Here is a 144179-nt window from a genome sequence, read left to right as displayed (position 1 = left end):
GACAATGTTGTGTGTGTAAAAGAAAATGATGGATATGTACTTTATTTATTAGTGTTAATAGAGAAACTTTAAAAGAAAAATCGAGTATTTGAAAACGCATTTCATTTTTATTGAAACTTAAATCACTAAAATAAGGTGTAGTGGGCGACGATTTGGAGCGATATGACTGACAACACCCTGTTAGGTCCCTTTTGTATGTTTTAGTCTTTTGTATTAGTTCGATTATGTATTTGGGGACGATTGGTCATTTTGTACGTATTGGGCCACGGTCCATTGTAAATAAACCCATTGGGCCTTAGTGAATATAAATCAAGCTTCTCATGCATGCCTCCCTATAAATAGGGAGTATGCCATGAGAGAAATGACATTTTGCCAAAAACTCATAAAACACTTTCTTTCCTTCTCTCGGCTCTCTCTTTCTACTCTCAACCGAACATAATCTCTAGATCCGAGACCTCTTGGTTGCTTAGTGTGATTTCCACTAGCACTAAATTAGGTTGATCCAAAGACGCTGTTAGATCCACCCACGCTTGGGACCTACAATTGGCATCAGAGCTTCGGCTCACTAGTTGAGGGTTTTTGGATCACAACCTTGGGTTTTGATCTTGAGAAGAAGAAAACAAGTGCTATTTACAAGAAAGTTCACAATAACCTCAAAAACAAGAAAAATACAAAAAGAATCGGGCAAAATCTTCATAAAAATGTCTTAGAAAGTGTTCTTGGTAAAAATATCAAGTCTACAAACTCTAGATCTAAGAAGTTTTGGGTTTAAGGGTGTTAAAGTTTGGGTTACGGGTTCAAACAGTTGTTCAAAAGTGATAAGAAGTAGTTTCGCTTCTCATGGCATGAAAGTTGGTGTAACAACTTTTGACCCATTACTGACAAGATTAGGTGAAAACAGATCCCGAGGAAGATTGCTTCTAGAAAACTGAATTCTGTTTCTCTACGCTTGAGACTCTTTCGCTTCGCTTGGAGTGTTTCGCTTTGCTTGGAGTGTTTCGCTTCGCTTGAGACTCTTTCGCTTCGCTTAAGACTGTTGTGCTTCGCTTGAGACTCTTTCGCTTCGCTTGGAGTGTTTTGCTTCGCTTGACATCATTTCGCTTCGCTTGACAACCATTTCGCTTCGCTTGAAGAGGTGTCTCATGCGAAAAAGTTAACTGCTTTCTAGTTTTGAACTGTTTAAGGGTAGATACTACTGAAATCATGACGAGTACTGATTCTGAACTACTAAAGGGGTATTTGCTGTTAGAAAACCAAGTGAGAACACCTACAAAGCCACCAAAGTATATGACCTTGGATGATAACTTTGCGGATTTCAAATGGAGATTTATGAATTATATCTCATTGACTGAGACTGATTTGATGAGGTGTTTTGAACAAGGTCCTCATGTTCCCGTGACTCGCACTGATGCTGGGGAACAACTTAAGGCTCCAGAAAACTATGATCAAGCAGACAGGGACCTGTTGGCACAAGATAAGAAAGCCTATCTCATATTGACTGTTTGCCTTTCAAATGAAATCACTGAAACTCTTCGTGAACACACAAGTGCCAAGGGTCTGTGGGAAGCACTTGTTGAAAAGGTTGAGGGCAATGCCGAAAATAGGGAGAACAAGAAGGCCCTTTTAAAGGAAGAGTTCAATATGTTTAATCATCGTCAAGGTGAAGCTGTTTTGCAGTTGGTAAAGAGATTTGAGAAGTTGATGGTAAGAATTAGGGCTGCAAGTGTCAACATTGCAAATGCTGAGGTCAACCACACGTTGATGAATTCATTGCCATACAGCTGGAGTACCAATACTGTCACAATTAAAAGAATCACCAATCTAAATATGATGTCAAACACTGACTTGATATCCACTATCAAGTCATTTGAAATGGATGAGCTGATGAGAATGAACAATCATCTAAGTTCTCTGAATCAAGCTGGAGTGAGTTCTGCTTCCTCAATGCCAACTGCTTTTTCAACAGAATGTGTATCCCGTGACCACTCCCAAGTACTCCCCAAGTGTACCTTCACAACCAACAACATTCATCTCAACCAGTAATCAATCAGATTCTTCCAATACAAGTTCGTTTCAAAAGGCAGTCGACAGTGCGGTTGCCCAAGCCTTAAAAGCTCAAGGGATTTCCTCATCTTCAAAACCTCAACCAAGCAAACCTTCAAGTTTCTGTGAAGCACTACCCATGTTGAATGACTCCAACATCGCAATAGTTCACGCTTTTCTGTCAAGCCATGAAGAGTTGATGCAAGGAAATCTATTGCCACCACAGTTTGAAGCTGGAGATTTAAGAGATATAAATCAAAAGGATCTTGAAAAGATGGATATCAAGTACCAAATGGCAATGGCGGTGCAAAGAGCTACAAACTTCATGAAGACGGATTCTGACAGAAAAAGGATTGGGTTTGACAAGTCGAAGCTGCGATGTTACAATTGTGGTGAGATGGGTCATTTCTCCCGAGAATGCACGAATCCATCAAAACCCGCAAATGATATTCGTGTGACTGAGATGACAGAGGAAAAGAACAACAAGGCTACAGGAAAAATGCATGAGGTACAGAAGCCAAGCAGATCATCACAAAGAATTGGAGGTCATCCACACAAGGGCAACTCAAGCTCAAACTCAAAGGCCCTTGTCTCCAAATCGGAGGCTCAAGTTGGTGTGGGTTGGGATGATCAATTCCAAGAGCTGCAAAATCCTCTCAACATGGCTGGCATGGCTCTCACAAATAATAAAGCTTCTTCATCTGCTGCTGCAAGTTCTGACGCGTCACCATCTGATGAGGTAAAAAGAAATCTTTGCTCTCAAGCTTGTGTAAATAAAGTTACATATTATAAATATCTTCAGGACGAAGTTTTGAAAGAAAACGCACAACTTCGTCAACTAAATGCTGAATATGTAAAGGCTGACAAGATATATGTTGAAAAGATTAAAACATATCACGATGATGTTGCAAATCTTAGACTTAAAATCTTTCAAGAAGAGCACAATATCATCTATTACAAGAACATTGTAAATAAATTAAAAGATGAAATTGAAAAGTTGAAGCTTGATCTTTCTGATAAACGAGAAAAGGAAAAACAAGTTGAAAGATTTGAAGCATCATCTGAACAATTAGATGATCTCATCAGAGCTCAGAGAAGTACTAAAGTTAAATCGGGACTAGGTTGTGATTATTCAGCGGTACCTCCACCAATGAATGATAATTACACTTGCCTACCCCATTTTAGCTATAATACTTCTCCTGATGAAGAGATGGCCTATGGTATTGGTAAACTACCAAAACCAGTGAAATTTGTTTTAGCTGCCTCTCCATCAACAGCTCAAATTTCATCATTTGATAATTCTAATGTCAGCATGTCTTGTGTAGCAGGTGATGTAAGTGGTGGGAAGGTTAACTAGGGTTGTAAACCAAAGGGAGAGTTAGAACCAAGTTTTGATTCCTGTGTGGGTCTAACAAAATCAATTAACAATCCTGTTTGTAACAAAGTGTGTGAATCAATGACAGAAAGTTTAATGTCTTGATCAAAGGATGTATTTTGTGAATCATCAAGTGATGACAGTTGTATAAATGTTTGCACTGAAAGTGAATGTTCCTCTTCTGATTAAGAATGTTAAACTGTATTTGATGAAACCGTCGAAGTCAAGGTTAATGAACAGACTAGTCAATGCTGCTCATCAACTGATAATAAAATTGAGAACTTAATAAAAGAGAAAATTTGCTTTGAAAATGAAAAACCAAGCACTTCAAGTAAATATGTGCCACCCAAGAAAACTTCATTTTCTCAAAACACAAATTATAACAATAGTTCTCAATATTATGATCAATTTGATAGTGCCTTTTATTACTCTCGACAGAAACCTATGCAATCAAATTATTTTGCAACTCATCATTCAAATGCTTACAATTATCAGTCAGATAGAGGTCACCAACATGCTAACCAAACAACATCACCTCATCCCACATATCTCAGTGAGCAAGATGTCTATAAATGCAACCAAAGAAAATGTTGCTACATTTGTGGAAATCCGTCTCATCTTGCAAGACATTGCAAGAACTGGCACAAACAACAAAGAGACTTCAACTGTAAGTTTGGTTAGACATTTCCTAGGTATAAGGTTCAAACCAAGAAAATGCCTAACCAAACTTACACTTCAGCCAGTGAGACAAATTTAAGATCCAAAAGAACCGAAAAACCCAAGAAACCATTTTGGCTAACTCAAAGAGAAAGAAAGAGGTTAGTAAAGGGGTCCGAGGCTGAAGAGCCCAAGAACCTTTCAAAGGTTTTCTCAAAGGCTAATCAAGAAGATTTTGTGGTTAAGCCTAAACCAAAACGAAGGCAATCTAGAAAACTTTTCAAAAACCGAGGAAACCATAATTCAAGTTCCTCGAGGGATTGTTCTTCAGATTCTGATTCACCAAAGGATTATATTTTCAGAAATCATAAAATTAAACTTGGTGATTTTGTGTTTAACTTTCCCGAGACAAGTGTCTCGGGAAACCCTCCACTAACTGGTTCTTCATGTATGTAGGGTCAACCTGGACGGCCTATCAACAGTATTTGGTACTTAGACAGTGGCTGCACCCGACACATGACAGGAGATGATTCGCTGTTGTTCGATATCAAACCATTCAACGGTGGTCACGTTTCTTTTGCCGGTGATATTGGAGGAGAGATAACGAAACAAGGGAAGGTCTCAAATGGCACTTTGATATTCGATGAAGTCAATCTGGTGGAACAGCTCAATCACAACCTGCTCAGCGTCTCTCAAATCTGTGATAAGAAATTTTCAACCCTGTTTACTGAAAATGAGTGTCTTATTCTGAAACCAGGTTTTAAAGTCCCTGAGGAGTGGATTATGATGCATACTCCGAGGCACAACGATGCCTACATTCTGGACATGAGAAGTAATTACTCCATGTGGTCTACTTCTTGTTTAATGTCCAAGGCCTCGGAGAACGATTCATCCTTATGGCATCGACGGTTGGGTCACGTCAACTTTAAGAACTTGAACAAGTTGGTTAAAGGTGACCATGTGAGGGGTTTGCCAGTAAAATCTTTTCACTGTTCTGGAAAATGTTTATCTTGCTCTAAATGCAAACAGCACAAACTCCCTCATAGGCCCAAGCTTGTAAATTCCATCAATTCCACTCTTCAATTGTTGCACATGGATCTTTTCGGTCCAATTCAACCAATGGCAATAGGTCGAAAAGCCTATTGTCTGGTTATTACTGATGTCTTTTCGCGTTTCAGTTGGACATTTCTATTAGGGCAAAAGGACGAGACGTCGCAGTTTTTGCTGAGGTTTATTGTGTTGGTTGAAAATCAAACTGATAAGAAGGTGAAGTGTATCAGAAGCGATAACGGCACAAAGTTTTGCAACAAGGTGGTGAATGAATTCTGTCACAACAAGGGAATTATTCATCAACTCAGCGCACCTTACACTCCCGAACAAAATGGGGTGGCTGAGAGAAGAAACCGTACTTTGGTGGAAGCCGCTAAAAAAATGCTCTCATATTCCAAACTACCATTGATTTTCTGGGGTGAAGCTATCAACGATGCTTGCTTTACCCAGAATCGTGTGCTTCTGAACAAAAGACTGAACAAGACTCCGTATGAAGTCTTCTATGAAATGAAGCCAAGGGTAAATTTCTTCAGAACGTTTGGATGTTCCTGTACCATACTCCAAACAAATGTTGGAACAACCTCCAAGTTTGCTGAAAAGGCGGATGAGTGCTACTTTGTTGGTTATTCTGCTGATAAAAGTGCTTATTGTGCATACAACTAGAAATCAAGAGTAATCTTGGAGTCCTTCAACATTGATTGGCAAGAGTTAAACCCTACTGATGCACACAATGGTCCTGACTGGATGTTTGACTATGAAGGATTGTCAAGCAATTTCGTGGAATGTACATGACACCGGTTGTACCAAAGGTTTCCCCTGTTGTTTCTCCACTTGTTCAACCTGATGATGATCAGTCTATCCTGATGCATGCTGTTTTGAAAGATCTTGGGCATGTTGACATAGCTGCTGCTGCATCTATACTTAATGTACAACCCGTGGCTAATCAACAAGCCCCGGTTGATGATGAGCAGCACTCTGCCGACACCACAGAAATGCCAGTTGTTGAAGACACGACTGATTCAGATTCTGATTCATATATGTTAGCCGACAACAATCAAAATGTTCAGGTTGATCAAGCAGAGCCACCCCCTGCAGAACCAAGTGTAGTGGAATCGGTCCCCACAACTCCCTCAGAAGAAGACAATCAAGGTTCTGCAATGGAGGTTGACGCATCAAGTGTGCAGGTTGAACCAAGTCCGAAAGAAACTTCTGATAACATTAACACAAATTCTATTCCAGCTGTTGTTGTTCCATTCTATGACAACTTATGGGAAGGTCCCATTGCTACAGAACATTTGGTTGAGCCACAAGAAAATGGAACTAATCCTCAACCGAGTGTTTCTGTCCCTGCGACCACTGTCTTCCATCCCATAGAGAGCCTGACCATCTAACTTGAGGCCACACCAGTCGAGCATGTCGACCAAATTCCGCAGCTACCAATTCATCGTCGACATCTGACTGAGAACATCATCGGAGATGCTTCCGCTGGCATCCAAACACGCAGTACTTCTGGTAACATTAACAGATGTCTTTTTGCTTGTTTTATTTCACAGGTGGAACCCAAGGACCACAAAGTCGCACTGAAAGACAACTCCTGGGTAGAGGCCATGCAAGAAGAGCTATTACAGTTCCAGAAGCTAAATGTTTGGAGGCTAGTGAAGAAACCAGAAAAAGGCCCATCGGAACGAATAGGTGTTCCGAAATAAAAAGGATGACAAGGGGGTGATCATTAGAAATAAATCCCGGCTTGTTGTACAAGGTTTTTGGCAACGTGAAGGTCTTGATTACGATGAAGTCTATGCACCAGTAGCCAGACTAGAAGCAATTCACATCTTTCTGGCATACGCCTCGTACATGAACTTCAAAGTGTATCAAATGGACGTGAAGACTGCTTTCCTGTACGGGGAAGTAAAAGAAGAAATCTATGTTAGTCAACCTCCAGGCTTTGAAGATCCAACTCATCCTGATCATGTTTACCGCCTTGACAAAGCACTTTATGGTCTTCACCAAGCACCTCGTGCATGGTATGCCACACTGGCTGATCATTTAGTGAAGAATGGTTACAAGAGAGGAATCGTCGATCAAACTCTCTTTGTCAAGAAGGTCAACGGTGATTTGATTTTGGTACAAGTTTATGTCGATGACATCATATTCGGGTCCACGAATGAGGATCTGTGCAAGGAGTTCTCTAAGGTTATGCAACAGGGATTTGAGATGAGTTCCTTAGGGGAGATGACTTTCTTCCTGGGCTTACAAGTTGAGCCAAAGAAGGACGGGACTTTGATTCACCAAGAAAAGCACGTTCAAGACATTGTTCAGAAATTTGGTTTCAAGGACTTATCATCTTTCATGACACCAATCGCCACGCGACCTGTTCTAGCTCCTGATCCATCGGGAAAACCAGTCGATCAACACCTGTACAGGTCAATGATTGTATCCCTGATGTATCTCACTGCAAGCAGACCGGACATCATGTTCCCTGTTTGTCAGTGTGCCAGATATCAGTCTGACCCGAGAGAATCCCACATGACGGCCGTCAAGCGTATTTTCAGATACTTGAAGGGTAGACCACGTTTGGGTCTTTGGTATCCAAAGGAATCTCCCTTGGAACTTCATGCTTACACCGACAGTGATTATGGGGGATGCAACTTGGACAAAAAGTCTACATCTGGTGGATGTCAATTTCTGGGAGATCGGTTGATCTCATGGCAGTGCAAGAAACAAGTCGCCGTGTCCACCTCCACAGCAGAAGCCGAGTACATTGCTGCATCCAGCTGCTGCTCTCAAGTGATATGGATCTAGCATCAGTTGCTGAATTACGGTTTGAATTTCTATGGATCAACGATCAAATATGATAATGAGGCGGCCGTTGCAATTGTTAAAAACCCGATCCAGCACTCAACGACTAAGCACATTGACATCCGAATACACTTTATTCGTGATTGTTATGATCGTAAGCTTGTCAATATAAAAAGGGTCCATACTGACTATAACTTTGCAGATCTCTTTACAAAAGCTTTCAGTCGTGCCCGATTTTTGTTTCTTGTTGAGTCATTGGGCATGATTTCTTTTGAGTAAATCTTATCTTTTAGGCTTTTAAAATTGTAAATATTTTCAAATATGTCACAATTTTAGAGGGAGAAAATGAGTTAAGTTTAACTCACCAAAAAGATTTTCAATTCATTTTAAGAAAAGAAAAAACAAATCATTTGATTTATCAAAAAGATTTTATATTACTTTTAAGAAAATCTAAAAGAAATTGTCCCGTTTAGAGGGAGTTCCTGCTTAGAGGGAGTCGAATAATTAAAATTTTCAAATTTTGAGAAATCTGATCCGACCCTTTGGAAAGTGATAGTATATTGGTTTGTAATGATTATAGCGCATTAAAAGAATAGAACAAAAGGTTACAAGGTCATTCATAGATGTGCAGGTAGGCTTGACAAACAAGTAAGTGTCGGATGATATAAACCTAAATTCCTGCCGGTACTAGTGGATATACGATTATGAAGCGGTTGCATGATTCCGTAAAGTCATATTCATGAAGGCAAAAATGTAACTATACATGTCATACCCAAGTCTCTCTTTACCTAATCACAGTAGTCTTATGAAAGTCAGTGTCAATTTTAATTTTCATTGAGTCAAGAAAAGAGTCGATTAAAAAGTTAAGAAAAGCAAGAAAAAGAAAACAAAAGAGTCAGAAAAATCAAGAAAAAGAGTCGAAAAAGAGTCAATCTTAGGAATTTTAACTTCTGCTTTATTTCTTCATTTATTTTCGACTCAAGCCTTGGACTTTCTACGTTTGTAGTCATACAAGATCTGATTGTTAAGGCACTGAGTCTTCTGCTTTGTTTTATTTTCTTTCTTTTGTTCAAGCCTTGGACTTTCTCTACGCGATAATATGGTATTATCCGACCTGATTGTTATGGCCTGAACTTCTGCTTTATTTTAATCTTTCTAGATCGAGTCAAGTGTGCAAAGCACAAAGTGTCATGTGTACAGTGTACAATAAGTCAGTTTGTTAATAAGAGTACTGTGATCAACTAAGAAAGGTTTAAGTCAAGTTGAGGTGATATGTTAACACAAAGTAGGCCCGAGATATGATGGAATCAGTAACATGTCTGATTAAGTGGGGACCACATAAGCACCGTGCCTAATTGTACTCCAAATGTATCATTTTGGCATCAAAACACTTGTCAAGTTAAAAAGGAGGACAATATCTACAGTCAATGATGAACTTGTGTCACAATAACTTCAAAATGGAAACGCGATCCAGGGCTTTGCGAATCAATATGAATCCATGTCGTGATCGTTCTTTAACTAAAGAAAAGAACTATGTAAATTAATTCAATATTATTGTTTTTAACTTTAAAATGTTTTAAATTTTCTTTATTTTAAATTTATTTCGTTTTGTTTTCTAAAATATTAAGTATCTGCATAGTTTAATATTTTAAGTTTATTTTATTTTATCTAATTTTAATTCTAATTTTAATTTTAATTTTATTTTTTCCTTTATTTTAATGTCTTCTTTTATTGTGTTTTGTTTTGACAAAAGAGATCGATCGTACAAAGTTTAACAAGTAACAGACCGACAAAAGAAAAACCTTATAAATAATCAAGTGTGTGGATTCGGTGGGTAAATGTTTTTCGGGTTTGAAAATGCAAATTATTTTAAAAACCGAGGACTAAGAGTGTATTTTCGGTGAATATTCGCGATGTTTTAACCTTATCGCGAGATAGGCTGACCCTATATATAAGGGAAACCTAAAATATCTTTCACTATTCACCAAACACTTTTATCTTTTACTCTCTCTTCTCTATCTTCTTCAAACATTCAAACCCTAAATTTACTTCAATTCTTCATCGATCCTCCTCATTATTCTTCACTATGCCGTTGAATCCAGATTATCCACCCTCGGTATAACATCAGAACACCATAAATCCTTTCATCTTTATGTTTCTGGGTTCTCGTGGATCGAGACGACGGTTCAGATGAACCGTCGGCTAGATCTACGGCTGATCTTCATATGTTATTGATTAATATATTGTCTATAATCTGTTGTTGGACTTATTGATCTTGATTATCATCATTAATTATTAGAGTTAGGGTCGGTTATGTAAAGTTTGTAGATCTAGGTTTTTGTTCAGATGTTCTAAGGTTAAATTGACCAAGTAAACAAAGGAGGTTCAGGCTCAAACTTTCTAGAAACTTAATTCGCATCTAGAAGACCATGTGAAAAAAAAAGGGATCAAAAAGGGCTAAGCACAAGTTTTCGCATGGATGGGTTTTTCGCTTCGCTTGGTGATGCGAAGTGAAACATATTTCTGTTTCGCTTCGCTTGACCTCATACGAAGTGAAACGTATTTCTGTTTCGTTTCCTGTGACATTTGAGCCAAAACAAGGTACACCTCAGTACGTATTTACCGATTAAGCAAATGAAGGCCTTTTGCATAACAAACGAACGATTAACCAAACGGGTCGCGTTATGACCTAGATATCTCGGGGGGGGGGGGCATCTATAAGTAATATACGATCTATACAAGCTAAAATTTTAGGAATATGACCTTAGGTTGATAGCAAACAAGTTAAACGAAAACATGCTCGTTTAACTACCCGCTATAGATTTAAACGCGAAAGATAGTTACAAACCAAGCATTGTATCATCCGTTAAGCCGAAAAAGACTTACCAAACACTTATTTGAAATGTTTTAAGCGATCCGTGAAAATATTTTTGATTTTTACAAACATATAGTATGTTTTTATAATTTTACACAAAACTAGCCGAAAAAACACTCGTTTTCGCACTGTTTAACGCACTCGATAAGTTTTTCACGACAAAAACCGAACCCGAACTAAATTTGGACCAGGCTTTTTATATTTGGGCTTGAGAAATCAGAAACTTGGGCCAAAATGGGCCCAAAAAGGGGCCCATGGACTCCGGCCGCAGCCGCCACCCCCACCCCCCTTCATTTTCTTTTCACATATAAACTAGATCCAAGCCATTTTCAACATAATTTCTTGAAAACTCTGGACACAACTTCTGCTCCAGCCAGAAAACCTTCAAACCCTAAGGTAAGGAGCTTAAATAAGTAGCTTTTATACTTGTTTAAACTTGTTTAATACCATAAAAACATGTCTTGATTACTAAAAATCATTTCTAACCGTGTAAAAATCCTAAAAATGATCCATAAACATGTTTTGATCATATACATGGTAAGGAACCTGTTTTGATAGTTTTTTGGCCATAAACACGGATTAAAGGGTTGAAACGACGTTTTTACGGTTCAAAAGTTCGTTTTTGTGCACTAGCCGAAACCCTAAGTTAAGGGCTGTTATGTTGATGAAAAATTGCTTGGTTTGTGATATAGGAATTTTACCTAGCCTTCTTAGAAGCACAAGAACCTAAAAACTTGATTAAAAAGTCGGAAACGAGCCAAACCCGCTAAGGTAATGCCGAAACACCCGCTTACGGCTATTTAGGTTAAGGTTATGATGTGCATATTGTTAGGACTTGAAATTTTTCAAGGACATCAGGGACCATGTCAATGAGCCCCTGCTCAAATTTGGTAATTTTTCGACCATCCGAGAATATTTGGCGAATTTATTACTGAATTGGGATGTTTATTTGGGAAAAATAGCTAAAATACTTCAAAAATTATGAAAATTTTCTGGAAACTCAGATTTGATGTATTTTGATCACATATAAATTTTGGGATTATTTAGAGAAGTTTAAAGGTGTTTTTTTTATTTGCGTTCATGTGAATTTTTATAGCCGAATTTAGGCCGAAAAGAATGTCACAAGAACTTTTTACTTTCTGGAATTGATACAGGTTGATTTTGGACATGATTTGAGCATTCAGGAAATTTTGTGGAATTTTTGGAATTTTTTTGGGGTAAACGGACGATTTTCAGGCGAAATATAGCTGATAAAATCAATTTTTATAAATTACAAATCAGTAAATAAATTCCAAAAATATTTTTATAAAAATCTACATATTTTAATTGATAAGTGATTAAATTTTCATAATTTAATGATTAACGGTTAATTAATTATGCTAATCTGAATATTAGACAAATTCAATTTTTATAAAAACCGGCAAGTTTGCGACTAACGAACCTGCGGGAATATCAAAACACCAAAAGTGATCAAAAATCATATTTTTAGACTAATTAAGTGAAAACGAACTTTTCTATGAGAAACCTGGACAATCCGGGTGGATTGTGCGCGTTTCTTCTTAAATCAAACTGAATAAACGGAAACGGGCCCCGTGGCTAATCCGGGACCCCAGTATGTGATCTTTCTTTATAAATTAATCATGTTGTTAACCAATACATTTACACAAGCTTATTTTCCCATAACTGCTTTCTGAACGCGTAAACGAGCAACTTGGCCCAGCTGGGAAAACGGGAGTCTGAGCCAAGTTCTGTTTTAAATATTAGACATTGAACAACATCACAACCTAAGCCTATTGCCACTTTCTGGGCGTTCCAGCTACACCCAGATTAGTTATACAGCCCATTTTAGTATTGAGATTATAATAATATTAAAATATTAATATTATTATAATATTGATTATAGGAACTACTGATAGCGGACCGAACAAACCACGAGCTGATATAGTACTGAATATCTACTAAACCGTGAGTTTCATGACCCCACTTTTAAACTGTTTTACGAACTTTTGGGGTGAAAAGCATGTTTGATTACATATACATACCTAAAACATGTACTGATGTGAATTATCTAAGTGCTAACACGCGAAAGTCCCCACGATCACAGTGATTAACTTCGAGCCGGTGGCTTGTGAATAGTACTATTGGTTTGACAAACCCAAACGGAATCGGCCTGGTTGCCGTGTCACATAGCGCCGTTTGCACATGACCATATTTATACAAACAGGCTATGTAGTGTTAGACATAGCTACCGGGGCATGTTGTGGGCGGAAAGGGGCCACAGTGGTTGATTGAGCGTGGGAAATGGATGCACACAACACATACAGTCAAGGCTTCACTGTAGCTTAGCATAATTACATCATTTACATACATACATACTTATTTCATGATTACAGGTGTTGACTTGTGAATACTCATTACTGTTTTCTTGAAACTCGTGAAACTCACCAACTCTAGTAGTTGACCCGTTTTAAACTGCTTTTCAGGTGTACCTAAATTGGAATGATTTGGTGACCTGTTACTTGTCTGAGGTGTGTGGTTGATGCTACGTGAATAGAAGCAATGGCGATAGTAGTAAGAATGTATAGTTAACGAACTAGTTTTGTTTGTATCGCCTAGACTGTAAAACAATGATAGAACGAAGAAATGTAATATATTGTAAATTAGTTTGTAATGTTTCTTTATAAACAATGTATTGATATCAGAGGTGTCTGTTACATTCCCGTTTTACGCTTCCGCATTATGCTAGTCGGGGTGTGACGCTTCCCCTCATGCGAAGCGAAACATATTTCTGTTTCGCTTTGCTTGACCTCATGTGAAGCGAATGGATTGTCTGTTTCGCTTCGCATGACTCCATGCGAAGCGAAATAAGACCTCATGCGAAAAACCAACACTTAGCAAAATTTTCAGAATCTTAAACCTAAAGCTACTGGACTGTTTTTGAACCAATGAACTGTTTGGACTCTTGGATTGTTTTGGACTTAATCTTTGTACATTGTAGACTAATTGACTTGTGAATATACTAAAACTGACTTATCACCTTGTTAAAACTAAAATGTATATAATCTTTTTAAATTAAATATTCAAATATGTAAATACTTAATGCTTATGTATATATCTTATGTGTTTTGTTTATTTCTCAATGATGATTCTCATGATCTCTTGGTTTAACTTTCAGGGTCATAATAATTTTTGTGCTCTCGGGTTGCCAAAGGCGAAGGCAGACAAAGTATTTACCTCCATGGTCAAGGGGCTCAAGCAATCACCCCTTGCTTATGCTATCACCGCCCCAACCCAGCTGTTTATTATAAATGGGTCTTGGACTTCTGGGCGTTTGCCAAGGTTGCTAATGACTCTCTATCTTTTACAACAACTATTGCCAGAAAGGAGTTGACTATTTCAGAAGCAGACATTAGACGGGTAATGAAGATTGCTGACCAGCCAGATTATACATATGAGAAGGGAAATAGGAAGAAGCTGGCTGGTTTTGTTGAACAGATGGGATACGACACTGAATGGAGGAGCCTCGAGAGGAGTCATCTTCCACCATACTGGAGGTTTTTATTCCACATTGTCACTCATTGCTTTGTGGATACTCGTGGAGGATTCGACAGTATGAGTACAGACTGGGTTCGTGTTATGTCTGCTTTGACGACTCGAGAGAAGTTCAAGAACTCTCGAAGGATATTCTTGTGCATGTTGGGAAACATCAAGAGTGGTGCTACATGGCTTATGTACCCGAGATTCGTGCAGCTGCTTTTGGACGATTTGATTTCGGATGTTCCACGACCGGGGTCCAAAAAGGCCAAGGACAAGAAGTCACTTCACGAGCCGTACCATGTAAATGAGATTAAAACTTCGGTTTTCGGTGTGTTGCTGAGAACCAAGGGAAGGGGTCATCAGTATGTGGGACCAAGGCCGGGTCCTAAGTTTGGTTTATTTGAGGAGACAGAGCCTGCTGGGGACGAGGCGTCTACTGAGGGTGAAGATGATGATGAACCCGAAGTTGAAGGTGAACAAGATTCCAGTGATGAGCCAGCCGAGGATCGAACAAAGACCAAGCACGACTTAAAAAGGAAAGAGGCTGAAAAGGGCAAAGTTATAGAACTTGAGGAAGAGGAAGAAGGCCAGCCGCCCCTGAAGCGCTTGAGGAAACTTGGAGACTCCCAGAAGTCAACCAAGTTTCTTGTCAAGACTCCTTTACAAGACAAACCATCCGACCAACCAAAAATCACCAAAGAAGCCCTGGCCCAAGCCCTCAAGACATTAGACGTAACCAAGATACAAATCCCTGCCTACAAGATACCAAAAACTAGAAAGAAAACTTAAGCCAAGAAAACCAAGACCCTACTCCATGACTCACCTGAATCCTCACATGAACCTTCACAAACAGACCAACCCATTTCAACATTCCTACCCCAAATACCATCCTTACCACACTCACCACCACAACAACAAACCAACCCGAACCTTCTCAAGTCTTAACACCACCTACCCAACCAACCTCATCCATATTCACCTCATCAGTCTTCAGCTCACCAATACAAACAACAAGCTTATGGAGCAAAACCGTTATAACTTCCCCAACCCAAACCGTAACACCATCTATAACACAACCAACACCACTACAACTTCACCAATCATTACCCAAGCCATCACCTTACCTTTGCCAACAACCTCACCACCCATCATGTCCACTACCCCACCATCCATCATTATCTCGCCAAAACCCATTTCCGAGGGATGTCTTCGACACCTCCAGTATATGTCGATCCTATCCTCGATAGGATCGTTACACTGGAGGAATCCAACGCTAAGAGGGCGGAAAGAGAAATTGTGCTCCTCAAGTTCATTAAGGAGATGAAACAAAAGGCGTTGGAGGATGACGAAGAAAAGGCGGCTCTGAGGGAAAGGATAATGGTGTTGGAAGAGCAGAAGGAGGCAACTGACGCTCTTGCTGAAAATCAAAGATTGTTGACAAACACCTTCCACACCCGAATCCAGAATCTACAAGCATTAATGAACCGTGAGGCCTCTGAAAACGCTAATCTGAGAGCAGATCACACAAGACTTGGAGATAGGCTGACTACACTTGAAAGAGAGTTACCAAGTGCTAGTGCTCTCAGATCTAGTGTAAATAAGAAGATCGAAGATGCAACGAGAAGGTGGGATGTTGAAAAGGAAGCCACAAACTCAAGAGTTACAAATTTGGAAAATCAGCTTGCTTCCTCCGCCTCTCTCGATACGCTCAGAGGAGAAATGGAGGCCATACAAGAAAAGATCAAGGAACAAGATCGTCTGAATGAGCTACAGCTCAAGACGAATGAAGACATGGTGAGCAAGTACCAGGCGGCCTCAGACCTCATGGGCATTCAAGAAGATGAATTTCATGGTCTGGAGGATAGGCTTGACGCAGTGTTTGGGACTTGGAGAAGGTCTGGTGAAACTTCTCAAGTCGGTGGTTCACAGCCTACCGCTGGTCCTTCTATGACCATGCGAGGAGTTCAGGCTTGTAGTATCTGAAGGAGAGGCGACTGTTGGTCGGTTAGTACAACAGGGTGGCCAGTCTAGCGGTGTTGGTGGTGGAAATGATGGTGATGATGATGGTGATGAAGAAGATGATGAGGAGGAAGAAAATGATGACAATGATGAAGTTCATGATAGCTTTGATGAAGATGACGATACTGATGATTAAGGTGGAGCCGGTGAAGACGGAGGGGCCGGGGCAGCAGGAGGTGGAGGTGGAGATAACACTCAATCACCTCCACCAGCTCAACATGACGTTCAAGACCCTGCTGCTCACGACTCGGCTGGCAAAGTCAGGGAACATGACACACAAATTAATGACATATATAAAGATTTATTTCTTAATGACTTTGCAGGTGTATGGATTACTTCATCGAAGCGGGAATGAACTTGGAGCAACTTATTGAACAAAATACAGAAAAGGGGGTGAAGACAATTACATCAATTATTCACCAAATCCCGACACTCCTCCTGCTCAAGTTCAGACTACAGAGACTCCTGCTGCTGATCCCGTCTCCACTCCAACTGATGACTTGACACTGGAACCACTAAAGAGAAAGAGAAAGAATCATATAGTGTCAAGTCGTGCATGCGCCCGCGATCTCATCTATCCTTACCACGATGATTCGCTGATTGTATATGCAAAGTATAATAAGGAGAACGCGTGTTGGGCGATTAGGCGATATAGTGGTGATCTGATTTATCTCAACCATCATGAGCTGAAGTCACTACCAGAGCTTGACCTCAATTATCTTCGAAATGCTCTAGGTCATGGTGCGGTTGGGAGCACTCTGGATAGCTGGATCACAGATTACCTTCATCGACAGTCGAAGGTCGATTACAAGGAGTTTGAGCCAAATAAGGGTCGGAAGTACAAGAACCCAAGAGAAATAGACCCAGCCACCGGAGAGCCACGAACCATGTGGAGATACAGGGCACCAAATAATTGTCATATCACCCTTTATTCCCAACATCCTCCGAGACTTCACAGGCTGGGAATTTGACAACACGACAGGGGAGGCCGTCATACGCTGCAAAGATCTGCCTGAGATTCGCGTATTTGACGAGCATGAGCTAATGGGGCTGCATATATAAGATATCAAGAAGCTCTACAATTCACCCCTGGGAACCGTCGAGGACATCGGTCGTCAGAACACAGACCGGATAGTGGAAGCCTTCAACAAATTTGTTAGAAGAGTTGCTGAACTTCCACTACCCGTGGACGGCTGGCTTGATTACGACACCGACGGGTTCCAATACCAAAGACTAGAGGGAGATTGTTAGGTCCCTTTTGTATGTTTTAGTCTTTTGTATTGGTTTGATTATGTATTTGGGGACGATTGGTCATTTTGTATGTATTGGGTCACGGTCCATTGTAAAGAAGCCCATTGGGCCTTAGTGAATAGAAATCATGCTTCTCATGCATGCCTCCCTATAAATAGGGAGCATGCCATGAGAGAAATGACCTTTTGGCAAAAACTCATAAGACACTTTCTTTCCTTCTCTCGGCTCTCTCTTTCTACTCTCAACCGAACATAATCTCTAGATCTGAGACCTCTTGGTTGCTTAGTGTGACTTCCGCTAGCACTAAGTTAGGTTGATCCAAAGACGTTGTTAGATCCACCCACGCTTAGGACCTACACCCCCCCCTCGGGGGCGACATGTATTTGTTGCTGTGGTGTGTTTTGGGTTTTAGAGTCTTGTTGAGTTTTAAGAACTTAACTTTTAATCACACATTCAATTAAATAGGTTAGATTGTGTGGTTGAGATTAAATCTAATTAATAAATTAAGTAGGATAGAGAATAAAGATGTATAGTGATTACACTAATTTAAACATCTGTTGCACATATGTAAAAAGTCGACTCGGTGAGTAAAAAAATTTTGTAATTTTGCTACGTACATGTAACATACATATATATTACGTATATGTAAAAAAATTGTTACATTGCGTTCTTTCGAGTTATTAAAACACAAAAGTGGTTCTCAAAAGAAATCAATTCTATACGTGTAGGAACATCAATTCCCTTTTGCATGATTTGAACATCAATTCCCTTTCATCGCCACCAATATCCTTACAAGGAGCTCTAGGAACTGTGAATAGTTGTTTAAACGAGTTACATTTACGTACTATCAGTGTCAATAATATTGGTATATTGGCGGCGATGAAAAAAGTAACGAAGTAGTCCTACTTTAGTTTAGGTATTATTTTTGATATTTTTTATTGATTTTTTTTTCAAAAAAGAATTAAGAAATACTCATGGTAATCATTCAAGCCGACGAAATTAGTAATATTATCCGTGAACGTATTGAGTAATATAATAGATAAGTAAAGATTGTAAATATCGGTACCGTACTTCAAGTAGGTGATGGTATTGCTCGTATTCATGGTCTTGATGAAGTAATGGCGGGTGAATTAGTATAATTCAAGAAGGTACAATAGGTATTGCTCTTAATTTGGAATCAACTAATGTTGGTGTTGCTTTAATGTTGATGGTTTGCTGATAGAAGAAGGGAGTTCTGGAAAACCAACAGGAAGGATTGCTCAGATTCCGGTGAGTGAGGCCTATTTTGGTCGTGTTATCAACGCCCTGGCCAATCCTATTGATGGTAGAGGTGAAATTTCATCTTCTGAATATAGGTTAATTGAATCACCCGCTCCGGGGATTATTTCTCGACGTTCTGTATATGAGCCTTTTCAAACAGGGCTTATTGCTATTGATTCAATGAATCCCATAGCACGTGGTCAGCGAGAATTAATTATTAGGGATAGGAAGACCGGCAAAACAGCAGTAGCAACAGATACAATTCTAAATTAACAACGCCAAAATGTAATATGCGTTTATGTAGCTATTGGTCAAAAAGCATGTTCTGTAGCTCCGGTAGTTACTACTTTCCAGGAAAGGGGCGCGATGGAATATACTATCGTGGTAGTCGAAACGACAGATTCCCCTGCTACATTACAATACCTCGCTCCTTATACAGGAGCAGCTATGGCTGAATATTTTATGTACCGTGAACGACACACTTTAATCATTTATGATGATCTCTCTAAGCAAGCCCAAGCTTATCGTCAAATGTCACTTCTATTACGAAGACCGCCTGGGCGCGAGGCTTATCCAGGGGATGTTTTTTATTTACATTCACGCCTTTTGGAAAGAGCTGCTAAATTAAGTTCTCTTTTAGGTGAATGAAGTATGACCGCTTTACCAATAGTTGAAACCCAATCTGGAGATGTTTCGGCTTATATTCCTACTAATGTCATTTCGATTACTGATGGACAAATATTCTTATCTGCCGACCTATTCAATGCTAGAATCCGACCTGCTATTAATGTGGGTATCTATGTTTCCAGAGTGGGGTCTGCAGCTCAAAAAAAGCTATGAAAAAAGTAGCCGGTAAATTAAAACTAGAACTGGCATAATTCGCAGGATTAGAAGATTTTGCACAATTTGCTTCTAATCTTGTCACACCCCGCCAAGGCGGAAACGCGGGCGCGCGACGTGTATGGATAATCACATCTATTGATTAACGTGGCGATCCTATATGCAATGCGATGCTTGTATATGCCCACAAATTTCTTCCTGGTTTTAATAACCTGAAAAACATACTTAAAAGTCAACATAATGTTGGTGAGTTCACATGTTTTAAATGCATGATTAAATCCGTTGTTTGGAAGATATTGAGTTTCAAACGTTTAAAATGTATAAAACATGAAATGATTTCTCAAATATATGTTTTCATGATTAAAACACTTATCAGCAGCTTATGTTTTCATGACAAAACGTGCTTTAAAACTTGTTTATGTTCACGTAAATAAACCGTACTTCAAAAGTTATTTATGTCTTCGTGACTAAAACGAATATTGAAACTTATTTATAAAGTTGAAAACTTTGTTTGTTACGAGTGCGTTTTCCCTATTAAAACGTTGTCCAAAAAGTTTACGTCTACGAACTTAAAAGCCCTTTTATATACAAGTGAGTGTATGCGATGAAACATGATATATACGATAACCTAAACAAGATCAATAATCCTTTGTAGACTAGCTAAGAATACAAATTAATATATGACAATGAGCATATAATCAAACCCAAATCCATATGTATGCCCGATAACCGTGCCATCACGGTGTGAATTATAGAATGTATGTTCCCATTAACATGTCGGTTAGAGCGACTAACCATGAGCGGGGGATCAATCCCGATAGTACTACCCACATATTCCTCGGCTAAACCCATAGTTAATGATTATAGAATGTATTGATCCGAAGATCTTAAGGGCCTCATGTAACTCATGCTTACATAAAGATTCTATGTCTTGTTTACTAATTATCGTAATAAATAAGTTTATGTAAAGTATCAAATACGTTTATGCAATGTTATGAAATAAGTTTATGTAAAGTTATCAAATAAGTTTATGCAATGCTGTGAAATTAAGTTTAAGAAAAGTTAATAAATAAGTTTATGAAAAGTTACTAAATAAGTTTATGTAACGTCACTAACTAAGTTTATGCAAAGTTCTCAAATAAGTTTAGTATGTTTCTCCCCCGAATTTGTAAAACAGTAAAAGAGAAAAGAGGCATGAAACTCACCTCAGTGTCTGTGAGTAGCTATAACATGACAAGAGATTATGACGGTGTCCGAATTACGTGCGTCCACTAGACTAGCTAGGTAAAGATTTCTAGCTAGGAGATGAAGATGGGCTTAAGTCCTAGCACTTGAATCCAACACCTATAACTTGAATGTCCTTCCTTCAGCGCGATTATATCTCCAAAGATTTATTATTTTTATGTGCTAACCAAAACCATGAGTGGTGAAGGCAATCTACTACGGTACTGGCGGTGAAGAATGTGATGGTGGTGGCGTCCTACGGTGGTGGTTACGGGTGACATATGGTAGTTTACGGTGGAATTTACGGGTGATTTACTATGATATTTACGGTGGCGAGGTGGGTGGCCGGTGGTTGTTAAGATGAAGAGAAAGATGGTGGTGATGGGTGTTCGGTTGTAGAAGGAACAAGGAGGAGAGAGTAAGAACTCTATTTACAAGAGTGTTTGGTACTTAGTTTTGTGTGGTTTGTTTCTCACATCCAAGTTTCTTTTATAACCACTAGATATTATACCATCTTTCTTGTAATTAATTGTATGCATATGCGTTGTGTGTATAGACATAAGTATATACGGTGTGGATAAGGTGATAGAAGTGAGGTGGTTTAAATGCTCCTTCTAACTAGTTGACTTGTTTGCTTATTCACTTTTATGCAACAATTTATATAGGTAAGTTTTGAGTCAAAGAATGGCTACTACACCTACCTTTTAGTCTCCTTTCACACTTTAGTGCAAGTTTGTAAAAGTGGTATTGCAGGCTTATAATCACATGGTGTCTTGTGTGTGCATAAAAATCGAGATACATATAGAGAGAAACAGAAATGGACGGTTGGTGTGATGGGTGGTTATGGAAAAGTCTTAGAAGGCTTTCTTTTACTTTGATTTTCTTATATTTTCATTTGGTGTAATATTCTTTGGGATATATGTTTTACATAGGAGTATGTTTGCATGCATGGACCCTACTACCTTTCACCAACTTGTGTAGTCCAGGGATGTGGGTATGTTTTGTGTGTGCGCATATTATAACAGAGAAAATAAGAAGGGTCAACAAAGTTTATGGGTAAAATGAAAGAGAGTTGAACTTGCTTTTTATTTTGGTATACTTTTCTTTATTCTCTTTTGATGAATGATTTACTAATGCACATTCTTTGACTTGCTTTTGACACTATACGCATTCATCTCAAACCTTTTACCACATTTATGTAACATAGGTAGAGCAGTGTTTTGTTTTATTTTTTTTTATGACATGGATAAATCAATGTGTGGCACGAACCGATTTCTTTTCTTTTATTTTTTTCTATAAATTATAAAAGTATTATTTTTTTTTCCTTTCAATATATATAAACAACAATCGTCATGTCGGGTGTTTTATGAGCATGTCGCAGTAATCCATATAATCATCTAGCGTATAAGATACATGTGAACACAATTTCTTAGACTTTTGATGATTTAATGAATATGTATCTAATGTAGGGCATTTATGTAATGCAATTATGTCTAATTATTGTTTAAGAATTGTACGGAATATCACGGGTTGTCACAGCTTTACCAATAGTTGAAACCCAATCTAGAGATGTTTCGGCTTATATTCCTACTAATGTCATTTCGATTACTGATGGACAAATATTCTTATCTGCCGACCTATTCAATGCTAGAATCCGACCTGCTATTAATGTGGGTATCTCTGTTTCCAGAGTGGGGTCTGCAGCTTAAATAAAGCTATGAAAAAAGTAGCCGGTAAATTAAAACTGGAACTGACATAATTCGCAGGATTAGAAGCTTTTGCACAATTTGCTTCTGATCTTGATAAAGCTACTCAGAATCAATTGGCAAGAGGTCAACGATTACGTGAATTGTTTAAACAATCATAATCCGCCCCTCTTGCGGTAGAAGAACAGATACTTACTATTTATACCGGAACAAAAGGTTATCTCGATTCATTAGAAATTGGACAGGTAAGGATGCCATTTTGAAAAAAGCTATTCAGGAACAGAGGGAATGTTTTATACTTCAGGAACAAGCAACCTAAATAAATTGATCAACCCTTTCAACCAATTTTTCAATAAAAGAAAAAGGGTACTTCAACGTTTTGGATTCAAATCATGCAAAATTGATTTTTTGATCTCGAAATCTAAAAAAAAATCTGGAAAAAAATTGCGTCCAGTAGGATTTGAGCCTATACTAAAGGTTTAGAAGACCTCTGTCCTATCCATTAGACAATGGACACTTTCATTGTTATTTTTGATATTTTTTCTGATCTTTTAATCTTTTATTTTAAAAAAAGAAGAAGAATATAGTATGATTTTTTAAGAAAATTATTTGAATTGTATATTCAATCATGAATGACATATTAATTAGAGTTAGAGTATTTAAGATAAAAATAGTAAGATAATAGACTAAATATAAAAGGAGATAGAGCAGGTAGCGGGAATCGATCCCACACCGTTAGCCTTAAAGGCTAGGGGTTATAGTCGACGTCGATTCATCATTTTGAACGTCTCTAATTCAAAACCGAACATGAAACTTTGGTTTCATTCGGCTCCTTTATGGAAAATGGATAAATTGCTATATTTAAGATGTGAGCCAACTTACAAAAAATGATACCCATCTTACAAAAAAAAAAGGATACCCATAACCAGTGTTTTAAATACCGGTTCATACCGGCCAGTTGAACCAGTAATACCGGGTTTCGCATATTGGACCAGTATCTTGAACCCGGTATTTTTGGACGGTTTGCTAGAACATCGAAGCGGCTGTTTTTTCTAAAATACCGGTTTAAACCGGTAAACCCAAGAGATTTTTGATATTTTGTGGCCTATATTTTTTTAAAATTACTTTTAACCTAGCGATTAACATTGAAACGAATATAGTATATTCGTTTTTTTAAAAAAAACGAGTAGTGTTGCATTATTTTTTAAATATGGATTAACTTTTGAATTATATTTTATTATGGAATTATATGTTTTGGGGTTATTTTTTAAGTTGATGTTGCAATTATATCAAATTACAAGGTAAACTACATAAACTATTGAACCTTCCGGTGTTGTTCCATTCTTTAGCCTAATCCGGTACGAGTAAAAAACCGTTTTTTAAAACATTGCCCATAACATTCATGTCAACTTTTTTTTAATATATTAAAATCAAAACGACTCGCTTTCTAGATGATCCCTCTAGAAGAAGGCGATTTTAACAACTTTTCTAGTTATTTCGTTTTCTATTTCTATTTGAGAGGATCCTAACGAAAAGGGTTTTCTTTCCACGGAGCTAAAAAAACAAGTCAATGTCTCTAGTAAGCTAAAGACATATTGATATGATAGGAATGATTTGATTTGATTTGTTTGAGTGCATAACATATTTATACGACATTACGAGGGTATAAAATATGTATATGATGAGGTATACAAACGTATATATAGGACAGTATACCGGTAAATGACACTGATATGTTGGTATAGTAGCGCAAAGGAACAGGGGCGGATGCAGCTAGTAACCAGGGGTAGCATCCATTACTGCTCAACCTTTTGTCGGTAGTGTAATTCTTTTTACTTTTTGATGGTTTTCGTATTTCGCTACCCCTGAAAAAATATAACATTACCCATCTTTGTTTAAAGCGCAACCAAATTAGAAGTTAAAACAAATTAAAGCCGAACTAAAGTTTAAAGGCCATCCAAATTAAAGCCCAAACCAAGTAAAACCATTGTTCATTGTAACCTTATGCATGGACGCTTGGTTTAAGCCGGACATCAATATTCAACAAAACAAAGTTTCATTCAGCCATCGTCCACCCCATGAAATCCCGTCCCCTGCTACCCTCCTCCGGTCACCGGACTTCCACGCTGCAACCGAGTAGCCGACGACCGATGATCTCTAAATCCCTCATCCACGGTTCGACTTCTACTTGTTCAATTTAGGTATTCTTCTACTTTTATCTAAAATTATAATTATTTAATTTGTTTACATAAATTGTTAATTTGGAGTTGCTTATCAAAAATTGAATATTTGAATGACTGATTATGGTTTATTGGATATTTGATTAATGTAAATTGGAATTGATTAGGGATTTAGGGTTTATGTGTAAACCGAAAGTGATTATGAATTTATGGTTTAAATTTTGTTTCTTTGAAAGATGAAACGACAAAGTCTTAATAGCAATCTTTAACAAAATTCCAAGAAAATGTTGATATCGATCCAACACCAAATTCAAAAAAAAAATTATTATATGAAATACAGTAAAAATAATTCGTTTATTGTATAAACTACGGTAAAAAATATTCATTTACATTGTATGAAATAAGGTAAAAAAAAAAATTTTAAACCTTACCCGTAAGATTTTCGTCTAGATTTGTCACAACATGGGAAAACGATGATTTCATTGATAAATTTTATAATATGAGGATAGAGGGAAAATATATGGACCAAGAATTCACAAGAAAAAAAAGAAAAGAGAAAAGAAAAAAAGTTGTCCGTGTAACATCATCCATTAACTGAAAATGGCTAAAGCCGGCTGGATGGATAACGACACCATTTGACTTTTCTACAAAATTTATTGGTCATAATATTTAATATTTTTGTTTAATACGATTTTTATAAAGGAAAGATAATTTACACCAGCAGAGTTTGGAAGAAAAATTAAAAAAAAAACGTTGAAAGTGACCTTTCTATACATTTGCATTTATAGAGCTTATCCAAAAAGTCCGCATGCCCCTTGTGTCACGAAACAAAGTTTCTCGCATTTATGGTTGAGCTGAAGCTACAAGTAGAGAATTATTATCGAATCCAAAAGAATAACCTCTAAGGATCAAGTCAATAATATATACACATATATCATAAGTTTCATAGATAACACGTAGTGCGTATTCAATATATATGAGAATTAAAGATGAAAGTAAAGTGGAGAGGTCGGATATTCAATGGCTTTCTTTTTTTATAAAAAAGAGAGAATTGAAAGCATCACAACTAATGAGCAAAACATGCATACATATTATTGGACTCGAGTGTGTAGCTCAATCTAGGGGGAAACATAAACGTCTCGTATAGTTTAATATAGGTGTTACTATATGCCTAGCATTTTTCAAGGATTTTTTTTATTTGGTGGTCATTTGTGTTTGTGCATAAAGTGATAAAATATTATGGTATTTTGTTATGAGGTAATGGAACGAATATAGGATAGAATTAATGAGGGAACGCGATAGATAAAAAAATGAAATTGATCGTTACCATTAATTGTCTTGTTTGGTTAACCTATGGAAATGTTTTAAAAATCATTATTTTATATTGTTAGGTAAGGGACAAAAAAACTTGCATACCAATAAAATACAGATGGCAAAAATACCCGCACGCCAAAATAAAGAAAATTCCAAAATAACATTAAAAAAAGCAATGGGACAGTGGTGGCGGCGACGGTGGTTGTGGTCAAGTGGCTGCGATGGTGGTGGTCAGATAGCGGTGGGCATATAAGTTTTCGTAAATCAACGTTCTTGTAAAATAACAACAGAAGCTAATAGTATTCACGATGCTTTCAAAAGTTATAACATCATTTTATATTTGTAGGACCAATATTGACTTTCATATAGTAATAACTTTGATTATAACTACATAAATTTGTCCATTTTACAAGAAGACAGTCGTCATAAGTTAGAAATATGGTATTACAATTAGACAAAATTGCAATAATCGTTTTTCTATGTATGTTCGAATTTATAGCTTTAGTCCTAATAGTTTAGGACTTTGTCACGGTTTTGGTTCTTAGTTTAAACACAATATATACATATTCTGACAACAATAGCACATATAGAGAAACGTTATGGTCATAACACACTACCACAAATGCCATTTGGTACCATACCACCATGATGTGCCAATGGAATCCGTATAGGTGGCTTGTTATGCTATCGGAGCCTAATCAAAACCAAAGTCAATGTCAATGTAACTAGGTACACTTAGTGTCTAAATTAAATGGCTTAAACCTTTATTTACTTGGTCATGAGATATGGAATGTGCAAATGTGAGTTTCTCGACCAAGGTATCACATGTAACCGCATGCATGATTTCGGTATAGGGCATCAGCGATAATATAATAATATAATAAAGATCAACATATAAAATTGCGGAACAAGTGAACCAAACTAGTATGTAAAGTCATGCTCTACAGACTACAATCATATCAAGGTCAAAGTAAAGTTTATTCTATGTACCGTAACTTTATAGAAAGATGAACAAGACTACGCGTAACTTAGCAGGTTGAGTTTAATTATATATTTGAACAAAAAATCTATTTTTACATTTTTATCTATTATGCTACTTTATTACAAAATATGTAGAATGTATGGCTTCCGTTTATATTAAACCGGCTACGAATCTACGTTAGCAAATTGTTAAAATTAATATGGGCCAGCCTTTTAGAACAATTTACTGTTATTTTAGGTATGGCCAGCCCAAAAATGAACCGGCCCAATTCTATATTATGTGTTATATTATTGAGCAGTGTCATGAAAAAAGATAGGGGTACATTTAGTAGGATGAATTTATTGATTAAACTATCCAGTAACGGATCTAATGGTGGATTATGGTTTCATACTTAAAAGTTCATATCATGTTCATCGACGAATTTTGAATCATTTCATATTGGATGTGCAAACTTACGTATACTCGCTTCGAATGCCAGAACAAAATCTTTAAATTTGTGTAAACGGCATTTTGCTATGACCTGTAATATTTTTTAACTAATGAAAGTTGCTAATCAATCAAATGTTTTGTTGCTTATGCAATGTTGAAGTGTTGAACAGTAAATCGATGAGCTTATTGCTTAGGGGGTTGATGTGTTGTTTAGTCAATCTATCAATGTACGTTCAACCAACTTTTTCTTTATTCATAGCAACTACAAAAGCCGAAGTGCATATCGCTTTTAGCAATTGTGTGGCTATAAAATGAACAACTCACCTTCTCTTAAACAAAAGGAGACCGGAATATATATAGGCATGGAAAGTAAAGTATCTCTCCATATTTTGTCTATTCTTAAATCTTCAAATCTACAAGCTGCATAAGTGCTTAATTCTATATATAAAAAAAAAAGAAGCACAAAATGCATCATCTTTCTTAACCTTATTGGTTATCTCCGACAATACCACTGCTTCAGTAGCTATACGCTACCAAAACTAGTAGACTTAAAATTTGTTTTAATTGAAGCGTGCATTAAAATCTTGTTGGTCCATACCCTAGTTTGATTTATGTTATTTATTTCACTACAACTTGTTTTTGCAAAAATTAAATTCATTTGATTTAATTGAAAGGTCTAAACTTAATTTAACGCATAAACCGTTTTCACAGATAATTTAAGACGAAGGGGGTGTTTGGGATTCCTTATTTTGCCTCTTTGTAACTTTTCATTAAGTTAATAAGTTACAAAAGTGTAACTTATGGAACTTTTCCTCTCACGATATAAGCAATCCCAAACACCTTATTACTTTTCAAAAAGTTAATAATGTAACACCCCGACCAAAGGCGGATTATACATCGGGGCGCCACATATTGTTTCATTACTCGTGACACTATTGGTGTCAATATTTATTAATACACATTTTATCGCGCACGCGCAGCGGGGAAAATAAAGAACATAAATCAAACATAAATCAATATATTATAAATTATAACATTCAAACATCATTAACTTGTCCTGATACATTTTAATTCTAGGTCCAAAAGTAAAAACGTCCTACGTGTCCACAAGCTCCAAAACAGCTACTGCAAACCTGAACATGTGTTAAAATAAACGTCAAACACTTGCGTGTTGGTGAGAAATCAAGTTTAATACAATACATAGATAACAATAAATCTGCGCGCAACATGTGTATGTCTGGTTTTCAACAAGGGTGTAATCTGATCGGGACCAACTCTAAGAGACAAGACTGCCAGTGCTCACAATTGAGCTCACAAACAAGACTAACTGTGCATGTGTAAACAAAAGAGAAAATCATAAACGAATGTTCTCCCGTGTTCATCTAATGGTACCATGAAAACTGCGGAATAGACCGACAAGACGGTTAATGATCCACACATACAAATAAACAGCCAAGTCTACGTCCTCAACACATGGGATACTGCGCGACTAAAGTTCATAAACAGTTTAAGACTCAAGTTTTGTATGAACACATGAACATCCCAAAGCATTTAAAATAAAAAGGGATTAGATACGAGATAACTCACTTGATAAACGATGCGGTGTAAGATAAAGCAAGAACCAACTTTAAACAAGCACAAGTTAACCTATAAATAAGATTATTGTTTTAATGATTTGTTTTAAGTCTTGATTATAAGTTAGCATAATTAATAAGTAAATTATAATATATATTACCGGAAAAGTAGGAAGAACAAGGAGGAAGACGGAGGCAGAGAGGAAGACGGCAGAGAGAGCAAGGAGCAAGAGAACAGGAGAGATTAAGTGTTTTGTGTGTGTAGTGTTAGGAAAAATATTATTATTATTTATAGGAAAACCCTAGGAGACATAAATCCAGAAAAGGTTCCAAGACAAACAGAACAAGACAAAACAAAAGATAGCAAAAGATATCAAAAGATATGGCAGCTGCAGGGGGCAAGATAAAGCTGTCAGCGAACAGTAACAGGCATGGGCGGGTCAGATAAAGGTACTGGTCAAGCATGGCAAAAGCAGATCTCAAAAGATAATGTCAGTCACTTTTTCTACCAACCAATGGGGGTTGGTACGCATGCTGCGCTGAAAGTAACTATTCAGACATTAGATAGGTTAGGTCAACAGCACAGAAGATAAGACAACACAAAAGCATACAGGCTGGAATAAACAGAAGATACAAGGGTTAAGCGCGAGAAGGCTGAGTGCGCGAGCGCGAAGGCTGGCACAACAATCCTTAGCGTGCTGCGGGAAGAATCACAATTCCTTAGCGCGCTGTGTGAACTAGAATTCTAAGCGCATTGCGGGAAGAACATACATTCTTAGCGCATTGCGGGAAGAACATGCATTCTTAGCGCGCTGCGAGAAGAGTTCTCTTCACGCATCGCAGGAACAAGATGTCTTCACGCAGGCTTCCATGTAAGGAGTCTGGCGCGTGGAGCTGCAGACATCCTTAGGCGGGAAGAACCAAAGGACAAGCAAAGAGTTGGAAACAAGGCTTAAGGGCGGGACGGCGACAAGAGGGAAAAGAAGGCGGAATGAGAGAAGGAAGAGGGAGGGGACGGCGGAAAGGAAAAGAGAGAAAGAGGCGGGAAGGAAAATATATATTATTATTAAAAGTAAAATATAAGTATAAATATTAAATAATAAAAGAGAGATCGGGTCAGAGAGACGGGTACCTGGGTCGGGTCGGATCGGGCAGATGTCACAGTCTCCCCTACTTTAAGAAATTTCGTCCCGAAATTTATCTCGAAGTAGGTTGCGCAGAGAACAGGTGCGGGTACTTGATCTTCATTTGATCTTCCCTTTCCCATGTAAACTCGGCTCCGCGCTTGGACTCCCAGCGAACTTTCACGATAGGGATACGACTGCGCTTGGTTTGCTTAACCTCGCGATCCATAATCTCAACAGGCTTCTCAACGAAATGCATAGATTCATCAACTTGAACTTCATCGAGTGAAATGTGAAGGTTCTCGTCAGCTAAACACTTCTTGAGATTGGATACATGGAACGTTGGATGCACATTACTGAGCGCGGGCGGCAGGTCAAGTCTGTAGGCAACTTTTCCCACACGCGCGAGAATCTTGAATGGACCAACATAACGAGGAGCAAGCTTACCCTTCTTCCCAAAGCGGACAACACCTTTCCAAGGCGACACTTTGAGGAGAACAAGATCACCAACTTGAAATTCGAGAGGCTTTCGCCTACGATCTGCGTAACTCTTCTGTCGGCTTCTGGCAGTCAGCAAATGATCACGGATCTTGGCGATTTTATCGGTTGTCTCTTGAACAAGTTCGGGTCCTGTGATTTGAGCTTCACCCACTTCGCTCCAACAAATCGGGGAGCGGCATTTACGACCGTAAAGTGCTTCAAATGGGGCCATACCGATACTGGAATGATAGCTGTTGTTATAAGAAAACTCGATCAAAGGCAGGTGTGAATCCCAATTACCTCCAAAATCAAGAACACAAGATCGGAGCATATCCTCAAGAGTTTGAATAGTTCGCTCAGACTGACCGTCAGTCTGAGGATGATATGCCGTACTCATGTCCAAGCGAGTTCCTAGCGCAGATTGGAGAGATTTCCAAAAGCGAGATATAAAACGGCCATCGCGATCGGATATGATGCTCAAAGGAGTACCATGGCGGCAGACGATTTCCTTGACATAAAGCTGCGCGAGATGCTCAACACGGTAGTTTTCACGAATGGGCAGAAAGTGAGCAGATTTAGTCAATCGATCCACTATTACCCAGATGCTATCATGTTTGCTTGCTGTCAAAGGTAACTTGGTAATAAAGTCCATCGCTATACCTTCCCATTTCCACGTAGGAATTTCTGGTTGTTCGAGCAAACCAGATGGGCGTTGGTGTTCAGCTTTCACTTTAGAACAAGTCAGGCATCTAGCTACGAACACAGCAATATCCTTCTTCATACCGGGCCACCAATAAGTTATGCGCAAATCCTTGTACATCTTATCAGCGCCGGGATGAATAGAATACCGAGATTTGTGCGCTTCACTCAGGATATCAGCGCGAAGATTCTCATCACAAGGGATCCAGATGCGATTGAGATAGCAGAGAATTCCACTCAGATTAGGGACAAAGAGTGCTTCCGCGCCACACGCTAACTCGGCGCGAAGGTTACCATTACTGATGGATGCGCGCTGCGCGTCACGAATACGCGATTCAAGGTTGCTTTGAATCGGCGCAAAGTGAAGATGCGTGCGCGGCAAAATACAGTTAAGCTGGCAGGGTTTTCGGCTGAGCGCATCGGCTACCACATTAGCCTTACCAGGATGATACCGGATCTCACAATCGTAATCGCTGATGAGTTCGTTCCATCGGCGTTGTCTCATGTTAAGTTCCTTCTGATCAAAGATATGCTGAAGGCTTTTATGGTCAGTGTAGAGGATACACTTAGTACCATAAAGGTAGTGTCTCCAGATCTTCAAGGCAAAAACAACTGCACCAAGCTCGAGGTCGTGAGTTGTATAATTCTTTTCATGAACCTTAAGTTGCCTTGATGCGTAAGCGATAACCTTGCCTCGTTGCATAAGAACACAACCGAGACCTTGGTTGGATGCATCGCAATACACGACAAAATCATCATTACCCTCAGGTAGCGCAAGAACAGGAGCTTCACACAACAAATGCTTGAGCGTTAGAAAGGCTTCTTCTTGCTTCGAGCCCCAAATATACGGTTTACCTTTGTGCGTCAGAGCTGTTAAAGGCAAAGCGATCTTCGAGAAGTTCGAAATAAAGCGCCGGTAATAACCAGCTAAGCCTAGAAAAGAACGGATCTCAGAAGGAGAGGATGGCGTAATCCAGTTCTTGATTGCTTCAATCTTGGATGGGTCGACATGAATACCCATCTTGTTTACAACATGACCAAGAAACTGTACTTCATCAGACCAAAATTCACACTTTGAAAGCTTAGCATAGAGCTGCTCGGTTCGAAGCTTCTGCAACACTAACCGAAGATGTTGCTCGTGCTCGGCCTTGGTCTTAGAATACACCAGAACATCATCGATAAACACGATCACGAATTTATCCAAGAAAGGCCTACACACCCGATTCATAAGATCCATGAAAACGGCGGGTGCGTTGGTTAAACCGAAGGACATGACCAAGAATTCAAAATGGCCATAACGAGTTCGAAAAGCAGTCTTCGGAACATCTTCATCGCGGATGCGCAACTGGTGATAGCCAGAGCGGAGATCAATCTTCGAGAAACAAGAGGCACCTTGGAGTTGATCAAAGAGGTCGTCAATGCGCGGTAAGGGATACCGGTTCTTAATGGTGAGTTTGTTCAACTCGCGGTAATCAATACACATGCGAAACGATCCATCTTTCTTTTTAACGAACAACACCGGAGCACCCCAGGGCGAAGAGCTAGGGCGGATGAATCCTTTAGCAGTCAACTCTTGAAGTTGGCTGGCCAATTCTTGCATCTCAGCGGGTGCAAGACGATAAGGAGATTTAGCCACGGGGGAAGCACCAGGGACAAGATCAATACGAAACTCGACTTCACGAGCGGGAGGGATACCAGGAAGATCATCAGGAAAAACTTCAGGGAAATCACGCACGACAGGGATATCGCGAAGCCTTTTTTCTTCAGCAGGTTTAACCACATGGGCTAGAAATGCAACACACTTCTTCCGCATGAGTCTTTGGGCTTCGGCGCAAGACATAAGCTTAAGACCACTGGAGGGTTTTTCGCCGTAGATGTGAAGATCACCATTCTCTCGAGGTATGCGAATCAATTTCTTGGCGCAAATAACTTCGGCGCGATTCTTCGAAAGCCAGTCCATACCAATAATAACATCAAAGCTTCCAAGAGGCATGGGGATGAGGTCGATTAGAAAATCGTTTTCGTTAAGGTTAAGCGTGCAATCTTTAATCACCGAGTTAATTAAAATAGTTTCGCCATTAGCCAATTCAACTGAAAAATCTTCTTTTAAATCGCTGCGCGGTCGCGCAAGCCTCTGCTCGAAGGCGCGAGAGATAAAGCTTCGATCGGCGCCAGTATCAAAAAGTACAGAAGCATAAAATCCGTTAAGTAAAAATGTACCATTAACTACGTCATTATTCGCTTGCGCTTGGTGCGCGGTTATGTTAAAAGCTCGTCCACGCGTCACTTGGTTCGAAATCTGGTTCACCGGATTCGCTTGTGTAATCTGAACTTGTAGTCTCGGGCACGCGTTCCGGAAATGACTGGGATCACCGCAGTTATAGCACGACCTGGGTCGTGGGTTTTGGTAGGTTGGTTGTGGGTTCTGCGGGTAGACTGGTGGTGTTGGTGCAATTGGATTGGCGAGAGGGACTCTACAGTTTTCTACAATGTGACCAGTACGGCCACATCGGTTACAAAGTCGACACGGGGTTTGGGTTGGGTGGTGAAATCTACAGGTTGGGCAAAAGGGATGGTTTCCTGTGTAAGGTTTCTTAGTTGGCGGGGCAGGGAGTGCGGGATTGGTTATGGCATAGTTGTGGCCTATAGGAGGTGTTGGGTAGGCTGACAGAGGTTGAGGGGCGTATGCTAGAGGCTGGTAAGCGGGTTGCTGGACTATGGGCGGGTTGGTAAGCGCGTAAGCTTGTCTGCGCCTACGTTTCTGGTTATGGTTTGAGGGTTCAGGTTTGGTTTCTGCGGGTTCAGGGGCAGTTTTGGTGGGTTTGGTCTTCTCAGATCCCCGCAGGAACAGGGTTCCTGCTCTGACATGGTTGTCGCTGAGCACAGCGGCCAACTCGATGGCGTCAGAGAGGGTAACTGGGTTTCTGGCCCATACAGAATCTTGAATTTCCATGGGGAGACCCCCAAGGAATTTCTCTATGGCTCGGCGGGAAGGGGTAACAAGGTGAGGGACCAGCAGGTTTAGCTCGTGGAAGCGCGTCGCGTACTCGCGCGCTTCACCGCTGTATTGCTTCAAGTTCCAGAATTCTTCCTCCAGGCGCTTAATTTCGTTGGGAGGGCAGAATTCTCGCGTAAGAATCTCCTTGAATTCCTCCCATGTCATGCTAGAAGCAGCCTCTGCGCCACGCGCATGAGCTACTCCATTCCACCATGTAAGCGCTCTGGATTCCAGGACACTGGAAGCATATAGGGTTCGTCTTTCTGAGGGGCATTGGGTGTGAAGGAAAGTGTTTTCTATCTTCTCGAGCCACTGGAGCATCACGGTGGCTCCTTCAAGACCTGTGAACTTCGGAGGGTTACCCGCATTAAAGGACTTGATGTTATAACTGGAGGTATTGGTATTGTTTTGGCTCAAAGCTTGGGCTATTGCGGCGGCCATTTCCTGGGAACGTTGTTGTCTACGCATGCGCGAGGCTTCTCTTCTCTGAAATCGGCGAGATAGCGGAGGCATTCTATAAAAGTTTTAATTTTAGTTAATATCTTGGTTTTATCGCAAAGTATAACTTTATAAAGCTTGGTTTCGCAGAGTTAGATACTATCAAAAGTTAAAGTAAAATAAATGACCCTAATTGCAGACTTAATAAAGGTAACAAATTCGAATCAGAAATCGACAATTCATGTATCACCATGACTTTCCGAATTCCCAATTTAAAATGATGAGTAAACGAGTATTGGAGATTGACGATTCATGTATCACCATGACTTTTCAATCTTCAATATAAAACATACAAGAAAATGAGTATTGGAGGTTGACAATTCATGTATCACCATGACTTTTCAAGTCTCCAACCTCAGAACATAATCGTAAATGGAAATTGAAAATCAACTATTCATGTATCACCATGACTTTTCGGATTTTCAAATCCCACAAACGAATATGTAAGTAAAATCAATAAAAATCGAAATTCAACCAAAATCGAAATATCGCGAAATAAAACATAAAATCATATACTGCGCAAGTGCGAGCATATTCATAAATAACGAGTAATTAACAATAAGCGCGCAAACATGAGATTTCTCTCATGCGCGAGAAGGGACTCTTAGGTATTCTAGGCCGTTACGTCTAACCACCTATCCTAAAGTCAACGAGCTCTGATACCAATCTGTAACACCCCGACCAAAGGCGGATTATACATCGGGGCGCCACATATTGTTTCATTACTCGTGACACTATTGGTGTCAATATTTATTAATACACATTTTATCGCGCACGCGCAGCGGGGAAAATAAAGAACATAAATCAAACATAAATCAATATATTATAAATTATAACATTCAAACATCATTAACTTGTCCTGATACATTTTAATTCTAGGTCCAAAAGTAAAAACGTCCTACGTGTCCACAAGCTCCAAAACAGCTACTGCAAACCTGAACATGTGTTAAAATAAACGTCAAACACTTGCGTGTTGGTGAGAAATCAAGTTTAATACAATACATAGATAACAATAAATCTGCGCGCAACATGTGTATGTCTGGTTTTCAACAAGGGTGTAATCTGATCGGGACCAACTCTAAGAGACAAGACTGCCAGTGCTCACAATTGAGCTCACAAACAAGACTAACTGTGCATGTGTAAACAAAAGAGAAAATCATAAACGAATGTTCTCCCGTGTTCATCTAATGGTACCATGAAAACTGCGGAATAGACCGACAAGACGGTTAATGATCCACACATACAAATAAACAGCCAAGTCTACGTCCTCAACACATGGGATACTGCGCGACTAAAGTTCATAAACAGTTTAAGACTCAAGTTTTGTATGAACACATGAACATCCCAAAGCATTTAAAATAAAAAGGGATTAGATACGAGATAACTCACTTGATAAACGATGCGGTGTAAGATAAAGCAAGAACCAACTTTAAACAAGCACAAGTTAACCTATAAATAAGATTATTGTTTTAATGATTTGTTTTAAGTCTTGATTATAAGTTAGCATAATTAATAAGTAAATTATAATATATATTACCGGAAAAGTAGGAAGAACAAGGAGGAAGACGGAGGCAGAGAGGAAGACGGCAGAGAGAGCAAGGAGCAAGAGAACATGAGAGATTAAGTGTTTTGTGTGTGTAGTGTTAGGAAAAATATTATTATTATTTATAGGAAAACCCTAGGAGACATAAATCCAGAAAAGGTTCCAAGACAAACAGAACAAGACAAAACAAAAGATAGCAAAAGATATCAAAAGATATGGCAGCTGCAGGGGGCAAGATAAAGCTGTCAGCGAACAGTAACAGGCATGGGCGGGTCAGATAAAGGTACTGGTCAAGCATGGCAAAAGCAGATCTCAAAAGATAATGTCAGTCACTTTTTCTACCAACCAATGGGGGTTGGTACGCATGCTGCGCCGAAAGTAACTATTCAGACATTAGATAGGTTAGGTCAACAGCACAGAAGATAAGACAACACAAAAGCATACAGGCTGGAATAAACAGAAGATACAAGGGTTAAGCGCGAGAAGGCTGAGTGCGCGAGCGCGAAGGCTGGCACAACAATCCTTAGCGTGCTGCGGGAAGAATCACAATTCCTTAGCGCGCTGTGTGAACTAGAATTCTAAGCGCATTGCGGGAAGAACATACATTCTTAGCGCATTGCGGGAAGAACATGCATTCTTAGCGAGCTGCGAGAAGAGTTCTCTTCACGCATCGCAGGAACAAGATGTCTTCACGCAGGCTTCCATGTAAGGAGTCTGGCGCGTGGAGCTGCAGACATCCTTAGGCGGGAAGAACCAAAGGACAAGCAAAGAGTTGGAAACAAGGCTTAAGGGCGGGACGGCGACAAGAGGGAAAAGAAGGCGGAATGAGAGAAGGAAGAGGGAGGGGACGGCGGAAAGGAAAAGAGAGAAAGAGGCGGGAAGGAAAATATATATTATTATTAAAAGTAAAATATAAGTATAAATATTAAATAATAAAAGAGAGATCGGGTCAGAGAGACGGGTACCTGGGTCGGGTCGGATCGGGCAGATGTCACAAATAAGTTATAAGTTGATGAAAATAAGCAATCCCAAACACTCCCGAAAAAAGAAACCGATTTAATAAAAGCTAAACCGCCAAAACATTTAAAACCAATCCCTCTCATCAACTTGGATAGCGCCAAGTTGAACGAAAACCAACCAACTCCATGAATCAATCCTTTCCACAGAAACTCAAAACGCGTTATAAGAATTGATTCCAACCTTCTCCTTACACAAAACTCACTAAAAACTAAAAAGCCTACGAATCTCTCTCTCTCTTTCTCTGCATTTAGATGGTGTACAATCAATTCCATTAACAACTAAAATGCCAAATCAAACTATAATTTTCACTCGTTCAAAACTCATTCATCATGATACAATAGCGAAAACAGCATAATTCACTTCACATAGTGCATTAAAACAAATAAAGTCAGTGTAAGAGAGAAAAAATATGACGGTTAGGTAACTGTCTTACGTACCACAACCCAAGCATTAAGTACAAATGTATTATGCGATTCTCGTATGAGCCAACATTCTTTATAATTAAATTCACATCGTTAAAAGTTAAACAAATTCAGAAAACAAATTCACCAAAAGCAACTAAAACTTAAATCTCTAGATGCTTTATTTTTAACCAACTATTCAACCAAGCAAAATACTGGAGGATATGATATATGTTGATAGATTAATAATATATGAATTAGCATATGAAATAGAAACCAGTGTAATTAGTAATTACTACAGTACTAAATTTGCTATGATGAAACTTATTTGGTCATCATCTTCTTAAACTCTTGAAAATTAACGCAGCCGTCACCGTCAACGTCAACCGACTGAATCATCTTACCGCAATCCTTCAACGAACACTTCTCGCCTAAACTCTTCAACACCGAATGCAACTCCGCCGCCGATATCTTCCCGTTCTTATCACGATCGTACAAATCAAACGCTTCACGCAACTCCTTATCCGCCGCATCAGCATCCGCACTGGTGCATCCTCTACGCTGAAACTCAGCGAACTCATGGATATCAATGACGCCGTCTCCGTCGGTGTCAATCTCCGCCATTACGGCCTTCAGTTCTTCCTCCGGCGTGGCGGAGCCGAGTGCGCCGAGAACGGAGCCGAGTTCGGTTATGTCGATCTGGCCGTCGCCGTTGGCGTCGAACTTGTTGAAGACTTTCTCGACGTCGATTGTGTTGGCGTTGGAGGATTTGTCTGTCATTGTGTGAAGGAGTATTGGTGGTTGAAGTTGTTATGAATTAGGGTTTGATTGATATTTATGGAAGAAGAAGACGCGTTATTATATTAATAATATTATTATGATGTAGTAGAGTGACGGTTTGGGGTATATTTGCGTTTATACGCGTCGTGTCTCGTAACTACTTTTCTATGGTTAATAATCGAGTGTGTTCGCGTACACTATTGATTAAAAGTATTACGTTTGATTTTTATCAATGTTGTAAGAGTAGGTTTACAAAGAGTACTCGCTACAATGTATTTCGTCGAAGGGAGCTTCTTTAACTACGTCTAGTTACTAAGGATCAATCAAAGGTGGTTAACCTCAGCTAGAATCACATGTTGTCGGTGAAGTTGTCCCGATTTTAACTTAAAAAATAAAACATCATTCGTATTCTATAATATCGATGAACAAATTCATTTATTTAATTAATGATTAGCAATTTTTAGAATAATTTATTATTTAAAAATGTATTTCTCTTATTTATATTGATATTCACATATTTTGTTATAAATATTGGTAAACTAATATAATGCCCAAAAATTAATTTTCATTTCTCTTATTTATATTGATATTTGGCATATAATATAATACCCAAAAATTAATTTTCATTATATTTACCATGTCCGAGTATTCTCCGAGTACTCCCCGAGTACTCCGACTACACCCAACTCCTCAGTCGACCGCCTAGGGTCCGCTTAGCGACTTTTACAACCATGATTTTTATATATTTTTTTGGTAATTTCTTAAACTTAACGGTCTAATTTTAGAAACCAAATAAGCTAATTTTAACCCTTGAATCATATTTTAATGAATGAATGATATCTATGTTCACGTATGTTTCTATTCATGAATATCGATTTCTTTTATATGTTAAAAGATTAGATGCAAAAGTTAATTTCTTTACTTCCCAAATTTTTAATTTTTATTATATAAATACATCTTAAAAATGTATCAGCTAAATTAAAAATCCTTAACTAAAATTACATAAAATTTGTCATTTTGAATATTATTATAAATTCTTCTTCTTTTTTTTCCCAGCAAACATACATGAAAGTTGGAAGTTGAAACAGTTGTGAAACCATAAAATTAATTAAATTAGGTACTATTCCGCGAAAAAGAAAAATATATGCATTGACTACTTAATGTCTTGGTCAACATTATTATTAAAATGGAAATGTTGGATAAAACTATTAAAATAATAATAATAATAATAATAATAAGTGTTTTAGAAACTGGTCCCTACCAACCGGTTGAACCGATAATACCAAATTTTGGATATCAGACCGATATTTTTGGATGGTTTGATAGAACATCAACCCGCCTGTTTTTTTTTCCTCTAAAATACCAGTTTAAACAGACAAATCGATTTAAAGTTCAAGAGATTTTTTATATTTTGCCATTTTTTTAAAAATTACTTTTAACCTAACGATTAACATTGACACGAGTAAACTTTTGCATTGTTTTTTGAAAATCGAGTGCTTTTTTGTTATTTTTTTATTAGAGATTATATTTTATTATGGAATCATATACTTTCGGGTTATTTTTTGAGTTAAAGTTGCATTTATATAAAATTACAGGGTAAACTATTCAACCTACCCATTCAACCAGTCGTATTATTTTTAGCCCAATTCGATATGAGTTAAAACTCGGGGTTTTAAAACATTGATAATAATAACTCAAATCAAAATAAGTATAACCAAGAGAATTTCAATATATAATCCATTGATTCACATGGGAACCTCAATGTATCGCTATATGAAATTCAATAGAAAGTGAGTTGACATATTTATAATAAAAACTGTCTCAACTGAGCTAAACAAGTGCCTAAACGTAAATAAACAGGCTACAAAAGTGTCTAGCATGCTAGAGGGTAATTAAGGCAAAGGTGGTGTCTCACCTTTGGCACTTAAGCAAGTTTGGTACCCAACATTGAATGAGAAACCTAGCAGTATGGTATGGCAAAGGCGGTGTCTCACATTTGGTGCTTAAACAAGTATGGTGCCCAACATTGGGATGGAGAAACCTTGCAATGTGGCATGGCTTAGGTAGTGCCTCTTCTTTGAAGCTTGGGCAAGTTATGTTCTTAAAACATCTTTTGATGCTATTTGAGATATCGTCCTTTTCCCCTTTATTCATATTTAGGATAATGTGTAGCCTAATTAAGCCACTTGTCAATTGTTAAATAAGGGAAGTGCCACTTCACTTTTGATTGGAATTCCATCCGGGTTACCTTGATGTCTCAATGACAGGTGTGTATGTATAAGATTTTGTATAACGGGGTAGCATTCATACCTAACGTATAACTAAAATCTAAAGATTAGCCTTGCTACCTAATAAAATATTAACTTAAATGACAACACATGGTTGCCTGACATGGTTAACATAAGGGAACAAGGATTTACCCATAGATATAGGAATTCCTTTAAGCATTTACATATATTATTTACTCCTATATTTGATATAGGAATTCCTGTATCAGTATTTGATCACATTCAAAATATGGTTGCGTTTTTGTTCCGTTTGATCTCGTGAAAAATTGTGATCTATCTAAAACTCCTTTCACTCTCTCTCTCTCTCTCTCTCTCTCTCTCTCGTTATATATACACATGTGTGCGTGCATGTTGGAGTTATGTTAAAAGAGAGATTTTGCCTAAAAGTGTAAGAATCAGTGTGCATTAGGTAAAGGATCAAACGCCGACACATCATTAAAGAGCGGCAAATCACACCCTATAGTTAATATGTAAAAGAATGGCACTAACTCACCATTATGTGGGAGAAAAAACGCGAAACTGCGCATATCGTTTTAAGGTGAGTAAACACACTCAAAAAGCCTTTTACACTTTTTAGGACAAGTCTTTATGTGTCTTGTACCTTAAAGTATAACATTTAAGGTTCTGTAGGAGATTATTCATGTGTGGTTCTGTTTCATTCTATTTTGTTTGTGCAAGTTGGTTTTATTATTGGGATGGAAGCAGCCGAACTCCAAAATAAGAGTAAACTATCTTTTCGTCCATGATGTTTGGTCAGTCACACAACTTTAGAATAAAATCTTTTTTTTTATCAGCTGGACTGTTGAAGTTTCCGACCCTTGCAATTTGCATTCATTTCATTAGCCTAGTTAATTTTAAACGTTAAGTAAAGGATATTTATGTTCTTTTTGAATCAAAGTGACAATTTTGATCAAACCTCATAAACGATTTCATAATATGAATTTTCATATTTAACCTTCCTAATATATTTTGTTAATAATAATTAACACAGTGTCTACTTTACTAAAAATATAAAATTGTTTTATAGCTATTTTTTAACTATTTTTTTTCTTTTTTCTTTTTTTTACTAACTTCGGGTTTTGATTATAACATTTTTTACACTTTTTTCTCTTTTTATATAAATCAAACATTATTCAGACACACACACACACATATATATATATATATATTATACATGCATGTGTGTGTATTAGTGTACAGAATTAAAAATATTTATTATTTATAATTTTATAAAAAATTTGTTTTATAAAAAAATTGTTTAGATATTCAAATTTAAAAGTGAATAAAGCTTTATCATCTCATAATTTACATACTTCTTAACTAGTTTTTCTAGCTTTCGAGTTGTGTATGATTTATTTGCGCTTTCATTTAAACATTTTTCTTTTTTTCTTTTTTATTTAAATAAAATCTTATATAAATATATAAATGTAGTAAATAAATAAATATTCATAACTTATAAGATTTTTAAAATGCACTCGATAAGTTAAACTATAATAGATTTTAAACCTCATATGGAATTTTAAAAGAAATTAAAATTTATAAGTATTATTTATTTCCTCATACATAATTGAATAAAAAAATTATTTAGCAAATAAAAAGTAAAACACTAAAATAGCACTTGAACAAATCTTCAAAACCCGAAAGTTAGTAAAAAAGTCTATCTAAAACATTAGAATGAGCACTTGTTTCTCATAATTGTTTACAAAATCTAAAAGTAATCATGTTGCCTTCAAAACATATTTCTAAACTGCTTGACATCGCGTGTCCGCATAGTTAATCTTTTAAGTCATCAGTCAAACTTGCATTTTCCTTTGATTCTTTGAGGAGACGACCTTACTTACCCATACTAGTTTTAGGTATTTAAGATAATTAATACTTGTTCTTGATTAGAGCACGACATCTACACCAGTTCTCCACCTTTCGATTTAAAGAAGAAACTTGGAGATATCTATGATATTGATGATGATGATGTTGCAAATTCAACTAATAAATTCAAGGAAAAACAAGTTTCGTGTGATGTTTCTGGATATAATAATCTATTAATTCCAAAAAAGGAAAAATAGATGTGTTGTCATAACTTTAAAAACAATATTTGTGTTTCTTTTATTTTTGAGGTTTCCGGTCATGTTTTACCGGTAAATACAGTTTACATTTGTGTTTTTTTATGTTTCATGATTGGTAGTTTGGTTGGTTTGACATTAGAGAACTTTTATTAGTTTATGAACAAAATTTGACTTTGTTTTATTTTGCGTTTTTCAGCAATGCTTTACGGGAAACAAATTTACGTTGGTAATTATTATTATTGTTATTATTATTATTATTATTATTATGTTTGATTGGTTGAGCTTGTAATTATAAACTTTGTTACTTTTCTTTTCAAATTAATAAATATTTGTTTGCCTTGTATTTTCTTTTTTTCATTTAATCCATGTATTACACGGGTTCTGCCCTAATAAGAGAGAGAGATATAGGAAGATGTGTGGGATAGAGAAAATCACGGAACTTAAATTAAAAGTGATTACTATAAAGAAATAGTGTAATGGTAGATTATGTACTAGCCCTAAATAGAAACTAAAATAAAAACGTAAACAAATAAGAAAATTAATTTGTGTTATTATATAAGTTTAGGATAAATCAATTTTTAACACATACAAATTGTTTTAAATATGATAAGTAAATCAATAAAATTGCAACATAATCCACTCTCAAGTCTCATTTCTCAATATCCCCCGCATGTGGCCTATTGATAGAAAGACTTAGGTTTTTCAGTGGATACTCAAGTTCGATCCCCACTTGCGTCACTTAGGGTGGATATTGGCAATGAAGGATTTGAGCCAGGCCTTATTCAAGGTTGTCATTTTGGTTTCCGAGCCCACCTGGGTTTTCGTCCAACCGTGAGTTACGCCAGAAAGTTCTCTTTTATGGCGACATAACGTTGTCAAGTGGCAGCCGGCGTTATGATTTCTCGGGGGAACGCCCAAACCAACTCTAAAACCAGCATGGGGCCTGAATAACACAACATAGTCTGGTGATAGTAGGATATCAGAGCTTTCTAAATTTAGAGAATCTGATAGCCTAAATACAAGAAAGTTATCATTCTAAAAAAAAATTCTCATTCTCTCAATCTAACTCATCAACGCTATATACAAATTTAAATCAACTTAATATTTAAAACACTCTTAAACACATAAATATTATAATAATTCGAGCTCTGACTAACAAACTAATAATACTTTTGTTAAGAAGAAGCATATAACTTTTTTAAAATTATACGTGAGAACTTATTTTATAAATAAATTTGGGTAAAGAATTATTATTGTAAAATGTAAATGCTATAATAAAGGAAAATAAAGAAAAAGAAAACGCATTTAAGGTGGAGAATAAAGGTGTGACGGAAAAGGTGTTAGATCCTGTTATCTAAGTATTCAGAGGTGTTTATCGAATCGGATAACAGATTATTTGGTTTATCCTGTTCGAATTTTCCGGATTTGAAAATTTTACAACCCTATCTAAAATCCGGTCCTATCTGAATTAGGTATATTCCTATCCGATCCAAATCTATACGAATTCAATTCGGATCGGATTCGGATAAAATCCGAATAATCCAAAAATAGCCTAACAACAAATTTATTACTAGTGTTTGGTCCCTAACATTTTTTGCACGTTTAAAATCACAATAAAAATACAAAACCAAAAAATATAAATTAGTCTTGAACATAAATTCAAAGTTCAAACTTCAAATAATAGTCCTAATAAACATATAAAACTAGAAAATATCACTAACACATGTTATTTATTCAAATTAAATGTATGTCCGAACAATCCGATTTTTTCTTTAAATTCCATATCAGAATCCGATATTCGGATCAGTTTAGTTAGGTTTCGGTTTCGGTTCGAATTTCAGTTTTACAAACATCTCTAGTTACCCAGTGAACACCTCAACCCTCATAAAAGGCAAAAAGACAGGGAATAAAAAATTAGCTATTAAAAAAAGAAATTTTTACTTCACTCAACCAATATGCTTTAATCTAGTTCTACACTTCTACCCTTGACATTGTACTTTTGTACTTGACTATCTATCCCCAATGGAAACCCTCTCCCCTGCGCAGCCGCTGTCTCAGAATCACCAAACCGCCGGAGCTATGCCGCCGGAGATTCCTCACCACACCTCCGTTGCTGGTATACAAACTCTAGTTCTTTTGCTTCTTAATCTATCTAAATGAAATATTAGGTCTATCTTTTTTCTTTTTTTTTTTTAATAAACATGAAATATTACGTTTAGGGCTTTAATTTCAAAATCACTTGTTTAGGTTCAAAGCCAGATTTCATGTACAAGTCTCTTTTGAACCAACACACTCAAAAGCTGAAGAAACCACCCCCTATATACCAAACACTAAATGAAGGACCCGAGCATCAGCCACGGTTCAGGTCCACCGTTTGGCTAGATGGTGTAAGCTACACCTCTTCCAACACGTTTCACCAGCGTAAGGCGTCCGAGATGGATGTTTCTAAACTCGCTTACATTGCCGTAACGTAAAAGGCGAAAACCGACGCCTTGCATTTTGTACAACAGACAAACTACAGGGTTGCTTTCTTATATGATACATTATAATATTATATCATCATCGTGCTCGGTATATCCCACCAATAGCAAAGCGTCCGAGGAGGGTAAGATGTAGACAGCCTTACCTCTATCCCGTAGGAATAGAGAGGCTGCTTCCGGTGAGACCCCCGGCTCGATAGTAGTTTTGCATCAAGCCTTGGCCATAAGGCACATAACACTCAACCATCGGCACACCGGTCGATTGGTGCATGTACCCCTGTCTTTTGGTTATCAACGCCACCACATGATGCCTGATTAACCTTTCGCCACTTTTTAACGTTATTTTCACAAGATTAGTAAAATAACGTCAAATTAGTGCAATCTCACTTTTGCCCACCCGAGGGTTCACACATATATACATTATATGCGCGCACACACATATATACATTATATGTTTGTCATATTCAATTCCTTTGCAAGATTAATTCAAAACTTTTGGCATATTTTGTATTATTCATATACTTAATATTTGACATATTTTCGTGTAACCATCGCGACGTGACTATTTATATTTACGTCCTAGTTAGAGTTTCGTTGAAACTGACCCAGGTCAAATATGATTTATTTTTAACTTATTTTTTCATCTTGTAACGCTACTCTAAATTTCGAATACAAACATCAATATAAATTTTATTCAACAGCGACCTCACGCAATGCGCAACCAAAACAAATGGCTAAATATAATATTTATTTATGTTTTCTTCACGACAACTTAACTTTGCATAAATACATCCTTATTTCTATCTACGTTGTAACGCGCGAACAAACTTTAGTAACTTTATGTTTTATTAACGTCACATCGTGACACACAAGTTAACATGTATCACGCTCCCGTCGCAACGCGCGGACCGTTTACTAGTTTTGTTTATTAATTGAACACTTGTTAATTTGTTATTGTTCAGGATAAAACCTTTTGCAAGTCTATTATAGCTGAATTTGTAGCTAAGAAGAGTTTAGAGAAACCTGTATACGAGACGACCCAACTCGAGGCGGTTCCCGCTTTCAGGTCTAATTTAGTTTTCAACGGCCGTACGTATCTGGGAGAGAGTGCCAAAAGCAAGAAAGAAGCCGAACAATCGGTCGCACGCTCTGTTGTTATTCAATATTTAGGTATTATGCGAAACTGTAAAACATATTTTATGTGCTTTTATCTTATGTAATTTATGTTAATTTCAGATTCTGAATTTGGAACCGACATGGCGGACATAGTTTATTGCAAGATGAAGCAGTATAATGAAATGAATAAAGTTCAGGAAATTAATAGTGGGCCGAGTGGCTCGAATGTTTTGGGACCAGTAGCGGGAACCAGCACCGTTGTCCCAACCACATTGGTTGAGCCAATCACTCCAGCTGCTCCGTTTGTAATCCAACCGCCTGCACCGATTGTTCCACAATTGGTTGCGCCAGTCACTCCAGCTGCTCCGGTTGTAATCCAACCGCCTGCAACACAAGTATCAAATGAGCCGGTTCATCATGATGAACCTGTTCCACAAGTGTCGATTGAACCGATTATGCCTGTTGTTGCTGAACCTTTGGTTGTGACCCCGGTCTCATCTGATGCGGTGAACGACTCATGTACTCCTGTAGTGTCAGCACCGCCGGTTGAAACGCCTGCAACTGTTAATGTAATTGAACCGGAGGCTGAACCATCACTGGAGTACATACCACTCGTGGCTGAAACTTCAGACAAGAAACGAAGCAAGTCGAGCAGGAAAAATGCCCGAAAGAGGATGCGGGCCAATGCTCAGTAAGGGTGATCATTCTATTAACAATGTTTATGCTTTTTTCTAGAATAAGTTTTTGCAGGTTTTGAATTTGAATCTAATTGGATGAAAACACTAATTCTTAGTTTAGGAACCCATTTTTTGAAGATATTATTACTTAGTGTCAGTATCTATACTCTCTAATAAAAGGCTACAAAAAGCTACAAGTTTTTGCCACTTGTCACTCCCACATTAAACCTCACCATTGTTAACAAATTTATAGTAGTAAAATAATATTCACATTCTTAAAATTTATTCTTCAAAATTTGTTAATTTAATATTTACTTATTTTTTTTTTTCAAATATTTGATATTTATAATAACCTTTTACTTTAAAACTGTTTTAAAGACTATTGCACGACTGTGTATTAATAGTGTTTAATAGGTTTATTGTTTATTCTCTCTAATAAAAAGCTATAAGTTTTGCCACTTGTCACTTCCACGTTAAACCTCACCATTGTTAACAAATTTATAGTAGTAAAATAATATTCACCATTCTTAAAATTTATTCTTCAAAATTTGTTAATTTAATATTTACTTTTTTTTTTTCAAATATTTGATATTTATAATAACCTTTTACTTTAAAACTGTTTTAAAGACTATTGCACAACGACTGTGTATTAATAGTGTTTAATAGGTTTATTGTTTATTGTATATCGATTATTTATTAAATATTATATTTCAAAAACTACCCGTAATATAGAATATTTAAGTGGTGGATATATTATTATTATTTCAATTTTCAGGACACCTGTGATACCTGCAACAAATGAAGTTCTGCCATTTTCATCTTAATGAATAGCTCCAAAAATGAAGTTCTGCCATTTTCATTGAATAGCTCCAATTCTGCTGGGAAAAGTTGGAACTCAGCTAATTACTGTTTTTTTTAGTTATGTAGTGGGGTTGTCATAAGAAAGTGTTAACTATTTTTTTTTTAACTTATGTAGATGATGTGACATCAGTGCCATCAATATTAAAGGTTTAATGTAACATTGTATTGGTATGGTCTTATCACTTATGTTTATGAAGAAACACTAACTGACCCCGGCAGATTAAGGATAATCTTAGGGTTAAGTAGATGTTTCCCACGAGGGTTAGGTCCGGCAAAGATGGTTATTCTTCTCAACCTGCAAAACAGACACCGGGAGCTCGTCACTGACAAGGGGGGGGGGGTTCCTCCTTGTGACCACCCTCCGGCGTGAGAATCAGACTGTTTAGTGTCACTTTCTGGTGTCTGTTCTACTTAGAGTTCATTAATGTATTGTTGAAGATATCTTGAATTGTATATGATCTTTTTAGTGTATGGTTGATCCAACCAAATTAAAACCGTAAATTGCGTTTTTAAAAAAATAATTACTGAAACAGAGAGATTGAAAAGTGTTATGTTCATTTTGCAAGAAATTTTTGAAAGTATTAAAATTTTAAAAAAATAAAATAAAATTTACAAGTCTAATGCTATTTTTTTTTCAAGAAATCGGTTGATTTGTTCTTCATGATCATTTCAGTGGGTTAAAACGGGTCATTTTTATAAACTTGCTAATGGGTCGGGTTGCACCGATAATATTTTAGAGAGAATATATTATTATTCTTTTCACACGTTGATATTTATAGCAAAACCAGATTGACTAACCATTGTATTTAATAATTATGCAGAAATATAAGCATGAATATAAGATTAATGTTTTTGTTTAGCAAATAGGTAGTTTTTTTTTTTTTTTTTCGTTTGAAATTTGGATCATATTAGTTTCTACTCAAGTTATACCAACGTTGACATTCGTACCAACGTTGATATTCGTAGAGAGCTTGATTAACTAAGCATTTTATTAAATATTTACAAAGAAGATAAGCATGAAGTCAATGAATGCTTTTTAATTGGGAATAGAATCCGATACGGGATAATGTCTGCGGCATGACTCTAATGCTTTTACTCACTTGTCACACTTTTCTTAATTGTTCTTCATTTTTTTATAATTTTTGATTCAATTTATACAGAAACAAGATCAGTATTGTGGATGCTGGCGCATTGGACCCAATTGTCACAATTTTTAAATCAGGGAATTTAAATATGCAAGAGCACGCAACCGCGTTATTAGCCACATTATCCGCGTCACATGTCACAAGGTCAGCCATTGGTGCATCCAGCTCGATACCGATTCTAGTTAAGGTTCTTGATCAGGGGACCCCACAAGCCAAGGTGGATGCAGTCATGGCTCTATACAATCTTTCATCAGACAAAAACAACCTTAACCTCATCTTACAATCCCAACCTGTTCCTTACCTAGTAAACATCCTTAAAAGTTCAAAAAAATCCTCAAAGGTTTCAGAAAGATGCACCGGTGTTCTCGAATCTTTGATTGGTTTTGAAGAAGGGTGGGTGTCACTAACTTTGGAAGAAGGCGGTGTGCTTGCGGTTGTGGAGGTTCTCGAGCGTGGGTCCCCCCAAAACCGTGAGCACGCGGTGGGGACGCTTTTAACTATGTGTGAAAGTGATCGGTGTAGGTATAGGGAACCGATACTTAAAGAAGGGGTTATCCCTGGGCTTCTGGAGCTTACGGTTCAAGGAACCTCAAGCTCCCAGACAAAAGCCCGTACTTTGCTTCGGTTGTTACGGGAATCGCCGTACCGAAGATCGGAGCGCGAGCCCGATACGCTTGAAAACATTGTGTGTGATATTATATCACATATCGAAGGTAAGGAACAGTCTGGGAATGCGAAACAAATGCTAGCGGATATGGTGCAAGTTAGCATGGAACAGAGTTTGCGACATCTACAGCGGTGGCATTTGCACGTAACGGGTTCTCATGATTAAAAAAAACCAGTAATGTGTTTTTTTTTTTTTTAAATTGTGGGTTTTGTTGTTTCAGTTTAATGTTACATGAATCATGATATATTATGGAGATGTTGTGGGATAGAAACAAATGCTAGCGGATATGGTGCAAGTTAGCATGGAACAGAGTTTGCGACATCTACAGCGGAGGCATTTGCACGTAACGGGTTCTCATGATTAAAAAAAAACCAGTAATGTGTTTTTTTTTTTTAAATTGTGGTTTTTGTTGTTTCAGTTTAATGTTCCATGAATCATGATATATTATGGAGATGTTGTGGGATAATATGTTGTTCCATACTAGGAAAGCCAGTCCAGGCCTTTTGTGTTTGATAGGTATCATGTGACTGGTAAATGTCGATAAACTTGCCAAAATTGGTGATTGTAAATGTTGTGGAAGACTAAATAATATACAAGGTTGGTAAAATATTGTACCGCTAGCATATATGTGTCTTAGTGTTGTATAAATTAAGTATTTATTCTTTTATAAGTTTTAACTTATATATTTTATATAAATTCAATAGATCTTTAAACCAGGTTTCTTTCCATTTATAGTCTACACCAGGCTTACCATGTACTCAAATATGTATAAGATATTATAATTTATATGTTAATATTCTAAAAAGAAATACTTATGTATAAGGGTGGAAGCACCAAAATAATTTGAACACTCTTCCGCCCTAGCCACCATTCAATGGTATGATGTCATCTTATTTGAACCTAAAACTATCCTAAAGTGTTGTGACACCATCTTTTTTTTTACCCTAAAAGTTACCATTGTCAACGTCCACAACGGCTTCATTGGCGAGTTTATAACTCAAAACGCTTACCCAGAGCTTGAAGCCACTCCTGACGGTGTTTCCATGACACCCAAGTTCAAACCCATTGAACTTAGGGAAGTTCACAGTCAAATTAGGTTGAATTTTGTAAAAAAAAAAATTTACTCGAACAACTGACTGTGAATTTAATGGTAATGTTAACTATGGATTTGGTATTGGTCCAACCTATAGTTTTTCATAGCCTACCGGTTTTAGGATGAAAAATAATATATTTCTCATAAGCATAATTTTATATATATATATATTTTTAAAATGATAAGGATTACTCATCTACTATTATAATAAATAAAAATGATTTATGCCACATGGCACTTAATTAGACGTTTTATTCCGAAAACACCCAAGTGGCACCTCTAATGAGAGCCTTGATTTAGAAAAACATTACACCGACGTTCTGGCCCATTAGTGACTTTCCAAATTCATATTCTTTAAATCCCTAATCAACGCAAATAATTGATTGCACACTTTCAATCCTGGTCTTCCGTCGATCAGTTCCATTCAACTTTTGCCGTGGGTTGCTCTTCAATCGTCCTTCACTCGCTGCCGATCAAACACAAAATAATCCAAATCCATTGTCGCACTGTTCTTTGATTCCAAGTTGTTTTCATCTGATTAGAGGCACATTTGTATGGTTTAATCTATAAATCTTACAAATCATTAATCCTACTTATTGAAGATTTATTATGATTCAAAGACTGGGTTTTTAGTTGCCCACTTCTGGATCTTGCCGAGGCCATTGTTAGATAACAATTCAAAGATCTAACCATTAGGGCTTACCAACTGAGATTTATCAAATCCATTTTGATCGAATATGGTTGGAAAGGTTAAACCAGTTATTCTGTTAATTTGGGTTATGCTTAATCTCTATTTATCTAAAAGGTTAAACGAGTAGGTCTATATATAATATAAAAGAATAGTTTTACAACACCAAGGGTTAAATAGGTTGAACACATATGATGGATGATGGTTTCACGAATGTTATTTTTTATTTGTATTTCTGTTTGTTCATTGCAGTAAATCAAAATATAGCTTAGAAAAAAATAATAAAATTAAGCTGCATGTATGGTAGTCCAAGTTTACAATTACTTTTTCATTTTTACTTTTAAATATAAATTATTGATCATTCCCTGTTAAATTTCTTGTGTTATTTTGTTTCTTTGGTGTTCAGATTGGATTATTAAACTTTTATGCCAAGAAAGTATTGGAGAATACTCAAAAGAGTTTCTTTGTAATTAAATAAAATAGGATAGTATGTTTCCATTTTCAACGTTTTAATGTTTAAATTTTGACTTTACACCTATTAGCAAAGGTATTGGTAAATAAAATTTGACTTTTCACTAGAGATACTCAAATCATTAAACTAAGTTTGATTTTCTTTAATATGTTGAATAGTGAACATCGAAACCTTTTGTAACTAATTATTTGGCCATTTAACAATGCAGGTGGATTTAGTACGCAGGTACTATGATGCATGCATGGAACAACGCCAAGTTCGAGTTTCCAATGCGTTCACCAGGACAATGTTATCATGGAGATTGATAAATATGGCGGTATGTTGAAAACGAGTTAGCAAATGCCAAAACCATCATCCGTTGGGTCTCATATTATCTTCTCAAAATCACTGCATAACACGTTTGCACATACTATAGAATAATGAAAAAACCATTAAGTTATTATGTATAATTAATCATCTGTTTAAAAAATATAACAATAATACCAGTAAAAACACCTAATTAAATTTGTTCTCTTACCTATGTTAATACAGTTATATTCACAGAATGAGTTTGACCCAAAGTTTCATTGACAATTTATAGGTTGGTGATGCAAACAAAGATCACAGTTATTGAGGAAGATCAAAAGACATGGATACACAAAGAACAGTTTTAAAGCTTGACAGAAATACCCCTGGAACAGATATTGTTGCTGAAACAGCAACAATATATACTGCTAGTTAGAAGTTCCAAAGTGTAGATTCTTATACCTTTTAAATCAAATCGTGAACTGCATTGTATAAACCGACCAAACCCAACGACTTTCGATGCATTCGGTTTTCGATGTTATGAACAAACCTAATGAAGAAACGCAAGTTCAATCCGAGGCTAACGGGTGTTTCCACAGGATGAGGTCAATCTAGAGTCCTGAATCTGAGGGTTGTGTCGGGATCTGCGAATACAAAGATGCAAAGAGAACAACCGTGTGGTGATGGTTAGAAGGGAGAGATGCTGAAAAGCATCATCATCACCTTCATAATGGTATCTTCGTGCATACAAGTGTGTAAAACTCAAAAAAGGTAGTATGAAGTTAGAGAGAGTGAAAATGAAATCATTTACCATTTTGTGGAGTCCTGTATTTATACTCGAAGGTGTGAGGCATTGAAGAAAACCTGTTGGGTCACGTGTCTGAGGGAATATCCGGTTTGTCACATCTACAAGCCTGCAACTGTCATAGTGGAGATCGTGGATGTCGTTTTGCATGAGGCCCACTGCTTAGCAGTATTGTTTCATTTGTATGTCCATTTTGGTGGTCCTACACGTACCTGCTGTACAGGTGGCTCTTCCTTATTGGTGCTTTTGCCGGCATAGTTATGGTACTAGTAGTGATCCTGCTTGCGCCTTCTCTTGCGCAGCGTTTTGGATGAATTCGCCCTATATGTTCACTAGCAGGTGTGTTCCTTCTTGGCGTTTTCCCTTCATCGTACTTGGTTGTTTTTAGTCCCGAGTCCAGATCCAGCCTGGATTTGGGTCCAACTCTTATCACCTAGTAAGTAGTAAGAACATTAAATATAGTATGTAATCATGTAAGTTACATATAGTAGTTTTTTTACCGATTTTTTTTTTTTTTAAATACAAAGATTATAAAGATTTTATTTTTACTGATGAAACATAGATATTACATCAATATAGCAGGTAGGCGGGCAACAAGCTGCGCCGCCACCCCTTTCTGAATTGCAAACCCTAACCTGCTAAAGACATACCCCTGCCCCTTTGGAGTCGACACATTGCTATGCACAACCTTTTGGACCCTGGTTAGAAAACGGATAGCTTCCGGTGCCAAGGAGCCAAATGTATCAAAAGCCAGAGGGACAAAAACATGTTGGTTCTCTTCGCAGGCTTTAGCATGTTTCTCCACCTTCTTCGTTTCAGCCCTTTTTATTGCTTGCCCAGCTACAAACCCATTATCCCTCAAACCAGCTAAGGGAGATACCCCTGTGAGGTCAACACAAGCGTGTTTTCCCCCGGCCCAACCAAAGACGAGCAAATCTGCCGGTCGTAGAGTGGATCTCCCTTCCGTGACGAGCAAATTTACCTATTAAAACCAAAATGTTTTTATTAATTACATGTCTCAAACTCATTCAGTATATATGACATAAGTAGTTGGATCGATTATGATGGTACAAAGTATTTAAGTTAACTTTGAAAGACAAATGACTCTATCTTTGGGTAAATTAATAAATCTACCTATACTAATAAAGTAAAATAAATAGGGACACTTGTGATGTTTTGGTTAATTCTCAAAATTTTTTCCCTCCAAAACTAATATACCCTAATATATGTAATAAATCAATAATTATTCACTTTCTTTTTACACTATATTTATATAATATCTATATATTTTTATAAATATAAATATTAACATATTATTTTTATAAATTCCAAAAATCAACAACAAATCATGTTTCTCAAATGAAAATTGTTTTGGGTTTTTTGTGGAAGTTAAATTTGATTTTATGGGTCAAAAGTTGGTAAATAAATTGTTTGAAACAAGTTAACTACATTTATGTCAAAATTTGTTACGGGTCAAAAATAAAAATTTTGAGTATTTTTAAAAGTTTGAGAATGTAAAATAGATTTATCGTTAAATTTGTTATGAGTTCAAAGTGTTGACTTTAAAATGTCAAAAATATGAAAGTTAGAATTTTAAATATGATTCAGGTTTCAAGTTTATTTTTAAGGGCATTTTTTGAAATAATCAAAATGTTCAGGATTTAGCAAATTGACTATTTTTCCTTCAACTAAAATTTAAGAAAACATTGCGAACACTTTCGACATGCCACCCTCATGCCTATCAATGCTTCTAACTTTTATCAAATTTGATATATTTATGTCAACATTAATTTTCCCTTCAACGGTGATCAAAACGTTGTATGGGAAGCATGTCATGCAAAACTATGCTCAAATGAAACAAAATATTCACAAAATTGAATTGGTTAACATGCTATTTTTTATGTTGTCAAGAAGCCCTCTGAAACTTATCAAAATCTTTTTTATGGTGTAACTCATAAAAACATAGTTCGTGAAGAACATCTATTGCTACAATTTAATATTCTACTTTCCTTTGATCGATGGTAAATTGATAAATATAACAATAAAGGTTACGCATCTTTTGTATTTAGCAATGTTTTCATAACCTGATCAGACACTGAACCAGTCGGGTTACCGTTTAACCGATTCAACCGATCGGACTGGCCGAACTCAAATACTATAAAAAAATGTTAAATGAAAAAATTATATAAAAAAACCAATATAAACCAGTTGAACCGGTCCGGTTAACCGGTCGGACCGGTTGAACTGGTTTGGGTTTGCTGTCGGACCGGTGAACCGGTTCGGACCGGCCGGTTTTTTGAGAAGCGAGTTGTCACACCCCGACCAATGAAGGCGGAAACGTCGAGGCGCGACATGATTGCTCATTGCACAATGACACTATAAAGTTACAATATTTAAACAACTCATTTAAATCCATATCATCATAAATAACACAACAATTGTTCATACAAAATGCTAAATAGATAGATAAACAAATAACTTGTTCTTTTATTTTCTAATATCCTAAAGCCAAGATAATAAGTTTCTTCAAGTAATCCAATCAAGCTAACATCAAACCTGTAACATTGCATAAAATAGAGGTTGTCAACACGAAGGTTGGTGAGCAATTTTCATAGTTTTGGACAATAAGTATATAGTATGAAATCCACAACTAGTATATGAAAACAATAAATAATTACAACAATTTAGATAATAAAACCGTCAATAAGAATACATTGACGAGCCGTCAATAAGAATACATTGACGACAATAATGAAATCGTCAATAAGAATACATTGACGACACCTTTCTATATGGGGATACCATATATACTCATAATTAACGTATGATCATACTTTGATGAGGCTACCCGCCTTAGCATTCAAGAATTTGCACATAATCACGTAAAGCATATAACACCAAATCGGGCATTTATTTAAGTAAACATATACAATACGTGTTGTGGTTTAAGACTCAAGTATAAATCATTTGAATTTGAATAAGTATGCAATGCCACCCCAAAACGAAAGATGGAAAACGGGGGATGAAAAAGTACTCACATTAACAAGTAACTTGAAAGATAGTGTCGTGAATAATCGGAGAGATCGGTTTAACGAGCAAGACCTATATTAAACGGGTCTTGTGTTAGTAGGTAGTCTTGGAATGGTTTAAAATAAAATACATGACAAATAAAGTAAATAAATAAAGTTTAGGATTTAAAATGTAAATATTTGAGAAATTAAATAAACGAGTTTTGTAAAATAAGTTTACTCGAAACCGGGTCTCGGTATTCTATTCATTAGTTTTTTTTCTTTTTTTTACTTAACCTACGTTAAGTAATAATGTGGGTTACAATGCGATATTGCAAAACCCTTGGTTATAAGAATACCAAAACGAGGTTTAAACGAGTGTTCGGGTTTGTCGGTTCGAGACTTGATAATTGACCAAGCTCACAGTTAACTTCCCAAAAGAATAAATGTTATGAGATAACCCAATAAAATCAAAATAGACTTAACCAAGTATGTAGTTCTATTGTGAATAACCTTAACGTTCGTTAAGCGAGTATACGACCTTATCGGTTTGAACTTGTTATAAGATCAAGTTGGTTACCGACATGCCAAGTATGTTTAGAAATTAACTAAAATTGATTTAAAATATAATCTTGAAGAAAAATATGAGTTTTGGTGGCTAAAAACACACTTGTGTGTCTTAAGCGAGTGAACTCGGTTTAGTTCGGTTTTTGGTTCGGTCATTGACTCGGAATAAGACCAAGGATGGTTACCACATACCCAATTACCATGGAACTTGTAAAATAACCTATAAATAATAATACTCAAGTTTTACATTGAAAAAGTTAACAATAAAGCTTTTAAACAAAAGTTCGGTTTTTGGTTCGGTCCTTGACTCGGAATAAGACCGAGGATGGTTACCACATACCCAATTACCATGGAACTTGTAAAATAACTTATAAATAATAATACTCAAGTTTTACATTCAAAAAGTTAACAATAATGCTTTTAAACTAAAGTTCAGTTTTTGGTTCGGTTCTCAACTCGGGATGAAACCGAGGCTAGTCACCACATACCCAATACCATGGAACTTGAAAAATATGAATAATAAACTAAAATATGTAGAAGTTAAGCAAGTATAACAAGTTATATGGTTAGATTTGTTAAATATATAAACAAGGACTACAAAGTCCTCCATGTAACCTTGCCTTACTAGCCCGACATTTCAACCGGCCGAGACCGGAGAAATGAAAGACCAAAGGTAAACAGGGAGTGTATATTATATATATGTTGTAACATCAAGCTTTAAGTGTTGAGAAGTTAGTTAAAATGAAAGATTAGCTTATGAAGAACAACCTTAGAATTCAAGAATTTGAGAGAGAAATGAAGAAATGAGCAAGCACAAATGAAGAAGATGGGTGTGTATATATAGGGTAAGTTGAATGGGTCTTTCATAAAGGGTGTTTCATGAAAATGGGTTGGTTATAGACCCAAGAAAGCACAAACTACAAATGGGTCATTCAAGTTTCCATTTTGGTAGTTTTAGTCCCTGGAGTTTGTTTTGAGCGTTTTCGGGGAATTTTAAGAACCGAAAAGGGTGTTTTTTTTATCCAACAACTATAACATAAATATTTAACATACAATTCATCATTTTGATAATATCGAAAGGTTCGGGATACAAAACGGCCGGGTTTACATTAAGAATACAAGTATAAAATAACCCGAAATTGACAAATGTCACACGAGTGAACTGTATCGAACCGGACCGGTCAGGTGACCGAACTCCGGTCCGACCGGCCAAACCGGTCCGGTTTTAAAACATTGGTATTTAGGCTGAGTGGTTAAAACTACAATCGTATAAGAAGTCTTATTGTTGAAATTGGTTCATAACCAAAATTCTTTCAATTATACATATATAACACCGAGAATGAATTTTTCAATAGAAAGAAGCATTCTCGGGTACGATTTTGCACGAATATTTTTTTTATTAAGTTCATTTAAAAAAATTATTTTGTGATATAAATAAATAAAATCAATTTATGTATACATTGTACATATATAAGCATAGATGTAATATGTTTTTTTTTCATATAAGCTATGTAATTATTTGTTTTACTTATAATTTTATCATTTGAATTATCCCGTGTGTGACACGGGCTCGAAAGCTAGTAACTAATATATTGCAAAACAAAAATGTTTGAATTGGGGTATAATTATATTCAAGGGCACCTTCAAAACATTTAGGGTATGTTTGGTTGGAGGTAATAGAATGAATGGGGAATGGAATGAGAGAAGGAATGGAATGGACAAGGGAATGAAATGGATCATTACCATTCATTTGTCTTGTTTGGTTAACCTATATGAATGAAATCAATTATTAATTTTTATTGTTTGGTATCCAAAAAAATTGTAGAAATGAAATACAAATAATAAGAACACTCCTATCTCAAAATACTTTTTAACAAAAAAAAACCCCCTATAATGGCGATGGTGGTAGCTCCGGCGACGAAAATGGTGGTGGCGATGGCGGTGGTGGTGTCGGCGGAGTTGGTGGTGGTGCCAATGGTAATGGTGGTGGTGGTTGTTAGGTGGTAGTGTTGTTGAGAAAGTAGGGTGAAGGAGGAATGGAATGAAAAAAAAGAAGGGGGTGGGAAGGAATGGTTTTGATAGAATGAGATTCCATGTGTAATGGATGATTCTATTCCATTGAGCAACAAAACACCACTTTTTCATTCCCACGTAATGAATCATTCCGTTCCTACTGTCACTCCTGCATATCAAACGCTACCTTAGACTCTTCATATTAGACCTTGACTTTGCTGTGTTTTTGGACCACTAATTTATTAGTGGGCCTATGCCAGTATGACTATATGGAGGCCTGATTATTAGTATTAGCAATTAGTAATTACACATCATTATAGGTTTGTTTTCAAAAGAAGTGTCTTTTCATACAAAAAAAAATTAAATCGACACAAACGCAGTTAAAAGTATTATATTATATTATATTATATTAAAATATTTTATCTTTTTTCAAATATTTTAAAGCATTTCTCATAAAAGAAATATAAAAATATTCACAAATGAAAGAATACTTATGGGTAGTTTACACGAATATCGTTGTTAGATATTTAAACAAGCTGGGTCAAAACACGTTGCATAAACTGATTACGTTAAACAGTTGCAAGGAAACATTTCTCACTAGCGTAAAACGTCTAATTTCAAGAACTCTAGCTAAATGCAATAAGTTAAATCAAATTTCTTATGTTTAATTTCCATTTGGTTTATAAGTATTCAAGATTTGCAAAAGTTCTAAACCATGATAGAAATTAGATTGTTAACTATACAAGTTATCTTATTCTTAAAATCACAGTGTTTCAAAATTAAAATAGTTAAAAGAGTTTTTTGGAAGTGAAAATGTGGTGCCTTTTCATTGGGCCGGATAAACTATAAGGGGAATGACCCTCTCCTTATTCAGAACTGGTTTACCCACACCAGTTCAAGTTTGAAACTGATGTGAAAAATGAATGGTTACCAGTTTTTACTAATTTGATAGTTCTCAAACAGATATCAAACCGCTGGTTCAGTTTGAATCGCAGTTGGTTTCATCAAACAAATTTCATAATAGATTGTAACCAGTTATGGTTTACAAACCGGCCCATTCTATTCACCTCTATGATGTATTATTCAAAAAGTAACACATGTAATAGTCAGGGCATGTTCTTATAATCACATCTGAACTATCCGAACTAATATTATGATAAAACCGTGACAACATGTGAAGAAACATGTATCGACTTACTTTGTATACGATCTACGTTCCTCGGGTATGAGTGTGCTATATCACCGATGGTTTTCCGAGATACGAGTTCTTCTACCTACAAAACGAACAGCACCGTGAGCTTACCCCTCAGAAAGGGACAGAGGGGTCCTCTTTGGGGTAACCCTCCGGTGTGAGAATAAGATATTGCAGGAGAAGATAAGAATGTGAAGATGAGTAAAGGATTCAGAATATATTTCTTGCCTTCCACCAATTGTGGAGGTGGTGTGGTATTTATAGTATTAGGGTTTCCAATGATTAGGCTCAGACCCAATTAGGGTCTTTTTGGCCTCCTCCTATTGCTTCGCGCCACGTGTACTTAGGACACCTGGTGCTTTTTCATTGATTATTCTCTGACCAAGGTATTTTACCTGACCCATGTGCCATCACGTGGTGGCACATGGGTTTTGCTGAGTTGTCCACCCTTCATTGGCAGCTGTCAACATCAGCACATTCTTTATTCCTTAAAAGATACCTTCTGAAAGGTTGTTTGATGAGTACAATCATGGTTGTCCTTATCCTGATTTGGATTAGACTATTGTCTCATTTGTTGTGTTGTCCTTTATGCGCCTATCCCGGGGATGCGCAAGGTCTTCTCTTTATTCTCACGCGCAGATGTTTCATGCGCAGATGTGATATGCGTGAGCATATGTGATATGCGCCACGCGCAGATGTGATATGCGTGAGCATATGTGATGCGTGAGCATATGTGATATGCGCTACGCGCAGATGTGATATGCGTGAGCATATGTGATGCGTGAGCATATATGATGCGCGAGCGTATGTGATATGCGTGAGTATATGTGATATGTGCCACGCGCATAGGTTTTGGCTTTGTGTCTTCGTGACATCCTGATTTCAAGCCTCTTGTCTATATCTTGTGGGTTGACCCGCCCCGCTCGATGTTAAGGCGGGTGCATACCCCTTCAAGCCCCCCCAGTCTAATGTGTGTCTTGTCTCGCGCGAGCGAGGTAAGATAGATATTAGACTTAATAGTTTGCTCTTTTAACAGGGTTTGTCTTTTCTTTTTCATTTCTCATATGTGCGTTGCGCGAAATTCTATCCCTTTGGTTGAAACGAATCGTCAATGCACGTGGTTGGTTGATGCTGACATGCATCAGAGATGGAGACGTTATGTGTCAGACCTTTCGCGTGCTCGAGGTGCTACAGTTGCCTTTCACGTCTCCTCATACAGTGTCAGGAACACGTGTCGCGCTTATGTTGGCCTACGCCTGCGCGTGGGGGCGCGTGAGCGTAGATCTAATTATTACTTGTTTCTCTCTCTCTCTCCCTTGGGCCTATAAAACCAAACCTTTTGAACGGTTTTTTCTTCATCTCCATTGTCATTTTCAGAGCTTTTTCTTCTTCAATTTACATTCCGATTAAGAGCCTTTATCTTTGCTTCCAGATTTCCGTGTTTAAAGTAACCATATTGTTCGATTCGCAATTGTATGTCTGATAACCCAGACACCACAATTTCCCCTAGTAAAGGCCGTGTAAAATCAGTGGTTATGTCTACTTTGAAGAAGACCGGCAAGGGTAAACGGGTTGTCGAGGCCTCGTCGGAGGAGGGAGGGAAGAACAAGGTGGTGAAGAGATGGGATGAGATTCCCTGCAAGTTGAAACTGTCTGACCTTGATAATCTCGTCGCCTCTCAGGGTTTCTCCCTGAGTATGGCTGTCTGCTCCCGGCGACCGGGCAAACGGCGGCGGATCCTCCCGCCGGCTATATCTCTTTATACTCTCATTTTTTCACCCACTGTAATCTTCGTTTTCCAATGACGAGGTTTATAGGTGCGCTCCTCCAGTTTTACGGGATTCATATATCTCAGGTTCATCCCTGTGGACTAGTGCGCATGACTCATTTTGAGTTCATGTGCAAAGCTCAGCGCGAGGAGCCCACCCCTCGGCGCCTTCAATATTTTTATAAGCCGAAAATCCAAGATTCTTGGTTCTCATTCACACCGCGCAGTCAGAAGGTTAAGTGCTGCACTGTTTCCTTCAAAAGCCTTCATGACTGGGCTGAAAAATTCTTTTATATCAAGGCTGGTGTGATTCCCATCCGCATGACTACGCGCGCGATTACTTCTGCGCCCGCGGATGATGACGTTCTTAAGAATCCATCTGGCGCGTGGGTTAAGAAGTTATCTGCTGAACCATCCCCTGCCAGGAAAATTTGCGAGGAAGCGTTGGTGGGGGTTGGCATGAGCAAGAGGTGGATTGACAGCGGGACTGAGCCTGTCATCTATGTTGATGGCTCAGGTGGGTTGTTTGTTCATTGCATTAATTTTGCGCGAGTATAATTCGTTTTGCTGATATTACTTGTCTTGTTTTATGCAGAAAGCAAGGAATACATCCACGCCGCCTATGACGAGCTTACGGAAGGTGGCTCTGTCGCGCTGCGCGCTGGGGAAGTTGCTTTCCCTGATCGCTTCGATGATATGTTCATCCCTGTCGATTTAGAATTTTGTTTTTACAGCGATGCGCCTGGTAAGCCTTTGTATTTGTGCTTAGGCCCTTAGAGTACCAAATTTGGTTTTAACATTTATGTTGCGCGTATTGTAGATGCGCTCGCTAATTATGAGTTGGAGCTTGTGGAAGAGGAAGTGGAGGAGGAAGAAGCTGAAGCGCAAAAACTCAAGCGCAAGGCTAAAGACAAAACTGGCGCAGGGGCCAGTAGAAAACAGAAAAAAGATGATGCCTCTGTTGCCCAGAATCTTCCTCATACTCAGGCGAAGGGACTTGAGAAAACCAAGGGTTTTACTTCCAAGTTTTCCTCGTCTTCTTTGCCTCAAGGTGTGGGCAGTCCTCCCGTCCACACGAGGTATGGTGCCGCCACCTCGTCTCTGCGCGCGGCGGACAAGGGAAGCGGTGCTGTGCCTGCTGTTTCGTCTTCTCCAACAGGTATACTTTGTTTATTTTTTTGTGGTTTTATGAGCGTTATTCTGATAGTCATTAATGAAGCTTTGTTCACTCAAATGTTTGTAGAGCCGGCAACGTTGGTGGCTCAACCTCAGGCGCAGCAAGGTGCCGAGGCTACGCCGAAGGTTGTTTTGAAGTCCCCTGTTTTACCCTCGAAAAGGGGGAAAATGGACTTCATGGCGATGTTTAATTCGCGAACTGCGGTGCGCCAAGGTATTTATTGCGCTTTGATTGTCTGATTTTTTCTTTTGGTTCAAGTCATGAATCATTTCTCCTTGTTGGTTTTTTAATAGGAATTATAGCTGGCACACAAGCTGCTGGTGGCACTGCTAGCGCTGGCGCCGTTAGTTCTGCTCCTGCTCCAACAAGTACTGAATCTCCTCTCATTGGGATCACTAAGGAGCAGGAGACTATTTTACGCGCTGATCTAACAGCGTCAAGACCTCCCTCACCTCCTCCTGCGCGCAGCCCTCGTGAGACTATTTTTGATTTTTCCAAGTCGCAGGAGAAGAGACCTGTTATAGAGGATGATGAGGAGGTTAATTTTGAAGATTCTGATGGTGGCCGCGCAAGCCCTATAGCGCCACGAGATTTCGTGGCGCAGCCTTTTTCTCATGGGGCGGGCAGGAGCTCACCAGCTGGCGCTAACCTCTCTGCCGGTTCTCGGCAGGTATAAGTTTATTTTGCTCCGCTGTGCAGACTTCCAAATTAGTGTTTAGATAACTAAAACCTTTCTTTGCATTGCTTTGTGTTTGTAGGGAGCTGATCACATATACCGCCCGAGCTGGAATATCACTGAAGAGAGCTCGTTCCAATCCATGGGCGTATGTGAAGACTTTTGGGCTCACTCTGTTCCTCCAGCTGAAAGGAGGTTTCAAGAGGACCGCGCTCGCGTGGACTTGCTTAATGACCACCTTTTTGCTGGGTCTGCGTTCTTTGCTGCCTCCCAAGAGCTTCGCAATGATAATATAAAGGTACGTGATGCCCTTGCGGAGGCCAAGAAAAAGGCTAAGATTTCTGCTTGGAATCTTTCTGATGCCCGAGAGAGGGCTGAGAAACTCCAAGCAGAACTTAGCGAGAACCGGGAAAGTGCCAACGCTGCTTTTGTGAAGCGCGGGCTTGAGCTGCAAGCTGCGCGGGAGAAGCTGCAAGCGGCAGAGGCAGACGCGGCCAAGTACGCGCGTCGAGCGCATGACCTGGAGTTGGAAGCAGAGGCGCGTGACCAAACTATTGCGCAGGTTAATACTGACAAATCTTTATTGGAGAGTGAGGTTGCGCGCCTGAAGAAAGAGCTCGATGCTGCGCGAGCGGAAAAGAATGAAGCCTTGGCGGCAGCGGCGTCTGACAAAGAAGAGCTAAAACAAGCCAAGGAAACTGTTGAGTTGTTAAACTTTCAGATCCCTGCTCTTGAGACGTCTGTTTCTTCCCTCGCGCAGGACCGTCAATGGCTGATTTCACAGGGTGTGACTCGTTGCGCTTATGCGATGAAATACTCAGACGAGTTTCAGACCCTTGTGATGGATTGTAATGCGGCGTCGCGCTTGGTGGGTCGAGCTGAAGGGTTTAAGGATGGTTATGAATATGGCATGCTAAAGAAGAATCCATCCGATTACCCTTATCAGCTCGACGTTGTCTGCGATGACATGGCTGAGGTGGGGGAGAAGTACCTGAATACTCCAATTCCCATCCTTGAGCAGGTATTTTAACCTTAATGAGTTTACTTGACCTATTTTCATAATCTTTTGTACTCATACTGTTCCTTGTGACTTGCAGATAGTCGCGCTTGCTGACCAGCCCGATCTTGGCGCTTTAAAGAAATTACTTGATGAATGTGAAGGGACTGGTGGCCATGATGATGGCGCGGGCAACACTACCTCTGCCAGCGGCTCTGGCGTGGCCAAAGGGCCTACTCCTGACGCTATCATAATAGAAGACGACTCTATTCAAGACGAACAGATTGATTATGGTAAGTTTGGAGATGACGAGGAGCGGGCTACGCCAGATGCTGAGGGAGGAAGTAATGATGAGGACGATGAAGAGGCTGATATTGATATAGAGACTTGAAAAGCCCCTTTTTTTTTTTTTTTTTTTTTGTATTTGTAGTTTTATCTCATCATTTGTAAATTTGTAAACTTCTATGTTTGTGGAATGAAATTTTGTTTTTCCCTTATTCGCATCTTGCGCATTCCCAATTCGTCTCTTTATATTGCATGTTTGTGCTCGTTGAATATAAGGTATGCTTACACATTGAAACTTGGACAAGGCTGTAAGGAAATTATTTTATTTAATCCTTAACAGTTGTCATATTTCAAGTTATTTTGCAATATTCTGAATATGCTGACACGTGCCTTAGCATTTCATTGTTCCTCTTTTGCGCGACGTTATCGTGCATTTATTATAGGGAATTATGAATGAGTTTTTTAGCCTTTACGTGTCAGTATGTGTTACTCTGCTTATATCCATTGTAATCCCATGCGCGGCCCCGACCTGAGACCTTAACAACTATGCTTTGGCATGTGCTTTGCCTTAGTTGTGCTTAGGTATTTTTATGGTCCAGCTGCGCAATACGTAGGATGGATGCTATGAGTAATTTGAGCTAAGACTCATATTATTGGGCTAAGGCCCTGAGCTATGGCTCATATTATTGGGCTAAGGCCCTGAAGTTTTAGAGTTAAAATTCGTTAACACGTTTGAGCTTGAAGCTCGCGCATGTATGTTTTACTTCGTTTTATCTTTAGTTTGATGTCAATACAATGTTGTCATATTGCTCAAAATTAATAAAGGGAAGTGTGAAACATGTATGCAAAAGGTAATAGAACGCATATTAAGAGAAAATAGCGCGTATCATTATTCATAATGGCTTAAAAAGCCTTGATTACAAACTTGACAACTTTTACATGAAACATTTTCTAAGTTGTGTTGCGTTCCATGTGCGCGGGATCTTCTTTCCATCTAAATCTTTTAAAGCGTATGCGCCTTTTCCCAATTCTTTCGAGACTTGATAAGGTCCCTCCCAGTTGGGAGACATCTTTCCCGGAGGTATTGCGCGACTAGCTTCATTGTTCCGAATGACATAATAATTCTTCTTGAAGTGGCATTTTTTCACGCGCTGATTGTAGTATTTTTCTAGCTTTTTCTTGTATTTGGCTTCACTGATGATAGCCGCCTCTCTGCGTCCTTCAAGTAAATTGAGATCCAACCTCCTTTCGCGCTCGTTATCCATCTTGCTCATCATGAGCACTCTATAGGATGGGCATCCAATCTCTGCTGAAATCATAGCCTCCGTTCCATAGGTTAGGCTGAACGGGGACTCGCCATTGCTGGTTTTGTTTAATGTCCTGTGCGCCCACAGGACATTGGGTAGCTCCTCGACCCATGCATGGGACTCTCCCTCCAACCTTTTCTTCAGCCCATTCAGCAAGTTTTGGTTCGCGCGTTCCACTTGGCCATTCCCTTGAGGGTGGTACACTGAAGTGAAGACCTGGTTGATGCGCAATTCTTTGAGCCAACTGGATATCTTCCTGTCAGTGAATTGTTTGCCATTGTCGCTCACGATTTCCATGGGCAGGCCAAAACGGCATACGATGTGGCTCCAAATAAATTGCTTCATTGCCTCAGCTGTGATTTTTTCCAGTGGCTTGGCTTCAACCCATTTTGTGAAATAGTCTGCTGCCACTACCAAAAACTTTACTCGCCCTGGCGCTTGTGGTAAGGGACCCACAATATCGATTGCCCACTTGTGGAAAGGCCATGCAGAGGTCACCGGAATCAAGTTGTTCTTTGGCCGCATGGTGTTTGGCGCATAGCTCTGACACGCTTTGCATTTTTGGATTTCTTTTAACGCGTCCAAGTTTATGCCTGGCCAATAGTAACCTGCATTCATTGCCTTGGCAACCACCATGCGCGGGCCAGCATGTATTCCACAGATTCCTTCGTGTATCTCTCTGATCACATAGCTTGCCTCCTCAGCGTCTAGGCATTTCATGAGCGGTCCAAGATAAGAGCGTCGATATAACGTACCATCAAGCAGTTCGTAGTTCTGCGACTTGTGTCTTATCTTCCTCGCCTGTGCGCGATCATCTGGTACCTTTCCCTCCTTCAAGAATTCCATTATTGGGGTTATCCATGATGAAGGTGTTGTATGAATTACAAGGACAGACTTCGCTCCCACTGACGGGTTGCTCATTACTTCCACCCTGACATCTTTGCCAAAATGATCGAAGCTGGTTGATGCCATCTTTCTTAGCGCGTCGGCAGACTTATTTTCACTGCGCGGAATGTGTATGATTCTGAAAGAGTCAAATTGTTCGGTGAGTTTCTTCGCCTGCTCTAGATACAGAGGCATGGTGTTCTCCTTGGCATCATAAAGGCCATTGAGTTGTGCTGCTACCAGGTATGAATCTACATGAGCGTCTAGCTTTTTAACTCCGAACTTGCGCGCGATGCGCAAACCAGCCAGCAGGGCTTCATACTCAGCTTCATTGTTGGTGCTCTTGAAATCCAACCTGATTACGTAAGTATACTCATGATTTTCTGGATCCACCAGTTTGAGGCCTGCGCCGGACCCTTCGTTGTTTGAAGCTCCATCAGTGAATAATCTCCAAACGTTTTCTTCATTATTGGCTGGCGGAGGGTCTACTTCGCGCTGAGCCTCAGCGACTTTTCCTTCAGGAATTTCTGCGATGAAATCAGCTAAGACTTGTCCCTTGATTGCTGGACGAGGCTTATAGGTGATCGTGTGCTCCTCTAATTCCAGCGCCCATTTTGTCAGCCTTCCTGAGAGCGCGGGACATCGCAAGACTTGCTGGATGTTGTAATCAGTCAGGACTTCAATAGGATGACCATTGAAATATCTGTAAAGCTTGCGCGACGCATGCGTTAGTGATAAAACCAACTTTTCTATGATGGTGTAGCGCGTCTCAGGATCTGTCAGCACCCGACTTACGTAATAAATTGGTGTTTGGATTCCCTTGCGATCCACCAATAATACTGCGCCTATGGCGCGCTCTGCTGCTGACAGGTACAACGTTAAAGTTTCACCAGGTAGTGGAGCTGTGAGCGCAGGCAGATTTATCAGACATTCCTTTATCTCATTGAAAGCTTGCTCGGCCTCAGGCGTCCACTTGAATTGGCTTTTCTTTAAGCAATTTCTCAATGTGTTAATGAATGGGGTCGATTTGCTTGCATGGTTTGCTAGAAACCTGTTAATTGATACCAATCTACCATTCAACTTTTGAACTTCCTTCATGGTGGATGGTGAGGGCATGCCGAGGATAGCCTCCACCTTTTCTGGGTTCACCTTGAAACCATCCTTGGTGACCATTACGCCGAGAAATTTCCCCTCTTCCACGCCGAATGTGCATTTGCTCGGGTTGAGCTTCATGTTTACTTCTTTTAGGCGCCGAAGGGTTTCTTCGATGTCTTTGAGCATTTGTTTTTCCTCCCTGCTTTTAATCACCAAATCATCCACGTAGACTTCTAAGTTTTTTCCAATCTGCTCGTTGAAAATTGCGTCCATGAGTCTTTGGTAAGTGGCTCCTGCATTCTTCAAACCAAAGGGCATTTTTGTGTAACAAAAAATACCCTTGTCAGTTCTGAAAGCAGACTTGTCTTCATCCTGTGGTGCCATTTGAATTTGGTGATAGCCCTTATAGGCATCCAGGAAACATTTGAGCTTAAATGGCACCACAGAGTCCACTTTCATGTCAATGTTTAGGAGGGGGTAACAATCTTTTGGACACGCCTTGTTGAGGTCCTTGAAATCAATACACATTCTCCATGACCCATTGCTCTTCCTTACCATCACAGGATTGGCTACCCATGTTTGGTATCGTATTAGGCGAATGATATTCGCGCGCAGTAGATCTTCTACTTGCTCATTCATGGCCTTTGCCTTCTCGTCTCCCATGACTCTTTTCTTTTGAGCAATTGGCTCTACAGACTTGAATGTGTTGAGAGAGTGCTGCGCCAGGTCTCGCGGAACCCCAGTCATATCAGAATGTTGCCACGCGAAGACTGACATATACGTTGTGAGCAATCTTTTCATTCTCACTCTTGTGTCATCTGATATCGTAGCTCCGATTGTGATTGTCTGTTCTGGGAATTTTGGGTTGAGAATCCATTCCTCTGGCGCGTTGTTTGCCACTGGAAGCTTCATTCTCCCTTCTCGAGGTATACTTGTTATTGCGCATAAATGATCTCGATACACAAATGTTACTCATGTTGGTGTTGGGAACCCCAACGCGCCATGCGCTGGTGACGGTATGGCGTTGAATTGGGCAATCGTTCCTCTACCCAAGATCATACTATGGCATGAAGTGGTGGGCAAGACCAGGAAGTTGACAATTTCAGCTCGCTTGTGCTTCTCATCCCCCATAGTTAGTTCGAATTGTATCTGACCTAGGGGGTGAATAATTTCGTTTGAGACACCCGAGATAGGTGCACTCACAACTTCGAGCCTTGCTTGGTCTTCTGGATCCAACTTCCTGAAACATTGCTCATACATGATGTCTGACTCACTACCGGTGTCCACCAGGACTCTTGACACCTCATAATGAGCGATGTGTGCAGTGATGACTAGATGACTGCTGATAGACGGGCCTCCTCTGATTCTTGGAAAGATTACTTGTTGCTCGCGCCAATCCCCTTGGATTTGCGTGCTTCTCTTCCTCGATCTTTGCCCTTGCTTTCTTCCTTCAGCTACGCAGATTCTTTTGAATTTTTTACTGGCTGAGGCTCCGTCTGGTTGTTCATTCTCTGGTCTTAAATTTTTTACCAGGTGAGCCAACTTGCCCGATTTCACATCCTTTTCGATTGCATCCTTCAAATGATGGCATGCATCGGTGTTGTGCCCTGTGGATTTGTGAAATTCACAATATTTGCCACTGTTCGGTGATCCCTTATGGAGTAATGGCCTGGGGCTTTTAAACTGGACATTCTCTGTGCTTAACACTTGCGAAGGCGTTTTGGTGAGGGGAGTCCATATTCTTGGTAGAGGTCTGTTAGGCTCTTTGCCACCTTCCTTCTTGTCACCTTCTCCGCGATTAAGAATGTCTTTTTGGGGTGGGGGTGAACTTTGTTGCGCTTGCTTTTCTGTGGGAGAATAATTGGTTTGTTGCAACCTGGACCATACGAAGTTTTATCTGCCCCTCCTTTCATTGTTGCGTGGTGCTTGTGTTCGATGCCCTTTATCTCTTGCTCTGTCTTGGGCAATTTGTTTTTCATTTCGCGCGAAGACTCGCGATGCTTCCATAAGCTTAGCCCAAGTGGTTGGCATGCCTTCTCTGCTCACGAGAGCTCTGCGGAGTTGATCACTGCGCGCACCTTGTATAAAGGCCACGCGCAAGAGTTGTTCAGTGATGCCTCCAATTGCAAGAGATTCCTGATTGAAACGAGTTATGTAGTCTTCAATGGTTTCATCATTTCTGCGTACGCAGTGCATGATGTCATCGGGGTCGCGCGTGTGTCTGCGCTGCTGTATAAAGTGAGCCTGGAACTTTTCCAATAGCTCTTCGAACCCATCGATTTGTCCTGTCGGCAAGCTTTCGAACCAAACACGCGCTGCACCCGTGAGGCAGCGAGCAAACATGTGACACCATGTTGGCATCGTCCAGCTTTCTAAGTTTCCAGTGTTATAAAAACCTTGTAAGAAATCATCTGGATCTGTTGTACCATCGTATTTGCCTAAACCACTTGGCATCTTGGTTTTGTGTTGAATGGGAGCCTTCGCAATGCGCTCAGTGAATTTTGAATGTTTTACCAAGATGGCTGGCCTATACGGTGTGGTTACGTCCACTTGCGCTTTCGCTTGTGGGTTGTATGGTGTGTATAAATCCATATCAGCTTTGGCTCCAGGTGCTATGTGCATGTGTGCGCGAAGCTGTGAACCTCCTGTATGAGTATCTCGCGCCTTCTTCATGCTGTGCACCTCTTCCTCATCACTAATATCAGCTTGTTCGGTGTGAACAGAATGACCGTCTTCCAGCGCGCGCGTCTTTTTTGCTGTTCCCTGAATGGTTTGTTTATCAAATGCGAGCCTTTGTGTTAAATCGGCTAACTTTTTGTGTTTTACCAACTCATTGTATTTGTCCATTAGACGCCGTTGTTCGTTTATGAGCCATTCTTTAGGGTCATTGGTTTCAACTTCCGGGTCCATTGGTCCTTTTTGTTTTGTACCAGTCAGATTTTGGAACGTGAGATCGTCTGGGGGAGTTTCAGTTTGATCATGAGGTGTTGTGTTGAAGGGATGGTTACTGGTGGTGCGCGCAGTGTCACGCGGCGCCCTCAGAACCTGATGTCCCTCATTAACATCCTCAAGCTCATTATCCTCCAGAACTTGATCGTTGTTTTGAACACCAGAAACCATGGTGAAGATTTTCAGAGAGAAAATTGATGAAATAGTGGTTTTGTTGCCGTTGTAACAGGTGATGGCGCCAATGAAGAAACGTGTATCGACTTACTTTGTATACGATCTACGTTCCTCGGGTATGAGTATGCTATATCACCGATGGTTTTCCGAGATACGAGTTCTTCTACCTACAAAACGAACAGCACCGTGAGCTTACCCCTCAGAAAGGGACAGAGGGGTCTTCTTTGGGGTAACCCTCCGGTGTGAGAATAAGATATTGCAGGAGAAGATAAGAATGTGAAGATGAGTAAATGATTTAGAATATATTTCTTGCCTTCCACCAACTGTGGAGGTGGTGTGGTATTTATAGTATTAGGGTTTCCAATGATTGGGCTCAGACCCAATTAGGACCTTTTTGGCCTCCTCCTATTGCTTCGCGCCACGTGTACTTAGGACACCTGGTGCTTTTTCATTGATTATTCTCTGACCAAGGTATTTTACCTGACCCATGTGCCAACACGTGGTGACACATGGGTTTTGCTGAGTTGTCCACCCTTCATTGGCAGCTGTCAACATCAGCACATTCTTTATTCCTTAAAAGATACCTTCTGGAAGGTTGTTTGATGAGTACAATCATGGTTGTCCTTATCCTGATTTGGATTAGACTATTGTCTCATTTGTTGTGTTGTCCTTTATGCGCCTATCCCGGGGATGCGCAAGGTCTTCTCTTTATTCTCACGCGCAGATGTTTCATGCGCAGATGTGATATGCGACACGCGCAGATGTGATATGCGTGAGCATATGTGATGCGTGAGCATATGTGATAAGCGCTACGCGCAGATGTGATATGCGTGAGCATATGTGATGCGCGAGCGTATGTGATGCGCGAGCGTATGTGATGCGCGAGCGTATGTGATATGCGTGAGCATATGTGATATGCGCCACACGCATAGGTTTTGGCTTTGTGTCTTCGTGACATCCTGATTTCAAGCCTCTTGTCTATATCTTGTGGGTTGACCCGCCCCGCTCGATGTTAAGGCGGGTGTATACCCCTTCAACATGTAATAATATATATTTGCACATTGTTACAATAAAAATATAATAAAAAAGTGCTTTATGTCTATCTGCACTCTCTCTCAATAATTTATCTCTTCTTTCTAGATATTTTTTCTTTTTGAGTATAGCAATGGGCACATGAACATGGAGTGCATGCAAATATATATGCACTTAAAACAAAATGTTATCAATACCGTATTTTTAGAAAACAAACCTCCAACATGTTTAAATTCATGTGCAATTTAGTCAGTTATATAATAAGCAGTACAAAGGTTAAAGCGTTCATAATCATAGCTAGTCTCCAACATACTGTTGGAGTATTGCTTCTGCATTTGTGATTATTCAAGTGATTTAACACAAATGTATCAATGGTAAGGCGGGTTTCAAACATGCCGAATCTCAATTTATCACTTTTATTACACTTGAAACACAGACACCTCTTTGTTCTTAAAATACGTTTTCTTTTAAACAACAAGATACTTATAAATAAACAAAAACCAAGAGGCATACATGGTGATTGATGCCCATTAGCCGGCTATAAAACGAAGCTAATAAAAGCACACAACACACAACCAAGTCATCATATAATCACATAACAATTTATTTGTATATTATCGTTAAAAGTTGGACCAATTATTTACAAAATTAGAGAGTTTTCAAAACTCGTACTAATAACTAATTGAGAATCCCTAGCCATCAAGTCAGGATGGCCGAGTGGTCTAAGGCGCCAGACTCAAGTTCTGGTCTTCGAGAGAGGGCGTGGGTTCAAATCCCACTTCTGACATGGACTTTTTTTTTATTTCCAGTTAGCCCACGATGTTTAGCTATAATTCATTTCTGCCCCTCGCATTACATAAATTAATGGTAGCTCCGTAAAAATTCTGATTCATACAACTTACCAAAAAATATATTTTTAAATTTTATTTATTCATTTGTGATAAATTATATATTCATTTCATGAGTAGTATTAAAATGCTTTTCCAAACAAAGATTGCATGAGTGTTTGTTATGCTTGTAAATTTTGTAACACTTCATTTATAATAATTAGAGTTTTACCTGACGTGTTGCGTCGGGGCTAGTCGGTAAAACTCGGGCGATGGTAAATCCCAAACATTGTCAATCTCTAGCGTTGAGGCGGCAAGTCAAAGCGAATTTGGTTGGTTTCGGTTACAAGCGTTATGGTACCGGAACTAAAACTTTAAATAAAACAAAAAAAAGTAAAATTAAGGTGGATCAATGAGGTAACATCTATCGGTAAAACTCAAGCGTTAGTAAAACCCGAGCGTTGTCAATCCCAACCATTGAGGCGTTAAATTTACGGAATTTCGGTTGGTTTGCGACACTTTTGTTACCGTAGCGGAACTAAGAAAAAAATAAAAAACAAAATTGGCATTTGGTCGGTTTTCGTTACCTTTGTTACGGTGACATAGCTAAAACGAAGGGCAAAAAGTATACGCAAACTTAAACAAAAAATTACGGTAACTAAAACGAAAAAAATTGGCATCCGATCGCTTTTCGTTACGTTCGTTACGCTATCGATAATAAGAAACAAAAAAAAACAAAATGCCGAAAACCATTAAGAGGCCATAAAATAGCCCAATGGTAACTTTAAGACACCCAAGTTCTTATTTGTTATTATTAGTAATAGTAATACCATAAACATAAACAATAAAAAGGCTGTTACAAGTCACAACAAAATTCAATATGTTTAGGTAAAAAGATATCGTATTAGTCACTTAGCGGTCATCCATAATATAATATGTTTTCATACGTATATAAGTAATAACGAACACGTAGGACAGTCGTAACCAAATTCATATATATCCAATGAAGTATGTGAGTTGAATAAATAATATACTTTGTCGGCTATGTAGGCCAATTGGGATTTTGTTTATACATCCGCATTCAAACTACTAGGACCCTATTTTGAATCAATGGTGGGACCAAACCAAACCACACTCCATCCATGACCCACCCACCTAGAAAACAAAGAAGCAAGCAAACACTAACAGTACACCTAACAAACTTGCGAAAATTCTCAAAATAGCCTTTTTAAGAGAGAGTTTCTAAAATAGTCATTTTTTTCTTAAATTTTTTTAGAATTTAGACTGTTAAAATGCATTAGAAAAATATAAAAATAAAGAGGGAGCAGGCCAAATTTCGAAGGAAAGTTAGGTAGGAGACGAGATTTGGGGAAATAATGAAGGTAAAGTTCAATTTTTTTTGTAATCTTGGAACAAAAGTTCAGATTTTTCCAAAACTTTTTTTTCTTCAAAAAACCGTCTTGAGAAACTGTTTTTTATGTTTTCTACCTTTCCCGTCCATATTTTCAAATTGTTGGAAAAATATATTTTTTACAATTATACCCCTGAACCACCACCATCACCGACGCCGTCGGCCCCACCCCATCACCACCACTGTCACTACCACCATAGCCGCCTCCATCACCGCTACACCCATCACCGCTGCACCATAGCCCGGTTCAATTCCTACTAAGAGCAAATTCTATAAATATGGGCAAGCCCACAGGAAAAGATTCGAATTTTGGGTAAGAAGAGTTTGACAAGTTTTATGACATTTTTGGAAAGATACCACTACCACTGAGTTAACGTCGTTAAAGAAAAATAAAAATTTCTTTTGAGGAGGTTACCGGTTCAATTCCTACTAAGTGCAAATTCTATAAATATGGGCAAGCACCACAGGAAAAGATTCAAACTTTGGGTAAGGAGAGTTTGACAAGTTTTATGACACTTTTGGATAGATACCACTCCTGCTGAGTTAATGCCGATAAAAAAAAAATCGGTATCAAGCGTACGCTTGTTTATATATGTTTTGGGATTATAATTTGTCTTTTTCATATTTATCTTCTAGTCTGCTAGTCTGCTAGCAAACCTGTTGTATTTATATTGTATGGTTGTTAATAGAAAAGTATCAAATGTTGTATGGCTTTTAATAGAAACGTGTCAAATAATCCTAAGACTTCGTATACGTTGTAACTATAATTTGTATCTTTTCCATATTTATATTCTTTCACTGAACAGTTAATATTTCCATAATATTTTAAGGTGAGACAGAAACTCACAATCTTTTAAAGTTTTGGTTAAAAGTCATACATCTCAAGACCAAATAGTAGTTGTGCTCTGTATTTATTACACAGTTTGTGAGAAAATTGTTTATATTATATTGACAGGCATGACCAGTGCCACAAGTTATTTTTTTATTTTTTGATTTCTTTTATTTGGTTTTTATATATTTGAATTTTTTATTAGTTTATTTTATTCACGTAACAAAGCCAATTGGCATGGATCAAAATTTTGTCATTGTTTCGACATAACGCTGCGACGGGTTTGTTAGTTATTATCTAATACAAACAAGAAGTTTGGTGCCGCAAAGTCCCGATTGGGCAATTTTACGGCACCGTATTGGTTCTTTTTGGTTTGTTTTAGTTTCGGTCCGTAACAAACCTAACGAAAACCAACTGAATGCAAATTTTGTTTTGTTTTAGTTCCGATATCGTAACAAACATGATGGAAACCGACCGAATTCGAGTAGACTCAACGTGTTTTTTATTAGTTACATATCGTAACAAACGTAACAAAAATCGACATAATGTTGATTTTGTTTTGTTTTTTTTTTAGTTCCGTTACCATCACGAATGTGACATAAACCAACCGATTTTTCGTAGACTCATTGCCTCAATGCCCCGGATCAACAACGATCGGGTTTTACCAACCCCCGAGTTTTACCAGCTGACGCCACCCAATCGGTCCACCTTAAATTTTATTGTTATTTTTATTTTGGTTTTAGTTCTGGTACAATAACAAACATAACCGGAACCAATCAAATTCGAGTCGACTTATCGTCTGAGCACTTGTGACCGACAACACTTGGGTTTTACTGTTACCCCGTAAAACACTAGTTAGTTTATATTTATTATATCGCATGATTCTAAGTATAAGTCGAAAAGGAAAATAGAACATTCAAATATACTATTTGTAAAAGGATTGGTTACACCAACGTCACATAAAAAGTTCACACTCACATCTAATTGTCAATAACTTTTAAGAGTTGACCAATAGTTTGACTCCAAAAGCCATTTATAACTGTTTATCTTACGCCTCGCCTTCGATCTCTCATCGCCGTAACCGTCACCGGAGTTTCACCACTGTCACCGGAGATGGATGACTCATCACAATCGGAGCCATTGGATACAACTCATCACGACGATGATCTCTCCATGGAAATCGATCCTCCGTCGGGAGACAACCACGCCACCGCCGAGGATTGGCGGAAAGCGCTGCACAAGGTCGTTCCGGCGGTGGTTGTGCTCCGTACGACGGGGTGCCGAGCCTTTGATACCGAATCCGCCGGTGCGAGCCACGCCACGGGGTTTGTTGTTGATAAGCGCCGTGGAATTATTGTAACTAATCGCCACGTAGTTAAACCAGGTGACTGTTAATAAGTTGACTTTTATAGTAATTGAGTTGACTTTTAATTTGAGTGTGTGTGTTTTGTAGGTCCGGTGACAGCTGAAGCTATGTTTGTGAACCGTGAAGAGATTCCGGTGTATCCGATATACCGAGACCCTGTGAGTTGGTTTGTTAATAAGATAATTCATGTGTGTGACAGTTTGTGGTGATTTATAATATTCTGATTGACTGATTGTGCAATTTTAGGTTCATGATTTTGGATTCTTTCGGTATGATCGTACTGCGGTGAAGTTTCTGAGCTATGAGGAGATACCTTTGGCTCCTGAAGCTGCTTCTGTTGGACTGGAAATAAGAGTTGTTGGGAATGATAGTGGAGAGAAGATCTCTATTTTGACTGGTACTCTTGCGCGTCTCGATAGGGATGCACCGCAGTATAGGAAGTATGCTGCTTCACAATGTTTTCCTTGTTTATAGTCTTGGTTTGATAAAGTTGTGTAGACAAACAGGTATTTGGCTACTTGCATATTTGGTAAAGAGAATGCTGTTGATAAGAAAATGGATATGATATTGAATCTTAAAACTGTTTTAAATGAAGCCTTCTTTTACAGGGTAAATCTATATTTGGTTTTGGAAAACTGAAAATAACTAAAGATTTATGCGTATTTACAATGAAATGGGAATAATTTTATTTTGCTAAAACTGGGGAAACCTGTTAAGAGTTTGAAATACGGGGCCCATCGAAAATTTTCATCTATTACTAATGGGCTCCGTAACTCTAAACGCCACAAAAGTTATGCCATTTTGAACCTTTTCTAGCAAATTTCGAATTGGTCCAAGTATGAGTATGCTAGCTCTTGGATTAACTTCTTGTCAAAGATGATTAAAATCCTTGCAGCTTACATTATATTTGGTTGATTTACTACATCTATATGCCTGATTTGTGTGATTTGTTCTGCTTTCATAGGTGTTATTTGGATTTTATAACATGTAATAATAGTGAAAAAGATGAATAAAAGATCACCGCTATTCATCACATGTTAACAATAAGATATTTTCTTGCTGCAGAGATGGCTACAACGATTTCAATACATTCTACATACAGGTGAGCTCCCTGCTGCTAATGCTATTATTTTTGGGTTATTCTTGACTTTGACCAAGTAGTTTGGATTTCTTATATTATTTTGTTTCCCACAACAGGCAGCCTCAGGTACTAAAGGCGGTTCGAGTGGGTCCCCAGTAATTGATTGGCAAGGACGTGCGGTTGCATTAAACGCTGGTTGCAACTCTTCTAGTTCCTCGGCATTTTACTTTCCTTTAAAACGAGTACGTACAATATAATATGTTGGAACAAGAAATGTTATGCTTTCTAAGGAATCATACATAAACTCTGAAGTTTGGATTTGCAGGTTGTTAGGGCGTTAAATTTATTGCAAAAAGGAAGAGATTCTAGTCAAGATAAGTGGCAGGCTGTTACGGTACCTCGCGGTACAATCCAGGTTTGTTGGTTACATTTTCTTAAAGTTAATTCATTATTATTAAAATGTTTTTTTTATTATCGGTCTCTTGCTGCTGTTAGGCAACCTTTGTCCACAAAGGATTTGATGAAACACGCAGGCTCGGTTTACAAAGTGAAACAGAGCAGGTCTTTTAGTTTTTATTCAACTTTATTTGTTGATTCATAAACAAAACGTTAAGTTCTCACGTTTTGGAATTTGATTTGTTTTTGGGTTAGTTGGTTCGCCATGCGTCTCCACTAACTGAAACCGGGATGCTTGTAGTTGATTCTGTGGTAAGTCTTTCAGATTCTGTTGTGAAATTGCCATCTACAGATTCAGCTGAACATTTATGTCTGGCATCATCACATGTATGCTGTAGGTGCCAGGTGGCCCGGCTTGTAAACATTTGGAACCGGGTGATGTTCTTGTTCGCATGAATGGGGAGGTATGTGCTATATGATATAGTTTATTAAACTATCATTTGTAAAACTATGCTTAAATGAACTAGAGTTTATGCAGGTGATTACTCAGTTTCTGAAGATGGAGACTTTACTTGATGACAGTGTGGGCCAAAATGTTGAGTTAGAGTTTGAAAGGGGTGGCACATCTTTGACCGTTCAGTTAGTGGTGAGTGATGGTTGACCGGTCTCTTACATCCATGTTTTGTGCTTTTGGTATTGGAAAATTCAATATAATGTTTTGTTTCAGGTTGAGGATTTACACTCCATAACTCCAAACTACTTTTTGGAAGTTAGTGGGGCAATTATACACCCGCTCTCATATCAACAAGCTAGGAATTTTCGTTTTAACTGTGGTCTTGTATATGTAGCAGAACCCGGGTAAATATGTGTGCAGATAACAAGGTTTCTCTTTGGTCTACTTCTGAAAATGAAAATGTTCAACCATTTGTTTTTATATCTTTTTTTCATTTGCAGTTACATGCTTTATCGAGCCGGGGTCCCACGGCATGCCATTATCAAAAGATTAGCGAATGAAGACATTTCAAACGTTGAAGACTTCATTAATGTTCTATCCAAGCTCTCTAAAGGAGCTCGGGTTCCATTAGAATACATAAACTACAAAGATCGCCACAGGAGGAAGGTATTTTAATAATAAGATTGGTAAAGTATATTTTTCAGATGTTTTTGTGGATAATATTGACTTTCTTTTGGTCGCAGTCTGTTCTTGTTACAGTTGACCGCCATGAGTGGTATGCTTCACCTAACATATATACGCGCGACGACACTTCTGGTATTTGGATAAGAAAGACGGCTTTACCCTCAAATTCCCAAGTACCTAATGGTGTTACCAGCATGGACACTAGTAGCTCCGCACATGTTCAAGAGGAATCCACCAATAAAGATTCATCTGCTGATATGGAAGATCGTGACACATCAGTAGACTCTGTTAATGCTTCTGTTGCTGAGCGTGTAATAGAGCCTACTCTTGTCATGTTTTCGGTAACATCTTCAAAATCAAATTATCGTTCATTTATTAGTATTTGATGGGATTTGTGTACAACTTTTGAAATATTTATATTTACTGGTGTATGCCGTGTCAGGTTTATGTACCATCATCATGTATGGTTGATGGTGTTTATGCACAGCATTTTTTTGGAACTGGTGTCATTATATATCATTCAGAAGAAATGGGGTTAGTTGCAGTTGACAAGAATACCGTTGCCGTATCAGTATGTGATGTCATGCTTTCTTTTGCTGACATTCCAATCGAAATTCCTGGGGAGGTATGAAACAGATATTAAAAAAATTAAGAAGCCGACCGTTTGTTTTTGTTACAAGGTTTGATTTTTCAGGTGGTCTTTCTCCATCCAGTTCATAATTATGCAATTATTGCATATGACCCTTCTGCCCTTGGACCTGCTGATAAATCAGTAGTCCAAGCTGCCCAACTTCTTCCAGGTAGGACAACTTGAACCAGATCAATGGTTGAGATGTTTTCTCATTTTCGTTTTCATTTTGTGACAGAACCTGCATTGAGGCGTGGAGAGAGTGTGTATCTTGTGGGTTTAAATAGGAGTTTACAAGCAACATCTAGAAAATCTGTTGTAACCAATCCGTACGCACCTCTAAAGATAAGTTCAGCTGATTCACCGCGTTATAGAGCAACGAACATGGAAGTTATAGAGCTTGATACCGGTAATTATCAATTTATCATTATCCATTTTTAAATTAATTTTAAAACATATTTATATTCATTAAATAGTTAATGATGTTGGTTGCTGTATGCAGATTTTGGTAGCAATTTTTCAGGAGTACTAACTGATGAGCATGGAAGAGTTAAAGCTATATGGGGAAGTTTTTCAACTCAGGTTCGTACTAATCATCGATCAAAAAAGAAAAAGAAGGTTGGTTCTCTTAGTTCTTTGTTAGTCAACCTATGGTTGACTAAAATCTGATGATGAAATCTTGGTTGCAGATCAAATATGGTGCGAATTCATTTGAAGATCATCATTTTGCAAAAGGTATTCATATACATTCAATCAGTCAAGTTCTTGACAAAATAATATCAGGCGTGAAAGGACCGTCTCTTCTAATAAATGGCGTTAAAAGACCAATGCCTCTAGTTAGGGTTTTAGAGGTCGAGTTTAATCGTACTTTACTTTCCAAGGCTAGAAGTTTTGGGCTCAACAACAACTGGATCCAGGTATGCAGTATGCTTCTCACCTTTTTTTTTTTTTTTAATATAACCAAGAATTCATATTTTTTTTAAATTTGTCATGTTGAAGGCTCTTGTAAAGAAAGATCCTGTTAGACGTCAGGTTCTGCGGGTCAAAGGTTGTTTAGCAGGATCTAAAGCTGAGAATCTATTGGAACAAGGTGATATGGTTCTTGCAATCAATAAGAAGCCGGTTACATGTTTTACTGATATTGAAGATGCATGCCATGCCTTGGATATGTATGATGACATGGATGCAAAACTTGAATTCACCATCTTTCGACAGGTTAATCATATTAATGAATCTTCGTTTAATGTGAGAAATATTAATGAATCTTGTTTTGTGGTTTGCACATCAGGGGCGTGAAATGGATGTTCAAGTGGGAACAGATATAAGAGATGGAAACGGTACCACACGTGTAATTAACTGGTGTGGATGTTTAGTACAAGATCCTCACCCGGAAGTACGTGCTCTCGGGTTTCTTCCGCAAGAGGGTCATGGTGTATATGTCACAAGGTACGGGTTTGACCTGTTTTTGCCCAGTCAGCATAATGTCGGCTTGATGTGTCTAAAGGCTAAAGAATATAATTTACACTGTTGCAGGTGCTCTTCCGGGAGCCCCGTGCATAGATATGGTTTATATGCTCAACAATGGATTGTGGAAGTTAATGGAAAACCTACTCCTGATTTGGATGCTTTTGTTAATGTCACAAAGGTACAAATGTTCATTTATTCTTTGTTTGTGTTTTTCAATAATTTACACTTTCGTTTATTAAATTTAAAGCAATGCGTGTATACTCCATACAGGAAATTGAAGACGAAGAATTTGTTCGTGTACGGACAGTGCACTTGAATGGGAAGCCACGGGTCCTGACACTGAAACAGGACCTGCACTACTGGCCTACATGGGAGCTCAGGTTCGATCCTGAAACCGCCATGTGGCACAGAAAGATTATTAAATCACTGGAAGCTGGAGATAGCATATGAACACTGAATTCGTATCAAATCATTGGGCTATATTTCTTAGATATACACGTTGTAGCTTGTACATATATTTGATGCATAATAAATGTTTGCATTTTGAGGTTTTCTGGCATTTTAAATCAAAAATTGCATTATAAACATTTAAAAGAATCCAAATATTTGACACTAATCAATAAACTGATAACAGACATTTGTAACATAAATAATCATACACATATCTGAGCTTTAACAAAACTACACTTACAAGAACTCTGAAGGTGAATTAGCATCTGGCTTCCCATGATCATCCAATCCACCTGGAATCGGATGCTGCAAAACCTGTGGAGCCAGAGCACCCAACCCATCACTCGTCGACCCAAAAAACTGACAGAAAAACCGAGCCATGACTCCAAGAATCTGCATCTGATTCTGACATGCGTTTGCATGCAACTGCATCATCTGCTTCTCGTGTTCAACCTGCATCCGCACCATCTTCTCCCGCCACTTCATCTCCTCCTCCTCCCACCTCTCCTCCACCACCATCCGCCTTCGCCTCTCCTCATCAAACTCCATTTCCAACCTCATCCTACTCTCAATCTCCCTCTTCGCCATCACCATCCGCCTCTCTTCAAACTCCAATTCCCGACACTCCTCGTTCCGAAAATCTCGCTCAGCCTTCTTCTCTTCTCGTTTCCACTCCCGCTCCTTCCGCTTCAACTCTCTCCTCATCATAACATCTCTCAGCTCCAACATTTGAGCTCCCACCAACCCCAACGTCCTCCCATTCACCCCCTTCCTCGACTTCTTCACCCGAACCAAAACCGAACCATCCGTTTCCTCATTCTCACTCCCATCCCCATCCTCCTCCTCATCATCATTCTGTAACTCATCAAACCCTAACCCAAAAAACTCATCAAAGCCATCAACCGGCCGCTTATTATCACTCGATTCAACCTCGACATCACCGAAAACCTCCTTATACCTCATGAAATTCTCCCAGTGATTCTCGCCGTCCTCCCAATTAAACTCGGTATCAGAAACCCTAATCTTCTGTTTGACTCCTAAATACTGATGACGCATGTTCTGGACCTTGATGCATACGTCACGCCAGGACCACCTGAAGGGGAAGTGGAGCGGGTCACGGAGGTGGTGGACGGAGTTGACGTGTTCGGCGATTGGTTTGAACTTCTTTTCTCTGGTTTTGAGCTTGGCTAGGGTTCCGGTGGTGAGCAGGTCGGAGTATTTGGTGAGGAGTGTTTGTTCTTCCATCTCTGACCACTTCTTTCGCTTCATTGATGGTTTACCGGCGGTTAATCGGAAAAGAGACTGTTGGCCGGAGAAAGAGGAGAGAGGACTAAACCGGATTACTTGGTAATAAATGACTAGAAACTGAATCGGGGCAGTTGTATTCAAGAACCGGTTTATTACGGAATAGACCGGTATTTAGGCTATCGCATTATATGAAATCGGAGAGTTAGATGACACACTCTGGCCAGACTATGTTTTCTTAATCAGGCGTGCGCTGGCTTCAAAGTTTGACTTGGTCGGTCCCCTGTCAAACCATATCGCCAGCTGCCACTTGACAGTTGTTGTGTTGCCACAAGAGCAGATTTCTCTGGTATAACACTTGATGGGACAAAAACCCTGGTGGGCTGAGAATCCGAATTGACAGGCCTATCTTAAATCTTGCAGTGTTAATATACACAAAAAGTGACACAAATATCGATCAAACTTGAGTCTTCGCTTAAAAACTCAAGTTTTTCTACCACTAGGTTGCAGCCTGGTAGGGGGGTTATTCTTTGAATTGAATATAAAATGATTTAATAATCTAATAATTCTTTGATGGTTGAATCATTATTAAACCTGATATACTATTAATGACTTATATATTTTTAATGTATGTTCAAACAAAATTGTTTGGCATGAGGTTGTAAACTGAGCTGAGTTGATCAGAGTCTGGTTTCGCTTAGGTTCGAAGTTAAATGAGTTGGCTCGAATCAGTTACGTTAATGAGTTGAACTAGTCAATTTTGAGTTAAACTCACAAAAGAGCTCAAGTCAACTTGTTTATTTTTGAATTTAGTTAAGTTTTTGTTTATTACATTGGCTCAAACTTGACTCGTTTACAAACAAGTCAATTTTGAGCAAGCTACAAACTTCTTCAACGTCCCTAGTTTGGCATGGTCAATAATGCGTCCCTAAATATGTTTATACTTAAAATGCAATTGGTGAATGAGCAAGATTAATTTGGTGGATTTTAAAGCTAACATGTCGGCTTAGGTGATTTAGACATAGGTGATTTAGACAATAAAACTCAAGACCATTCTTATAGTTTTGAATATAATCATATGGATGTGTCCATTTGATTAAGACCTATTTGAGTTGAATTGGGCATCAAATTAATGGAAATAATAGATAGGTGAATTTATTATGTATAGTGCATAAAACGCACACTAACAGAAATAGCGTTGTCTATTTTACGTGTTTTAGCTTATCATGAGAAATGAAGCCATGTATTGCACATTAAAAGCCTAAGTTGCTAGGGGAGTACAAATATACTTCTGTTAACAACATTTTTTTACGTCTAAAGTCTAAACCACACCCAACCCTGCACTTGCAAGCACGTATTTATTTCTCTAAATGTAAGATAACATAATCATGTTTTACCTTATTCAGTTATTATTCAGTTATTCCTTAACTTAATTTTAATTGATCAATCTGTTACTTTTAACTTGTTGAGATGATGTTGTGTGCCTATCATGTGTGGACAACGTTCCAAATTAGATAGGCTAAGCATGGCATGTGGTACACAAAGTTACTTGCAAGTAAACTTGTGGTGAAAGCTTTCACTTCCATAGTTGAGATGTATGGACTTCATAGAGTCATAGGTGTATTTGAAGACCTTGACATTCAAAATTGAGGTCCATAATCTCACATGTTATGCAGGATTTAAAAGTCAATAATCTCCTTGTTGAAAAGCATGATTTTATGGAATACTTGAAAATCTGTAGTTAATGTTCCTTATTGAAAACAAAGACTAACACTATTTTGATGGATGAGAACTATGATTCTCACATTCTAATTATGTTGCATGTGGGGTTTTGAAGTTTCATACCTTTTATGTTTGTATACATTTTTATAACTTTGACTTAACTTTGGGGGTGTTCTGAAACCGATTAAAGATTAAACTAAACGCCGAAAGAAGCCGAAACCAAAAATGAAAAAACCAAACCAAATAACCCATGTAAACCGATTAAAACTTGAATAGGCAGATGCATTTTCATATTAGCCCAATAAAATCCTTTTTTTATGTTTATTTGTGTAACTTATTTTAAAACATTAAATTAATTTCAAATTAGCGTCAAGACTAGTTTCTGACTTTCTTCTATATAATCTATGAACTACAAATAGAGGTCCATAAAACTGGGTTTTTTCAACCCCGAATATGATCGGGTATTGATCATAACTAGGTTGGGTTTAGAATCAATTATTGGCTTGAAAAACCATAACCGGTCTCATGGTTCTAGGTAGGGTATGAAACCAGGTCCCTATACCCGTATATTTTAATTCCCTATTTCCGGGTCCAGAAAAAACCCTATTTTCATGTATAGATTGAGTTTTCAAAGGATTGCACATTTTTTTTTGTTCCAAGTCCGCTTTTTTTTTTCATAAAATTTCAAAATCAATATGATAAATATAAACAAATAACATAAAAGTGCATGTATAATAGAAAGTAAAACGACTACAAAGATATAAAATTAAATAGTAAATAACATAGATTTATATATCGGGTATCGAAAAAACCTAGTTTCTGGTATGGAACCGGTTTTTAGGTATTTTCAAGTATAGTTTGGGTCCGGTTCTGGGTACGAGTGCTTGTATTGAAATGCATACCCTGTTTGTACCCCACGGGTGGGGTCAATCCAGATTCAGGTCCTAAAAGCCCAACTCTAAAAAACCCGGGTTCTGGGTAGTTTTTCCGAGTTTGGTTTTTTCTTCACCTCTAACTACAAATTATCACCGTTAGACATGCACAAGCCAGTTATTTTCAAGAACCAAAACCGGATAGGAGTTGGTTCGAGGCATGATCAAAAAAAGCCATGAAGCGGGTCAGGTAGGAACCGGTTCCGAGTATAGCCAGGTATTTGACAAGGTTTTGACTGGGTTTTTCGGGTTTTTATCGGGTTTCGGGTTGGGTCGGGTTTTTAACCGGGTATTGTTGAAACCGGTTTTGGCAGGAAAAACCCTAAACCCAGTCCGTACCCACGGGTCGTGTCCGGAACAGAAAACTTCAAATTAGAATAGAGTAAATTTACCCAATTCTTTGATGACCAAAAGCCCAAATATTTCAAGCTTAATCTAACTTGTTTTAATATAAAGCCCAACCCAATTATTTCATATAAAAAAGCCCACTTGTCAAGTTTTATACCATAGCGTACGCTGTACCCTTGTTCTTTCTAACCTTCAGCCACATTCATTCTAACAAACCCGCGGAGACCACCGTCACCACCATAACGGCCGTCGACCAGTAAGTAGCCTTATTATAAGTTGTTTCACTTCAGTTTATGTATTTCATTGACTTCTTGTTTCCAAGCTTTTTTCGAAATTGTTAATATAACATCTGCTTTCTTGACTTGTTGTTAGCAGATTACAACTCTTATATTGAAAATTGATTTAAGGGTTTTGTTGTATTGTTGTATCAATACATTCTTGTAATTTAATTTGTTTTTTTAGCTATGCCTTCCAACTGTTCGATGTAATGTCTCAACTAATTGCTGCATATTTGTCTAATTAAACATTGAGTTTTGGATTTCAATGCTTTAATTATGTATTCAAATATTAGTTTTACCGGTTGCTGTTTCGCGCTAATATAAATTTTGGTCTACGGTATTCAGATTTTTAGTACAAAATGGAGCACGGGTCGTATAACGATCAAGCAAATTCAACGTTTACTTTGCCCAATGAGGATCATACGCTCGCAAACGCGATAAGATTCACTCTCAACCAAGAGTCAGTAACTTTCTAATTCTTTGCATTTTTTTTTTTTTTTTATAGTTTAGGTTAATATTTGGTAGTCTTATTGTTTACGTTTTAAGCTGCGCCATCCCATGACAAAAACACGACAAGTTTCTACCTTTTTCATATGCTTTGATGCCAAACTTGAATCTTAACTGTTTCATGATGTTTTATATTGTGATTATGTCATTGCAGTCCAAGAGTTACAGTCTGCGGGTACAGCATTCCTCATCCTTCAGAGGAGCGGGTCAACATAAGAGTCCAGACAACCGGTATGTCTTTGCATAATCTCTTTTCTTAGTCTGTTAATTAATTATTATTTTTTTTTCATCGAAATTTATCTAGGATGTCTTGGAGTTTATATATCATGTATTATTTAATAGAGACATTATTATGTAATTGTAGTTACTTCATGATTATATGTTGATACATCCGTCTTAATATTGTTTATATTACTTTTCCTTTTTGTTTATTTTCTTTATAAAGAGCTAGTGTTTTATGTTTGAAAACTACTGGGATGATAATAATAATCTAGTTTTTTTTTTTTAAATAGAATAAAGTTATTGTTTCTTAAAAGAAACCATAACTCGAATAAACATAATCATAATAAGTAAACAAGTCACAGTTGTTACCTCCATTCAGAATATTACTCGGTTATATGATTTGGTTTTGTAGGTGATCCGGCAAAGGAAGTAATGAAAGACTCGTGTCAAGATCTAATGATGATAGGCCAGCATGTCCGGAGCACCTTTGACCAAGCTGTTGCTGATTTTAAAAACACTAATGGTTCAGGAAGCAAGTAAATTAACAGCTCTTTTATATGTCTATTTACTTATGGATTGTGTGGTTTGATTTATATTTGTTTTTGCGGGAATTTTGTTTCCATTTCTTTTCATACCCTATTCTGTATCCACCTCATTTAGATGCGATATATTAAATCATTTTGTTTTATATTGAGCGTTGATAGCGCTATTGTGACCCAACTTCCAATTCATACACAACAATTTGTTACTGGTTGTTTGACTAAACTGAACCAACTGTGAGTTTTATGTTTCTATAACCGGCACTTGACGACGTGTGACGAAATATTTGAGTAGCCAAATTTCAAGGACTGAGTTGTAACTTTTGCATTAGTTAAGGGTCTAGTTTGTTAAGTTGTGTTTTTTTAACCTGAAATTGATATTTTAAAAGATAGGTTATTTAAAATGCTTATGAAGTATTCGTGCGAATTGGTTTTAGTTGTCAAATTTAATACTTTACCTAGTGGGAGGTGTACATATTGGTCAATGGGCCTGAACTGGTTTGGCTCAAACCGGTTCGGGTTATAAACCGGTTTAGAAGGAAAGATGTTTGAACCCATCAAATCGATTCGGTCGAGTTATAAACCAGTTTGGAGGGGGGGAAAGCCGGTAAGGTCTTAAAGCAGTTAAGTCTCTCAAGTGTGAGCCGGTATACGAACCGCCAATCTGGGTTGGTCTGGGAACCAGTTTGGGTTTGGTATTGAGGTGTTTTAGGAGTCGGCTTACTGTTTTGGAACCAGTTTTTTTAGCCATCACAAACAGGGATGCTAAAATTCGATAAGCCAATGCAAAGCAAGACTTTATTAAAGCCTTACAATTGGTTGTTTTTCTTTGAATTGAACTATTTGTATTTATTTAAAGCAACTTATTGTATCCAACCAAAAAGAAAACTACCATTCATGTTCTTGTTACATTTATGTTGATAATTTGATTTATAAATCTTTTTTCTTAACCTTCTGATAAGTACAGTAGTTTATTTCTCACATAAAATTCAGTGTGTTGATTAATGAAGAACCAATTAAGTTAACACTGTAAAGGTGTACTAATAATATGGTACATAAGGCTGGCAATACGTGTAAGTGGTTATACGGTATTTTTTTATTATTTAAAATTCCTCCACCCTAGTATGTACTTCTCTTCCAATTTTCTCATTTTTGGAATTTTGGGTTCAAAAAGTTTACAAGAAATTGATTATTGAAATTTGTTTTGTAAATACATCTATTAGAATCCAAAATGACCTGTTTCATCGAAACACCAGAGTACCCGATAGGGTTGTCACTTTTACCCGAAATCCAAAACCTAACCTGAGAAAACCCGTACCCGAACCCGAATTAACCCGACCCAAGAAACCCAAACCCGAGAAAAAGCTAACCCGAACCGAAGTAATCCGGGTTGGTTCCTGGGTCCGGATTCTAGGTTTCGGGTCAACCAAAAAAACCCGAATAAACTTTTAGTTTTAAAACAATATATATTTTTAGGTATTATAGGCTAGGCCTTATCCGCTGATGTTATAAAAATTTAGTCCAAATCAACTATTCTCATTTCACCCGTTATGAATAGATTGTTTATTATTTATTAATGTTTCAATTTATGACTAAAAACAACTGTAATACAACACCCTAATCGTGGCATACTAAAGACGATTATGTCGGTCTTGTTTATTATGGTTGAACTTTGTTAAATTTTTACTCTTTTTAGAATGTTTTATCGTTCTATTTTTGTTTTGGTATTGGTTTATTTACATTACGAGTAAAAAAGAATATGTTACATTTAAATTTAGCAATGTAGCTTTTTTTTTCCTATGATACTCGAAACCCGATTAACCCAAGCTGAAAAAACTTGAACCTGAAGAAACCGTGAGAGATTTGGGTTGGGTTTCGGGTCTGGATTTTAAACTTTGAAACCCGAGAACCCGACCCAAAAAACCCAAAACCCGAAAAACACCCCTAGTGCCCGAGCTTTAGTTAGTAGTTACCTTTGAGCATACAAAGGGGCGCATGTTATGATAAATCATGTTATATGCTTCTTGATGATTATATATTTATAGAAGTATATCAAGATTAATGCGCGTCAAAATCGAGTAACAAAAACTTATACCATATTTTGTATTCATATCCATACAATCCTTCAAAAAAACTTACCAATGGTACCATAAAGCTAAAATCAACCTAATCATAAAACAATATGGTATGAGATCAGTAGTAACCATCGTAAGGGGCATGATGAACCTTCAGGAACACATGATTTGGCACATTAGGTTGATGCGTGTACATGTTATCATGCGTCATAACATTCCCCATACTACCATGCATGTTCGTGTTCATGTTCATCATCATAGGCGATGGATAGCTTTGCTGATACATGTTCACCATTATAGGCGATGGATAGCTTTGCTGATACATTTTCATCATCATAGGTGATGGATAGCTTTGCTAATACATGTTCATCATGGGCATTCTTGGTTGATGATGATCATAAGTTTGTAATCCACCAAGTTGACTTCCTTGTAGGTCAACAAAACCAGACTCATTTTCGCCAATCGAACTCCTATCAATATCATCCCATCCCATGTTCTTCATATTCATACTCTGTTCAAATACCTTTCAAAAGACATCTGGTCTTCAAGGCTTCTAGGAGTCAACAAAGGTAGTCTTTTTGGAGCATTGATCAGATTTTGAATATGGTTTTGGTCATTTTCACCATCCATGAAACTTCAGATTTGTTGGTCACTTGTTGGCCAAAGTTGTGCATACTTACCTGATTTGACCAGCTTCTTGATCAATGTGGTAGTCAACATCTCCATACACTTTGACCTTCTGTTGCTCTGCATCAATCTCTACATAATAAACTCCTGCACTCATAATCCCATCTCAATAATCATGGTAATTTTTAATGGTAAAATTATGTTTTGATGATGGTTATTAAAGAGAAAGATGATTATTACCTTCAATTTTTTTGAGTACTTTTTTAACCTTCTTCTTGCATCCATCACAGTGAATGTGGACTTTGAGTGCAAGTTCCTGTTTATGCAAGAAAGAATAAAAGGGTAGGTAATAATAATAATAATAATAATAATAAATCAGAGCAGCAAGAAACACATTAACTATTAAGATTTGTCATCATCATCATCATCCGATAGCAAAGCTATGGTAGGGTTTGAGGAGGGTAAGATGTAGACAGCCTTACCTCTACCCCGAAGGAATAGAGAGGCTGCTTCCGGTGAGACCCCCGGCTCGATAGTAGTTTTGCATCAAGCCTTGGACATAAGGCACATAACACTCAACCACCGAGACATCAGCCGATTGGTGCGTGTACCCTTGTCTTTCGACTATTAGCGCCACCACATGATGCCTGATTAACCTTCCGCCACTTTTAACGTTATTTTCACGAGATTAGTAAAATAACGTCAAAATTAGTGCAATTTCACTTTTGCCCACCCGAGGATTCACACATATATACATTATATGGGCGCATCGCAAGCAGCGCGTTTAACTATTAAGATTTGTGAAGAAAAGAATTGAAACCTTAATCTGTAAGATTTGTAACTGTTCCATGTTTGTTGAGAGTAAAATGTTCTTGTTTTGTTTTGTTGGTTGTTTTGTTTTCTTGTTTGATAAAGAAATGATTGTTGAGAAGGGATGTAATAGGATCATTATACATGCAGAAAAGAAGAGTGCTGGACACGGTAAAAGTGTGTGATTTGACTGCAAAATGATGTGTACTTTTTTATCCTCTGATTTTTATTTGTTAGCTGTCCAAGTAAAACAACAATCATTCTTTGAAAACATAGAAAACCCACTCAATAAGACAAATCGTAGGGGGCGACAAATTTGAACATTTTTGGGCGATATTTGGCGGCAACACCCCCCCCCCTCCCGGCGATATATGAGGTGACATGGATTTGTCGCTGAATGTTGTTTGGAAATATTATTATTTTATTATTATGTGTGTGCGTGTGCGTGTGTGTGTGTATGTATGTATTGGGCTACAACACCACTAAATCCCTAAATGAAAATCGTCCCTCTGCTGACATGGCGTCACGTATCAAAAATTGCTCTCATTTTGTAGCTCTCCACCACACAGCCTAAGAAACCTAAAAATGTTGTCACATAAACTTTCAATAACTCCTTTCTTACTCTAGACACATATTTTATATATACTAGAAGAGTGCTCCTGATGTGACGAAGAAAACACACTGGAAATCACGTATCAAGTTTTTTAAAATTTAAAAGAACTCTAGTAATATTGTACTCAAATTAAAGAAAATAAAATTCTCATTTTTATGATGTAACTTTTTTTAAAAAAATATATATTAAAGTATGGAAAGGTTATTGTCGTTTAAAAATCATGGGAATGGTTGTTTTAAAAATGAAACTAAAAGAAACATAAGAGTAGAGATATAGGGTAAAAATGTAAATTGTCGTAAAATAACCAAAAGTTGGTTAAGATGAAAGTGTAAAAGTGAAAGCATATGCATAAAAAGTTAAAACAATTTTGCCCTCTTAAATTCTTAAAACACATGCAATAAGTGTTGTGCCATTAGTAATAAATATTGTATTACTTAAATTTTAAGATGTCATGGGTGCTCCGTTGTAATATAGTCTAGGTGAGCACACTTGAATGCGCTTTCACTATAACTGTAACTGACATGCTCAGTTATGTGAATACTATAATCACAACCATAACCATAACCGAAACCGATAATTTGGTTATGGTTGGTTTGGTTAACTGTCAATAATGGATTAGTTTAATTAATTAACCAATGCATTTTGTTTTGGCTTTTAAACAAAAATTTAAACATTTTTGTTAGTCTAGGTTTGATCTAAAATAATGCATGGTTAAACAACCATAACTGAAACCGAAAATTTGATTTTCCAAAATATAGAAAAACCGAACGACCGGTTATGTGTTCGGTTCAATTATATTGGTCACGGTTCAGTTGATACGGTTTTTTTCTCACCCCTATATAGTATAGATAATACAGTACGACCACCATTAATTCTCTTCCCAAACCATTTTATCCAGTTTTACACAACTTTTGCATATATTAAGACTAAAAACCAAAAATGGGTACCAGTACCGAAAATGCTCGGTATGGTACAGCACCTGTGTCGAAAGCGAAATATCAGTAAAATACCAGTACCGTACCGATCACGAAAACTCAAAATGTGGGTACCAGAACCGGTTACATTTGCTCATCCCTACTTTTAAATGTCCTAAATCTTTTATCGAAATAATTCAAATTTAAGTTAATGGACTATTATAATACTACAACTTTTAAGACAATTATAGCTCCATGAGCAAAAGCTCCCATCATGATAAATCTTGCGATGTATCGATGATGAGTATATAACTTAGTATGAGTAGTAAAGTTTTGTGCTAAAAATGCATAAGTGGGTAAAGACCAAAGAGTACACGTGTTGAGCTATCACATGAGTAATAACTCTAAAAAGGCAATGCAGGATCTAATTTAAAATAAATCAAATTAATAATTGTCATAAAGGCCCTTACGCCCGCCTCCCAATCCTAATCGAATCGCTTTAAAACAAAATCTTTTGTCTCAGAGTCGCCTGCTCAGGTCAATAGACGCACTAGAAAGTTGACTATAGTAATACCTGGAATAAATAGAATATAAAAAGGCATGTATAATGAAATACCTTATGCAAAAAAAAATTTCATTTCCAAAATTGACAAATAAAAAATGTCTTAAGACCTACTTTTAGATTCAAAAAATTTACTTCTACAACCGGAACTTCTTCAGCTTTTGACCTCTCAAACCGTTCCAAAACGCAGCTGCGTTTACCGCTTTCTTACCCGGCAGCTGAACTTCCAAGACCTTATAGTTATAAAACTAACATCAGATAAAATCTTAACACACAATCAACATTTAACTTAAGTTTCATTATGCGTCTCTTTAAAAAACCGCTCACCTCAAGAGCTGTGTGCTGGCCACATGGTATGATCAATGACCCTTTCCTGAAACTAACCTCATCATCTTCGCTACTTTTAACATCATCACCACGATAAACCCGAGATGTGATAACTTTAAGCTCAAGCTCGCTGCGTTTATCACTCTTTTCATCAATTACAAGAATTCTAGCTCGGGTTCCGGGCCAACCTGCAAAAGCCCGTACCTAAAAGGTTGCATGTCATGATAACCGACTTCAACTAGACAAATTGTATGTAAAACTAAAAGCATACCTTGTTATGTAGAGTTAAAGCTTCTTGGTCAAAGGATAACCATGACTCCTCTTGACTTATCTGCATCAAGCAAAAATAATAATAAACTCATGATATAAATGTTGGCATTAATGATTAAATTATTATATACCTTTGGCGCTAAAGTAGCCTTTGAGTCATCTTGTGGTTTGGCTTTTGTACTTGCAGACCCATCAAATATAGACGGGAGCTCTTGAAGTAGAAGTTTAGAACCTTGTGCAAATAGCAGATCAAGCAATTCGGGAGCCTGCACAATAATAAATCGTTTGCTTATTATAACTTATTAAAGTAAAATCAAAGAAAGAAATTGTATACCTTAATACCTTAATATGGTCATCTATTTCCATTTTTTCGCATGCAATAATGGGCCCCGCATCGAGAGCCCGGACAGTGAATGCTAATGATACACCAGTCTCTTTAACTCCATCCTGATAATTTTGCATTTAGCTTACGGTGACATAAAAGTTGTACTAATTATTTAAAAATTTATGAACATAAAATGAACCTGCAATGCTCTCTGAACAGGAGCTGCTCCACGGTATAAAGGTAGCAGGCTCGGATGTATATTAACAGTCCCTAAGAAGATTAAAAACTAAGAGTTCAATGGATATTTAGCTTAAACAAAATTAGAAAATGTGATTAAAAAAACACCAACCTAACGATGGAATCTTTAAAAACTTGGTTGGTAATATATTTCCATATGCTGCTGTGATGCAAAGTTCGGGTTCAAGTGCACTAAAATCAGATAAAAATGCTTCCTGCATGACGGCCAAATAAAAAAAATTCACGAGGAGCAGGACAATTTCATGTAAGTTCTTTAATTTAAATACATAGCATGTTCAGCATCTTTTAAAACTAATATGGTACAAAAAGTATGACAATGAAGATTGAATAATCAACAAGAAGGTCTTTGTTTTGCTTTTGGTATACTCGTAACATGTTGTAATTGCCAACTGAAAAACATGGTTGATACATGTTGATGTTGAATTCTTATAGTTAACTAATGACTGTTTAGAAGTTGATGGTGAATATGCAGATGTTTATTGAAATCGTGACCCTTGGTGGTAAGCCAATTTTAGTGTAGATTCTAATGTTAATTTGTTTAGTGATTCCTTGATTGACTGATCATGATTATATGAGTATGCTACTAAATACTAATGCCAATGTATATATTAATTATTATATGAACCTTTTTCAAACTGTTCACCACATGATAATGAGTTACATTCCTGTATGCACTCCTCATGACTAAAAGCCCATAAGACCTTTGTGCCTAGAACTTAAGGAATACACAAATAAAATTAAAAAAGTAATCAAATGAAGAAGTGCATATTTAAGACAATACGCTATATTGAGTAAGCTAAAACTAGTGCCAATACATAGTGTGTTCAGTATAGAAAGTAGAGAAGCACATAAGCACTTGTATGTTGTGCTGGCAGCTGGCCTGATATAATAGTGGGAGAAAGAATGAGAGGCGGTTCTGCTGTTACATAACTGCATTACGTATCACAGTTAAAGGTACAAGTGTTTATGCAGTTTTCGGCCTTCTCTAGTTAAAAATTGGTTTTGTATTAAACGCTCCCCTATATACTACTGCATACACCCTCAATCTTGTGTGCCTAATGCAAGTCCTTAGATAAATACCATATATGCCAATCATGTGCATAATAATCAACAGTGCCGGCTCGGGCATAGGACGATGTGGGCGACTGGCCGGGACACTTATTTTTCGGGGGCACAAAATTATATATATATATATATATGAAAAAGAAATATTTATCTATATAATGTTTTACTCTAACTATATAATAACTAGCTTGGTTTAGTGGCAAAGGGGTATGACTTCCGATCAAAAGGTTGTAGGTTCTAGTCTCACTTGAGATATTTTTATACAAAAGTTTTTTACGCAACCTAAATCATAACCAAGTAAGCCCATTTAAATTTTTAATTGTTTAAACCAAACAAAAAACCATTTGCGTAAGGCCTAAAATTTTTTTTGCTTATATTATTTCGTTACTCGTTAGAGTCTATAGGCCTTTTTATTTCGGCTCGGCCAAGGCATATAAATTCTCGGAGATGGCCCTGATAATCATAACCGTTAATCAGCATTAACATGAATACCGATTAACGGTTATGGTATCGGTGTTGAGTTTGTTAGCACATTGAAACTTACATATAGTTGAACATAAACAATTATTACCTCAGTGGCTTTAAGAGGTGTGAAGATGAGATGTGCAGGGAAGCCTCTATCAAGAGCATGCTGTGCAACAGGAGATGGCATAACCTTTCTCCCGCGGTCTCGTCCCGAAGGCGGCTGAGTAACAATAGCTGCTACCTAATTTACAACACTTCATCTCACTAACTAATATTCTTCAAGCTGCTGATTTGCAAATGCTGAATTGTGTGTTTGATTAAAGCAAGCACTAAGTAAGTACCTGAAATAAGGAATTAGAGGCGGAAGATGCGTCTAGAAGCGTCTCCAGAACAGAAGCAGAGACCTAATAATAATATTAAACCACAATTCAGAAATTATCACTCACTGGATTTTGCATAAATTATTATTATTATTATTGTTATTATTATTATTATTATTGTAGGGACATAGGGCTAGAGAGAGAGAGAGGCTACCGACGGAGAGCCCAAGAAAACGAGTTTTTTCTTCCTGGTAGAAGAAGCAGGAGTAGAAAACACGGGCGTTGCCGAACAGCAAAAGCGGCGGAGCATAGCGACGAAGATGGCAAATGGTGCATTTTGTGGCGAATAGAAAATAAGGATTCAATATCGTGTATCGCCGTCGGCTTTCATCTCCGTCACCGGATTAGATGGGCTTTTCTTTTTCTCCAGCCACAAGGGATAAAAAAGTCATTTTCCATCCATCTCCAACGGTTTTTGGTTCAAACCAGCCACATCCCTGCTACATCAGCTTTTTTAAAAACCATATTTTTACTTCAACAATACACCTTCTCAAACCATCTTTACATTTCCACATCATCACTTAGTTTAACATTTATTTTAAATAAGAATTTCGCAATACTATTAAATATTTAATTTTATAAATTTTGTTTAAATTAATGGAGAAACACGGGTTAGATGAGTAGGACTTCTTGTAACGGTTTTTTTTTTTTTTTTTTTGCTAGGACTTCTTGTAACGTTTTTTTTTTAAGATTCTTTGTAATGTCTAGGACTTCTTGTAATCTTTTTCTAAGACTTTTTGTAACGTGTTTTTTTCTAGTACTTCTTGTCATGTTTTTTTAATTCGAATTAAGCATTGTAAAACAGATAATAAAATCGTTGGCGTTTTTAAAAAACTAGCCGTTACATAAAAAATAAACAAACAAAAAATACATCATTTTTGAAATAAATATAAAAATATGTATATTTATAATATTTTAATATATTTTATAAATATAAATATGGGTGTGTGTATATATATATGTGTGTGTGTGTTTGTGGTGAAAGATGTGTGGAACCCACAATAGGTGGTTTTTGATGGTTTGATTTTTCAAACCTCAAAACTTTGATTTTGGTTTGAACCAACCACTCCAATGGTTGGGGTTAGTTTGAACCAACAAAAACCAACCATTGGAGATGGTTTTAAGAAACTCTCTTTCTCTCTCTCTCTTTGTTTAATTAAATTAATTATTATTATTATTAGGAAAATTAGAAATAAATAATGTCAGTTTTTATGTATTGTCCAATAATAATCACAACCTTAAAAATCACTATCAACGGTCCCACATTTCAACTATTTTTGTCTCAATGGTCTATCATTTAAAAATACCTAACGTCGTTAAATTTTTCCCTAGTTTCAAACCGATGTTTTAGGGCTTTTGATCGGAAGAAGAATATGAGTCAGCTGATCTAAAACTTATCTTGAAACGATAATTCAAATGACTTGATGTTCGTTAATTGGAAATTCAAGCACCCGAATTGAAACATTGATTCGTCGTTTGGATCACCATTTCGAGATAAGTTTTACATCAGTCGACTGTATCATTCTTCCGATCAAAAACCCTAAAACATAGATTTAAAACTAAAAAAAAACTTAACGACGTTAAGTATTTTTTAATGGATGACCATTGTGACAAAAATAGTTGTAAGGCCGGGCCGTTGGTGGTGATTTTTAAATGTGAGATTATTATTGGCCAATACACAAAAGGTTGGATTATTTATTTCCAATTTTACTTTTATTATTATTATTATTATTATTATTATTATTATTATTATTATTATTATCTTTTTAGAAAAAAACAATGACATTTTTTTTTTGTGTTTAGGCCACCGCACTCTCCAACTTGAAGAGTCTAGTTGTTTCACTCTGATCAGACTATGTTGTCATAATTGAAAATTTAAATCCCTGCTGGTGTGTCGGATAATGTAGCTTAGGTGGAATAAAAGGGAAAAGAAAAATTAGCTTAGGTGTATCATGTATGTATTTTGATAGTAACATGTGAGCTATATTATATGGTTGTATGATTTTTGTCAGTAGCATCAATCATTATTGTATTAATCTACACTTCATATGTTACGTATTATTTGAGAGTGGTAACTCATATAGGCCATTTAAGCATATTGGTTGATGATAAATTACTTTTAACACTTATATGACCCGGATAATCCTTCATAGAGCACTTATATGACCCGGATAATTCTTTATATAACACGTATGATCATAAAGAATTATATAGATTATTAGATTATACCACATGAATAAAAAGAATCCAAGCTTTATAATCTATATATCCCGAAAACTTCACAAATACTTTCAGTAATTATATATGTTCCACTATAAAATAACAAACTAAAACTCAAAGAACATATCATTTTCAACATAACCCTACTACATACATTTCCTAAATCCAAGAAAAAAAAAGTCTTCTGTAGAGTGTAGACCATAGTACCTGTCTTCAAGTAACAAACTAACCATCTTTCTTTAAAAAAAAAATAAAAATAAAAAACACCCTTCTTTTTAAGTTTTCTTATATGTATAGTGTTTATTTTAGCATATCTTTACATGACTGATGGTTTTGACTGCAACAAAAATAACATGGTAAAATGGTGGCAAGTAAATATTGGTGTCAAGCTTCACCTAAATCTGAAGTGTTCCATATACAAACCTCCAAATTCAACTCCCCAGATGAACTAAGATACCCAAAAGGTACCAAAAGAAAATCAGATTGAGGAACACCTTCAACCCGACCCGGTAAAGTCTGTGTGTGTGACTTCATTTTTAATGAGCTATCTCCCCTTTCTGATATTAAACAATACGGAAACCGTTCATTACTGTTGCTAGGGCCAATACAGGTTACCATAACCGTATGGCCAATATTTTCAGTCCCTTTATTTAGTAAAAACAGAACACCGTCCTCTTCGGCTTGAAGAACAAGAAAGGTTTCATCCATGCCTAATGATACGGGTAATGGGGAATTATATTGAAAACGTCTTCCAGAATCCCAATGTTTGGCGGTGAAATGATCTGATAATTCTTGAAATAAACCCGTGAAGTTGCAGTTTAAAAGAGGGCATGTGGATTGACCTGTGTATGTGCCTCTATTTTCAATAGAATTAGTGTTTGAATATTCTAACGGGGTTTTGTAGCTGTAGTTATCGATTCTGAGAGGTGGTGCGTTATTGTTTTTGTAAGTAAATGGTACATTATCCTGCAGTAACTATGAATCATTGGTCGGATATTATTTTATATTTAAAAGAACGTGATAATATTATTTAATATGGTTACCAGGTTGTCCTCTTGTCGAACTAGAGTACCACGGTTAACTCTAGCAGCCACTTCTCTTAGCGGGAGCACGTCAGCATGATCACGGTCGTTTAACAAGCCTAAACCGAGACCTCTATCCTTGCAAATCACCTGAACGATGATGTAGCAAGTGATTAATTTGTCAATGTACTTAAGTTTTTGCTACACACTTTTGTTCTTGCATTAATTATGAGTAGGTACAACAATTTTATTAAAATAATGAGAGTGAAGTTTGGTTTTTGTCCCTAAGGGTTGCCCATTTTAACTACTTGAGTAACAAGGCCATTTGCCATTTTCTTGTCACATTGTGGCCTGTGGTTTCAAAATTTTAACCCTTTTTGTCCTTTCAACTAAGTATTAGATTGTTTATGTTAAGTAGAAGGGCATTTCAGCCATTTAACACCTAATGAACTATTTCCGACTGAAATGCCATTCTACTTAACAGACAAAAATGTCAGAGTTAGTGGAAAGGACGCAAAAGTTTTAAATTTTGAAACCACAAACAGCGATACGACAAACAAAATGGTCTTGGTACTCAAGTAGTTAAAAACTTAAAATGGGAATACCTCCAAGACGAAAACTGAACTCAACGCTAGCAATAATTATTTAAACTATGGGTGCCTTTCAACCGGTTCCCCTTTTAAACAACCTTTTTTTTAATTTCACACGTTAGACATAAAACACAACCCAAATCCACTAATTAATAACTAAAAGGGTTGAGATTGCCACCTCTAAATTACATATGACACGTGTAGCCATATGAAAAAGATAATTTATATCCCGAATGTTCAACTTACCTCTCCACATCCATAACCACCAAGCTCTTTCTCCTGTTTCTCTCTCTCAGAAATAGCTTCTTCGGTCCACGATGATAAACACGGAAGAACAGCCGGGCCCGGCTCATATATTCCTCCAATAGCAACACTCTCATAGTAAAATATCTGCAAGCGTCCAATATTTCCAAACATTAAAAACACACCCACCAAATCACTTTAAAATGTATTACAGTTCACCTGAAGAAACAGAAGACAACCACCAACTGCCCGTTGTTTCCCTTGACGGTAACGAGACACCTCCCTAACTAACCTATCAAGCAAAAACTTTGCCCAATTGTATTCATGAATAGAATCCATATCCGTCAAAAGATGAAGAAAAGAAGGGCTAACATCTAGTCTTGCAGTTGGGCACAAAAGTGTCCCCAAAACATAAAGCAAAAATGCTCTTTTGAAATCATCTCCCGCTTCTGGTTGCCCCAATCTTTCTTCAAGAAACCGAACTGAAATCCCACGGTTCGAAGCATTGTATTTCTGGCGCAACTCTGCAACCAAGTCATCCGGACCAGAGTTGACCACGTCTTTACCAGTAGCAGGTAAACCCATTACAAGCTCAACATCATGAGGGTATAAAGGTATTCTTTCACCACATATCTCTAAGCTTCGCCTTATGGTGTTAAATCTTTCTAACAACCATAGACATAAACCACGCCTCAGAGTCCTACATTTGAGGTCAAGAAGACTACCAAAGCCCATGCTTTTCACAGCTTCTTTTTGGTCATCTGTGAAGTGTTTTAACACATTGACTAAACGACCGGGAGAACACCGGGTGACTAAGTTGGCCTGCATCACAAAAACCTTAAGTAAAAAGCATAAAAGTTCATAACTTCACCACATAAGAGTTAAACACATTATCACCTGCTTTCTAGGTGTAGGTTCACGGGCCGGAGCAGAACTCAAGTAGTCGTCCCATACTTCACGTGCCCGTTTTGTGTATTTTGATTTGTCTTCAAGTGACATCACTTTCCAAGCATCCGAGGCTGCTCTCGTTGCCTATTAACACAAAAACACCAACTCCAATCAATTTTTATTGAACCATTATTACATAACTTAAAATTCTAAATCTCGGTTACGAGGCTTACAACTTTCAGCCCAGATGATTCGGGATGTGAAGCACTGTACTCCTTAATAAACTCTCGGCTAGAACACCATTAACACATCAGCAAGCACAAAGATCAAAAGCCAACACAATATTATATTTATCATTTACTATTACCTAAAATGTACCCAAGAGCAAGCGGGACGAGGCGTACCACCTTGCTTCTTCTTCTTCTTCTTCTTCTTATTCCTTCTGCTTCCTTGAATCTCAAGACCTGCCAATTCTTTTCGCTTCCCGGTCAAGGAATCGGTTTCACTAGGCACCTATTCAGTGTATCAAGTGATAAAAACAAACAATTCAATGGCAGCAATTGATGAAATAGATGCATAATTAGACTAATCTATCATCTACTGAACATGAAATTAAGGAAAATTACCATTGCGGAGAGAATGGCGGGTGGTCCGTCTTCGTCGAAATTGGAGGAGGTATCAGTAACCATGTTAATTAGGGTTAGGGTTGAGGTGAATTTGGGGATGGATGGATAATTGAAAACAGAGTTGAGTTTAATTGTGAGTCTGATCCATCTTCAATTCAATTCAATTCAATTTCTTCATGCTACTACTGCACTGCAATCAGCCAATTGGTCCCAGTATTGTGGTACCTTTGGAATGGACAACATGATTATCACCACTAAATAAGTTTAACCAATGACATGGTCTGTTTATACAGGGTTATGTTTTCATCATTCCAATTCCAATTCCAATTCCAAACACCCCCTAGTAAGGTGAAGGATTTTTAGTTTTTACTAAATGTTATTTATATTGTTATTTACGATGTTTTACTCTATATGATTTCAAAAATTTGTGATGAAAGGCGCCACATGTTTTCATGGATTTTTAGGCTGAGGGGTGTGGGGCTTCAGCGGGGGCGAGAGAGCCCCTCCGCTCGCGCCCCCAGGCGCGAGCACCACACCACCGGGGCGCGAGAGGGGCGCGAGCACGGAATTCAAAGCAGGCGCAAGGTGGTTCGCGGGACCTGTAGGCGTAAAGGGACATTGGGAGACGTGAAAGAGCCGTTGGGACATGAGAAATGAGCCGTTGGGCTCTTTAATTTAATAAAAAAAAAGTGTTCTTCCTATATATAAACCCAAGATCACATAAAACAATTACCACACCCAAAATCACATAAAACAATTACCACAACTTCAAAAAAAAACCCAAAATCAACCCATCTTCCAAACTTTTTTTTAAAAACATGTCTGGAAATTGGTACCCAAACCTAGATTCAGGTTATAGTTACGACGATTTATGGTCGTCACCAGACCAATCGATGTTTTTTTCGGGGTCGCAAGAAACATCCGGCTTTCAACCATCCAACATACAACCGTCTCCTAACTTTGTTGTTCCGGAGACACAAGAATCACACGGTGATGCTACGGGAGCAAGAAGACGCGTCCACCGGAAAAAACAACTTGCAACGGACGGGCCGGGACCGGCTTCGACTCCGAGGATGAAACGGAAAACCACTCCGTGGTCATCGGATGAGAAGGAAGCCTTGTGTTGGGCTTGGATAGTCATTTCTGAGGATCGGCGTTGCGATAATTGTTTTAACGTTTTTAAAAATGATTTTTAATAAAAAAGTTAACTGGAAATCTAATTTAATTATTCATTTTGCAGCCGACTACCAAAAAAGCAAGGTTTTTTGGACAAAGGTTATGTAGACGTTCTATACGCTCGTTGGGAGTACAGAGCGAAACGCCGATATGATTTCGGGTCGGTGGTCCAAAATCAGAAAATTTGTCGGCTTGTTTACTAATCTTTTCAACAGGAACGCCGGTCGTATGAGACCAAGTGGCAGTGATGATTTGGCGGTTTACAATTTCACTGTCGAAGAGTGGAAGCAGGAGTGTTTGCGGAGGTATGGGACGGTGAAGACGTGGGACGATGTAAAGTTGTGGGAGAGGTTGAAAAGGTGTTCCAAGTGGGTTGAGCTGGTGGCGCCGGACCATGATGCGGAAGTAGGGCCGAAACGGACTAAAACTAGTTCGTCTGGAGCGTATAGCACTTCTGCCGGGTCGGATTGCCGCGTTGGATTCGACCTAAACATTGCGGGGGAGGAAACGTCTTCACCGCCGAGGAGGCGGCCATTGGGACGGGACGCCAAGGGGAAAAAACCGGCTGAGGGGGGAGCCGTAAACATCGTCGATCTTGTTGAATCCCTCAATAAATTCAACAAAACCATGGAGGTGGTCTCTAATGACAAAAAGGAAAAAAGTCGAATGAGAGATTTGGACTTCCTTACAAGAGACTTCAGTAACCTAAATCCGGTCGATCAAATGCTGATGGAAAAGCAAAAGGAACGTATCCGAAAGAGGTTGATCGAAGAAGACCAAGCCGAAGAATAAGAATAATGTTTTTTTAGTACTTTAATTTTTTTTTTTTTTAGATATTAATGTGTTTTTTTTTTAATGTGTGTTTTTTTTTAATAATTTATGAGTTTTTTTAATAATACGTTTTTTGAATATATTTATAAAAAAATAAAAAAAAAATCCGCTGGAGCCCCTGCTGGAGCCCCTCCACACCAGGGCCAGGGGCTCCAGCGGGGGCTCCAACACCCATCTTATCCAGTTTCTCTCTCTGCAACACGTCACAATATTATTGGCTGGAGCCCCCACTCGCGCCCCGTTAGAGCCCCCCACACCCCTCAGCCTTAAGTATATTTTAGCTATGTTTGTTAAAACTTAGGAGTCTTTGTATCTCATCTATCGAGATCATTCCATTCAAGACCTATATGACTGTTAAAACTTTTAATCCTTTTTAGCTATGTTTAAGACAAGTGATTACGATATACATATGTGAACTACTTTAAGGATTTTACTAAACATGAAGAGACAAAACATTAATAATCGCAAGATTTGTAAGTAGTAAAGTAAAAACGTTTTGCATCAACTTGGTATCTAGAAAGTCGAGATCATCCTTGTCCCTACTTTATGGAATCCTATACAAGCTTGCATTCATTATTCTATAAACTTAACCAAGAAATGTTTTAATATATTTCAATGGATTTTTATATAATATCATATATTGGGAAGTCTCCGTATTTTATCTCTTAAGATTCTTCCTTTCATAACCAACAAATTTTTAGAATTTCCATTTTATTGAACAATGTTTTAGGTGTGTCATCACAGCTTAAACATATATTATATTGTTGTATGATAAGATTTCAAAACTATCTTTAAATGTGTTTTAAACACGATTGTACAAGTGTTGATAATTTTAAGGATTTTACAAAACATGTATGAGACAAAACAGTAAATGTATTATAATAAACATTATAATGATTTGTCTACTTGCAATTTAGCCTACTTTAGGGATTAAGATGAGGGTGTTGCTACTTGCAACAGTATTAAGAAAGATGCGTATTGGTGAACTTGAGAGAGTGATGAAAGAAGAACAAGAAGAATGTACGATAATGTAGAATAATAGAACAAAGAGAGAAAAATTAACGTATTTAGCGGTACTTGTATGATTATGATTATTGTAAGTGTAAAAACTATGTTAGGTTGACTTGCATGAGTTTAACCTGCCATAAAACCAGCTTGTTCTTGCTTACTCTGGTTAATAGCCTACTGCTTAGTTGAGTTGGTTATTTTCAAGAGCTCAACAACGATCACTTGGTCAAACCTTGAAATAGTAAAGTATATTTAGTTCAAGAGAATGCCAAAACATTGTACCAAATATAACCTAAGTTCATATGTCTTTAGCATAATAACACCTCACATTTGCATTAAGATATACACTTACACTAGCTTGCAAAAGACATGTAAAAAACACATTACAGGTGTAATAAATATGATTTTAATAGAAAAACAGCGTAGATCATTTTATTGAATAAAACAACTTTCGTGACCCTTTTCGAACACAGTCACTGTATACAAAGAATTATACAACTTTAGATAAGCAACATTAACCAACAAAAGAAACGATTTTACCTTTTTTTAAAGCTGAAACATGTCTTGATGTAATAATTCTTATAATTACAACTTCAAATGCTATTTTCTTAATAAATAATTTACAACCCTACCTTTGAAGCTCCGAATCACCAGTAGGGTATGTTTGGCAAAACTAGCTGGTGGCTGGTAACTAGAAGTTGTAGTTTTTAGATATATTTAGGTGTTTGGCAGAGTAGCTGGAGTTTTTAATAAAATGTATAAAATGACCAAAATAGACATAACTAAAAAACAATAATATTAAATATACTTATTTTGGAAGGTTATTTAAGTAATTAAAATACTAAAAGCTTATAGCTCTTTCTAAACGCTACTAGTTGGAGCTTTAAACTTTTTCTCATGACCTAAAAGCTTCAAGCTCCATCAACCAAACAAGACTTTTAATTGAGTATGAGCTTTTCCTTAAAAGCTTGAAGCCCCTAAAAGCTCCTTGCCAAACATACCCGTAATCCAGCATGCCCACAAACCAAGCAGGTCAAACCCAAATAGACTAGTAGCCTCTTAACAGTCATTAAGAGGCTACCTCTTAATGGCTCATAACCCCTTAATGGTTAAGAGGCAGTCTTAAGTCTGAATGGTTAAGAGGTCTCTTAACCATTCAGACTTAAGACTGCCTCTTAACCATTAAGGGGTTATGAGCCATTAAGAGGTAGCCTCTTAATGACTGTTAAGAGGCTACCAAACAGCCCCTAAACCGGTCCAACCTTCAGCCTAAACATATATCAAAAACCCTTCAGCCCTAATTATGGCATTAGAGCAACAATCACTTGTAAAAAAGAGAAAACATGTCAACCAAACAGGTCAAATCCAAAACCGGTCCGGTCCGGTCTACTCTCTAAACATGTATTAAAAACCAGTCATGGTACGGTTTTCGACCGGTCATAAAAACAACCACAATCACTAATTGAAAACGAGAACATAAGAAAGAAATAAAAATCCAAATGCTAGATTAGCATTACTCATCCAGTACTTAAATAGTCAATAAATCCTAAAAAAAGGAAACAAATTCAACACTTCGCATACAAACCATTGTTGTTCATGCGGGTGACACACTTGCAGCTTTCTTTATGCGAACCTGTAGAGAAAGAGTCCCGTTGTGGTGCACAAAGTCGTCATCTGGAACCACTAGGTATTTGCTTTTTAAAGCATGTTCAGACCACTTTGTATATACATCTGGTACACGTCGCATACACACAGCTCCATTTCCATCCATGTCACCTACAGTCAGCTGATGCACAAAACAAATTTTCAGCGCAAGTGGGCCCACACAATCAATGCTAAAAGCCCGTTCACCTCTTCTAACTTCTTGATTAAGAATAAAAATGACCCTGTCTTGTTGTTCCTGTAGGAAAAGGTGCTTTTGGTCTGTTGTTACGTTAACAGAGAAGGTGGTTTCATAGGTGAACCGGGTGGTGCAGCCCGCATGCTTGATGGAAAAATGGAGGTATAGGTTTTTTGAACAGCCTGCAAAGAGGCATGACGGGTGTGGGCAAAAGCATGTAGCGTGCAGACACATTTGTTCATGCTCACTTTTTTTACTGTAAAGAGTGAATTCGGTGCAACCGTATCGAGCGTTTTTGCAAGGGACTTTGACTGTTTCAATTACTTTTTCAAGGGCCCTGCAACGGATGTAGCCAATTGGCATGCAGCATGAGGGGCATCTTCTGTTAATCTTTGGGCAGCATGAGGAACATGCTATGTGCCCGTTTTCACACTACAATGTTAACAGAAAAAAAATAGAAAAATTAGAATTAATGGTCCTCAAGGTTAAAGCTTCCCCTTTAACAAAAAGTAATAATGTAATGGAAAAGATAACTGCGCAAAACTAAAGAGTAATTAATGTGCTCATAAAACGAACTGAGGACACGCAACACCTAACACCCGAATGGAAGCATGAAACTCTGTTGTTCATATAAACTGCATTCAAATAATGAAAAGTGAAAATCGTTGCCATAAGATTCCAATGATTTTCACTTTTCATTATTTGAATGCCAACGTATACCAACAACTGAGTTTCATGGTTTTGTTCTTTCGCTAGACGTCCCGTGTCCCCCATTTGTTTTCTGAGCATTCAAAAACGGAAAATAACAAATAATGCTCCTCAAGATCATATGCTAGGTTTCCCCTTTAACAAAATATAATACTATAATAGAAGATATAACCGCGCAAAATTAAAGAGTGATTATCGTGCTCTGAAAATGAACAGAAGACAAGTCACATCAAACCCACAAATGAAACCATGAAACTCCGTTGTTAACATACACTCCATTCAAATAATGAAAAGTAAAAACTATGACCATTTTGTGGCAAATTGACAATGGTTTTCGCGTTTCATTACTTAAATACAGTTTACATAATCAACCAAGGTTCAAGGTTCCGTTGTTGTGTAAGGTGTACCGTGTCCTTAACTCCTCCATCTGTTTTTTGAGCACGTCATCTTCTCCGTATGTTTTATGAGCATTCATAAATGAAAAATCACAACTAACGCACCTAAAAGGTCATATTTTAAGCTTCTCCTTTAACAAAAAACAATACCATAATATAAAACATAACTACGCAAAACTAAATTGTAATTAATATGCTCGAAAAACAACACGACGACACGTTACACTTAACACAAAAAAGGCCCCGCGAAACTCCATTCAAACAATGAAAAGTAAAAACCATGAAAAACTTATGGCTGCAACGTAACTCCAAAGCTATTCGTTCCATGAAACAACGACTGCCACAAATCACAATTAACACTAAACATCAAACACAATGCAATAGCACAATTTATCAGTTCAAGCCACTTCATATACCAATTACCTAAACAATTCACATATAAATCGATACGCCATACCTGAAAGACCGGGGCACGCAACGCTTCAAGACAAATCGGGCAATCCAAAACGTCGGGATCAGTGACAACAGGCAGCACTGCTCCATTAGCATCAGTTGAAGCAGCAGGCACATACGGTAACCCTCGCCCTCGGTATACGGTAACCCGCGCCTCCTCCTCATCATCAGAATCGTCGTCATCATCATTATTATTATTATTATTATTATTCTCGGTTCCAACTTCTTCAACCTCTTGTTCTTCTTCCTCCTCATCTTCTTCGTTGTCATCATCTAATTCATCTTCATCGGAATCCTGTGGATCGGATTCAACGTCTTCGACCTGAACCAAATCCTCATCTTCTTCTTCAGCATAATCAACACGCGAGTGTGATGGATGGTCCGATTGAGGGGGTAGGGTGAATCGAACACGTTTGGAGGTCGGTGGACCGTCCACGGAGAATCTCGTCATCCGACCGGCGGTTTCAGTTTCAGTTTCAGTTTCAGTTTCAGTTTCGGCTCTTGTACTACTAGTATTGTTGTTGTTTTGAGGTGCTGAGAACATTGAACCTGGTGATTTGTTTTGTTGGTGTTTGTTTAACTGGATTGATTATTACCTTCATTTCCAATTAAGTTAACCCTAGGAGATTCTAACTAGTTAGTTGAATAGGTGTGATGTAATAAAGTTTTACCTGGAATGGATAAAAATAAGAATGTTACCACAATATCTTTGAATTTTAATATAATAATATAATTGACATCCAAATAAAATTTAAATAAAAGAAGATTAAAAAAGTTGAAACATTTACCGGTGTTGACGGCTTATACGTTTATATGCTTTAATGACTTGACTGTTACTCGCATTATTCTGTTTTAAATGAAACTTACAACGGAATTATATAAAATATCGCATTTCAAAGTTATAAAATATCAAAAAAGGGTGTGAGTTGTAAAGGTTTTTTAAGGAGTGTTTGGTATTCTTTATTTTACCTTTTTATAACTTTTTTTTTCTAAAAGTTAATAAGTTATAATATTGTGATGAGTTAGAGGGTGTTTGGGATTGCTTATTTTCACCAACTATAACTTATTAACTTTTTGAAAAGGAATAAGGTTTTTGGGGTTGCTTTTAATGTGAGTGGGAAAAGTTAATAAGTTACTCTTTTGTAGCTTATTAACTTAATGAAAAGTTATAAGAAGGTAAAATAAGGAATCCCAAGCACCCCCTTAATTGTAGTTATGGTTCCTGTGGTGAAACTCAAAACGCAGCCTACAACCTCGTGTTGACCATTTCGCAGATAAGGCCCCTGTGGTGGTCATTTTTTTTTGCAATTTGGGTCCACCTTCAAGTCAAAACGTTAGTTTTTCTATGAAAAGACACTAATACCTTTGCAATTTGCAACCATGTGGTATTTAAATAAATGCACTTTGGACCCTCATTCCGTTAAATGATTTTTCACCAAAAATAGTAACAAACCCGTGCACCATGGGTTTCGAACTCGGGCCTAGCCAGACCAGATGTGGCTTTTGTCAGGTCCGGTTTGATTTGTATTTGTTTTTGTATTGTAAACCCGACCCGTTTTGTTTTTCGGATCGTTGGATATTAAAAAATTAATGAATTTTATGTTATAATCATGTTTCCTACTTTCCGTTTTGTTCCAAAGTATTTAACGGTGTTTAAAACGCTTATTTTGTGCTTAAAACGACCTAAAATAGAGACTAAAATTGCTAAAAAAAACAAAGTTTGACCGATAACCCCCGCCTCACGTGGCGCATAGGGCTGGCCTCAGCCCGCTACGTAGCTCGCTGCATGGCGTGGCCCACAGTTCATTTCAGCAAATCAGTTTTTTTAACGTTTTTGGTTCGTTTAACCTCGTTTAAGGCCCGAACTCGTGTTGTTACCATCCAAACCAACCAAGACTCAACCATATTTGTTCTAGAATCCTCGAAACATGTTTTTATCTCTGTTTATAATTTATTTAAATAAAAAATCATTTAAACAAAAGAATCAAAATGTACCGGTTTACCCATCGAACATATGCATTATTCATTGCCTCACACTCTAATATTTATCTATAAATACCCCCTCAATCTCAGCCATTTTTACCAACTCATTTTCGTCTTCTTCTCCCAAATTGTTTGAACTTACAAGTTGTTCTAGCTACTAGTGATGGTTGCTATAGGAAGATGTTGGGGTGGTTGTAGATGGTTTTCGATGGTCGTGGTGATATAAAAAAAAGGTGTGAGCTGTAAAGGTTTTTTAAGGGGTGTTTGATATTCTTTATTTTACCTTCTTATTACTCTTTCCTAAAAGTTAATAAGTCATATTATTGTAATTTATTATCTTATCCTCTCACAATAAGTCACAATACCAAACACCTTTTAATTTTTCCAAAAGTTAATAAGTTATAAGTATCCAAATATAAGCAATCACAAACACCCCTTTAGTTTTGTTTTTAAAACTATTAGAGTACTTTTGGTCTTTCTAAACAACTTAATGGAGAAAAGTTAACCCCATCCAACCTGGGGACTAAGTTTGTTGTCGCTAGCAAAACTAAAAAATCACATATGATGAAATTGACCATTGGGGGCATTTAAGGAATTTTGACTTTGGTTTAAAAATCTAAAAACTGTAAAATGATTTAGGCATTCAGTTATGTTTGATACAACCTTTAACTAAATAAAGTTAACTTTGCAGTTTCAATCTTATTTATGAAAATTGCACACAGTTGTTTACAATGGCATTTTTGGTATTCTGGTTAAATTTCTATATTAACATTGGTAATGCACACAATCTAAGAAATATGCAAAACTACGAAGCATATCTTGTATTTGCTACATCCATGATAACTTTGGACTACATGTCTATGATATATGGTTAAGATATGCGCTTTAGATATGTTGTTGTCATTTATTTTCTGAACTTGTTCATAGAAATGATAACTTTGGTTTAGTTTCATAAATGATCAAAAAATTAGATCTAAATATATGTTCAAAATTGGTTACAAACACGCAAATTAACTCAAGTTGATACGAACCTCATTGTGTTAGTACAATATTTTGTGTCCATAGTTGTAAATATAGGCTTTGGGTAGTTTAGGGATTTTATATGTACGTAAATATGGTCCATACGCTTGTGTTGTAAGCGTATGGAATCCATACGCCTTGTAATAGTGCCCATTCGCTTAGATGGTGGCGAATAGCAAGCCTTACGCCTAAGATGTGACATATGGGAGGCCATATGTAACATCTCGGATTTTTCGCATTTGTATTTGTTTATGTTTAAACCGATTCGCGAATGTAATTCGGATCTTTCGAACTATTTAAAAACTTGTATTTATTGGTATTTAACTTATTTTATAATTTCATAACTTTCAATCATGCCAAATAGCCTTTAGAAACTTTTAAAATTGCTTAAAATGGCTAAAAAAATGTATTTTCGGAACATCAGGGACCAAAGCTGTCAAAAAAGAAAAGATCAGATTTTTTCCACAGTAGCGCGACTTGGAACACCCTATCTGGTCGCGGGGCGTGACCATACCATCAGATCAGCAAAATTTTGTTTATTTTAAGTCCTAACTCGTGTTTTAATGCTAAATCACTTATTTTTGGACCAAATCGTGTGTTTTAAGCTCCAAGAAAACCCTTCTAGACTTGGAACATGTCCATATACATTAGTCCGTTCCTCAAGAATGAATTTTGATTGATTTTTAGTTGATTGAGTCATTAAACAAGATATTGTTGCTTAAACGAGTCATTTGACTAAAATTAGCTTTCGTTTATTTATCCTATATAAACAAAACCATTATAATCTGCAAACCTCTTCCCCAAACCTAATATCCAATGTAGCAGCTGTCACCCTCAAGAAAAGCACAATTTCCCCTTCGTTCTTTGATTATTTCTTCAAGATCGTTCGTTTTTAGGTTGACTTTGGTAGTTTTCCGGTGCTTGCCTCCGTTTTCTCATCAATCTAAGTACTTTTCGGGTAAGTTGTCTTCTGTAAAGTTGTTCTCCATTGTTCAATAGTCAATAAACCTCAATCAATTTATGGGATTGAGGGGAATTGATAGGTCAATTGGGCTCCAACCCGTTTAAGGGCATATTGATCAACAACGTTGACCAATCGATTTCTATCACTTCTGGCCGCAACCGACCTTCGGTCCAGAAGACTTTTATTTTTATCTCAAGATTTTGAGTGTATTGAAAACAGTCTTCCGACTCGTTGTTCGGATTCTGGTCAACACCAGCTCGCTTATTTACTGAAAATCTCATAACCAGAGTTCTAGATATCCGTTTGGATTGATTCCAATGGATATGTTCTTGGTTTTAAATCTAGTTTATTATCTCTAAGTTTCATATCTGTTCGGATTAACTCAGTCAACGCGTTAAAGGACGATTTACTCATTTATTCTTATTTTATTGTTATTATCTCGCAAACTCGCCTAAGTAATAAGGTGAGAGATCATTCCCCTCATATTTTATTGTTTCAAATGTTTTGGGGACATATGCGTATTATTTCATATTATATATATTATATATACACAACTAGCAAACGTAAATGTTTTATGTTGATCAGATAAATGCTAATTGCTTAATTGTTTATTTTATCGCATTCGGAGAGGTCCATCATAATCACATTAAAGTATGATCATACGCCGTCTTAGTAGCCAAAGCCCGATTCACTAGGCGATGGTCAACCGACACCCTTATTTGTATTTGCTTGTCATAGTAGCCAAAGCCCGATTCGCTAGGCAATGGTCAACTGACACAACTATTTGCTCATGGTTTGATTGATTTATACTCACATTATTTTGTTTGCTCGTTTATTTATATATTATTATCATATCAAAGAAACTGGTGATTATCTCACTCAACCTTGTGTTGACAAATCTATGTTATTTTGTACGCATATGCAGGTTATCACTTGGTTTGAAGCTAAGGTGAAGAAACATAGAGAGACATCTTAGTACTCTAATAAAAAGCTACTTTATTATGCCACTTGTCAAGCTCTCATCACTCCTCACTATTTTTAACCCATATTTAATAAATGGTTTTTATTTCGGGTCAACCCATCAAAATAATAGTTTCCGGATCCTTTTATTATTCTGTACATTTATTTTCATAACACACACCCAACCCAAATAACAAACCCTAATCTTACTACTCTAATAAAATGTCACTTCATTGTGCCACTTGTCAAGCTCTCATCACTCATCACTTTTTTTAACCCATCTTATTACTCTAATAAAAGGCTACTTTATTGTGTCACTTGTCAAGCTCTCATCACTCCTCACTTTTTTTAACCCATATTCAATAAATGGTTTTTATTTCGGGTCAACCCGTCCAAATAATAGTTTGCAGGTCCTTTTATTATTCTGTCTATTTTTTTTTTTGATAACACACACCCAACCTAAATAACAAACCCTAATCTTACTACTCTAATAAAAGGCTGCTTCATTGTGTCACTTGTCAAGCTCTCATCATTCCTCACTTTTTTAACCCATGTTCAATAAATGGTTTTTATTTGGGTCAACCCGTCCAAATAATAGTTTCCGGATCCTTTTATTATATGTCCATTTCTTTTCATAACACACACCCAACCCAAATAACAAACCCTAATTCCCACCGTTGTTCATCCCCACCGCCGTCTCTAATAAAAGACTACATATTCTTGCCACTTGTCAATCTCGCCATCCTCATATTTTTTTCAACCCATTTCAATATATAGTATTTATTCTTTAAGTCATTTCAATATATGAATTCAATATTTTTATTAAATGTAAATCATAACCGATTTATTCATTAGCAAATGATGTCAAATGACATCATATTAATTAATTAAAATGTATGATATTTTATGTGCATGGACATTTTTTTTGTTGGTTTCATGGATACAGTATCATTTATTAGGGTTGGAATGCACTTGAAGAACCTTAATTGTCACATAGAAGAGTTATAAGCAAGCCTATTTGTTACCTTATCAAGAGTTACAAGCAGACATGGACTAAAGATTTTGATTTTTGATAAACAGTGTATACCGACCAATACAATCATAAATGTAGTATATAATGAAGGTTTTACTTATTGCAACATATTTGTGTAATCTTAGTTATGTAATTTCTGTTATTTTAATGTAAATTGTAATTTTATTAACATTATATGATCATTTTTGTTGATTGTATTTCACTTAATGGTTAAAATTTAAAACTTTCATCAATTAACCGTGTAATACACGGGACTCAAGCTAGTTAGTTAATAAAATAAAGGATATTTGCGTTTTATTTTTGTTTTGGATTATTTGATTGATTTGGATTATTTTTGTCATGATTTGAATCTTGTGCACTTGTTTGAAAGCTTGAAATAAATAAATAAATAAATAAGTTAGTTATTGTCATGTTTTAAATTGTATGATAGTACCTTGTGAACTGCGAACTAACGGTTCGCACCCCAACATTTCCGCCGTAGGCTGGGTGTGACACCATACGATTGGGAGTGACTCCATACGTGATACACCCGAATGTGTGCAACGTATGGGGTTTGTCTATAAATAGGCTTTCTAGTGTATGAGCTTATAAGAGACATGGCTTATTATTACACTGTTCATAATGTTATGCTAGCGGATTCTCTCTAGGATGATAGACCCCCTAGGGGTTCTCATATAGACGTATCAAGCTTCATTTTATGTATGTATGTATGTATGTATGTATGTATGTAATCATTTGGTTATCAATATAATAAACATCTTAAATTCAGAGCCGACTGGGGCATAGGGAGACGTGGGCGACAGATCGGGACACTTAATTTTCGGAGGCACAATTATATATATATATATATATATATATATATATGAAAAAAATGTATATTTAATGTTTTACCCTAATTATACAATAACTAGCTTGCTCTAGTGGCAAATATGACTCACAACCAAAAGGTTTGTAGGTTCTAGCCTCATTGAGACATTTTTAAGCTAATTTTTATACAAAAAGTTTTTTACACAATCTAAATCATAACCAAGTAAGCCTATTTAAAAATCTAATTGTTTAAACCAAACAAAAAACCATTTGCATAAGGCCTAATTTTTTATTTTTTTTGCTTATATTATTTTGTTACTTGTTAGGATCTACGAGTCTTTTTATTTCGGCTCGACCGAGTCATATTATTATTATTATTATTATTATTGTTATTATTATCCTCGCTTCCAACTTCTTCAACCTCTTGTTCTTCCTCGCCATCTTCTTCGTTCTCATCATCTAATTCATCTTCATCTGAATCCTGTGGATCGGATTCTACGTCTTTGACCTGAACCAAATCCTCATCTTCATCTTCTTCTTCTTCAACACGCGAGTGTGATGGATGGTCCGATTGAGGTGGTAGGGTGAATCGAACTTGTTTGGAGGTCGATGGACCGTCCACGGAGAATCTCGTCATCCGACCGGCAGTTTCAGTTTCAGTTTTGACTCTTCTACTACTGTTGTTGTTTTGAGTTGTTGAGAACATTGAACCTGGTGCTTTGTTTAGGAGGTGTTTGGGATTGCTTATTTTCACTAACTTTATAACTTATTAACTTTTTGAAAAGTAATAAGGTATTTTGGGATTGCTTATATTGTAAGAGGAAAATTTGGTAAGTTACACTTTTGTAACTTATTAACTTAATGAGAAGTTATAAGGAGATAAAATAAGAAATCCCAAACAGCCCCTTAACTGGATTGATTTTTCACCTTTATTTACATAAGCTTAACCCTAGGTCTCACCAAATTCATTAAATCGCAGATTCGAACCAGCTAGTTGTAGAGGTGTGATGTGATGTGATCAAATTTTATCTATATAAAAATAAGAATGTTACAATGATATATTTGGTTTATAATAAAATTTACATGGAGGAAGAAAAATGTGTAAAAGAGTTGAAAGGCTGTTGGATATGAAAGCCAATTTACTGATGAAACTGATGATGTAGTCGATAGGATTGGAATGTAGTCAATACAATTAACTTAGCTTGAATTCTAAGGTGTTTTCATCTTGCCTCTGGTTTGAAAGTCAATTTCAATAAGAGTAAGGTGTACGGGGTTGGGGTCTCAAATCATGATGTAAGAAATATGGCAAGGATTATCCACTGTGAAGCAGCATCCTTCCCCTTCTCATTCCTTGGTTTGTCGATTGGGTCGAACATGGGTCTCTCGAAACAGAGGCGGATCTACATGTACGTTGCAGGGGTCTGCCGTCCCCTATGAACAAAAAATTATTAGTGTTAATATAGTGTTAAAATCCTAACCGACCCCTATGAAATTTTGATACCGACCCCTGTGGAATTTCGAAATGCGATGGATGATGAAAGAAAAATAGAAGAAAGAAGGTAGTATGACAAAAAAATTTTATTCTGACTGATGCTGTGGCGTTTCTTCCCTTGTTGTTTGGATGATATAGAAGAAGAAGAAAGAGACACATGAATGCCATATTTGTTATTGTAGTAATCTGGGCTTCTTAAAGGCCTAATTAAAAAGCCTACAAGAAAAACATTTAATTACTCTTACGAAAGTATTCGAAGGTGGGGTGGTCACCGATGGCATATTCAATCTTTCTCTCTTTTTTCTTTTTCAAACTTAGAACAAATATATAAAATATCTAGCCGATAGATTATTTGTCTATTATTTTGTTCTATCTACTATAAAACCTATAAAACATTTTGGTTCTTTATTGTTTATATTTTATTTATTTCACTTATCATCTTTTCTTTTTATTAGATTATATGTCTTTTTTATAACTAACTATTAATAAAAAAAATCCCTTAAACAAATATTGATCGATATAAATGTGTAGCCTAGAGTTAGCAACTTAAAAGCGGTCAAGTGGTTGTATATCAACTAGAAAATTATATATTTTAAAACATTTATGCAAGTAGGAATTGCATTGTGACCACCGGTCATAAAAATTTGGTTCCGCAAATGACAGAGTAAATAATGTTTTGGTTACATTGAAAAAATAAAAAAAACCCGTATAAACCAATTTTAAATCAATTGTATTTTAATTATTCATTTCTAATGATATTTAGTTTGATTATGTATATTTTGTTTAGGTGACCCGACCCGATTCGATCCAACCATAATGGTTGAAGCCGATAAAAAAAAATTATATAACGATTTAACCTAACTCGAACGGCTGAACCAAAACAAAATTTGTATATATATATACACACACAGTGGCGGACACATGATTTTTTGCCAACGAGGTCCCATTTTCGGTGTTCAAATTTTTCGAGTCGGTCGTTGTTCGGGTTAGGTCGAGGCGAAGAACATAATAAAAACAATATCATAATAAAACTTTCTTTTCAATCATCACCACCTGAACGGATCCAAATGGGTCGGGCTGACACATAAACACTTTTTTTCCCTTTCTTAAACGCTTTTGAGATAGAACCTAGATCCACCTTTCATAAGCATGGGTTGAAAACCATTAACTAGTGAAAACCATGCATAAAGTTGAAAACAATTATATGTATTTTAGAGGTGTTTGAATGTTTTCAAAGTTATTATTGCAACATTAGCAATCAAATGATTGATTAACACTAAAAATTAACACAAAAAACTAAAAATTGAGCCTTGTAAGACTTGAACCCATGATCTTTCAAAAATAAAACAAGGGACTTTCCACCAAACCACATCAACATTAATAGTATGGGTTCCAAGTATTAAATCTTATGGGGTCCTCAAAAAATTGAATATACCGCTTCTAATAAATTTTTAAAAAACATTGGTGTCCCAGGACCCCGATCCACACTATGTGGGTCCGCCCCTGTATATATATATATATATTTATATATATAACAGTATACCGACCTAAAAAATTTCTGATCCCTGTGTGAAAATTTCATGGTTCCGCCATGGTCTCAAAACATTGGACTCCTGTCATTGACCGGGTTAAAAAACGTTTAAATCAATGGAAAGTTATCTCACTTTGGTGCGGTTTGGAGGGTTGTTTCGCTTTGGTGCGGTTCGGACCTGACGGGTCTAACTTCTTTTGAACACCTCCTAGACGTTACCGAGGATCCGCGTTGTAATTTGGTGAGGCGGTTAACGAAAGCAATCATATATTCTTCGTTGTGGTTTATTTGGAAGCATAGGAACGCGAGAGTCTTCAATTTTCGCTCCTATTCAACAGAGTGCATTGTTGAAGAAATTAAAAGGTGTTTGTTCGGTTGGATTAAACTCAGATCCAATAATAAGGATTTGGACTGGTTGGTTTGGGTAAACTCCCCACTCTTGTCACACCTCGACCATGACGGAAACGTCGGGGCGCAACCGATTGTTCATCGCACACGACACTATTAAGTGACAATATTTAATCAACTCATTTAAATTCATAAAAACACAAAGAGTCACATAACTTGTTCATACAATAACCGAATTCAAATCATAGTAAATAATATATTGTTTGTTTTGCTAATATCCTAATAGTCTCGATAACGTTTTTTCTTCAAGTCCTCGAGTCAACCTAAAGTCAAACCTGTAACATTGCATAAATAGATTTTGTCAACACAAAGGTTGGTGAGCAATTTCATAGTTTTTGAACAATAGATATATAATATGAAATTCCACAACTTGTATACAAAACAATAAATAATAGCAACAATTTAGATAAATGAAATCGTTAATAAGAATACATTAACGACACCTTTCTATAAAGGGATGCCAAATATACTCGGATTTTGTATGAAATCATTAATAAGAATACATTAACGACACCTTTCTATAAGGGAATGCCAGATATACACGGATTTATGAATCAACCATCCAAAAGCGGTAAACACATTAGCACTTAAGCATATAAGCATATAATCACCAAATCGAGCATTTATTTAAGTAAAGTATACAATAAAGTTTGTGGTTTAAGACTCAAGTATAAATCATTTGGATTTGAATAAGTTTGCAATGTCACCCCCAAAATATAAAAGAGTGAAAATGAGGGATGAAAGTACTCACGTTCAAGTAATAAACTTGAAAGATTTGATGATTTGGAGATTAACCGGAACGATGACTTTAACGAACGAAGCCTAAGGAGAAGAAGTCTTGTATTAGAAAAGTTGTCTTGGAAGTCTTTAAATGAAAATAAATGATAAAAAATGTAAACAATTTAAAGTTTAAGGTTTAAAATATAAATATTTAAGAAATTATAATAATAGTCATTAAAAATGTAAGTTTGCTCGAAACCGGGTTAAAGTATCTAGCCCTTAATTTTACTTAACCTATGTTAAGTAATAAGGTGGGTAAAAATGCAAGAAAGCAAGTCCCTTTATAATATAGATACTAAAACGGGTTTTAACGAGTGTTCGGATGGTTGATTCGAATCTTGGTGACTTGACCAAACCCAAAGTCAACTTTCCAAAATAATAAATGTATGAGATAACTCAATAAATCTTAAAGAGACTTAACCAAGTATGTAGTTCTATTGTTTTAGAACTAACAACGTCCGTTAAGCGAGTGTTCGGTTTAATCGGTCCAAACTTTGTTATAAGATCAAGTTGGATTCAACATTCCGAGTACTTTGTGAAAATAATTAAAATCAGTTTATAAAGTATTTATAAAGAAGTATATAAGCTTTAATGGTTAAAAACACACTTATGTGTCTTGAGCGAGTAAACTTGGTTTAGTTCGGTTTGGTTCGGTTTTTATCTTGGAATAAGGCCAAGAATGGTTACCACATGTCCAAACATCATAGAACTTGTAAAATAATTTATAACTAACAATACCAAAGTTTTACATACAAAAAGTCAACAACAAAGTCTTTAAACGAAAGTTCGGTTTCCGGTTCGGATCTTGTTTCGGGATAAGACCGATGTTAGATTCTACAAACCCATAACCATGGAACTAATTAAAATGGTTTTTAGAAACTCAAATCTTACATAAAACATGTTTATACAACTATTTAAACAAACTAGTAAACAAGAGTTCGGCTTCCGGTTTGGAACTATTTACGGAATAACCGAGGCTAGTCTCTACAAACCCATAACCATGGAACTCAAAATGTAAAATAGAACTAAGATGAGCATAAGTTAAACAAGTATAACAAGTTTGATGGTTAGATGCGGAAAATATATATAATCAAGGACTACTACGAGTCCTCCATGTAGCTTTGTCTTATGGGCCGGACACTTAACCGACCGAGACAGGAGAAATTCCCACCAAAGGTACAAAGGGTGCTATTATATATGTGTTGTATAACAATCTTCAAGTATAAATAAGTGTTAACAAGTTGATTATAATGTAAGACTATGGTCAGTTAAAGTCAAACTGCCAAAAAATATGAAGAATACCTTTGAATGCTTGAGAATTGGAAGAGAACGAGATGAATGAGTAGGGATTAATGAAGGGGATATGGGTGTATATATAGGGTGGGTTGAAAGGGTCAAGCATGGGGTGTGATATCAAGGTTTACATGCAAGAGGGGTCAAGACAAGTCACAAAACAACAAAAAAAAAAGATGGGGCTGCTGGTTTGCTGCTGATCTGCTGTTGGTCTGCACGTCGGTTCGCGTCCGGAAGTTCGTTTTTGATGTATCTTGAGCGTTTTAAGTCCGTTTTCGAATCCGTAAAAGGGGTTTTTCAAATTAGACAAGCGGGAATGTTTTAGTAACATAAAATCCAATATTTTATATATTTGAAATGTTTGGGATATAAATCGGGTCGGTTTACAACATAAAAACAGATACAAAATAAATTCAATTTGACCCGAAACCGAGGGATGTCACAACTCTCTTGCTTTGAAGCATGACCATGTGTCCTGTTGTTTTGTTTGTTCTTTGGTGTTTTGGAGTTGGAGGCTCATTTTGATTTTAGTATTCCTCGCTTTGTGCTTGCTGATGTTTTATTTTGCAACATAGGGGTTCTTTGGTGCTTAGATCACTAGTGCTCTATTTGGGTTTGTTTCTTTGTTTTTCTTTTGTCCTTATATGCTTTTCTATACTTAGCTTTCTCGTTGTGTTTTCTAATTTATTTTTCTTTTGCGGTTATAAAAAAACTGATGATCTAGCTGGTGGTGTTAATGGTGCACACCAGTATTTTGGCATTGCTGCAAATGATTTTGGGAGTGAATTTTTGCTGCTGAAACTGCTTGTTTGCTGCTGAAACTACCCAAACATTGGGCCCTTTTCAAAGAAAAAAAATTTATTCCATATTAACTTTTGACCTCAGTTGTTTAACTTGTATTTTAATAAAAATAAATAAATACTTTAGTTAACCATATAAATAAACCCTTCCTTTCTCATTTTTTCCATATCAAAAAATTAAAAATCTTTCTCAACTCAAACTTTTAATTCAATTTGGTTACTTTTCATCCGATGACGAGTCGAGTTCGGTCGTTCCACTTTGTATTTCACACTATCGTGTCTGCTGCTGTCGAAATTGCACTAGTTTTGACGTTATTTTATTAATCTCGTGAAAATAACATTAAAAGTGGTGGAAGGTTAATCAGGCATCATGTGGTGGCGTTGATAGCCGAAAGACAAGGGTACATGCACCAATCGACCGGTGTGCCGATTGTTGAGTTTTATGTGCCTTATGTCCAAGGCTTGATGTTGTCTACATCTTACCGGAAGCAACCTCTTAAGGCTGTCTACATCTTACCCTCCTCAGACCCTACCATAGCTTTGCTATTGGTGGGATATACTGAGTACGATGATGATAATGATGATGTGTCTGCTGCTGTCGCTATGGTAACTCAAACGAGCATTGGAGGCGTTGCAAGCCCAAATCTCCGACAAATATGTTTAATTGTATTTTCTTCTTATTTTAGGTTTTAAATTAATTAATTTCTATTTCTTGTTATTTCTTTTCTATGAATGCAAAATTCTTTTATATTTAAGTTTTAATTTTAGTTGTATTAAAATAATTTTAGTTATATAAATATTATTATTTAATTTGAAAAGTGAGGGAAGCGATGAATTGATAACCATTTCCATAGTATTATGAGAGATAGTAGAATAGAGTGTAGTATGATATAACGCTGACGTGACATTCTAAAATAAGAAGCAACATGACTTCTATACCCAATAGCCTTACCGGTTTTTACAGCTTATACGTTTATATTTTGATGAATTGTATCTTGTTACGTATAACTTTGTTTTAAATGAAACCTACATTGGATTTCTATATAATATCACATTTTTTTAAATTATAAAACAAAAACCTAAAAATTTGCGGACGGGTCATGTGTTAACAAGTGGCTGAGTGAAAAAAATAAATAAATGAAAGATAGAATAAAATACACGGACGGTCCATGTTGTTTGTCAAGATTTCACTTTTGATCAATACTTTTAGAAAATTATATCACTGGTCTAAAGTTTTGCTAAGAGCATTCTCATCTTACTCTCTATCTCTAAATAAAAAATTACATTAAAACTTACTACATTTTCTCTCTCCGTTTCAATTAAATAATACTTTTTATACTTTTTATCATTGCCTTTTCTCTTTCCTTTACTTACAACCACTCTCAAAATATATTAAAAAATTATAGAGGATGAACAGTAACTTTTCAAATATGCAGAAAAATCACTACCTTTCTAAAATATAAAAACTCTGCACTCACAACACCCTGAATCACTCTTTAAATTATAAAAACACCTTTCACACAAAATAAGGGGTTGGATGAGAATGCTCTAAGAGTAAAACACATTTGGTTGCTGACATGGATGAACAGTTAACTTTATCAGTTAAGTGGTGTGAAATGGCCGTAATGCCCCTTATACTATAATGGAATAATCAAAATATAAAAAAAGTTGTGTGGCCCATATCATCCCTTTCTCCTCCATAAAACCATAGCATCCACCACCGCCACCCAGCCATCCACCTTCACACCTCCCTCGCGTTTTTCCAGTCACCACCGCCCCCCTGCCCACCACCACTTCCCTTAAACCGACATGGGCCTACCACAAGTTTAGAACCATCACTAACTGGTGATCTACACCAAATCTCATCGAATTTTCAGATATGACGACCAAAGAGTGCACATTTACTTCCGCCAGAAATAAGGAGAGAGAGATAGATCATGGAAACGTAGATTGCACCTTTCATGAAAAAGAAATGACTTACCTACACAAGCTAAGCTAGGGAGTTAACTCTTTGACACTAATAAAAGCCAAGCTAACCCGAGGAAGCTCCCAAACTGCCTGTAAAAGGAGATCCATGCACTTGGTAATTCTCATTACAACTCTCTCATTATATTCTCATACTCTCTCTCTTTAGAATGTTAATCTCAAAGAGATCACCCTCTCTAGAGGATAACTCTCGTCAATTAAGCTATTAAGCCTCCGAGTTGCTAAGTCCACAAGCTAGTGAAGTACTACACCATTAGCTCACTGCCACACCAATCCCAACGACTAGCTACCAGTTAAGCAATCTGATATCACCTTAGCTGCTCTCTAACCCTTGGGTCTCAACCACTATCTTCTCATACATTCTCTAATATACATATCGATATTTTACCGCTTATATGCTTTTAAGAGATAATTCACTAATGTTGAGCGCAAAAGGGGTAGTTCAGAGATTCCGGTCTTTGGTCCCCTTCTAACGAGTTTTTTCATATTGCGGGTACAAGCTGGAAGGTGACAAACTGACCCCTGAAAACGTTCATACCATCCCCGGCCTTATCCTTGTTGTAACTATACCTGTTGTAGCATCACATATGACATAGACTATTCACATTAGCAGTTTTAATATAGAAATTAGCCAAAAATACAAGAAATGCCCATGCGAACAATAATTTGCAATTTTCAATTTTGCATAAATAAATTTGAAATGCGAGACTCAAAACTTTTTGAATCAAACTGTATTGAATGCCTGCAACTGTATGTTCAAATTAGGATACCTTATAAATATATACGGTTTAGAGCATTCTCATCCTGTTTCCTATCCCTATATCCATATACATCATATAATTATACTAAAAAACACTATATTTCTTTCTCCTGTTCAATTAAATAATATTTTTTTATATCTTTTTAATTACAGTTTTCTCTCTTCACCCTATAATTTACAAAAATATCACTACCTTTTCCCCAAATTTACAAAAAATCACTACCTTTTTTCTCTCCACCCTATAATTTACACTCACAACCTCACCCTATAATTTACAAACCCTCCTCACATAATTTTAGGGGATAGGTTGGGAATGCTCTAGATCAATAAAATAAAAGTGAATAAATTAACAATAAGTTCAACCAAAGATTACATACAAGGTTAAAGGGTAAATTCCCAAAATATCACACAAACAGAGAGAGAATTCTAAATTTGTCCTTATAAATAAAATTTTTCAGAAATGTCCTCTACAAACACATCTATAACGACGTGTCAGGTATCAACGCATCTTTCACGACATGTTTGGCCACCAAACGTGTCTTTGACGACCTGTTAGCCTCCAACGCGCGTCTTTCACGACCTGTTACCCTTTAACACGTCTTTTACAACATGTTTGGACTATTTTTTTCAATATTACATTAGTATAATTAATTATATACATATTTGGTTTTTCTTTTATAGCTTGTAAGAATATATAAATTTATATATAATTTCGAATGTCGTTGAGACGTGTTTATTTTTCTACATGTTGTCATAAATTTTACTCAAAAACGAGTGTCAAATTGATATTGAAATGTTCAATAAATGTTTAATAAAATTTGATTAGCTCGTTTTAAGTAAAGTTTATGGCAACCCGTACGTAGATAAAAATAAGTACGTCTCAACGGTATATTTGGAACTTTATAAAACTCTATGCATTATAAGATAAGGAAAGGTTAAAATAAAAATTGAGACAAAAATGAGAAGGGTGAGAAGGATTTGTGACCACACAAAAACCCCTACCAAAAAATTAATAAAAAAATCATAACTCAAAATATAAATAAAAATTAAAAAAATTAAAAAACAAGAATGTTTCTCTCGTCATTCTCGTTCGAAAAAAAAAACCGAAAAGACACAAGGACGAAACTGAACAAAAGACACAATTATAACTAAAAAAAGACACAATAAATCGCAAAATATAACGCAATGCCAAACAAAATATAACACAATATTGACTAATATAACATAATATCAAGAAGAAAAAAAATACAATGTCAAGGAAAAAAGACATAATCAATGACGAAAATGAACACAAAACACAATGATAAACAAAAAGACACAATGATGTTTTTCCCTCAACATTGTGGGTTTTTCTTTTTAGAACGAGGAAGACTGTGGAAACATTTTTATGTTTTTACTTTTTTTTTTTGTTTTTTTATTAAATTTTGAGTTATGATTTTTTATTATTTTTTTAAGGGTTTTTTTTATGGGTATAAATTCTTTTCATTTTTGTCTCTCTTTGTAGAATGACTTTACCCTTGCAAGATATTAAAAAACCAAATATGAGTAAGATTAATTATAATAACGTAATATTAAAAAAAACAATTAATAGGGCAAACATGTCGTGAAAGACGCGTTAGAGGCTAACATGTCGTGAAATACGTGCGTTGGAGGCTAACATGTCATGAAAGACACGTTGATGCCTAACACATTGTCAAAGATGTGTTTATATGGGATATTTCTGAAACTTTTATTTACGAGGACAAAAATATAATCTCTCTTTATTTGAGGGACATTTTAGGAATTTTTCCACTTTTATCATGACCCGAAATGCCACACTCACATATGTTTCTACCTCAAGTTAAGTTACAATTATACGAAGATCATAACCTACAGGAACCTTTTGGTATAGCCTTAAAACATCTTAATCACGGATTATTATTATTACTATTATTATAAGACTCTGTGTTGTCGGTGGAGCTGTAACATTCCGGAAAAATCTCATATTTATTTTGGACTAAAAATGTCAACTTTGAAAGATAAGGGATCAAAAATATTTTTAAGACAAATAATGAGAAAAATGAGATACGGAAAATAAGACATGTCATGTTAAGGAAGTAAAAAAATCCATCCTACATGGAAAGAAGGAAGAAAGTAAAAGCATTTCATATAGAGATAAATAGGAAAGATAACTTTCATCATACATTGGAAAATTATAAAACTTAGAACCTTTTTATAAGGAAGAAAGTTTCCATAGTAATATACTTATGTGGCTAACAACTCTCAGTAGTCCTAGCAGAGTGTGCGAAGCACCCGACGCGGACGCGCACGGGCTTAATGTGGCGTTTTGATCAGTTGCGTAGCTACCTTATTGGTAGGGGGTCGGCCGACCCCTGTGAGAAAAATTTTTTTAGTGGTATATATATGTTAAAATTCCAGTTGACCCTTATGAAGTTTTGATACCGACCCCTATGGATTTGAGAACGACCACCAACAGAGAGAACTTGAGATGAAAAAAAATAGAGTAAACCAACCATATTTCCGGTAGCCGGCGCAAAGAAATATTCTCATGTTGTAGTTAAAGAAGAAAATAAAGAAGATGACCTAATTTAACATTTTAAGGATGCAATAGGCCTTTATTAACTCTTTTTCACAGCCCATTATTTTACCAAAATTTAATAGGACATGTGAAAATAAAGATAATACCAACAAAACATTTAGTTATTTCTGAGTTAATTTACTCATAACCTAATATATAATAAAAGTCAGTATGTTTTTTTTTGCCAAAATTACTTACCCATTTATTTTGTATATGATTAATTAACTTTTTAACTTTTAATAAGCATTTGTTTTGCTTTTATATTTTTTAATATATGAATATCGAACGAATGATGCTATGATTAGATACCAAAAAAATAAAAACTCGTAGAAAACAACTATAAATATATTGTATTTTAATTATGCATAACGAATTACGTATCATGTATTTTTTTTGGTTATATGGTAATAAGATATATTGTGTGATTATCTTTTTTTCATATGGCCTGGCCCGATTTAACCCGACTTAAACGACCAAAGCGGATTGAAAAAGAAATTATATACCGATTTGACCCGACCCGTATAACCGAACTAGACCGAAGAAAATTTTATATAGCGATAAGCAACTGAGTACTAACCCAAAGGTTTTCCGACCCCTGCAAGAAAATTTTCTGAATCCGCCACTGATTTTGATGGCGCACTTCGCACGCAAGCCTCGCTAAGAGCCGCCTTTAGTATTTTTGAAAAGTACAAGGACTAAAAGTTAAAATTTGAATTTTGATCCTTCGCGTTACACAAACGGATCAAGTTTAAAGTCTCCGTGCTACGCGAAAGACAAAATACATAAACCGACATTGATTGGCTTCGCGCTACGCGAAGTACGGAGTTATGATTTCTTCGTGCTATGTGAAGTAACTACTCTGCATGCGTGACACGTGTGGACACGTGGCACCACGTCAAGCCACGTGGAAAATCGTTTGATGACTCAGCAAACATTAGGTCAGTTCGCGTCGCGCAAACGGCTTAACCGTTTGTCCTCCGAGCTATGCGAAGGAACTCAAAATCGGCTATAAATAGAAAGGGTCACGCCGTCACGATACTTCCCATCTCACACCGAACCACTTTACTTTCATACGTTTTGTCTCTGGAAGCGTACCAAGTATCCATGTTGTAGTACGTGCCAAGCTCCGAAACTCTGACGATTTAAGCTCGAGAACGTGACATAGAGTAGAAGTGCTGCTCGATCAATCTTAAGCATTTAACTCCGACTACCCGTGTGAGGTAGGGGTTCCGCTTAAGTATTATTTTATTATTATTGTAATGACTTAGACCATAGTCGGGGGTATAGCCCGAACCTTGATCACAGTTAAGCGCAATATAACTTTTCATAAGCAAAGGTTATAGTCAAATTTTTATTATTTTTCATGATTAAGAAACGTAAACATTCACATAGAAAGGGTATAGTTAAAATAGTATTTCTTTGTAATTAAAAAATATAATATTCATTCACAAACGTTATAGTTAAAATAATATTTCTTTTTTAAGAAGAAACCCAGTGTAGATGTTTCTTTCTGAAGAAGAAACGTAGCACATAACTAATAAACAAACAAAAGGACTAAAGGTCCAAATGTTTTTTATATAAGCAAATGATTTGTCAAGATTAAAGCTACACAAAACAGACTACGGGTCTGAAGCAAGATCGTTGATCTAGATATTTTACAAAAGCCATTGTCGTACTATAGGTCCGAGATAACAATCAATCAATCAGAATAAGAAATCAGAGACATGAATTAGTAACAGAAACTGATTACAGGCAAAGGTCAGTAACATAAACTGATTATAAACAGGAATTAGTATCACAAACTGATTACAAACATAAAAGGTGAATGCACCCTAAACTTTTTACAAACTCTTTAGAGTCAGAATGTTTGCATAGGATTTATAAATCCTTAAAACCTTGTGTTACAATAATAAGAAACGGGCATACTCTGGTTAAAAGTATACATGTGTCTGGATCCATTCATACATGGTGTCTCGGATTTACCCGGGGCCATGCATATCATCTATATGTCTCTGGAAGTCCATTGGGTTGCTCAGATAAATGATATTGTGTATATGTTTTAATTGTACATGTGCTTAGGGTAATTTTATCCCAATTGAGTTGTGTGCCTAATGAGTTGTCACAAAGGTATTATTATTGATTACACAATGATATTGAAGAGATTTTACAACAGAGTTAACATCATTCACTGGTTGTGTGCTGACGTATTTCCCCCCATATTTCAGGGAACAATAAAAGGTTAGAACAAAAGTAAGACATATTAGAAGATTGAAGATATAGTCATTAGACGTTATCTGATGACTAAGATATTTTATTCAGAATATTATAAAAATCATATTTTCAAAAGACATGTAATGAAATATCAAACGTGTATTTAAATCCCGAGTTTCAATACAATAATATTTTATTTTAGTATCAGTACGGTAACGAAAACTTAACGATTGCCAATTTTGTTTTTGATTTTTAATTCCGGTACCTTAATGAACGTGACGGAGACCGACCAACTTTGTGTAGACTCATCGTCTTAACGCTCAGGTTTTACCAAGACCCGAGCTTTAATGATCGACGTCACTCCATTGGTCCACCTCAGTTTTTATTTTTTTTTATTTTTGTTTTAAATGCTTGGGTTTTACTAACGCCAAAGTTTTACCGACCTGCCCGGCAACGTGCCGGGTAAAATACTAGTTATATATAAAAGATAAATATATTGAACAGCGGGGCCACAAATTATACTATATATAATAGGAAATCTATAGCTACAGTAAAATATAAGTTCTTATAATTTTAGTCCCTTGATTTTAAAATGTTTCAAATTAGCCCCCAAAGTGTTAAACTATTTTAATTTAATCCCTAATATTTTCTTTTTTTGAACTTTGCTTACTTTACAATGTAACCCATCAAAATTTTCATGGTTTTAATTTGTGCCATAACATGTGTTTTTCTTTTTGTTATTATTTATATATTTAAGTCATTGATTCTTTCATAATGATTAATATGCACAATTTTATATTTTTTTAGTATGCCGTTACGACATGTTTATTTTTTCTATGTCAGTCTGGAGGTGTAGTCGCAATAAAGTATATCAGTTTCATTAAAAGCAGAGTTGTATTCTCTTTTAAGTATTTTTTTTGTTATTGCAAGCTACATATAGAGTGCCGTACCACATTAATATTGTAGTTACTCGAACTGATACCGACTAAGTTCTTTTGATATCTAGATAACCTCTTTTTGGTTCTGTGAAAGTCATGATAGTCGTTATGATGTGTTTGTATATTCGTGCATATAAATATCGGCCCGTTGTCATGTTCTCACGCTACGCACGTGAGTAACCTACTAGTTTACTTTAAATCTACATAGAGTATAAAAGAATTAATACCTAAATATCAACATTTGAGATCTCTTGCACTTATTGTTATAGCTATTTGGCTAGGACGGCAAACAATTTTGCCTTTGAATTTAAACTTCCCGATATCTGAGCTTTTTGGTTGTCACTTTTTTTTTTCTCAGCCAAAACCATTTGTTATATCTTTCTTAGATACACAGGCGGGGGTGTAATCTCCTTACGCGTGGCCGAGACACGTTTCAGTACTACTTATGATATCGATTATGTTTTGCTCCATCAGAAGCCGACCGAATTCACGTAGGTACTGTTTGTTTTTTAAGACAAAAACTGTCTGCAATCTGATTTCATCTGATTTCATGTCTGCAACTAAAGATGCCCTGTCTTCAATCCCATCGTATATCGCGATAGGTGGCTTCATCAGCTGAACTTGTTTTGCTTCTCGTTTCGCATTCTGGACATCCCGGGTCTTCATCCCGTGCTCGTTCAGGTCCAAATTAATCTCTTTAAGCATCCATGACCTGAAACACAATAAACACGTAGTACCAAAGTTCCTAGAATAACCAGTTAAAACAACTAAACTAACTACTCGAACTATATACAAACAGATCGAACATCAAAATACTAACTAATAAAATGGGACCCACCACCCCATTCATCTTCTTTATCCCTACCCCCACTTCCACCCACCACTATTAGGCCTGTAAACGAACCGAACGTTCGTGATTATTCGTGAACCATTCGGCGGAAAGTTCGTTTATTTAATAAACGAACAAACACGAACAAAATATTTGTGTTCGTTTAATTAAACGAACGAACATGAACACATGTTCCGTTCGTTCATTTATGTTCACGAACGCTCGATTATGTTCGTTTGTATCTGTTTATTTATGTTCGTTTATGTATTAATAGAAAACAATTACTTATTATCTGGATGAATAATCTAATTAAAGGTTTTTATATTTTTTAATTTGAGTTCATTTAAGTGTTTTAATTTACGTTCGTTTATGCTTGTTTGTGTTCATTTACATTTGTCATCTATGCTCATTTATATTCGTTTATCTTTGTTCGGTTATGTTCGTTGAGATTATAAACAAATGAACATAAATGAACACAAATGTTCATTTTCTTAAATAAACGAAAATGAATATAAATATTTGTTCGATTAAGTGTTCGTATTCATTTAAAGTTAAATGAGCGAACAAGAACATACCCTTTTTTTGTGTTTGTTTGATTTGTTTATAGACTTTAATTATTCACATTGATAAATACGCTGGTCTCAATTTCTAGGCTCTATTGATTTTTATTTATGTTCGATTGTGTTCGATTGTGTTCGTGAACACATTCATGTCCTTAATGAACGGACACGAACATAAAATCTTGTTCGGTAAGTGTTCGTGAACACATTATTTTCTTAACGAACGAACATGAACAAGGCATTGTTCGTGTTCGTTCGGTTCGTTTACAGCCCTAACCACTATCACTAGACCTCCATGACTCCATCTCCGACTGAGCATCAAGCAAACTCTCCCACTCACCAGATAAAAACGGTGATCAACTTTTACTGCCTTTAGGGGTGTTATAAAAAGGAAAAAGAAAAACTACCTTCACCAACCGCGACCAGGCTCTCCCCGACTCACGGAAGTTCCATTGCGCAGCCGCTTGCGCCGGCCTGTTGTGGTGTTCGCCACTGACGTGGCTAGTGCCGGCCACTTGTGGCGCCGGTGAAGCCACCACAACGCATAGTCTGAGGTTTAAAATAATATTATCAACATTCAACATGTCGATCAACCACCGGTAGATGCACCAAAGAGGCGTGGTCGAGATATAAACAGTAATGTTACAAACGCTTTGAAGAATCTGCCTGAAGGTTCTAAAATTTATTTGCCAATAGCTCCCAATACAAAGAAAAAAAACATTGTTGGGACTTCAATCACACAATTCCTGATTTAAGTATGGGATTTTAATGCGTAGTGTTTTTCCGATGAACTGTCATAAATGGGAATCAGCACCAAACTATGGGAAAAATCAGATGTAACGAAAAAATACAAGTAAGTTTGTGTATGCTTCAACTTCTAACTAGAATATACCAAGATTTTATATTTTCATTTATATTATTAACGTATGCGTTCATTGCAGTTAAGATTTCATTTGTTGCAAACTGCTAAAGTTTTTGTGGAACATGTGAATGCCCAACTACATGCCCAATGAAACGCACACAAGGTACCTTTAGTGCTCTCTAAAAGAATAAGGAGGGGGTGGGGGCCGAATCCGCAACTAACAAGATCAATAATCAAATCAAATTGTCGGAGTCAAGAAGTTTGGAACAATTTGTGCGATTATTAGGTGCTGGAATCAAGCCGGGTATGTGTCATTGTTAAATAATATAAACTTTTACTTCTTAGATCCTTTATCTATTACTAGCTTTTGAACCCTTGCACTATACGTGATTTGTTAAATGATAAAAGAAATAAGGTTTGCTATTCGAAATAAATGAACAAAATTAAAGGCAAAAAAAAATCAAATATATTGTAAAAATAATAAGAAGTCTAAAATCTCAAATTTATAAATTTAATAAAATCTCTTTGTGTACAACATTTGTTGTTGTATCACAAGTATTCAAATCGTCATCCAATATAAACAAATTTAGACCATCTCTGCTAGTTACCCAGAATAATGCAACATATAATGTTCATGAGAAACAAACTGGACATCGAAGGACAAAACAAACTTAGAAAAAGATTGTTCTTTACTATTTTTTATTTGTTTTTCATATTTCTACTTGTTTGATCTACAATCAACATTTTACTTTTAATTTCGTGATTATTTAATAACCTAATTGCCAAAATAGTTTTGGCCCATGACCCGTTGATAACTAGTATTAATTAGATGAAATATTAGAATGAAAAATTGACTATTTTATAACCCATTTGTCAAAATGATTTCAACCCATGACCCATTGATAATATGGATTAAGGAGAATATAGATTAGAAATTAGGATTTAATGTGGTTATGACACATCATCATTATTTTTGTTTATCTTACTACACTATTAAAACAATACAAGGTTTTCACATGACATTCAACTAGCATGTTCACATAGGCTTTCAATTTATCAATTTTCCATTTATATAATTTCCACATGTTAATTTGAACATTAATTTTAAACATTAAATCCTAAGTTAAAGAAGGTTTCAAAATAAATTGTTATAATCATCATTTATTGAGTAATAAAGACAATTAATTGTTTTCATTGTTATTCTTTTTTAATTTTGAGACTTTGTTATTTATTTTTTTGGATCTTGGAAAATTATTTATGAACGTTTGAACTGGATGTATGGATGTTTGAATTGAAATGATGGTTTAAGTCATGAGATTTTGATTATATTGTTGATTTATTAAACGCACGGTTTAATAAAACTTACAATTATATCTCATTGTTATATTCATATTTTTAACATTCTTTATGTTGTGTACTTAAATGTTTTATAATTTCAATAAAAATAGTTTTTATAACACACAACTTACAACATATGCATGTTTACGCTTCATAGTTTATAACATATGACTTCAGTAGATGATGAAGTTTTAATTAATATGTATTTTTGTTTCATGGTGTAATTTAAAAATATATAACATAACTTAGAATTATATTTTAAATTATTATTTTTCTCTATTTGTCTCGTATGTTGGATTCTTTTAATTAAAACAATAGTGCGATACATAATAATAATAATAATAATAATAATAATAATAATGCTATATTATCTGACGTTTACATTTCATTAAAATGTATATAACACACACAAACACACACACATACATACATACATACATATATATATATATATATATGAAGTTTTATATATTTTCCCTCCGTATGTAACACGGGATCTAACATAGTTAGTAAGCAAGACAAGATAAGATGTGTGTTGTTCTAATAGTATACTTTATTCGGACTACCTGATTGGGTTCTCGGCTTCCACGGTTCGGACCGGACTGCTTAGCTCAAATACGTATAATATATATATATATATTTTTAATTTCACAATTCTAGCATGTCTGGTGACTATTAATTATATAGAAATACATAAAATGAATAGAGGACAACAAACTATTACAAATAGAGGAGTCGTCCGGTCAATAGCCAACCATGTATTCTTGATGATAAGATTCATAGCTTACAATTAAAAAATTTTAAACATGTTTATCATTTATCAAACTTGAGGCTATATACTTTATTATCATATATATCTTTCTTATTAATTTATTATAGACAAATCTTGAGCATAAAGACACGTCTGCCCCATTCGAAGTTTAATAAAACGCGCATTTCAATAATAATAATGCTAGTAAATTGTTCGATTTTCTTTGTAATCGCATTGCCCTCCTCATGAACCTCACTCACACGACAATGTGATACTGCTATTTTCTGTTCTGGGATTTTACTTTGAGATTTGACACAAACGGCCCTTCAAAGTTTCAAGTAATTGCTCAATATCATAGTTCATGGGCTATTTAAACTATAATCAAAATGCTGATTTTTGAGACGTTCTTTTAATTCATGATAAACTTGTGTAAACTATGAACATATGGAAGCCTTGACGAACCCACCCAATTAGTAACGTTATTGAATTGAATGGTTTATTGTTAACATATATTATAATATTTTTAGAAAATATGGTAAAAGAATAAAATAAATTTATCCTAATCATATGCATGTACCAAGGTTGTTCAACCCAAAGACTTTCAAGAAACTCACAAACATGCATCCAATCTAGCTTACGGATATTAGATGATAATTATTTAAGATAGATTTATTTTGTTGTATTATTTAATTATTTAATTCATTCGCTTGGAAGGTTGTAGCGGTTGAAACACATTAATTACGTTGGGAGTTGGATAATCATTGAAATTAGGGTAGGTTTACCTACTACCTTTGCACATACCAAGAAAGAAATACACGCAACAAATTTCCTTTCCATATCCGATGAATAATATATAATGGAGACATGGTCAACACAAAATGTTACAACAAATATATCCAATCCATCCATGTTTCAATGTCAAGGTGAAGGGCGGTTAGAATGGATGTTCATTGGATAAGGTTGTTTGTTTTAGTTGGAATTAAATAAATGTGAATAGTAATAATAATAAATTAAATAAAGAGTGAGCATGTGTATACAATGGGATGATAATAATGACAAAATACAATGGAATTAAATAAGGTTGTTTGTTTTGTTTGTTTTGAATTAAATAAGGAAGGACAGAAGGATGTATTTTGTCATTATTATCATCCCATTGTATACACATGCTCACTCTTTATTTAATTTATTATTATTACTATTCACATTTATTTAATTCCAACTAAAACAAACAACCTTATCCAATGAACATCCATTCTAACCGCCCTTCACCTTGACATTGAAACATGGATGGATTGGATATATTTGTTGTAACATTTTGTGTTGACCATGTCTCCATTATATATTATTCATCGGATATGGAAAGGAAATTTGTTGCGTGTATTTCTTTCTTGGTATGTGCAAAGGTAGTAGGTAAACCTACCCTAATTTCAATGATTATCCAACTCCCAACGTAATTAATGTGTTTCAACCGCTACAACCTTCCAAGCGAATGAATTAAATAATTAAATAATACAACAAAATAAATCTATCTTAAATAATTATCATCTAATATCCGTAAGCTAGATTGGATGCATGTTTGTGAGTTTCTTGAAAGTCTTTGGGTTGAACAACCTTGGTACATGCATATGATTAGGATAAATTTATTTTATTCTTTTACCATATTTTCTAAAAATATTATAATATATGTTAACAATAAACCATTCAATTCAATAACGTTACTAATTGGGTGGGTTCGTCAAGGCTTCCATATGTTCATAGTTTACACAAGTTTATCATGAATTAAAAGAACGTCTCAAAAATCAGCATTTTGATTATAGTTTAAATAGCCCATGAACTATGATATTGAGCAATTACTTGAAACTTTGAAGGGCCGTTTGTGTCAAATCTCAAAGTAAAATCCCAGAACAGAAAATAGCAGTATCACATTGTCGTGTGAGTGAGGTTCATGAGGAGGGCAATGCGATTACAAAGAAAATCGAACAATTTACTAGCATTATTATTATTGAAATGCGCGTTTTATTAAACTTCGAATGGGGCAGACGTGTCTTTATGCTCAAGATTTGTCTATAATAAATTAATAAGAAAGATATATATGATAATAAAGTATATAGCCTCAAGTTTGATAAATGATAAACATGTTTAAAATTTTTTAATTGTAAGCTATGAATCTTATCACCAAGAATACATGGTTGGCTATTGACCGGACGACTCCTCTATTTGTAATAGTTTGTTGTCCTCTATTCATTTTATGTATTTCTATATAATTAATAGTCACCAGACATGCTAGAATTGTGAAATTAAAAATATATATATATATATTATACGTATTTGAGCTAAGCAGTCCGGTCCGAACCGTGGGAGCCGAGAACCCAATCAGGTAGTCCGAATAAAGTATACTATTAGAACAACACACATCTTATCTTGTCTTGCTTTACTAACTCTGTTAGATCCCGTGTTACACACGGAGAGAAAATATATAAAACTTCATATATATATATATATGTATGTATGTATGTGTGTGTGTTTGTGTGTGTTATATACATTTTAATGAAATGTAAACGTCAGATAATATAGCATTATTATTATTATTATTATTATTATGTATCGCACTATTGTTTTAATTAAAAGAATCCAACATACGAGACAAATAGAGAAAAATAATAATTTAAAATATAATTCTAAGTTATGTTATATATTTTTAAATTACACCATGAAACAAAAATACATATTAATTAAAACTTCATCATCTACTGAAGTCATATGTTATAAACTATGAAGCGTAAACATGCATATGTTGTAAGTTGTGTGTTATAAAAACTATTTTTATTGAAATTATAAAACATTTAAGTACACAACATAAAGAATGTTAAAAATATGAATATAACAATGAGATATAATTGTAAGTTTTATTAAACCGTGAGTTTAATAAATCAACAATATAATCAAAATCTCATGACTTAAACCATCATTTCAATTCAAACATCCATACATCCAGTTCAAACGTTCATAAATAATTTTCCAAGATCCAAAAAAATAAATAACAAAGTCTCAAAATTAAAAAAGAATAACAATGAAAACAATTAATTGTCTTTATTACTCAATAAATGATGATTATAACAATTTATTTTGAAACCTTCTTTAACTTAGGATTTAATGTTTAAAATTAATGTTCAAATTAACATGTGGAAATTATATAAATGGAAAATTGATAAATTGAAAGCCTATGTGAACATGCTAGTTGAATGTCATGTGAAAACCTTGTATTGTTTTAATAGTGTAGTAAGATAAACAAAAATAATGATGATGTGTCATAACCACATTAAATCCTAATTTCTAATCTATATTCTCCTTAATCCATATTATCAATGGGTCATGGGTTGAAATCATTTTGACAAATGGGTTATAAAATAGTCAATTTTTCATTCTAATATTTCATCTAATTAATACTAGTTATCAACGGGTCATGGGCCAAAACTATTTTGGCAATTAGGTTATTAAATAATCACGAAATTAAAAGTAAAATATTGATTGTAGATCAAACAAGTAGAAATATGAAAAACAAATAAAAAATAGTAAAGAACAATCTTTTTCTAAGTTTGTTTTGTCCTTCGATGTCCAGTTTGTTTCTCATGAACATTATATGTTGCATTATTCTGGGTAACTAGCAGAGATGGTCTAAATTTGTTTATATTGGATGACGATTTGAATACTTGTGATACAACAACAAATGTTGTACACAAAGAGATTTTATTAAATTTATAAATTTGAGATTTTAGACTTCTTATTATTTTTACAATATATTTGATTTTTTTTGCCTTTAATTTTGTTCATTTATTTCGAATAGCAAACCTTATTTCTTTTATCGTTTAACAAATCACGTATAATGCAAGGGTTCAAAAGCTAGTAATAGATAAAGGATCTAAGAAGTAAAAGTTTATATTATTTAACAATGACACATACCCGGCTTGATTCCAGCACCTAATAATCGCACAAATTGTTCCAATCTTCTTGACTCCGACAATTTGATTTGATTATTGATCTTGTTAGTTGCGGATTCGGCCCCCACCCCCTCCTTATTCTTTTAGAGAGCACTAAAGGTACCTTGTGTGCGTTTCATTGGGCATGTAGTTGGGCATTCACATGTTCCACAAAAACTTTAGCAGTTTGCAACAAATGAAATCTTACCTGCAATGAACGCATACGTTAATAATATAAATGAAAATATAAAATCTTGGTATATTCTAGTTAGAAGTTGAAGCATACACAAACTTACTTGTATTTTTTCGTTACATCTGATTTTTCCCATAGTTTGGTGCTGATTCCCATTTATGACAGTTCATCGGAAAAACACTACGCATTAGAATCCCATACTTAAATCAGGAATTGTGTGATTGAAGTCCCAACAATGTTTTTTTTCTTTGTGTTGGGAGCTATTGGCAAATAAATTTTAGAACCTTCAGGCAGATTCTCCAAAGCGTTTATAACATTACGGTTTATATCTCGACCACGCCTCTTTGGTGCATCTACCGGTGGTTGATCGACATGTTGAATGTTGATAATATTATTTTAAACCTCAGACTATGCGTTGTGGTGGCTTCACCGGCGCCACAAGTGGCCGGCACTAGCCACGTCAGTGGCGAACACCACAACAGGCCGGCGCAAGCGGCTGCGCAATGGAACTTCCGCGAGTCGGGGAGAGCCTGGTCGCGGTTGGTGAAGGTAGTTTTTCTTTTTCCTTTTTTTAACACCCCTAAAGGCAGTAAACGTTGATCACCGTTTTTATCTGGTGAGTGGGAGAGTTTGCTTGATGCTCAGTCGGAGATGGAGTCATGGAGGTCTAGTGATAGTGGTTAGGGCTGTAAACGAACCGAACGAACACGAACAAGGCCTTGTTCATGTTCGTTCGTTAAGAAAATAATGTGTTCACGAACACTTACCGAACAAGATTTTATGTTTGTGTCCGTTCATTAAGGACATGAATGTGTTCACGAACACAATCGAACACAATCGAACATAAATAAAAATCAATAGAGCCTAGAAATTGAGACCAACGTATTTATCAATGTGAATAATTAAAGTCTATAAACAAATCAAACAAACACAAAAAAGGGTATGTTCTTGTTCGCTCATTTAACTTTAAATGAATACGAACACTTAATCGAACAAATATTTATATTCATTTTCGTTTATTTAAGAAAATGAACATTTGTGTTCATTTATGTTCATTTGTTTATAATCTCAACGAACATAACCGAACAAAGATAAACGAATATAAATGAGCATAGATGACAAATGTAAATGAACACAAACAAGCAAAAACGAACGTAAATTAAAACACTTAAATGAACTCAAATTAAAAAATATAAAAACCTTTAATTAGATTATTCATCCAGATAATAAGTAATTATTTTCTATTAATACATAAACGAACATAAATAAACAGATACAAACGAACATAATCGAGCGTTCGTGAACATAATCGAAGTCGCATTAAGTTAGTTAAAGTTCGATGGGAATCACAGCGTGGCGCGGAGTTTACATGGGAACGAGAAGACTCGATGAAGGAGAAATATCCATATTTATTTTCATCATCTTAATTTCGGGACGAAATTTCTTAAAGTAGGGGATACTGTGACATTTATCAATTTCGGGTTATTTTATACTTGTATTCTTAATGTAAACCCGACCCGTTTTGTATCCCAAACATTTCGATATTATCAAAATGATGAATTGTATGTTAAATATTTGTTTTATACTAGTTGTTGGATCAAAAAAAACACCCTTTTCGGTTCTTAAAATTCCCCGAAAACGCTCAAAACGAACTCTAGGGACTAAAACTACCAAAATTGAGACTTGAAGGACCCATTTGTAGTTTGTGCTTTCTTGGGTCTATAACCAACCCATTTTCATGAAACACCCTTTATGAAAGACCCATTCAACTTACCCTATATATACACACCCATCTTCTTCATTTGTGCTTGCTCATTTCTTCATTTCTCTCTCAAATTCTTGAATTCTAAGGTTGTTCTTCATAAGCTAATCTTTCATTTTAACTAACTTCTCAATACTTAAAGCTTGATGTTACAACATATATATAATATATATTCCTTGTTTACCTTCGGTCTTTCATTTCTCCGGTCTCGGCCGGTTGAAATGTCGGGCAAGTAAGGCAAGGTTACATGGAGGACTTTGTAGTCCTTGTTTATATATTTAACAAATCTAACCATATAACTTGTTATACTTGCTTAACTTCTACATATTTTAGTTTATTGTTCATATTTGTCAAGTTCCATGGTATTGGGTATGTGGTGACTAGCCTCGGTTTCATCCCGAGTTGAGAACCAAACCAAAAACCGAACTTTTGTTTAAAAGCATTATTGTTAACTTTTTGAATGTAAAACTTGAGTATTATTATTTATAAGTTATTTTACAAGTTACATGGTAATTGGGTATGTGGTAACCATCCTCGGTCTTATTCCGAGTCAAGGACCGAACCAAAAACCGAACTTTTGTTTAAAAGCTTTATTGTTAACTTTTGAATGTAAAACTTGAGTATTATTATTTATAAGTTATTTTACAAGTTCCATGGTAATTGGGTATGTGGTAACCATCCTCGGTCTTATTCCGAGTCAAGGACCGAACCAAAAACCGAACTAAACCGAGTTCACTCGCTTAAGACACACAAGTGTGTTTTTAGCCACCAAAACTCATATTTTTCTTCAAGATTATATATTAAATCAATTTTAGTTAATTTCTAAATATACTTGGTATGTCGGTAACCAACTTGATCTTATAACAAGTTTGAACCGATAAGGTCGTATACTCGCTTAACGAACGTTAAGGTTCTTCACAATAGAACTACATACTTGGTTAAGTCTATTTTGATTTTATTGAGTTATCTCATAACATTTATTATTTTGGGAAGTTAACTGTGAGCTTGGTCAATTATCAAGTCTCGAACCGACAAACCCGAACACTCGTTTAAACCTCGTTTTGGTATTCTTATAACCAAGGGTTTTGCAATATCGCATTTTAACCCACATTATTACTTAACATAGGTTGAGTAAAAAAAGAAAAAAAAAACTAATGAATAGAATACCGAGACCCGGTTTCGAGCAAACTTATTTTACAAAACTCGTTTCTTTAATTTCTCAAATAGTTACATTTTAAATCCTAAACTTTATTTATTTACTTTATTTTTCATGTATTTTATTTTAAATCCTTCCAAGACTACCTACTAACACAAGACCCGTTTAATATAGGTCTTGCTCGTTAAACCGATCTCTCCGATTATTCACGACACTATCTTTCAAGTTACTTGTTAATGTGAGTACTTTTTCATCCCCCGTTTTCCATCTTTCGTTTTGGGGGTGGCATTGCATACTTATTCAAATTCAAATGATTTATACTTGAGTCTTAAACCACAACACGTATTGTATATGTTTACTTAAATAAACGCTCGATTTGGTGTTATATGCTTTACATGATTATGTGCAAATTCTTGAATGGTAAGGCGGGTAGCCTCTTGAATGCTAAGGCGGGTAGCCTCATCAAAGTATGATCATACGTTAATTCCGAGTATATATGGTATCCCCATATAGAAAGGTGTCGTCAATGTATTCTTATTGACGATTTCATTATTGTCGTCAATGTATTCTTATTGACGGTTCGTCAATGTATTCTTATTGACGGTTTTATTATCTAAATTGTTGCTATTATTTATTGTTTTCATATACTAGTTGTGGATTTCATACTATATACTTATTGTCCAAAACTATGAAAATTGCTCACCAACCTCCGTGTTGACAAACTCTATTTTATGCAATGTTACAGGTTTGATGTTAGCTTGATTGGATTACTTGAAGAAACTTATTATCTTGGCTTTAGGATATTAGAAAATAAAAGAACAGGTTATTTGTTTATCTATCTATTTGGCATTTTGTATGAACAATTGTTGTGTTATTTATGACGATATGGATTTAAATGAGTTGTTTAAATATTGTAACTTTATAGTGTCATTGTGCAATGAGCAATCATGTCGCGCCTCGACGTTTCCGCCTTCATTGTCGGGGTGTGACAGAAACAAATGGTAAGTATTATTCTAATTGAGCCCCCTTATCATTAGGTGAGAATGAGAAATATTAATGAAAATAAGTTATAGTCTAAAAGTAAATAATGATTTTAGTAACTTTTTCTTCTTTGTTGTTAGATTATGATAAAATAACTTAGACATCATTGTTATTAGGGGCGTGCATGGGTCGGTTTGGGGCGGTTTTAAGTCAAACTCATAACCATAATCGATATGTTGGTTAATGGATAACCATAACCGACCTGTTATGGCGGTTTTTTCTTAATCGGTTTTGTAGGTTATAGTGGGTCGGTTACGGTCGGTTAACCGTAACCAAAACAATGTAACTGGGTCTAAAAGTTTGGTACCAATTATTAAAAAAACGACATGACATAATCTTACATATTATATAATCCATAATATTAATACCAAATATTAAAAAAAAGAATGACATTATATAATCCAACAATTAAATTCAACCTAATTTGATGACAAACGTTGAACCAAAAACATCAAAATGATATAATTCAATAACATGTTTGGTGGAAGTTAATCCCAAATAGGCAAACATATTGTTGGTTAAATAAATAGGTCGGTTCGGTTATGACGGTTTTGGAGTTATCTTTAACCAAGACCAACCCGTGTTTGACGGTTTTTAAAAATTCATTAACCGGCCCACTGGTTATGTCGGTTATCGGTTAGATTCGGTTCGATTATGTTGGTTATGGTTTGGTGTAACGGTTTTAACATTTAAGTTGCTCTCCACTAATTGTTACAGGAGACTATGTGTAAATTGACTATTGAGTTCTTGGGTTCGTGAATAATCTTGATGTAAAAGTGATTTTAATGACTCATGATGTTATTATATTAATTTCATGTACTTATTATCATACCTTACCAATAACTTATAACATAAGTGAGAATATACTGGGTTAATTTGTTTGTTTTAATGTGAAAGGTGCGGCTAGGGCTAGCCCGTGGACCTTTGAAATCAAGTAAGGACTTTAGACCCACACTATGGTTAGGTGGCAAGCTAGGTTGTTGTTAAATTGTATGTCATGACTTGTGAGTTCAAGACCTCTAGCAAGCATTTATTTTATTACTATTTTTTTTCCATAATAGTCATGAAAGTGCCATAAAATTTCATTTCGATTAGACCTTTAAATTTGTTGAACCGGTCCTAAGTGTGAGCCTTTGGCCATGATAAAGGATTTGGATGATAACAATCCAAATTTAGAATTTTATTTCTTAATGAAATAACAGAAATCATTTATATTTTGACAAACACTAGTAAAAGAGCCCGTGCGTTGCGACGGGGATGCAACCGAAATTCGATCAGTAGTGGTTTGGTTCAAACGTGATCATAGTAAACTGAGTGGAGCTCAAGATGTTCACCGGCACATGAAATAGTTTTCGACTTATTATCCGAAGTCACATATAATTAATAGTCAAAATCAGATGGATATTGTTGTTAACGATAAATACATATTACAATTTTAGAGATAGTCACAATTGTTGGCATTTGAAAAGAATTATTTATGTATTTGAGACAACGAAATTTAATATTTATAATGTTTTTAACATTTTAAATAATGAAATTTATTGTTTAATTCATTTTATTTAGTTTTTTTTTTGTCTCTTAAATATAAATTTTCTGAACGGGTGTAACCTAAATATATAATTTAAGTTTAAGTTTACATTAAGAAATAACAAATTAAAGTTTTTAA

The 144179-nt window shown here is 36.5% G+C and overlaps 9 protein-coding genes, 1 non-coding gene and 1 pseudogene across 12 annotated transcripts in view; 7 read left to right on the top strand and 4 right to left on the bottom strand.

Moving 5' to 3' along the window:
- LOC143556007 (protein C2-DOMAIN ABA-RELATED 4-like) overlaps positions 1–57 on the top strand; it is a 3502-nt gene extending 3445 nt beyond the window's left edge. The window contains exon 3 of the mRNA XM_077045446.1: positions 1–57. This exon is cut by the window's left edge and continues 409 nt beyond it. The gene's annotated coding sequence lies outside the window, so the exon portion shown is untranslated.
- A 38145-nt stretch (positions 58–38202) lies between these two features.
- On the bottom strand, positions 38203–38658 carry LOC143556020 (putative calcium-binding protein CML23). Its single transcript, XM_077045456.1, has one exon. It carries the CDS (start codon positions 38656–38658, stop codon positions 38203–38205), a length of 456 nt encoding a protein of 151 aa, XP_076901571.1.
- A 6373-nt stretch (positions 38659–45031) lies between these two features.
- On the top strand, positions 45032–46709 carry LOC143556018 (double-stranded RNA-binding protein 4-like). The gene is made up of 3 exons (XM_077045455.1): positions 45032–45125; positions 45257–45474; positions 46452–46709. Exons 1-3 carry the CDS (start codon positions 45032–45034, stop codon positions 46707–46709), a joined length of 570 nt encoding a protein of 189 aa, XP_076901570.1.
- Positions 46414–48198, top strand: LOC143556006 (uncharacterized). Its single transcript, XM_077045445.1, has 3 exons — positions 46414–46659; positions 46726–47296; positions 48058–48198. Exons 2-3 carry the CDS (start codon positions 46746–46748, stop codon positions 48104–48106), a joined length of 600 nt encoding a protein of 199 aa, XP_076901560.1. The 5' UTR covers positions 46414–46659; positions 46726–46745; the 3' UTR covers positions 48107–48198.
- A 1091-nt stretch (positions 48199–49289) lies between these two features.
- On the top strand, positions 49290–50139 carry LOC143556017 (U-box domain-containing protein 45-like; the record flags this gene model as incomplete). The annotated part of the gene is made up of 1 exon (XM_077045454.1): positions 49290–50139. A coding segment is annotated over one exon (831 nt), but the record flags the coding sequence as incomplete, so codon positions are not given.
- A 22987-nt stretch (positions 50140–73126) lies between these two features.
- TRNAL-CAA (transfer RNA leucine (anticodon CAA)) lies at positions 73127–73210 on the top strand. Its single transcript has one exon. It is a non-coding gene; the product is annotated as a tRNA-Leu (tRNA).
- Positions 73211–76603: 3393 nt separating this feature from the next.
- On the top strand, positions 76604–82073 carry LOC143556022 (protease Do-like 7). Of its 2 annotated transcripts, none has more exons than XM_077045459.1 (22): positions 76604–76874; positions 76944–77014; positions 77103–77296; positions 77922–77958; positions 78054–78179; positions 78263–78352; positions 78433–78498; positions 78589–78645; positions 78732–78797; positions 78872–78979; positions 79061–79191; positions 79288–79453; positions 79531–79812; positions 79914–80096; positions 80166–80271; positions 80338–80508; positions 80602–80717; positions 80789–81016; positions 81099–81314; positions 81388–81545; positions 81633–81744; positions 81837–82073. In XM_077045459.1, the coding sequence occupies exons 1-22, from the start codon at positions 76604–76606 to the stop codon at positions 82014–82016; spliced, it is 3135 nt and encodes a 1044-aa protein (XP_076901574.1). In that variant the 3' UTR covers positions 82017–82073. The 2 variants fall into 2 exon arrangements, with proteins under 2 accessions (XP_076901574.1, XP_076901575.1); XM_077045460.1 differs by having other exon boundaries at positions 76620–76874; positions 80602–80681.
- A 4808-nt stretch (positions 82074–86881) lies between these two features.
- LOC143556005 (uncharacterized) lies at positions 86882–88196 on the top strand. Its single transcript, XM_077045444.1, has 3 exons — positions 86882–87001; positions 87203–87279; positions 87683–88196. The coding sequence occupies exons 1-3, from the start codon at positions 86901–86903 to the stop codon at positions 87808–87810; spliced, it is 306 nt and encodes a 101-aa protein (XP_076901559.1). The 5' UTR covers positions 86882–86900; the 3' UTR covers positions 87811–88196.
- Positions 88197–93477: 5281 nt separating this feature from the next.
- On the bottom strand, positions 93478–96776 carry LOC143556004 (uncharacterized; annotated as a pseudogene). Its single transcript, XR_013139303.1, has 10 exons — positions 96655–96776; positions 96462–96524; positions 96227–96361; positions 94682–94784; positions 94532–94602; positions 94350–94454; positions 94139–94273; positions 94009–94068; positions 93738–93941; positions 93478–93643 (listed from the first exon to the last, which is right to left on the bottom strand). The product of XR_013139303.1 is annotated as an uncharacterized LOC143556004 (transcript).
- Positions 96777–98932: 2156 nt separating this feature from the next.
- LOC143556016 (uncharacterized) lies at positions 98933–102152 on the bottom strand. The gene is made up of 8 exons (XM_077045453.1): positions 102090–102152; positions 101831–101976; positions 101697–101754; positions 101473–101607; positions 100795–101397; positions 100579–100722; positions 99764–99892; positions 98933–99695 (listed from the first exon to the last, which is right to left on the bottom strand). Exons 1-8 carry the CDS (start codon positions 102150–102152, stop codon positions 99105–99107), a joined length of 1869 nt encoding a protein of 622 aa, XP_076901568.1. The 3' UTR covers positions 98933–99104.
- A 4407-nt stretch (positions 102153–106559) lies between these two features.
- Positions 106560–109044, bottom strand: LOC143556015 (E3 ubiquitin-protein ligase SINA-like 7). The gene is made up of 2 exons (XM_077045452.1): positions 108505–109044; positions 106560–107376 (listed from the first exon to the last, which is right to left on the bottom strand). Exons 1-2 carry the CDS (start codon positions 109042–109044, stop codon positions 106699–106701), a joined length of 1218 nt encoding a protein of 405 aa, XP_076901567.1. The 3' UTR covers positions 106560–106698.
- Positions 109045–144179: the final 35135 nt, after the last annotated feature.

This window comes from Bidens hawaiensis, unplaced genomic scaffold, assembly GCF_021521415.1.
Source record: "Bidens hawaiensis isolate Kalapana, Puna unplaced genomic scaffold, B.hawaiensis_p1.1 tig00018424_1, whole genome shotgun sequence".
Classification (NCBI taxonomy): Eukaryota; Viridiplantae; Streptophyta; class Magnoliopsida; order Asterales; family Asteraceae; genus Bidens; species Bidens hawaiensis.
This window is presented reverse-complemented; position numbering and strand designations above follow the sequence as displayed.

Coding starts and splice junctions, on each gene's coding strand:
- LOC143556020 (XM_077045456.1), bottom strand. CDS start 38,658: ATGACAGACAAATCCTCCAACGCCAACACAATCGACGTCGAGAAAGTC.
- LOC143556018 (XM_077045455.1), top strand. CDS start 45,032: ATGGAAACCCTCTCCCCTGCGCAGCCGCTGTCTCAGAATCACCAAACC. Junction 45,126..45,256: donor TCACCACACCTCCGTTGCTG/GTATACAAACTC, acceptor TCACTTGTTTAG/GTTCAAAGCCAGATTTCATG. Junction 45,475..46,451: donor CTAAACTCGCTTACATTGCC/GTAACGTAAAAG, acceptor GTTATTGTTCAG/GATAAAACCTTTTGCAAGTC.
- LOC143556006 (XM_077045445.1), top strand. CDS start 46,746: ATGGCGGACATAGTTTATTGCAAGATGAAGCAGTATAATGAAATGAAT. Junction 47,297..48,057: donor AGGATGCGGGCCAATGCTCA/GTAAGGGTGATC, acceptor TTCAATTTTCAG/GACACCTGTGATACCTGCAA.
- LOC143556022 (XM_077045459.1), top strand. CDS start 76,604: ATGGATGACTCATCACAATCGGAGCCATTGGATACAACTCATCACGAC. Junction 77,015..77,102: donor ATCCGATATACCGAGACCCT/GTGAGTTGGTTT, acceptor GTGCAATTTTAG/GTTCATGATTTTGGATTCTT. Junction 78,499..78,588: donor TACAAAGTGAAACAGAGCAG/GTCTTTTAGTTT, acceptor TTTTTGGGTTAG/TTGGTTCGCCATGCGTCTCC.
- LOC143556005 (XM_077045444.1), top strand. CDS start 86,901: ATGGAGCACGGGTCGTATAACGATCAAGCAAATTCAACGTTTACTTTG. Junction 87,002..87,202: donor AGATTCACTCTCAACCAAGA/GTCAGTAACTTT, acceptor ATGTCATTGCAG/TCCAAGAGTTACAGTCTGCG. Junction 87,280..87,682: donor CATAAGAGTCCAGACAACCG/GTATGTCTTTGC, acceptor TTGGTTTTGTAG/GTGATCCGGCAAAGGAAGTA.
- LOC143556016 (XM_077045453.1), bottom strand. CDS start 102,152: ATGGTTACTGATACCTCCTCCAATTTCGACGAAGACGGACCACCCGCC. Junction 101,755..101,830: donor TGCTCTTGGGTACATTTTAG/GTAATAGTAAAT, acceptor ATGGTGTTCTAG/CCGAGAGTTTATTAAGGAGT. Junction 101,608..101,696: donor AATCATCTGGGCTGAAAGTT/GTAAGCCTCGTA, acceptor TTGTGTTAATAG/GCAACGAGAGCAGCCTCGGA.
- LOC143556015 (XM_077045452.1), bottom strand. CDS start 109,044: ATGTTCTCAGCACCTCAAAACAACAACAATACTAGTAGTACAAGAGCC. Junction 107,377..108,504: donor TGCGTGCCCCGGTCTTTCAG/GTATGGCGTATC, acceptor TTAACATTGTAG/TGTGAAAACGGGCACATAGC.